This window comes from Triticum urartu, chromosome 3A (genome assembly GCF_056163025.1).
Source record: "Triticum urartu cultivar PI428250 chromosome 3A, HENAU_Tu73, whole genome shotgun sequence".
Classification (NCBI taxonomy): Eukaryota; Viridiplantae; Streptophyta; class Magnoliopsida; order Poales; family Poaceae; genus Triticum; species Triticum urartu.
In genome coordinates this window covers 639,074,998-639,218,702 of record NC_141875.1, presented here as the reverse complement: position 1 = coordinate 639,218,702, position 143,705 = coordinate 639,074,998, and the positions used below count along the sequence as shown (strand labels likewise).

General features: G+C 44.4%; 2 protein-coding genes and 2 long non-coding RNA genes across 7 annotated transcripts; 1 reads left to right on the top strand and 3 right to left on the bottom strand.

The window, feature by feature from the left end:
• Positions 1-53,408: 53,408 nt before the first annotated feature.
• LOC147981013 (uncharacterized) lies at positions 53,409-64,721 on the bottom strand. The gene is made up of 3 exons (XR_015598783.1): positions 64,340-64,721; positions 63,041-63,115; positions 53,409-53,748 (listed from the first exon to the last, which is right to left on the bottom strand). It is a non-coding gene; the product is annotated as an uncharacterized LOC147981013 (long non-coding RNA).
• Positions 64,722-68,552: 3,831 nt separating this feature from the next.
• On the top strand, positions 68,553-72,853 carry ABI3 (AP2/B3-like transcriptional factor family protein). Of its 2 annotated transcripts, none has more exons than XM_048709703.2 (6): positions 68,553-70,181; positions 70,396-70,512; positions 70,840-70,937; positions 71,486-71,532; positions 71,634-71,710; positions 72,371-72,853. In XM_048709703.2, exons 1-6 carry the CDS (start codon positions 68,661-68,663, stop codon positions 72,560-72,562), a joined length of 2,052 nt encoding a protein of 683 aa, XP_048565660.1. In that variant the 5' UTR covers positions 68,553-68,660; the 3' UTR covers positions 72,563-72,853. The 2 variants fall into 2 exon arrangements, with proteins under 2 accessions (XP_048565660.1, XP_048565659.1); XM_048709702.2 differs by having other exon boundaries at positions 70,837-70,937.
• A 22,083-nt stretch (positions 72,854-94,936) lies between these two features.
• Positions 94,937-99,681, bottom strand: LOC125545678 (aldehyde dehydrogenase family 2 member C4). Its single transcript, XM_048709701.1, has 6 exons — positions 99,461-99,681; positions 96,687-96,829; positions 95,942-96,589; positions 95,709-95,846; positions 95,432-95,631; positions 94,937-95,308 (listed from the first exon to the last, which is right to left on the bottom strand). The coding sequence occupies exons 1-6, from the start codon at positions 99,558-99,560 to the stop codon at positions 95,035-95,037; spliced, it is 1,503 nt and encodes a 500-aa protein (XP_048565658.1). The 5' UTR covers positions 99,561-99,681; the 3' UTR covers positions 94,937-95,034.
• A 14,041-nt stretch (positions 99,682-113,722) lies between these two features.
• LOC147981012 (uncharacterized) lies at positions 113,723-116,502 on the bottom strand. 3 transcript variants are annotated; one of them, XR_015599861.1, is made up of 3 exons: positions 115,846-116,502; positions 114,542-115,351; positions 113,723-113,918 (listed from the first exon to the last, which is right to left on the bottom strand). It is a non-coding gene; the product is annotated as an uncharacterized LOC147981012 (long non-coding RNA). The 3 variants fall into 3 exon arrangements; XR_015599862.1 differs by having other exon boundaries at positions 113,723-114,744; positions 115,238-115,351; positions 115,846-116,501; XR_015599860.1 differs by having other exon boundaries at positions 113,723-115,351.
• Between the last annotated feature and the right edge of the window lie 27,203 nt (positions 116,503-143,705).

Genomic DNA, 143,705 nt, shown 5'->3' with positions numbered 1-143,705 from the left:
TGTACTCATAGGGATCGATATGGACATCCATGGTTCCGCTATCGGTCATTGAACGACAAGGGTTTTGTTCATGTATATGTTTTACCGAACCTACAGGGTCACCAGCTTAAGGTAATCACGATCTGCCGAGTGTTAGTAGGACTGGAGTAATGAGAAAATATTTATGAAATACTTTCATTAATATAGAAATAGTTTCGAGAGGAACCGGAAGTGTTTCGGGTCGGAAGGGTTTCGGGAGTTTATCGGGCAATACTAGGTATTACCGATAAATAATATATAGGTGGAAAATGTTTCCGGTGATGTTAAATTAATATTAAAAGGCTCTAATAAAATTTAAGAGGCTTTTATATTTCATTTAATATCAACGTGCCTTTTGTTAAATTAATATTAAAAGGCTCTAATAAAATTTAGGAGGCTTTTATATTTCATTTAATATCAACGTGCCTTAAAAGGCCAAGTGGTGGAAAGCATATTGGGCCACTGGGGCCCAATAGGACGTGGCGCCCCCTTCCCACTTGGGGAATAAGGGGGAGGCCGAATTGGAGGGGGAATCCCCCTCCTCATGGCCGGCGGAAGGGGGGATCCTCCCCCCCCCCTTGAGGCACCACTCCTCTCCCCCAACCTATATATACTAGAGGTTTGGGGCACTTTTGATACACAAGTTTTTGGAGCCTCCTCCAGTTGTGTAGTTTTAGTTCTAGTTGAACCAATTAGAGCTGGATCTAGATCTTCTAATCCTGATAATTTGAAGCCCAGTGTGATTCTAATATCCTTCCTCTAATTCTCCGGTGACGATTAGCTCTAGACGGCGAAGCATTGTCGGATCATGAAGACTGTACGCTTGCAATCTGTGGAGAGGTTGTGCTTTCGGTCTTTCGTTCGAGGGACTATTTGTGGGCGGTTCAAGGGATCGTTCATCTACGGTTCGAGGGACTTCAAGTACGATGTACACCGACTCATCTTCTTCCGCTGCAACTTGGAGTCGATAACGATCAGATCCAAAATGTTATTGTATCTTCATAGTGTTCCTGGTAGATCGTAGGGTGAATCTTTTTATTTTCTACTATGTTTCCCAACACCAAGGTCAAGCCTCGCTCGGTAGATCTTCACAAAGTAGACGATCTCCAAGACATCACAAACTTCTTAGTTCGTTTGCATTTGAAACCCACAAGCACGCCAAGCTGATCTAGGGGGCACATACCTGAAGGAAATATGCCCTAGAGGCAATAATAAAGTTGTTATTTTATATTTCCTTCTTCATGATAAAGGTTTATTATTCATGCTAGAATTGTATTGATCAGAAACTTAAATACATGTGTGAATACATCGACAAATACTGTGTCCCTAGTGAGCCTCTACTAGACTAGCTCGTTGATCAAAGATGATTAAGGTTTCCTAACCATGAACATGTGTTGTCATTTGATAACGGGATCACATCATTAGGAGAATGATATGACGGACAAGACCCATCCGTTTGTTGGGGAGCGTAGTAATTTCAAAAAAATTATACGCACACGTAAGATCATGGTGATGCATAGCAACGAGAGGGGAGAGTGTGTCCACGTACCCCCGTAGACCGAAAGCGGAAGCGTTAGCACAACGTGGTTGATGTAGTCGTACGTCTTCATGATACGACCGATCAAACACCAAACGCACGGCACCTCCGAGTTCTGCACACGTTCAACTCGATGACGTCCCTCAAACTCTGATCCAGCCGAGCTTGGAAGGAGAGTTCCGTCAGCACGACGGCGTGGTGTTGGTGATGATGTTCTACCGACGCAGGGCTTCGCCTAAGCACCGCTATGATATGACCGAGGTGGATTATGGTGGAGGGGGCACCGCGCATGGCTAAAAGATCTAAGAGATCAATTGATGTGTCTATGGGGTGCCCCCCTCCTCCGTATATAAAGGGGGGAGGAGGAGGGGGCCGGCCAAGGGGAGGAGGCGCGCCCAAGGGGGGCAATCCTACTCCAAGTAGGTTTTCCCCCCCTTTCCTATTCCAACTAGGTGAAGGGGGAAGGAGGAGGTGGAGAGAAGGAAGGAGAAGGGGGCCGCCGCCCCCTTCCCTTTCCCAATTCGGATTGGGGCAAGGGGGGCCATGCGCCACCTCCTGCCGCCTCTCCTCTTCCACTACTTTTGGGCCCATGAGGCACAATAACCCCCGGGGGGTTCCTGTAACCCATGGTACTCCGGTATATATCTGATAACCCCCGGAACCATTCCGGTGTCCGAATATAGTCGTCCAATATATCAATCTTCATGTCTCGACCATTTCGAGACTCCTCGTCAGGTCCGTGATCACATCCGGGAATCCGAACTACCTTCGGTACATCAAAACACATAAACTCATAATATAACCGTCATCGAACTTTAAGCGTGCGGACCCTACGGGTTCGAGAACTATGTAGACATGACCGAGACACGTCTTCGGTCAATAACCAATAGCAGAACCTGGATGCTCATATTGGCTCCTACATATTCTACGAAGATCTTTATCGGTCAAAACGCATAACAACATATGTTGTTCCTTTTGTCATCGGTATGTTACTTGCCCGAGATTCGATCGTCGGTATCTCAATACCTATTTCAATCTCGTTACCGGCAAGTCTCTTTACTCGTTCCGTAATATATCATCCCACAACTAACTCATTAGTTGCAATGCTTGCAAGGCTTAAGTGATGTGTATTACCGAGTGGGCCCAGAGATACCTCTCCGACAATCAGAGTGACAAATCGTAATCTCGAAATACGCCAACTCAAGAAGTACCTTTGGTGACACCTGTAGAGCACCTTTATAATCACCTAGTTACATTGTGACGTTTGGTAGCACACAAAGTGTTCCTCTGGTAAACGGGAGTTGCATAATCTCATAGTCATAGGAACATGTATAAGTCATGTAGAAAGCAATAGCAACAAACTAAATGATCAAGTGCTAAGCTAACGGAATGGGTCAAGTCAATCACATCATTCTCCTAATGATGTGATCACGTTAATCAAATGACAACTCATGTCCATGGCTAGGAAACATAACCATCTTTGATTAACGAGCTAGTCTAGTAGAGGCATACTAGTGACACTTTGTTTGTCTATGTATTCACACATGTATCATGTATCCGGTTAATACAATTCTAGCATGAATAATAAACAATTATCATGATATAAGGAAATAAATAATAACTTTATTATTGCCTCTAGGGCATATTTCCTTCAGTCTCCCACTTGCACTAGAGTCAATAATCTAGATTACACAGTAATGATTCTAACACCCATGGAGCCTTGGTGCTGGTCATGTTTTGCTCGTGGAAGAGGCTTAGTCAACGGGTCTGCAACATTCAGATCCGTATGTATCTTGCAAATCTCTATGTCTCCCACCTGGACTTGATCCCGGATGGAGTTGAAGCGTCTCCTGATGTGCTTGGTTCTTTTGTGAAATCTGGATTCCTCTGCTAAGCCAATTGCACCAGTATTGTCACAAAAGATTTTCATTGGACCCGATGCACTAGGTATGACACCTAGATCGGATATGAACTCCTTCATCCGGACTCCTTCATTTGCTGCTTCCGAAGCAGCTATGTACTCCGCTTCACATGTAGATCCCGCTACGACGCTTTGTTTAGAATTGCACCAACTGACAACTCCACCATTTAATAAAAACACGTATCCGGTTTGCGATTTAGAATCGTCCGGATCAGTGTCAAAGCTTGCATCGACGTAACCATTTACGACGAGCGCTTTGTCACCTCCATAAATGAGAAACATATCCTTCGTCCTTTTTAGGTATTTCAGGATGTTCTTAACCGTTGTCCAGTGATCCACTCCTGGATTACTTTGGTACCTCCCTGCTAAACTAATACCAAGGCACACATCAGGTCTGGTACACAACATTGCATACATGATAGAGCCTATGGCTGAAGCATAGGGAACATCTTTCATTTTCTCTCTATCTTCTGCAGTGGTCGGGCATTGAATCTTACTCAAATTCACACCTTGTAACACAGGCAAGAACCCTTTCTTTGCTTGATCCATTTTGAACTTCTTCAAAACTTTGTCAAGGTATGTGCTTTGCGAAAGTCCAATTAAGCGTCTCGATCTATCTCTATAGATCTTGATGCCCAATATATAAGCAGCTTCACCGAGGTCTTTCATTGAAAAACTCTTATTCAAATATCCTTTTATGCTATCCAGAAATTCTATATCATTTCCAATTAACAATATGTCATCCACATATAATATCAGAAATGCTACAGAGCTCCCACTCACTTTCTTGTAAATACAGGCTTCTCCAAAAGTTTGTATAAAACCATATGCTTTGATCACACTATCAAAATGTTTATTCCAACTCCGAGAGGCTTGCACCTGTCCATAAATGGATCGCTGGAGCTTGCACACTTTGTTAGCTCCCTTTGGATCGACAAAACCTTCTGGTTGCATCATATACAACTCTTCTTCCAGAAATCCATTCAGGAATGCAGTTTTGACATCCATTTGCCAAATTTCTTAATCATAAAATGCAGCAATTGCTAACATGATTCGGACAGACTTAAGCATCACTACGGGTGAGAAAGTCTCATCGTAGTCAATCCCTTGAACTTGTAGAAAACCTTTTGCAACAAGTCGAGCTTTATAGACAGTAACTTTACTGTCAGCGTCAATCTTCTTCTTGAAGATCCATTTATTTTCAATGGCTTGCCGATCAACGAGCAAGTCAACCAAAGTCCACACTTTGTTCTCATACATGGATCCCATCTCAGATTTCATGGCCTCAAGCCAGTTTGCGGAATCTGGGCTCACCATCGCTTCTTCATAGTTCGTAGGTTCGTCATGGTCTAGCAACATAACCTCCAGAACAGGATTACCATGAAGGAAATATGCCCTAGAGGCAATAATAAAGTTATTATTTATTTCCTTATATCATGATAAATGTTTATTATTCATGCTAGAATTGTATTAACTGGAAACATAATACATGTGTGAATACATAGACAAACAGTATGTCACTAGTATGCCTCTACTTGACTAGCTCGTTGAATCAAAGATGGTTAAGTTTCCTAGCCATAGACATGAGTTATCATTTGATTAACGGGATCACATCATTAGAGAATGATGCGATTGACTTGACCCATTCCGTTAGCATAGCACTTGATCGTTTAGTTTTTTTTATTGCTTTCTTCATGACTTATACATGTTCCTATGACTATGAGATTGTGCAACTCCCGTTTACCGGAGGAACACTTTGTGTGCTACCAAACGTCACAACATAACTGGGTGATTATAAAGGTGCTCTACAAGTGTCTCTGAAGGTACTTGTTGGGTTGGCGTATTTCGAGATTAGGATTTTTCACTCCGATTGTCGGAGAGGTATCTCGGGGCCCACTCGGAATGCACATCACTATAAGCCTTGCAAGCATTGCAACTAATGAGTTAGTTGCGGGATGATGTGTTACGGAACGAGTAAAGAGACTTTCCGGTAACGAGATTGAACTAGGTATTGAGATACCGACGATCGAATCTCGGGCAAGTAACATACCGATGACAAAGGGAACAACGTATGTTGTTATGCGGTTTGACCGATAAAGATCCTCCGTAGAATATTTAGGAGCCAATATGAGCATCCAGGTTCCGCTATTGGTTATTGACCGGAGACATGTTTCGGTCATGTCTACATACTTCTCGAACCCGTAGGGTCCGCACGCTTAAAGTTCGATGACGGTTATATTATGAGTTTATGTGTTTTGATGTACCGAAGGAGTTCGGAGTCCCGGATGAGATCGGGGACATGACGAGGAGTCTCGAAATGGTCGAGACGTAAAGATCGACATATTGGACGACTATATTCAGACATCAGAAAGGTTCCGAGTGATTCGGGTATTTTCGGGAGTACTGAGGAGTTACAGGAATTCGTATTGGGCCTTAATGGGCCATACGGGAAAGGAGAGAAATGCCTCAAAGGGTGACCGCACCCCTCCCCATGGGCTGGTCCGAATTGGACTAGGGAGGGGGGGCGCCCCCTTCCTTCCTTCTCCTTTTCCCTTCCCTTTCCTTCCCTCCTACTCCTACTACTTGGAAGGGCTCCTAGTTCTACTAGGAAAGGGGGAATCCTACTCCCGATGGGAGTAGGACTCCCCTAGGGCGCGCCATAGAGAGGGACGGCCCTCCCCCTCCTCCACTCCTTTATATACGGGGGCAGGGGGGCACCCCAAAGACACAACAATTGATCTCTTGATCTCTTAGCCGTGTGCGGTGCCCCCCTCCACCATAATCCACCTCGGTCATATCGTAACGGTGCTTACGCGAAGCCCTGCGTCGGTAGAACATCATCATCGTCACCACGCCGTCGTGCTGACGAAACTCTCCCTCAACACTCAGCTGGATCGGAGTTTGAGGGACGTCATCGAGTTGAACGTGTGCAGAACTCGGAGGTGTCGTGCGTTCGGTACTTGATCGGTCGGATCGTGAAGATGTACGACTACATCAACCGCGTTGTGCTAACGCTTCCGCTTTCAGTCTACGAGGGTACGTGGACAACACTCTCCTCTCTCGTTGCTATGCATCACCATGATCTTGCGTGTGCGTAGGAAATTTTTTGAAATTACTACATTCCCCAACAGTGGCGTCCGAGCCATGTTTTATGCGTTGATGTAATATGCACGAGTAGAACACAAGTGAGTTGTGGGCGATATAAGTCATACTACTTACCAGCATGTCACACTTTGGTTCGGCGGTATTTTTGGATGAAGCGGCCCGGACCGACATTACGCGTACGCTTACGCAAGACTGGTTCTACCGACGTGCTTTGCACACAGGTGGCTGGCGGGTGTCAGTTTCTTCAACTTTAGTTGAATCGAGTGTGGCTACGCCTGGTCCTTGCGAAGGTTAAAACAGCACTAACTTGACAAACTATCGTTGTGGTTTTGATGCGTAGGTAAGAACGGTTCTTGCTCAGCCCGTAGCAGCCACGTAAAACTTGCAACAACAAAGTAGAGGACATCTAACTTGTTTTTGCAGGGCATGTTGTGATGTGATATGGTCAAGACATGATGAGATATAAGTTGTTGTATGAGATGGTCATGTTTTGTTGAAGTTATCGGCAACAGGCAAAAGCCTTATGGTTATCTCTCTATTGCATAAGATGCAAGCGCCAAATAATTGCTTTACTTTATCACTATGCGATAGCAATAGTTGCAAGAGCAATTGTTGGCGAGACAACCATGTGACGACACATTGATATAGATCAAGATGATGGAGATCATGGTGTCATGCCGGTGACGATGGATATCATGACGATGCTTTGGAGATGGAGATCAAAGGCACAAGATGATGATGGCCATATCATGTCACATATTATGATTGCATGTGATGTTTATCTTTTACACATCTTATTTTGCTTAGTTCGGCGGTAGCTTTATAAGATAATCTCTCACTAAATTATCAAGGTATAAGTGTTCTCTTTGAGTATGCACCGTTGCGAAAGTTCTTCGTGCTGAGACACCACGTGATGATCGGGTGTGATAGGATCTACGTTCAAATACAACGGGTGCAAAACAGTTGCACACGCGGAATACTCAGGTTAAACTTGACGAGCCTAGCATATAACAGATATGGCCTCGGAACACGGAGACCGAAAGGTCGAGTGTGAATCATATAGTTGATATGATCAACATAGTGATGTTCACCATTGAAACTACTCCATCTCACGTGATGATCGGACATGGTTTAGTTGATATGGATCACGTGATCACTTAGAAGATTAGAGGGATGTCTGTCTAAGTGGGAGTTCTTAAGTAATATGATTAATTGAACTTTAATTTATCATGAACTTAGTCCTGATAGTATTAGCATATCTATGTTGTAGATCAATAGCTTGCGATGTTGCTCCCAGTTTATTGTGTTCCTAGAGAAAAAATATGTTGAAAAATGTTACTAGCAATGATGCGGATTGGATCCGTGATCTGAGGATTATCCTCATTTCTGCACAGAAGAATTATGTCTTTGATGCATCGCTAGGTGACAGACCAATTGCAGGAGTAGATGCAGACATTATGAATGTTTGGCTAGCTCAATATGATGACTACTTGATAGTTTAGTGCACCATGCTTAACGGCTTAGAATCGGGACTTCAAAAACATTTTGAATGTCATGGACCATATGAGATGTTCCAGGAGTTGAAGTTAATATTTCAACCAAATACCTGAGTTGAGAGATATGAAGTCTCCAACAAGTTCTATAGCTAAAATGATGGAGGAGAATAGCTCAAGCAGTGAGCATGTGCTCAGATTGTCTGGGTACTACAATCGATTGAATCAAGTGGGAATTAATGTTCCAGATAAGATAGTGATTGATAGAATTCTCTAGTCACCATCACCAAGTTAGTAGAACTTCGTGATGAACTATGATATGCAAGGGATAACGGAAATGATTCCCAAGCTCTTCGTAATGCTAAAATCAACGAAGGTAGAAATCAAGAAAAATATCAAGTGTTGATGGTAGACAAGACCACTAGTTTCAAGAAAAGGGCAAAGGGAAGAAGAGGAACTTCAAGAAGAACGGCAAGCAAGTTGCTGCTCAAGTGAAGAAGCCCAAGTCTGGTCATAAGCCTGAGACTAAGTGCTTCTACTGCAAAGGGACTGGTCACTGGAAGCGGAACTGCCCCAAGTATTTGGCGGATAAGAAGGATGGCAAAGTGAACAAAGGTATATTTGATATACAGATTATTGATGTGTATTTTACTAGTGTTTGTAGCAACCCCTCAGTATTTGATACTGGTTCAGTTGCTAAGAGTAGTAACTCGAAATGGGAGTTGCAGAATGAACAGAGACTAGTTAAGGGTGAAGTGACGATGTGTCTTGGAGGTGGTTCCAAGATTGATATGATCATCATCGCACACTCCCTATACTTTCGGGATTAGTGTTGAACCTAAATAAGTGTTATTTGGTGTTTGCGTTGAGCATGAATATGATTTAAGTAAGAGAATAAATTGTTGTTCTGTTTACATGAATAAAACCTTATATGGTTACACACCCAATGAAAATGGTTCGTTGGATCTCGATCGTAGTGATACACATATTCATAATATTCAAACCAAAAGATGCAAAGTTAATAATGATAGTGCAACTTATTTGTGGCACTGCCGTTTAGGTCATATTGGTGTAAAGCGCATGAAGAAACTCCATGCTGATGGACTTTTGGAATCACTTGATGCTTGCGAACCATGCCTCATGGGCAAGATGACTAAGACTCCGTTCTCCAGAACAATGTCGCGAGCAACTGACTTATTGGAAATAATACATACTGATGTATGCGGTCCGATGAGTGTTAAGGCTCACGGCAAGTATCATTATTTTCTGACCTTCACAGATGATTTGAGCAGATATGGGTATATCTACTTAATGAAACACAAGTCTGAAACATTTGAGAAGTTCAAAGAATTTCAGAGTGAAGTGGAGAATCATCGTACAAGAAAATAAAAGTTTCTACGATATGATCGCAGAGGTAAAATATTTGAGTTAAGAGTTTGTCCTTCAGTTAAAACAATGTGAAATAGTTTCACTACTCACGCCACCTGGAACACCACAGTGTAATGGTGTGTCCGACCGTCATAACCGTACTTTATTAGATATGGTGCGATCTATGATGTCTCTTACCGATCTACCACTATCGTTTTGGGGTTATGCATTAGAGACAACTGCATTCACGTTAAATAGGGCACCATCTAAATCTGTTGAGACAACACCGTGTGAACTATGGTTTGGCAAGAAACATAAGCTGTCGTTTCTTAAAGTTTGAGGTTGCAATGCTTATGTCAAAAAGTTTCAACCTGATAAGCTCAAACCTAAATCGGAGAAGTGCGTCTTCATAGGATACCCAAAAGAAAATGTTGGGTACACCTTATATCACAGATCCGAAGGCAAGATATTCATTGCTGAGAATGGATCCTTTCTAGAGAAGGAGTTTCTCTCGAAAGAAGTGAGTGGGAGGAAAGTAGAACTTGATGAGGTAACTGTACCTTCTCCCTTATTGGAAAGTAGTTCATCACAGAAATATGTTCCTGTGACTACTACACCAATTAGTGAGGAAGCTAATGATGATGATCATGTAACTTCAGATCAAGTTGCTACCGAACCTCGTAGGTAAACCAGAGTGAGATCCGCACCAGAGTGGTACACTAATCCTGTTCTGGAGGTCATGTTACTTGACCATGACAAGCCTACAAACTATAAGGAAGCGATGATGAGCCCATATTCCGCGAAATGGCTTGAGGCCATGAAATCTGAGATGAGATCCATGTATGAGAACAAAGTATGGACTTTGATTGACTTGCCCACTGATCGGCGAGCCATTGAGATTAAATGGATCTTCAAGAGGAAGACGGACGCTGATAGTAGTGTTACTATCTACAAAGCTAGAATTGTCGCAAAAAGGTTTTCGACAAGTTCAAGGTGTTGACTACGATGAGAGTTTCTCACTCGTATCTATGCTTAAGTCTGTCCGAATCATGTTAGCAATTACCGCATTTTATGAAATCTGGCAAATGGATAAACAAAACTGCATTCCTTAATGGATTTATTAAAGAAGAGTTGTATATGATGCAACCAGAAGGTTTTGTCAATCCTAAAGGTACTAACAAAATATGCAAGCTCCAGCGATCCATCTATGGACTGGTGCAAGCATCTCGGAGTTGGAATATACGCTTTGATAAGTTGATCAAAGCATATAGTTTTATACAGACTTGCGGTGAAGCCTGTATTTACAAGAAAGTGAGTGGGAGCACTACAGCATTTATGATACGTATATGTGAATGACATATTGTTGATTGGAGATAATGTAGAATTATTCTGCAAAGCATAAAGGAATGTTTGAAAGGAGTTTTTCAAAGAAAGACCTCGGTGAAGCTGCTTACATATTGAGCATCAAGATCTATAGAGATAGATCAAGATGCTTGATAAGTTTTTCAATGAGTACATACCTTGAAAATATTTTGAAGTAGTTCAAAATGGAATAGTCAAAGAAGGAGTTCTTGCCTGTGTTATAAGGTGTGAAGTTGAGTAAGACTCAAAATCCGACCACGGCAGAAGATAGAGAGAGAATGAAAGTCATTCCCTATGCCTTAGCCATAGGTTCTATAAAGTATGCCATGCTGTGTACCAGACCTATTGTATACCCTGCCCTGAGTTTGGCAGGGGAGTACAATAGTGATCTAGGAGTAGATCACTGGATAGTGGTCAAAATTATCCTTAGTGGAATAAGGATATGTTTCTCGATTATGGAGGTGACAAAAGGTTCGTCGTAAAGGGTACGTCGATGCAAGTTTTGACACTGATCCAGATGACTCAAAGTCTCAATCTGGATACATATTTAAAGTGGGAGAAATTAGCTAGAGTAGCTCCGTGGATAGCATTGTTGACATAGAAATTTGCAAAATACATACGGATCTGAATGTAGCAGACTCGTTGACTAAACTTCCCTCACAAGAAAAACATGATCACACCTTAGTACTCTTTGGGTATTAATCACATAGCGATGTGAACTAGATTATTGACTCTAGTAAACCCTTTGGTGTTGGTCACATGACGATGTGAACTATTGATGTTAAATCACATGGCGATGTGAACTAGATTATTGACTCTAGTGCAAGTGGGAGACTGAAGGAAATATGCCCTAGAGGCAATAATAAAGTTATTATTTATTTCCTTATATCATGATAAATGTTTATTATTCATGCTAGAATTGTATTAACCGGAAACATAATACATGTGTGAATACATAGACAAACAGTATGTCACTAGTATGCCTCTACTTGACTAGCTCGTTGAATCAAAGATGGTTAAGTTTCCTAGCCATAGACATGAGTTGTCATTTGATTAATGGGATCACATCATTAGAGAATGATGTGATTGACTTGACCCATTCCGTTAGCATATCACTTGATCGTTTAGTTTTTTGCTATTGCTTTCTTCATGACTTATACATGTTCCTATGACTATGACATTATGCAACTCCCGTTTACCGGAGGAACACTTTGTGTGCTACCAAACGTCACAACGTAACTGGGTGATTATAAAGGTGCTCTGCAGGTGTCTCCAAAGGTACGTGTTGGGTTGGCATATTTCGAGATTAGGATTTGTCACTCCGATTGTCGGAGAGGTATCTCTGGGCCCACTCGGTAATGCACATCACTATAAGCCTTGCAAGCATTGCAACTAATGAGTTAGTTGCGGGATGATGTGTTACGGAACGAGTAAAGAGACTTGCCGGTAACGAGATTGAACTAGGTATTGAGATACCGGCGATCGAATCTCGGGCAAGTAACATACCGATGACAAAGGGAACAACGTATGTTGTTATGCGGTTTGACCGATAAACATCTTCGTAGAATATGTAGGAGCCAATATGAGCATCCAGGTTCCGCTATTGGTTATTGACCGGAGACGTGTCTCGATCATGTCTACATAGTTCTCGAACCGTAGGGTCCGCACGCTTAAAGTTCGATGATGGTTATATTATGAGTTTATGTGTTTTGATGTACCGAATGAGTTTGGAGTCCCGGATGAGATCGGGGACATGACGAGGAGTCTTGAAATGGTCGAGACGTAAAGATCGATATATTGGACGACTATATTCAGACATGAGAAAGGTTCCGAGTGATTCGTGTATTTTCGGGAGTACCGGGGAGTTACGGGAATTCGTATTGGGCCTTAATGGGCCATACGGGAAAGGAGAGAAAGGCCTCAAAGGGTGACCGCACCCCTCCCCATGGGCTGGTCCCAATTGGACTAGGGAGGGGGGGCGCCCCCTTCCTTCCTTCTCCTTTTCCCTTCCCTTTCCTTCCCTCCTACTCCTACTACTTGGAAGGGCTCCTAGTTCTACTAGGAAAGGGGGAATCCTACTCCCGATGGGAGTAGGACTCCCCTAGGGCGCGCCATAGAGAGGGACGGCCCTCCCCCTCCTCCACTCCTTTATATACGGGGGCAGGGGGCACCCCAAAGACACAACAATTGATCTCTTGATCTCTTAGCCGTGTGCGGTGCCCCCCTCCACCATAATCCACCTCGGTCATATCGTAGCGGTGCTTAGGCGAAGCCCTGCGTCGGTAGAACATCATCATCGTCACCACGCCATCGTGCTGAAGAAACTCTCCCTCAACACTCGGCTGGATCGGAGTTCGAGGGACATCATCGAGTTGAACGTGTGCAGAACTCGGAGGTGCCGTGCGTTCGGTACTTGATCGGTCGGATCGTGAAGACGTACGACTACATCAACCGCGTTGTGCTAACGCTTCCGCTTTCGGTCTACGAGGGTACGTGGACAACACTCTCCCCTCTCGTTGCTATGCATCACCATGATCTTGCATGTGCGTAGGAAATTTTTTGAAATTACTACGTTCCCCAACATACCGTACCACTCTGGTGCGGATCTCACTCTGGTTGACCTACGAGGTTCAGTAATAACTTGACCTGAAGTTTCATGATCATCATCATTAACTTCCTTACTAATTGGTGTAGGTGTCACAGGAACCGGTTTCTGTGATGAACTACTTTCCAATAAGGGAGCAGGTACAGTTACCTCATCAAGTTCTACTTTTCGCCCACTCACTTCTTTCGAGAGAAACTCCTTCCCTAGAAAGGATCCAAATTTAGCAACAAACATTTTGCCTTCAGATCTGTGATAGAAGGCGTACCCAACAGTTTCCTTTGGGTATCCTATGAAGACACATTTCTCCGATTTGGGTTCGAGCTTATCAGGTTGAAGTTTTTTCACATAAGCATAGCAGCCCCAAACTTTAAGAAACGACAACTTTGGTTTCTTGCCAAACCATAGTTCATAAGGCATCATCTCAATGGATTTCGATGGTGCCCTATTTAACGTGAATGCAGCCGTCTCTAAAGCATAACCCCAAAATGATAGCGGTAAATCAGTAAGAGACATCATAGATCGCACCATATCTAGTAAAGTACGATTACGACGTTCAGACACACCATTACGCTGTGGTGTTGCGGGTGGTGTGAGTTACGAAACGATTCCGCATTGTTTCAAATGAAGACCAAACTCGTAGCTCAAATATTCTCCTCCACGATCAGATCGTAGAAACTTTATTTTCTTGTTATGATGATTTTCAACTTCACTCTGAAATTCTTTGAACTTTTAAAATGTTTCAGACTTATGTTTCATTAAGTAGATATACCCATATCTGCTCAAATCATCTGTGAAGGTGAGAAAATAATGATACCCGCCGCGAGCCTCAACATTCATCGGACCACATACATCTGTATGTATGATTTCCAACAGATCTGTTGCTCACTCCATAGTTCCGGAGAACGGCATTTTAGTCATATTGCCCATGAGGCACGGTTCGCAAGTACCAAGTGATTCATAATCAAGTGGTTCCAAAAGTCCATCGGTATGGATTTCTTCATGCGCTTTACACCAATATGACCTAAACGGCAGTGCCACAAATAAGTTGCACTATCATTATCAACTCTGCATCTTTTGGCTTCAATATTATGAATATGTGTATCACTACTATCGAGATTCAATAAGAATAGACCACTCTTCAAGGGTGCATGGCCATAAAAGATATTACTCATATAAATAGAACAACCATTATTCTCTGATTTAAATGAATAATCGTCTCGCATCAAACAAGATCCATATATAATGTTCATGCTCAACGCTGGCACCAAATAACAATTATTTAGGTCTAAAACTAATCCCGAAGGTAGATATAGAGGTAGCGTGCCAACTGCGATCACATCGACTTTGGAACCATTTCCCACGTGCATCGTCACCTCGTCCTTAGCCAATCTTCGCTTAATCCGTAGTCCTTGTTTCGAGTTGCAAATATTAGCAACAGAACCAGTATCAAATACCCAGGTGCTACTGCGAGCATTAGTAAGGTACAAATCAATAACATGTATATCACATATACCTTTGTTCACCTTGTCATCCTTCTTATCCGCCAAATATTTGGGGCAGTTCCGCTTCCAGTGACCAGTCTGTTTGCAGTAGAAGCACTCAGTTTCAGGCTTAGGTCCAGACTTGGGTTTCTTCTATTGAGCAGCAACTTGTTTGCCGTTCTTCTTGAAGTTCCCCTTCTTCTTCCCTTTACCCTTTTTTCTAGAAACTAGTGGTCTTGTTGACCATCAACACTTGATGCTCCTTTTTGATTTCTACCTCCGCAGCCTTTAGCATCGCGAAGAGCTTGGGAATTGTCTTATTCATCCCTTACATATTATATTTCATCACGAAGCTTTTGTAGCTTGGTGGCAGTGATTGCAGACTCTGTCAATGACACAATCAACATGAAGATTAACTCCTGCTACGTCTTGAGCTTGCATTGGTTTTCCCCGAGGAGGAAGGGATGATACAGCAGAGTAGCGTAAGTATTTCCCTCAGTTTTTGAGAACCAAGGTATCAATCCAGTAGGAGGCCACGCTCAAGTCCCTCGTACCTGCACAAAGTGATAGCTACTCGCAACCAACGCGATTAGGGGTTGTCAATCCCTTCACGGTCACTTACGAGAGTAAGATCTGATAGATATAATATTATTGGTATTTTTGGTATAAAGATGCAAAGTAAAAAAGTAAAGGCAAAGTAAAAAAGCAAAGCAAGATTAAAGTGATGGAGATTGATATGATGAGAATAGACCCGGGGGCCATAGGTTTCACCAGTGGCTTCTCTCGAGAGCATAAGTATTCTACGATGGGTGAACAAATTACTGTTGAGCAATTGACAGAATTGAGCATAGTTATGAGAATATCTAGGCATGATCATGTATATAGGCATCACGTCCGTGACAAGTAGATCGAAACGATTCTGCATCTACTACTATTACTCCACTCATCGACCGCTATCCAGCATGCATCTAGAGTATTAAGTTAAAAACAGAGTAATGCCTTAAGCAAGATGACATGATATAGAGAGATAAATTCATGCAATATGAAATAAACCCCATATTGTTATTCTCAATGGCAACGATGCAATATGTGCCTTGTTGCCCCTTCTGTCACTGGGAAAGGACACCGCAAGATCGAGCCCAAAGCTAAGCACTTCTCCCATGGCAAGAACTACCAATCTAGTTGGCTAAACCAAACGGATAATTCGAAGAGACTTGCAAAGATAACCAATCATACATAAAAGAATTCAGAGAAGATTCAAATATTATTCATAGATAGACTTGATCATAAACCCACAATTCATCGATCTCAACAAACACACCGCAAAAAGAAGATTACATCGAATAGATCTCCACAAGAGAGGGGGAGAACTTTGTATTGAGATTCAAAGAGAGAGAAGAAGCCATCAAGCTACTAACTATGGACCTGAAGGTCTGAGGTAAACTACTCACACTTCATCAGAGGGGCTAGGATGATGTAGAAGCCCTCCGTGATGACGGCCCTCTTCTGGCGGAGCTCCGGAACAGGCCCCAAGATGGGATCTCGTGGATACAGAAAGTTGCGGCGGTGGAATTAGGTTTTTGGCTCCTGTTCTGATCGTTTGGGGGTACGTGTGTATATATAGGAGGAAGAAGTACGTCGGAGGAGCAACGAGGGGCCCACGAGGCAGGGGCGCGCCCTAGGGGGGGCATTCCCCCACCCTCGTGACCGCCTCTTTTGTTCCTTGGAGCAGGGTCCAAGTCTCCTGGATCACGTTCGGTGAGAAAATGACATTCCCGAAGATTTTATTCCGTTTGGACTCCTTTTGATATTCCGTTTCTTCGAAACACTGAAATAGGCAAAAACAGCAATTCTGGGCTGGGCCTCCGGTTAATAGGTTAGTCCCCGAAATAATATAAAAGTGGAAAATAAAACCCAATATTGCCCAAAACAGTAGATAATATAGCATGGAGCAATCAAAAATTATAGATACGTTGGAGACGTATCAAGCATCCCCAAGCTTAATTCCTGCTCGTCCTCGAGTAGGTAAATGATAAAAAGATAATTTTTGATGTGGAATGCTAGTTGGCATAATTTCAATGTAATTCTTCTTACTTGTGATATGAATATTCAGATTCAAAAGATTCAAGACAAAAGTTCATTTTGACATAAAAAATAATAATACTTCAAGCATACTAACTAAGCAATCATGTCTTCTCAAAATAACATGGCTGAAGAAAGTTATCCCTACAAAATCATATAGTCTGGCTATGCTCTATCTTCACCACACAAAGTATTTAAATCATGCACAACCCCGATGACAAGCCAAGCAATTGTTTCATACTTTTGATGTTCTCAAACTTTTTCAATCTTCACGCAATACATGAGCGTGAGCCTTGGATATAGCACTATAGGTGGTTGTGGAGAATACAAAAAGGGAGAAGATAGTCTCACATCGACTAGGCGTATCAACGGGCTATGGAGATGCCCATCAATAGATATCAATGTGAGTGAGTAGGGATTGCCATGCAACGGATGCACTAGAGCTATAAGTATATGAAAGCTCAAAAAGAAACTAAGTGGGTGTGCATCCAACTTGCTTGCTCATGAAGACCTAGGGCAATTTGAGGAAGCCCATCATTGGAATATACAAGCCAAGTTCTATAATGTAAAATTCCCACTAGTATATGAAAGTGATAACATGAGAGACTCTCTACTATGAAAATCATGGTGCTACTTTGAACCACAAGTGTGGTAAAAGGATAGTAACATTGTCCCATCTCTATTTTCTCTCATTTTTTTATTTGGGCCTTTTCTCTTCTTTTTTATTTATTTTATGGCCTATTTTTATTTGGGCTTCTTTGGCCTCTTTTATTTATTTTTCGTCTGGAGTCTCATCCCGACTTATGGGGGAGTCATAGTCTCCATCATTTTTCCTCACTTGGGACAATGCTCTAATTATGATGATCATCACACTTTTATTTTTCTTACAACTCAACAATTACAACTCGATACTTAGAACAAAATATGACTCTATGTGAATGCATCCGGCGGTGTACCGGGATATGCAATATGACAATGATGGAGTGTGTCATGATGAACTAGATGGTGGAAAGTTGCATGGAAATATATCTCGGAATGGCTATGGAAATGCCATAATAGGTAGGTATGGTGGCTGTTTTGAGGAAGGTATATGGTAGGTGTATGATACCGGCAAAAGGTGCGCGGTATTAGAGAGGCTAGCAAAGGTGGAAGGGTGAGAGTGTGTATGATCCATGGACTCAACATTAGTCATAAAGAACTCATATACTTATTGCAAAAATCTAGAAGTTATCAAAGCAAAGTATTACGCGCATGCTCCTAGGGGGTAGATTGGTAGGAAAAGACCATCGCTCATCCCCGACCGCCACTCATTGATACGTCTCCAACGTGTCTATAATTTTTTATTGCTCCATGCTATATTATCTACTATTTTGGGCAATATTGGGCTTTATTATCCACTTTTATATTATTTTTGGGACTAACCTATTAACCAGAGGCCCAGCCCAGATTTGCTGTTTTATGCCTATTTCAGTGTTTTGAAGAAAAGGAATATCAGACGGAGTCGAAACGGAACGAAATCAACTGGAGAAGTTATTTTTGGAAGGAAACACACCTAATGGACTTGGACCCTACGTCAGGGGAGACACGAGGTGCTCACGAGGGTGGGGGGCCCCCCTAGGGCGCGCCCCCTGTCTCGTGGGGCCCCCGTGGCTCCTCCGACGTCCTCCCTGCACCCATATATATCCACGTACCCTAAAACTTCCGCCGCCAGAAGCCTCCGTAGCCACCGAAAACCAATCTAGACCCGTTCCGGCACCCTGCCGGAGGGGGCGATCCTTCTCCGGTGGCCATCTTCATCATCCCGGTGCTCTCCATGACGAGGAGGGAGTAGTTCTCCCTCGGGGCTGAGGGTATGTACCAGTAGCTATGTGTTTGATCTTTCTCTCTCTCTCGTGTTCTTGAGATGATACGATCTTGATGTATCGCGAGCTTTGCTATTATATTTGGATCCTATGATGTTTCTCCCCCCCCCCTCTTCTCTCTTGTAATGAATTGAGTTTTCCCCTTGAAGTAATCTTATCGGATTGAGTCTTTAAAGACTTGAGAAGACTTGATGTATGTTAAGGTGATCAACTTGCGGGTTTCGTGACATTGGGAACCTATGCATAGGGGTTGGCACACGTTTTCGTCGTGATTCTCCGGTAGAACTTTGGGGCACTCTTTGAGGTTCTATGTGTTGGTTGAATAGATGAATCTGAGATTGTGTGATGCATATCGTATAATCATACCCACGAATACTTGAGGTGACATTGGAGTATCTAGGTGACATTAGGGTTTTGGTTGATTTGTGTCTTAAGGTGTTATTCTAGTACGAACTCTAGGGCTGTTTGTGACACTTATAGGAATAGCCCACCGGATTGATTGGAAAGAATAACTTTGAGGTGGTTTCCTACCCTATCATAATCTCTTCGTTCGTTCTCCGCTATTAGTGACTTTGGAGTGACTCTTTGTTGCATGTTGAGGGATAGTTTTATGATCCAATTATGTTAGTATTGTTGAGGGAACTTACACTAGCGAAAGTATGAACCCTAGGCCTTGTTTTCTATCATTGCAATACCGTTTACGCTCACTTCTATCACTTGCTACCTTGCTGTTTTTATTATTTCAGATTACAAATACCTTTATCTACTATCCATATACCACTTGTTTCACCATCTCTTCGCCGAACTAGTGCACCTATACAATTTACCATTGTATTGGGTGTGTTGGGGACACAAGAAACTCTTTGTTATTTGGTTGCAGGGTTGCTTGAGAGAGACCATCTTCATCCTACGCCTCCTACGGATTGATAAACCTTAGGTCATCCACTTGAGGGAAATTTGCTATTGTCCTACAAACCTCTTCACTTGGAGGCCCAACAACGTCTACAAGAAGAAGGTTGTGTAGTAGACATCAAGCTCTTTTATGGCGCCGTTGCCGGGGAGGTTAGCGCTTGAAGGTATATATTTAGATCTTGCAATCGAGTCTTTTCGTTTTTTGTTTTATCACTAGTTTAGTTTATAAATGAAAACTAAAAATGGAATTGAGTTTGTCTCATACACTTCATCTTTGTAATATCTTTCGTGAGTATGATGGAAAGGATAATTGTGCTCAAGTGCTAGAAGAAGAAATCTATAAAATGTTTGGCACTAAATATTTGAATGATGAGCATGATTGCAATGTTGTTAGTATGAATTCCTTGAATATCCATGATGCTAATGATATGCAAAGCCACAAGCTTGGGGAAGCTATGTATGATGAAGATGATATTTTTTGTCCCCCAAGCTTTGATAAGCAAATTTACTATGATGAAAGCATGCCTCCTATCTATGATGATTATTGTGATGACATGTATGCTTTAAAGAATAATGATAATCATGAAACTTATCATCTTGATCTTTGTTACGGCATATCTCTCTCAAGGTAGTTTTGGTGATTGATGACAACATGTTTGCGGACTAATCTTGTGCTTTGAATAATTCACAGATTCTCCCCTGGCACGAGACGTTTTCTTCCCCTCGGAGTGTATTTCAAGACGGTGTAGCCCTTTCGTTTCTTTCTCGGTGGACTAGTTGCGTAGAGGGCACCGTACTATCAAGAGGGGGTCCGCTGGGGTATTGCATGGGTGGAATCAACACGTACACATCAGCCTCTCACCCTCCGAGTTTTTCCATTCCATTGTAGAGATCTCTCCTCTCTTCCCTGTCCTGTCTGGGTCCAAGCGGTAGTACCGCGCAACCCAGCGATAGTACCGCTGAGGAGCCACAAGCTGCAGTACCGCTCCACAGCGGTAGTACCGCCCGTGGCTCCACAGCAGTAGTACCGCTGGGGTGCCTGGCACCTCCGCCTCGTCCTCAGCCTCTTTGGAGAGATTCTCTCTCTCTCTTCTATGCCCCAGCGGTAGTACCGCACTACCAGCAGTAGTACGGCCGAAGGGTCACAAGCGGCAGTACCGCTCCACGGCGGTAGTACCGCCCGTGACCCCGCTGCCGTAGTACCGCTGGGCTGTGTGGCTCCTACCGCCTCGACTCGAGGGGTATTTTTCTCGTGTCGGGTTTTGCGGCACTAGTTGCGGTTGTAGAGGCGGTAGTACCGTTCCAGGAGCGGTAGTACCGCCCCTACCACCGCGGTAGTACCGCGTTGGGTCCTATTCCCTACTAGTCTCTGCGCGGCAGTGCCGCTGGCTGGCGCGGCAGTACCGCTGACCTAGCGGTAGTACCGCCCCCTCTCAGCGGTAGTACCGCCCTGTGCGGGGCTGGTTGGTGAGGGGCAACGGTTGGATTGTTGCCCCCACTATAAAAGGGAGTCCCCTTCTTCTCTTTGACCTACCTCTTCCTCCCCCAAAGCTCCATTTATTGCTCAAGCTCCATTAAATGCTCCAAGCTCCACTTTCACCCGATCTATCTCTCTAGCCAATCAAACTTGTTGATTTGCTCGGGAGTGGTTGAGAAGGCCCTGATCTACACTTCCACCAAGGGATTTTCGATTCCCCCACTCATCCCTAGCGGATCTTGTTACTCTTGGGTGTTTGAGCACCCTAGACGGTTGAGGTCACCACAGAACCATAGCCCATCGTGGTGAAGCTTCGTGGTTTTGTTGGGAGCCTCCGATTAAGTTGTGGAGATTGCCCCAACCTTGCTTGTAAAGGTTCGATTGCCGCCTTCAAGGGCACCAATAGTGGAATCACGGCATCTCGCATTGTGTGAGGGCGTGAGGAGAATACGATGGCCCTAGTGGCTTCTTGGGGAGCATCGTGCCTCCACATCGCTCCAACGGAGACGTACTTCCCCTCAAAGGGAAGGAACTTCAGTAACACATCCTCGTCTTCACCAGATCCACTCTTGGTTATCTCTTACCTTTACTTGTGCAAGCTCTTTAGTGTTACTTCTCTTGCTTGCTTGCTTGTTGGGATTGCATCATATAGGTTGCTCACCTAGTTGCACATCTAGACAACCTACTTTGATGCAAAGTTTAATTTGATAAAGAAAAGTTAAAAATTGGTAGTTGCCTATTCACCCCCCCCCCTCTACTCAACCATATCGATCCTTTCAATTGGTATCAGAGCCTCGTCTCTTTATTAAGGACTTTACCGTCCAAAGAGTATGGTTGATACCATAGACGGTGTGGAGGAACACTCCGGTGTGAATCCGATCTCGTCCACGGGCGATGGGGGAACCTCAGTCTCTCGTGAGGAATTCAATGTGTCCTTAGAGACATTGAAGACCTCCATGACGACCGAGGTTGAAAGCATGTTTACTAAATTTCTTGAGGGGCTTAAACTTTCCACCGCACCGTTGAAAGTGGGTGATCCCACCAATAAGGTGACGGATGCTATCCCCGACAAGGGGGAAGCTAGTAGTGAAAAGGCTCCATCTTCTACTGGTAAAAATGGCACCGACATCTTTGCTCATGTGGAACCACCACTTGTTTATGGTGGACCGGTTCCTTCTACTCATTTGAATCATGTCGGTCTTCCCCCTAAGATTGTGAAAAATGAGGACTTTGATTCTTGGGTTTACCGCTTTAAATCATGTGAACACTAACCTTTGGAGAATCATTGAAGAAGGTTTTTATCCGCATGATCCAAGCAACTTCACTCCTCGAGAAGCCACGGATAATCAATTCAATGAGAATGCTCTCTTTATCATTCAAGATGCAATTCCACCCGAAGACCTACCTCATCTTCGTCCCTTCGCCTTGGCCAAAGATGCATGGCATTGTGCTGTCTCTCTCTACCGGGGAAGCGCAAGCATTCAACGCTCCAACTATGAAGTGGTGCAAGATGAGGACGATGAGTTTGCTATGAAAGAAGATGAAGAACCTCGTGAGCTTTATCGGAGAGTAACCTAACTTGCGGTCTCACTACGAGATCACAGGAGCAAGGACACAGATGACAATTGGATCAAGCGCAAATTCCTCAAGGCAATGATGCCCTACCACAAGGCCGTGTCCTCCATCATTCATCAAAGACCGGACTTCCACACTTTGACCTCAAGCGAAGTGTTGGATGAGTTTGTGGCCATGAACATTTTGGACAAGACCGCCAACAATGCGGTGCTCCGTTTTCAACGGGAAAAGAAGCCTAACCTTGCATTGAAGGCCAAGCTCACCGTTGAAGAAGAAGAAGAGGAAGAAGAGGAGAGCAACCCCGAAGATATGAAGTATGCATATCACGAACACATGGCACTTGCTTCAAGGCAATTTTGGAGCAAGAAAAACTCGAGGCCAAAGTTTAGCAAAAACAACTCGAGTGGCACGAGGGGCAAGCAACATGTAAGGACTTGCTACAATTGCGGCAACGTGAGTCATTTTGTTGCGGAATGTCCATATGAGAAGAGGGAAGACAATGGTGGCAAGCTCATCCGAAAAGACAAGGCCAAGTCGTTCCCCAACAAGAACAACTTCACCAAGAAGACTCCTCCCAAGGCATTGGTTGTACAAGAAGAGTACAATGAGGATGATGACGATGATGAAGATGATGAGTCGGTTGCCATGGCCTCTGTTGCCATTGCGACGACTTCACGGGTGTCTCTCTTCGACTCACCCAATGAGAGCATCACCGCCAAGTGCCTCATGGCTAAAGCCACCAACAAGGTAACCCCCAATATCAAAACTACCATCATTAATCATCCTTCTCTAACGGATAGCATTAATGAACTTGAGGGAGCTAATGTGGAGGCTAACGAGTTTGAGGCCTTTATGGGCAAACTCAAGGGAAAATCCAAGAAGCACTTTGTTGCTCTCTTGGAACAACTTGGTGAAGCCAATGACATGATCGAGGCTCACGAAGACACCATCACTAAGATGGAAGGGCATAGTCGTGACTATGCCGATGAGATTTCAGATCTTTCCAATGCTCTTGAGTAAGAGCGTGGTCTTCGTTTGGCTCTTGAGGAGTCACACAACGTTGATCATGCTAAGTTAAAGAAATATTATGATCGCGTCCTCATAGTTTCTCATGTGCTAAACTCCGAGAAGGCCGAACTTGAGGTTGATCTTGCTAGACTCAAAGAGGAGTTTGATCTACTTGACAAGGCTCACAAGGTCTTGAAGGGTGCTCATGCTAGCCTCAAAGAGTCTCATGATCAACTTCAAGTAAAGCTAACCAAGGAAAAAGCCACTTTCCCTCGTATGATGTTAATTGATAATGCAAATGCTACTAACCCGTGTTGTGAGCATGTGCATCTCATTGAGGAGAACGCTAAGCTAAAGGGGCAACTTGAGAGAGGTCTTGCGACTTGCATACAAGGCAAGAAGAACCTCAACGACCTCTTGATCAACCAAAAGGGAGTTGTGGCCAAGGAAGGGGTTGGGTACGTGCCCGACTCCAAGAACAAGAAGAAGAATGACAAGACCAAACGACCTCCTCCTCTCATGCAAACCTTTGTGAAGGAGGGAGAGAGTGCCTCCGAGGAGAAGAAGAAGAACAATGTCAAGAAGGGCAATGTCACCCCTCCCAACAAAGCCGGCGATTTTAATCCTTCTTATGTGTTATGCCATGCTAGTGATGGGCATGTTTATGCCAAATTTGTTGGTTCTCCTCATGAATACATTGAATGGTCTATTTGGGTTCCAAAAACCCTTGTTACTAACATCAAAGGACCCATTACAAAATGGGTACCTAAAACCAAGCATTGATCTCTTGTAGGTGTTTGCTTCTGGTGGGGGATCATGGTTGCTCGATAGCGGAGCTACAAATCATATGACCGGAAGCAAGGACTTGGTGGTGGACGTGCACAAGGTTCCATCTATGCCCACCAATGTCGAGTGGGGTGACGCCTCATCTTCTAAGGTATTGGGACTTGGCAAGGTGGTCATCTCTCATGATCTCACGATCGATAAGGTCATGCTTGTTGAGTCACATGCATACAATTTACTTTCCGTTCGTCAACTTGCAATCATGGGCTTTGCCACTTTCTTTGATATCGATACCGTGGCCCTCTTGTGGAGCAAGACTCTTAAAGTAGCCTTTGTTTGGCATGTCGAGAACGGTCTATATGTGATTAACTTTTCGGAGCGACCCACTAAGACCGCGACATGCCTAATGGCTAAAGTTGATGTGGGATGGCTTTGGCATCACCGTTTAGCCCATGTCAATATGAGATCTTTGCAAAGTCTTCTCAAGGGGGACCATGTTCGTGGACTAACGAATGTTAGTTTTGCTAAAGATCGTTCTTGCAGTGCCTTTATCGAAGGAAAGCTACATAAGAAGGATCACCCTCCCACGACTATCATTTATTCGAAGAGGCCTTTGGAGCTCCTTCACATGGATCTCTTTGGGCCTCCATCCTTTGATAGTCTTGGAGGTAGGAAGTATTGCTTGGTGATTGTGGATGACTACTCAAGGTACACGTGGGTGTATTTCTTCAAGAGGAAGAGCGAGACCCAACAAACCGTCATTGACTTTGCAAATGAAGCACAACGACAACACAATGCAAAGATCTTGACAATAAGAAGTGACAACGGCACCGAGTTCAAGAACTACACCTTGGATGAATTTCTTAGTGATGAGGGAATCAAGCATCAATATTCCGCAGCATACACCCCTCAACAAAACGGAGTTGCGGACAGGAAGAACCGGACGTTGATGGATGCGGCAAGGACCATGATGGCAGAGTTCAAGTCTCCGTATAACTTTTGGGCCGAAGCCATCAACACCGCGTGTCATGCATCCAATCGGCTCTACCTCCGCAAGGGCTTGAACAAGACTCCATATGAGATACTCACCGGTAACAAGCCAAATCTCAAGTACTTCCGGGTATTCGGGTGTAAGTGTTTCATTCTCAAGAAAGGTGTTCGCTTGTCTAAATTTGAGGCTAGAGCTTATGAGGGCATATTCGTTGGTTATGCTACAAAATCTCATGCTTACCGTGTCCTCAATAAATCCATGGGACTTATTGAGGAGACGTGTAACGTGGAGTTTGATGAGAATAACGGCTCCCAAGTGGAGCAAAGTGGCACTTGTGATGTAGGTGATGAAATTCCTCCCCAAGCCATAAGAAGAATGGGTGTTGGCTTTATCCTACCCATTGAGGAACCCCTTGTGGCCGAAGGAGAAGGACAAAGCTCCACTCAAGTGGAGCCATCACCAACCCAAGGCCCACACGCTTTCGAAGTACAACATGAAGGCCCTCATCCTCAAGAACATGACCAAGGGCAAGATTACGCTCAAGACGGTGTTGACACATCAAGTGATGCCCAAGGTCAAGTTCTCTCCTCCGAGCAAGTTCAATAACAAGAACAAGCCCAAGACGACGCTCAAGATGATCAAGTGACCGCTCCTCGTCTCACCGCCGAGGAGGAATTAGAGCGCCATGCCACCAAGGTTGCTTCCAAGCTCTTCGCCAAGGATCATCTCATGACGAATGTGCTTGGAAGCTTAAGAAAGGGGGTAAGCACTCATAGACAATTAGCAAATTATTGTGAGCATCACGCGTTTGTCTCTTGTGTGGAACCCCACAAGGTCTATGAAGCGCTAGAAGATCCGGATTGGCTCAATGCCATGCATGAAGAACTCAACAACTTCGAGCGCAACAAAGTGTGGAGATTGGTGCCAAGACCGACCGGGAATCACAATGTCATAGGAACCAAGTGGATATTTAAGAACAAGCAAGATGCCCATGGGATTATCATTCGCAACAAGGCTCGTTTGGTAGCACAAGGCTACTCCCAAGTCAAGGGTATCGACTATGGTGAAACCTTTGCTCCCGTTGCTCGTCTTGAATCCATTCGCATGTTGATTGCATATGCTTCTCATCATAACTTTAAGTTACAACAAATGGATGTGAAGAGTGCTTTTCTTAATGGTCCTATTAATGAGTTGGTTTATGTCAAGCAACCCCCCGGGTTCGAGGATCCCTACTTTCCCGATCATGTGTATCAACTCGATAAGGCACTCTATGGCCTTAAACAAGCCCCACGTGCGTGGTATGACCACCTAACCGAGTTGTTACAAGACCGTGGTTTTGAAGTTGGGCTAATCGACCCCACTCTTTTTACTAAGAAGGTCAAAGGGGAGTTGTTTGTATGCCAATTATACGTTGATGATATTATCTTTGGTTCTCCTAACAAAGCTTTCAATGAGGAATTTGCCGCTCTCATGACCTCAAAGTTCGAGATGTCCTCCATGGGAGAGTTGAAGTTCTTTCTAGGGTTCGAAGTGAAGCAAAGAAGAGAAGGAACCTTCATCAATCAATCCAAATACACTCAAGACATGCTCAAGAGATTCAAGCTAAGTGACGTCAAGCCGGCTTCCACTCCAATGCCCACCAAGTGCCAACTTGACTTAGATCCCAATGGTAAAGTGGTGGATCAAAAGGTATATCGTTCCATGATTGGATCCTTTCTTTACCTTTGTGCATCTAGACCGGACATCATGTTGAGTGTGGAAATTTGTGCACGGTTTCAAGCCGCACCTAAGGAAAGTCACTATGTGGCGGTCAAACGAATCTTTCGATATTTGGCTCATACCCCAAACTTTGGCTTATGGTACCCAAGAGGATCAAACTTCAAGCTTGTAGGGTACTCGAATTCCGATTGGGCGGGAGACAAAGTGGATAGGAAGTCCACTTCCGGAGGGTGCCAATTCCTTGGTTGCTCTTTGGTAAGTTGGTCTTCCAAAAAGCAAAGTTGTGTGTCTCTCTCGTCCACTGAGGCGGAGTATGTTGCCGCTGGTAGTTGTTGTGCACAACTCCTATGGATGAGGCAAACTTTAAAGGACTACGGTGTCACTTGTGACAAAGTGCCTCTTTGGTGTGACAATGAAAGTGCCATCAAGATCTCTCTCAACCCGGTGCAACACTTCAAGACGAAGCATATTGAGATTCGGTATCACTTCATCCAGGATCACATTAGGCGAGGAGAGATCGAGCTCAACTATGTCAACACTCATGACAACCTTGCAGATATTTTCACGAAGCCCTTGGATGAAGCAAGATTTCGCGAGTTAAGGCATGAGCTAAATATCATTGATTCGAGCAATGTGGCTTGAAACCTTGCACACCCCACCATGCTCATTTTGTTGTCTAGTTTAGGTGTAGGCATGGACATAGGGGGAGTGTTGTTCTCTCAATGAACTCTCCCTCCCCCATTATGCATAAATTGATCAAGTCTTTAACTTTAGCCATTGTTGATGGTACTTGTGCTTCAAAGACGAGTTTTGGTCATGGGCCCAAGGTTAAAATCTTCGCAGCGCCATACCTTTTGACTCAAACATAGGTGGCCTCGGCCACCGCCCTCTTTTGAGAGGTGTGTCTTGGTCGTTTGCTGGTGTGCTCTTTTTCTTGCCGTTTTTGTCTTCCCTTCGAGCAAAAGCCTTGTTTGTTTGGTTGCCATGGCGTGCTGGGCGGTACTACCGCTGGTGGTGCGCGGTACTACCGCTCATAAGCGGTACTACCGCCCCCCAGCACGGTACTACCGTTGAGGGACGGGACCAGGGGGTTATATCGGGGCAGGGGGAGGTTTCTTCTCCCCCATGCCCATTCACTTCGCCCCCTCTTTCCCCTTCCTCTCTCCAGCCTCCACTCGCCGCGGGAGGGCTCCGGCGGATCTCCGTCTCCGGGGCGTCCCTCTCCGTTTCCTTTGGTGGAGTCGATCCCCACCCCATTCTCTTGCCATGGATGCCGGTATTGCCCCTGTTCCTTCTTTCCTTTTGTCTCGTTTTCAAATCTTGTTTCTTAGGGGCAATGGTGGTTGCATCTCTAGATTTTTGGCTAAATCTAGGCTTGAGTTGGTTGGAGAAGGCAACTAGACTATCTCGATTAGAGTTTGGTAGGAATATTTTTGAATTTGGCAGGCCGGTAGTGCCGGATCTGACCATGGTAGTAGGAAGCCACTGTTTCTCCGCCTCGTGTTGTAGGAAATTGTTGTTTATCTGCCTCGAGCAGTACTACCACTCTCGTTGGAGCGGTACTACCGCTTGACCTCGAGCGGTACTACCGCTCGGGCGGTACTACCGCGGGCATGTCGCGGTACTACCGCTGCATGCCAAATTCCATCAAATTCCTACCTTACCTTGATTATTTTTGTTGTGTTTGTTGGCTTATGCTTGTTCTTTCTGGTTGTTTTGCGTGTTCTTGTGTTTGGCTCCAGGTGATGACCATTCTGAGCATCAAGCTCGCCGTATCAACCCCAGGCGTGCAACATCAAAACGCTACCGCACCTCTGAGCCAGCTGGTGGCTCCTCGAGCACCCAACCGCCCCCAGCAAGTGCATCCGCAAGTGTTCCCACCTCCTCAGCAAACGAAGAGATCCACCAACAAGCCAAAAGGGAAGACTGTGACTGAGATGACTAACAAGGAGTTTTGGGAGAAGCGGCGCCACAACCCCTATGCGGTGGACCAAGAACCCACTTTGGTCAACCGCCCGTTCTGGAACCGTTTTCAGTTTGCCATCTACTTTGATGTGATCAAGGCCAAGAAGAATCTCTTTATTGATGTTCGCTCCATTGACACTGATGCTATGGAGAAGGACTCGGAGTACTTTGGTGAAGCCCTTCAGACGTGCACTCAGCTGAACATTCTCAGGATCATGCAATTCAACAAGGATTTCGATGCGGATTTGGTGGCTCAATTCTATGCCACCGTCCATCTTGGGATGGATGTCGACAGGACTCTGACATGGATGACCAATGGCAAGCTTCTTTCCGTCAAGTGGAAGGCTTTCATGGAGTTACTTGATGTGGTGGATCACGGGCTTGAGACTCCTGTCGATTTCTGCCCTCACCGCAATCCTACGTCCACCCACAAGCAAGCCCTTTGGCCCTATTGCACTATGAAAGTTCACCCAGTAACTGAGAAGAAGACCTATGAGCTGTCTTCATATCTGTACATTCTTCATCGCATCTTCCGTGAGACTCTCTTCCCTCGGATCGGGAATCTGGATATGGTCCACTCTTACCTCGTGGACATGCTCCTTTTCTGTCAGCATGAGAAGGAAGCAAGCACTGGAGAGAGCCTGGATATTTCTCATGTCATGTGGTCTGAACTTCTCTCTGCTATGTCTGAGTGCAAGTACCCTATATATGGTCCATTCGTCATGAGGCTCATTGAGAGGGCCTAGGCACAGACTTATCCCAGAGTATTGCTAGAAACTGGAGACTTGGTTTCTCATGAGATCAAGCATCTAAGGAAGAAGGACAATTGGGCCACCCCAGCGCCTCACACAGGGGGTCCGTCTGCTGCTGCCATGGGGGATCCGTCTGCTGCTGCTACTGCCATGGGGACCGAGGGTGGGGCTGCTACTGATGATCATGAGGAGGACTTTGGGCCCTCTAGTACAGAACCGTCGTGGGCACAGAAGCTTAAACGCAAGATGAAGAAGCTTTTCTGCATGGAGTCTCATGGCTAGTACATGAATCATGTGGCGGAGAAGCATGCTAGGACGCGCCACAAGGAGATCATGCGTCAGATGGGAGCGACAGTTGCCAGTGGGTCTGAGGGTCAGATCACTGAAGAGGAGGAATGGATTCATCAGCATTGCCCTTGGACCGACTCCGATGCCGAGCAGTTTTCGACCCACGATGAAGATGCAGAGATGTGATGTTCGAGATCTTCTTCCCATCACCTGGAGTCGTAGCGTCACTCTTTGCCCTTTTTGGTGTCTCGCTGCCAAAGGGGGATAGAGCGTAGGGATTTGTGTATTGTCGTGCTTTGAGTCGTCTCGTGGTTTCTTGTGTGTTCTGTTGGTGTCTTTATTTGGTTTTGTTTGGTGCCTGTGAGACCTAAGTTCTAGACATATGGTGTGAGACATACGCTCCCTATCGCTACCTTATTACTTATGTCTATTCAGTACTGTAGTTTATTATGAGATGCATGCTTGTCCTGTTTTATTCTCTTCTCTCATATATCTTGTGCTTAGTATTGTTGGACTATAAAATATAGGGGGAGTGTTGATCCGAATGTGTGTGTCTTGCTCCGAATGCTCCACTATCTAGGTGCACACATTCTGGGGGAGCCCGTCTATATTTTGTAGTTCAGAGTTTTCTTCTTTTATTTCTTTTCCTTGCGCAAATCCCTAGTTGTCATCAATCCACCAAAAAGGGGGATATTGTTATGGCATATCTCTCTCAAGGTAGTTTTGGTGATTGATGACAACATGTTTGCGGACTAATCTTGTGCTTTGAATAATTCACAGATTCTCCCCTGGCACGAGACGTTTTCTTCCCCTCGGAGTGTATTTCAAGACGGTGTAGCCCTTCCGTTTCTTTCTCGGTGGACTAGTTGCATAGAGGGCACCGTACTATCAAGAGGGGGTCCGCTGGGGTATTGCATGGGTGGAATCAACACGTACACATCAGCTTCTCACCCTCCGAGCTTTTCCATTCCATTGTAGAGATCTCTCCTCTCTTCCTTGTCCTGTCTGGGTCCAAGCGGTAGTACCACGCAATCCAGCGGTAGTACCGCTGAGGAGCCACAAGCGGCAGTACCGCTCCACAGCGGTAGTACCGCCCGTGGCTCCACAGCAGTAGTACCGCTGGGGTGCCTGGCACCTCCGCCTCGTCCTCAGCCTCTTTGGAGAGATTCTCTCTCTCTCTCTTCTGTGCCCCAGCGGTAGTACCGCACTACCAGCGGTAGTACCGCACTACCAGCGGTAGTACGGCCGAAGGGTCACAAGCGGCAGTGCCGCTCCACGGTGGTAGTACCGCCCGTGACCCCGCTGCCGTAGTACCGCTGGGCTGTGTGGCTCCTACCGCCTCGACTCGAGGGGTATTTTTCTCGTGTCGGGTTTTGCAGCACTAGTTGCGGTTGTAGAGGCGGTAGTACCGCCCCTACCACCGCGGTAGTACCGCGTTGGGTCCTATTCCCTACTAGTCTCCTCTGCGCGGCAGTGCCGCTGGCTGGCATGGCAGTACCGCTGACCTGGCGGTAGTACCGCCCCCTCTCAGCGGTAGTACCACCCTGTGCGGGGCTGGTTGGTGAGGGGCAACGGTTGGATTGTTGCCCCCACTATAAAAGGGAGTCCCCTTCTTCTCTTTGACCTACCTCTTCCTCCCCCAAAGCTCCATTTATTGCTCAAGCTCCATTAAATGCTCCAAGCTCCATTTTCGCCCGATCTATCTCTCTAGCCAATCAAACTTGTTGATTTGCTCGGGAGTGGTTGAGAAGGCCCCGATCTACACTTCCACCAAGGGATTTTCGATTCCCCCACTCATCCCTAGCGGATCTTGTTACTCTTGGGTGTTTGAGCACCCTAGACGGTTGAGGTCACCACGGAGCCATAGTCCATTGTGGTGAAGCTTCATGGTTTTGTTGGGAGCCTGCGATCAAGTTGTGGAGATTGCCCCAACCTTGCTTGTAAAGGTTCGGTCGCCACCTTCAAGGGCACCAATAGTGGAATCACGGCATCTCGCATTGTGTGAGGGCGTGAGGAGAATACGGTGGCCCTAGTGGCTTCCTGGGGAGCATCGTGCCTCCACATCGCTCCAACGGAGACGTACTTCCCCTCAAAGGGAAGGAACTTCAGTAACACATCCTCGTCTTCACCGGATCCACTCTTGGTTATCTCTTACCTTTACTTGTGCAAGCTCTTTAGTGTTACTTCTCTTGCTTGCTTGCTTGCTTGTTGGTATTGCATCATATAGGTTGCTCACCTAGTTGCACATCTAGACAACCTACTTTGATGCAAAGTTTAATTTGATAAAGAAAAGTTAAAAATTGGCAATTTCCTATTCACCCCCCCCCCCTCTAGTTAACCATATCGATCCTTTCAATCTTAATTTTCAATCACATGATAGTTATTTTGTTGAGTTTGCTCCCACTATTATTCATGAGAAGAATTTTGCTTATGCAGAGAGTAGTAAATTTTCTATGCTTGTAGATCATGAAAAGAATGTTTTAGGTGCTGGTTATATTGTTGAATTCATTCATGATGCTACTGAAAATTATTATGAGGGAGGAATATATGCTTGTAGGAGTTGCAATAATATCAAGTTTCCTCTCTATGTGCTTAAAATCTTGAAGTTTTGCTTGCTTTACTTTCCTATGCTAGTTAATTATTGTTCCCACAAGTTGTTTGTTCACAAAATCCCTATGCATAGGAAGTATGTTAGAATTAAATGTGCTAGTCATATTCTTCATGATGCTCTCTTTATGTTTCAGTTCTCATCCTTTATGTGAGCATCATTGAAATCATCATGCCTAGCTAGGGGCATTAAACGATAGCGCTTGTTGGGAGGCAACCCAACTTTATTTTTGTTCCTTACTTTTTGTTCCTGTTTAGTAATAAATAATTCATCTAGCCTCTGTTTAGATGTGGTTTTATGCTTTTAGTTAGTGTTTGTGCCAAGTAGAACCTTTGGGAAGACTTGGGGAAAGTCTTGTTGATCATGCTGTAAAAAACAGAAACTTTAGCGCTCACGAGAATTGCTGCCATTTTTATTTGGAGAGTGCTATTTATTTAATTATTTTTGCAGATGATTAATAGATAAATTCCTCAGGTCCATCAATTTATTTGAGAATTTTATGAGTTCCATAAGTATACGTTCGATCCAGATTACTACAGACTGTTCTGTTTTTGACAGATTCTGTTTTTCGTGTGTTGTTTGCTTATTTTGATGAATCTATGGCTAGTAAAATAGTTTATAAACCATAGAGAAGTTGGAATACAGTAGGTTTAACACCAATATAAACAAATAATGAGTTCATTACGGTACCTTGAAGTGGTGATTTATTTTCTTATACTAACGGAGCTTACGAGTTTTCTGTTATGTTTTGTGTTGTGAAGTTTTCAAGTTTTGGGTAAGGATTCGATGGACTATGGAATAAGGAGTGGCAAGATACTAAGCTTGGGGATGACCAAGGCACCCCAAGGTAATATTTAAGGACAACCAAGAGCCTAAGCTTGGGGGTGCCCCGGAAGGCATCCCCTCTTTCGTCTTCGTTCATCGGTAACTTTACTTGGAGCTATATTTTTATTCGCCACATGATATGTGTTTTGCTTGGAGCGTCAATTTATTTTGTTAGGATTTTCTTGCTGTTATTTATAACAATGTTTTGCATCTTTTATTTCAATAAAATGGCATTGATAGCCTTTACTATGCCTATGTTACAAGTATACATGTTGCTGTTTGAAAACAGAAAGTTTACCGCTGTTGCAATAATTCCCTAGAAAAGTCAGAATGTGATAAAATGTTGAAAACTTTTGCATATTAAGATATGATAAATTTACTACAGTGGTAATTTTATTTCATAACTTTTGGAGCTAGGGAAGTATGGATGTTGCAGCATTCTTTACAGACTATCCTGTTTAGGCAGATTGCTGTTATGTTTGCATTGTTTGCATATGTTTGCTTCTTTAATGATTCTATTTGAGGATAGGACTATTAAATATGCAGAGGCATTTAGTATGCAATGTTGAATAATAATTTTAGTGATTTGCTACAGTAGAGTATGATAAGGTTTTGGCAATGGTTTATACTAACTTATCTCACGAGTCCTTGTTGAGTTTTGTGTGGATGAAGCTTTTGAGATTTACGGAGACTGTGATATGAGAGGAATTAAGGAGACACAAAAGCTCAAGCTTGGGGATTTCCAAGGCACCCCAAGATAATATTTCAAGAAGTCTCAAGCATCTAAGCTTGGGGATGCCCCGGTTGGCATCCCACCTTTCTTCTTCAATAATTATCGATTAGTATCGGTTGATCCTAAGGTTTTGCTTCTTCACATGATGTTTGATATTCTTAGATGTCATTTTATTTTGCTTTGCTTTGATTGATGTTTGAATATAGTACCAAGATCTGAAATTATTAAATGTTAGAGAGTCTTCACATAGTTGCATAATTATTCGACTACTCATTGATCTTCACTTATATCTTTCGGAGTAGTTTGCCATTTGCTCTAGTGCTTCACTTATATCTTTTAGAGCATGGTGGTAGTTTTATTTTGAAGAAATAGATGAACTCTCATGCTTCACTTATATTATTTTGAGAGTCTTAAAAAGCATGGTAATTTGCTTAAAATCCTAATGTGCTAGGTATTCAAGAATAATAAAATTCTCTTATGAGTGTGTTGAATACTATGAGAAGTTTGATACTTGATAATTGTTTTGAGATATGAGGATGGTAATATTAGAGTCATGCTAGTTGAGTAGTTGTGAATTTGAGAAATACTTGTGTTGAAGTTTGTGATTCCCGTAGCATGCACGTATGGTGAACCGTTATGTGATGAAGTCGGAGCATGATTTATTTATTGATTGCCTTCCTTATGAGTGGCGGTCGGGGATGAGCGATGGTCTTTTCCTACCAATCTATCCCCCTAGGAGCATGCGTGTAGTACTTTGTTTCGATAACTAATAGATTTTTGCAATAAGTATGTGAGTTCTTTATGACTAATGTTGAGTCCATGGATTATACGCACTCTCACCCTTCCACCATTGCTAGCCTCTCTAGTACCGCGCAACTTTCGCCGGTACCATAAACCCACCATATACCTTCCTCAAAACAGCCACCATACCTACCTATTATGGCATTTCCATAGCCATTCCGAGATATATGTCCATGCAACTTTCCACCATTCCATTATTATGACACGCTTCATTATTGTCATATTGCTTTGCATGATCATGTAGTTGACATCGTATTTGTGGCAAGGCCACCATTCATAATTCTTTCATACATGTCACTCATGCATCATTGCACATCCCAGTACACCGCCGGAGGCATTCATATAGAGTCATATCTTGTTCTAAGTATCGAGTTGTAATTCTTGATTTGTAAGAAAAATAAAAGTGTGATGATCATGATTATAGAGCATTGTCCTAGTGAGGAAAGGATGATGGAGACTATGATTCCCCCACAAGTCGGGATGAGACTCTGGACGAAAAAAAATAGGCCAAAGAAGCCCATATAAAAAAAGAGGCCATAAAAAAGGATAATGCCCAAATAAAAAATAAAAAAATAAAAAAAATGAGAGAAAAAGAGAGAGGGGGCAATGCTACTATCCTTTTACCACACTTGTGCTTCAAAGTAGCACCATGATCTTCATGATAGAGGGTCTGCTATGTTGTCACTTTCATATACTAGTGGGAATCGTTCATTATAGAACTTGGCTTATATATTCCAATGATGGGCTTCCTCAAAATGCCCTAGGTCTTCGTGAGCAAGCAAGTTGGATGCACACCCACTAGTTTCTTTTGTTGAGCTTTCATACACTTATAGCTCTAGTGCATCCGTTGCATGGCAATCCCTACTCACTCACATTGATATCTATTGATGGGCATCTCCATAGCCTGTTGATATGCCTAGTTGATGTGAGACTATCTTCTCTCTTTTTGTCTTCTCCACAACCACCATTCTATTCCACCTATAGTGCTATATCCATGGCTCACGCTCATGTATTGCGTGAATATTGAAAAAGTTTGAGAACATCAAAAGTATGAAACAATTGCTTGGCTTGTCATCGGGGTTGTGCATGATTTAAATATTTTTTGTGGGGAAGATGGAGCATAGCCAGACTATATGATTTTGTAGGGATAACTTTATTTGGACATGTTATTTTGAGAAGACATGATTGCTTAGTTAGTATGCTTGAAGTATTATTATTTTTATGTCAATATGAACTTTTGTCTTGAATCTTTCGGATCTGAATATTCATATCACAAGTAGGAAGAATTACATTGAAATTATGCCAACTAGCATTCCACATCAAAAATTATCTTTTTATCATTTACCTACTCGAGGACGAGCAGGAATTAAGCTTGGGGATGCTTGATACGTCACCAACGTATCTATAATTTTTGATTGCTCCATGCTATATTATCTACTGTTTTGGTCAATATTGGGCTTTATTATCCACTTTTATATTATTTTTGGGACTAACCTATTAACCGGAGGCCCAGCCCAGATTTGCTGTTTTATGCCTATTTTAGTGTTTTGAAGAAAAGGAATATCAGACGGAGTCGAAATGGAACGAAATCGACTGGAGAAGTTATTTTTGGAAGGAAACACACCTGATGGACTTGGACCCTACATTAGGGGAGACATGAGGTGCTCACGAGGGTGGGGGCGCCCCCCTAGGGCGCGCCCCCCTATCTCATGGGGCCCCCGTGGCTCCTCCGACGTCCTCCCTGCACCCATATATATCCACGTACCCTAAAACTTCCAGAACGCAACATAGATCGGGAGTTCCGCCGCCAGAAGCCACCAAAACCAATCTAGACCCATTTCGGCACCCTGCCGAAGGGGGCAATCCTTCTCCGATGGACATCTTCATCATCCCGGTGCTCTCCATGACGAGGAGGGAGTAGTTCTCCCTCGGGGCTGAGGGTATGTACCAATAGCTATGTGTTTGATCTCTCTCTATCTCTCGTGTTCTTGAGATGATACGATCTTGATGTATCGCGAGCTTTGCTATTATATTTGGATCCTATGATGTTTCTCCCCCCCCCCCCTCTTCTTTCTTGTAATGAATTGAGTTTTCCCCTTGAAGTAATCTTATCGGATTGAGTCTTTAAAGACTTGAGAACACTTGATGTATGTTAAGGTGATCAACTTGCGGGTTTCGTGACATTGGGAACCTATGCATAGGGGTTGGCACACGTTTTCGTCGTGATTCTCCGGTAGAACTTTGGGGCACTCTTTGAGGTTCTATGTGTTGGTTGAATACATGAATCTGAGATTGTGTGATGCATATCGTATAATCATACCCACGGATACTTGAGGTGACATTGGAGTATCTAGGTGACATTAGGGTTTTGGTTGATTTGTGTCTTAAGGTGTTATTCTAGTACGAACTCTAGGGATGTTTGTGACACTTATAGGAATAGCCCACCGGATTGATTGGAAAGAATAACTTTGAGGTGGTTTCGTACCCTACCATAATCTCTTCGTTCGTTCTCCGCTATTAGTGACTTTGGAGTGACTCTTTGTTGCATGCTGAGGGATAGTTTTATGATCCAATTATGTTAGTATTGTTGAGGGAACTTACACTAGTGAAAGTATGAACCCTAGGCCTTGTTTTCTATCATTGCAATACCGTTTACGCTCACTTCTATCACTTGCTACCTTGCTGTTTTTATTATTTCAGATTACAAATACCTTTATCTACTATCCATATACCACTTATTTCACCATCTCTTTGCCGAACTAGTGCACCTATACAATTTACCATTGTATTGGGTGTGTTGGGGACACAAGAGACTCTTTGTTATTTGGTTGCAGGGTTGCTTGAGAGAGACCATCTTCATCCTACGCCTCCTACGGATTGATAAACCTTAGGTCATCCACTTGAGGGAAATTTGCTACTGTCCTACAAACCTCTGGACTTGGAGGCCCAACAACGTCTACAAGAAGAAGGTTGTGTAGTTGCCGGGGTACTGATCCACGGGCACCTATGGGACCGGCGGGCCGGGTCCCTTTCGGTTCGGCGGGGGCGGAGATCGTGCAAAGAGCAAATCGAGGCGAAGCACGCGAGCGATTTACCCAGGTTCGGGCCGCACGGATGCGTAAAACCCTACTCCTACTTTGTGGTTTTGTATTGATTTCTAGCTCGGGAGCGTGGAGTGCTACAGTACACACCAGCGGCTAGCAAGACCGAGCGTGAGTGTTCGAACTGGCTAACCCCCCCCCCTCTACGTTGCACACGGGCCTCCTTTTATATGCTCAAGGGGTTACCGACAGGTGGCAACGGAGGTAAAGGGCAAAAATGGAAAGGTGTTGTGGTAGGCACAGCTACCTGTTACAGTGTATCATACCTAACCCTGGCGGCAGGGGACAAGGGCATTAATTGCCCGTCTGTGTCGCCTAAACAGTACCGAAAGGAACCGCTAGGGACGCCACCGTTTGCCACAATGGTTATCTTGTCAGCGCCTGCTTGCCACCGCGCACCCCTAGCTGCACGGCCTCCTGCCACGTGTGCTTGGGAGGGTCCTAGAGCGACACGTTGGCAGGTGTGCTGGAGCGCGGGCACGAAGTGGGGGTTTCCCGCGGCAAGCTCCTTGCCGCGGTCGTCGTCTTGTCGTGTTCGGGAGCTTGTCGCTCACCGGGCCTTGCCGGGACGCGTGGCGCATCGCGGCAAGTTTTCTTGGTATGCCTTGGTTGGCCTTCCCGGCAAGCTCCTCTTGCCGGGGTTTTGTTTCCTTCCCGGCCAGCTCCTCTTGCCAGGGCCTTGGTTTGATTACTTTGTTCTTGAATGGTCTTCAAAGGAACCACGGAGGATCTTGGCGGTCACCCGGCAAGCCTTGCCGCGGGATGCTGCGACTGCCCGTGCACAAGTTCGGGATACTAGGGTACCCCTACTCTAGTACACCGACAGGAGCCCCCGGGCCTGGGCCAAACACGGTGCCGAGCGCTGTCGGGCCAGGCCCAAAACAGTGCACGGGCACGCGCGGCCTAGGTCACGCCGCATATCTCTCCGCTTCCACCGCGCACGCCCAGAACGGCACGCGTCAAACGCGGCGTCGTGGGTGACATGGGCGGCGTGCGTGGGGCTAAGCCCCGCGAGTATGCGTCAGGCCATGATGAAGGGGATGGTTCACGCCCTCCTCCCTAAACGGAGGTAGGCGTGGGGGCGTGGTGCATTTACTGGACGGGGCTGGTGCGCGGTTTTTGAGGCGTCCACTCCCCGCGATCATGGGGTGGGGCGAGGCCGCCTCATCCGTCGCCTCGGTTCTGCATCCCCGCCACGCGGCTCCCATGCGCTTGGGGTTGCGGACGGTGGAAGCGGGAAACTGGGCCGTCGCGAGCAAAGGCAGCGGGTCGGCCCCGATTCCCTGCTCTTCCCGTGCCTCGATTCGCTGAGCGGGGCGGCCGAGCCCCCACCTCGCTCCTTTATAAGGAGCGGGAGGGGAGCACAGAAGCCCGCACTCTCTCATCTCCTCCTTTCTTCAGCTTCTGCTCCCCTTTCTCTCATTCGCCATGGAGAAAGGGAACCCTGGCCCTTCATCGGTGGCGGCGAGGGTCGCCGCCAGACAGCGCACCCCTCCCTCTCCCACGCCCGTGGTGGCAGAGCCAGCCATAAGGGGAAGAGGGAGGGGGCGAGGTCGTGGACGAGGTCGAGGACGAGGTCGAGGCGCTCGGGGAAGAGGCGGACGGGGCGGCGCGCCAGCTTCGCCTCCGCCGGCGGTTCCTCTCCCCACGGCGGTCCATATAGGGGACGACCCTAGCGAGTTCTTCGTCAGGCTGCGCCGGGCGCCTCGTCGTCGCCTCCGGCTTCCAGCTCCGCTTGCGAGCGCGATGGAGTTGGACCCGCCCGAGACACTGAGACTGCACATGAGGGGCTGTGGGATCAGCGGCACGCGAGTCCGCGTTGTATTCCCAGCCCCTAATGTGATGTATCTTGATCGAGGGTGGAAGACGTTCGCCCGTATCCACAGCCTGATGGAGGGGTTTACCCTCCATTTTAAGTTGATGGAGGGCGATCTCCTCTCCGTCAAGGTCTTCGGGTGCTTCGGCACTCGGGCGAAGTGCTGCGTGGACAGCTCCTCCGATAGCGAAGGCTCCCCCTCGAGCGAGAGTGACGAGGAGGAGAGCGACAGCGACGATGAGGGTAGCGGGCGGCGGGATGGCGGGCCCGACTAGGTGTCGGGCGCCGCTTCGTGCAGCACCGGTGACCCCATCATCCGTGTCGCCGGCTCCTTGAACTCCCCGGGGTCGTCTCCTTGGGCGGCTGGCGTAGGGAGGCTGCGGAAGGGGAAGAGGGCTGGCGACAAGGCCGTCAAGTCGGAGTACGAGGGCGTGGTGCCCTCGACAGCGTGCTGACGTCCTGCCGCCCCGTCTTCGAGCCCCGCTTTCGGCGCCGCCATCACCGTCCAGCCTTCGGACGGCCCCCGGGATGTTCTCTTGGTGTCTTCTGGCACCCGTAGCTCGCCTAGGCGCCCCTTTTGCCCTTTTCGCCTCCTTGACCTACCTCCTGAAGAGAGGGACAGGAAAGGGGTTACGGGCATCTTATCTTTTTAATTTGTAAGCCTTCGGGCCTTAGCTGCATCTAAAACTTGTAATCCTCTCTTTCATGTTTTTCATCCTCTATGGACTGTACCTGAGTGGGATGTTTTTTAATGAAAAGGGGATGCTTGCCGGGTTATTTGTCTCGCGGGTTGAACCCACGCTAAGGAGCAAATCCTTGGTATCCCTCGGACAGACATTTCATCTCCCGGCAACAGGCCCTGCCGCCTTCCCACGTGGCTCGACCTTTCTCACGCCTTTGACGGAGGCGGGAACAAGGTGGGTGCGGCCTCCTCGTTTCATCCCTTTGCTGCCGCGACTACGACCAAACTTGGCCCCGGGAACGAGCCCCAGGGCCTAGAGTTGAGGGAGCACGGCAGTTTTGGGAAGAAACGCGGTTTCGCATTCCCCAGTCCATAAGAGGGTGCATGATGAGGGACGAAAGACTTATCTGATATCGCAGCCCCCGGCAACTCTGGCTTGCCGTGGATGAATCTTGGTACTCGCAGCCCCCAGCAACACTGGCTTGCCGAGGCCCAGGTGCCGGTGCGCCCTTCTTCTCCTTTTCGTCCTCAAGCGGTCTGGCCAGGATATGCGAGCCCTGCGAACGAAAGAAAAGCAAAGGGACGGACACTCGACCTCTAAGCTAGGGGTTAGCCGCTGTTAGGCACTATCAACCCTAACCAAGGACGAGACTCGACCTAGCATGCATGCTATAACCCCGGGGTGCCAGCGCTTCATTTACTTGTGCTCAGGGTCTGCGCCTGGCTTTGTACAAAGGATTACATGCAACAGCGGCAAGACTTGTACAAAAGGGTGGTTGCCGGACAGGGTCCGACAACCGCGCCTTACGGGTAAAACTTACGAAGATGCTCGATGTTCCAGGAGTTGCTCACTGGTACGCCATCTTCGGTCTCAAGGCGGACAGCGCCAGGCCTTGTGACTCGCTTCACCCGGTAAGGGCCTTCCCACTTCGGCGTCAACTTGTTGGAATTCTTGGCGGACTAAACGCGCCGAAGAACAAGGTCGCCTTCCTCGAGACTCCTGGCATTGACTCTGCGGCTATGGTAGCGGCGCAGAGCTTGCTGGTAGCGAGCGGCTCGCACAGCAGTCTGAAGACGGTCTTCCTCAAGGAGCAGCGCGTCATCTTGCCGCAGCTGCTCTTGCTCGAGCTCATCATAAGCGAGCACTCGAGGTGACCCGTATACGAGTTCCGTGGGGGTAACTGCCTCTGCTCCATAGACTAGAGCGAAAGGTGTCTGTCCAGTGGCTTGATTTGGCATCGTTCTGATCGACCAAAGAACCACCGCCCCCTACCTGGCGCGCCAAAGATGCCGGGGTACTGATCCACGGGCACCTATGGGACCGGCGGGCCGGGTCCCTTTCGGTTCGGCGGGGGCGGAGATCGTGCAAAGAGCAAATCGAGGCGAAGCATGCGAGCGATTTACCCAGGTTCGGGCCGCACGGATGCGTAAAACCCTACTCCTTCTTTGTGGTTTTGTATTGATTTCTAGCTCGGGAGCGCGGAGTGCTACAGTACACACCAGCGGCTAGCAAGACTGAGCGTGAGTGTTCGAACTGGCTAACCCCCCCCCCTCTACGTTGCACACGGGCCTCCTTTTATATGCTCAAGGGGTTACCGACAGGTGGCAACGGAGGTAAAGGGCAAAAATGGAAAGGTGATGTGGTAGGCACAGCTACCTGTTACAGTGTATCATACCTAACCCTGGCGGCAGGGGACAAGGGCATTAATTGCCCGTCTGTGTCGCCTAAACAGTACCAAAAGGGACCGCTAGGGACGCCACCGTTTGCCATGATGGTTATCTTGTCAGCGCCTGCTTGCCACGCGCACCCCTAGCTGCACGGCCTCCTGCCACGTGTGCTTGGGAGGGTCCTAGAGCGACACGTTGGCGGGTGTGCTGGAGCGCGGGCATGAAGTGGGGGTTTCCCGCGGCAAGCTCCTTGCCGCGGTCGTCGTCTTGTCGTGTTCGGGAGCTTGTCGCTCACCGGGCCTTGCCGGGACGCGTGGCGCGTTGCGGCAAGTTTTCTTGGTATGCCTTGGTTGACCTTCCCGGCAAGCTCCTCTTGCCGAGGTTTTGTTTCCTTCCCGGCCAGCTCCTCTTGCCGGGGCCTTGGTTTGAGTACTTTGTTCTTGAATGGTCTTCAAAGGAACCACGGAGGATCTTGGCGGTCACCCGGCAAGCCTTGCCGCGGGATGCTGCGACTTCCCGTGCACAAGTTTGGGATACTAGGGTACCCCTACTCTAGTACACCGACAGTAGTAGACATCACTCATAAGGAAGACAATCAATAAATAGATCATGCTCCGACTTCATCACATAACGGTTGACCATACGTGCATGCTACGGGAATCACAAACTTTAACACAAGTATTCTTTAAATTCACAACTACTCAACTAGCATGACTTTAATATTATCACCTCTATATCTCAAAACAATTATCATGCTTCAATCTTTTCTTAGTATTCAACACACTCAAAAGAAAGTTTCACAAATCTTGAACACCAAGCGTATTATTATTAAGAAAATTACCATGCTATTAAGAGACTCTCAAAATAATTTAAGTGAAGCATGAGAGATCAATAGTTTCTTTAAAACAAATCCACCACCGTTCTCTAAAAGATCTAAGCGAATCACATAGAGCAAAATTATAACACTCAAAAGATATAAGTGAAGCACATAGAGCAAAACTACTTAGCTCAAAAGATATAAGTGAAGCACATAGAGTATTCTATCAAATTTTAATTCATGTATGGCTCTCTCAAAAGGTGTGTATAGCAAGGATGATTGTGGAATACTAAGACACAAAGACACAAATAATACAAGACGCTCCAAGCAAAACACATATCATGTTGGTGAATAAAAATATAGCTCCAAGTAAATTACCGATGGAAGTGGACGAAAGAGGGGATGCCTTCCGGGGCATCCCCAAGCTTTGACTTCTTGGTGTCCTTGTATTATCTTGGGGGTGCCATGGGCATCCCCAAGCTTAGGCTCTTGCCACTCCTTGTTCCATGATCCATCAAAAGAATTCACCCAAAACTTGAAAACTTCACAACGCAAAACTCAAAATAGAAAACTTGTGAGCTCCGTTAGCGAAAGAAAACAAAAGACCACTTCAAGGTACTGTAATTAACTAATTATTTATTTATATTGGTGTTAAACCTACTGTATTCCAACTTCTCTATGGATTATAAACTATTTTACTAGCCATAGATTCATCAAAATAAGCAAACAACACACGAAAAACAGAATCTGTCAAAACAGAACAGTCTGTAGTAATCTGTAGCTAGCGCAAGATATGCAACCCCAAAAATTCTAAAATAAATTGCTGGACGTGAGGAATTTATCTATTAATCATCTTCAAAAAGAATTAACTGAATAGCACTCTCCAAATAAAAATGACAGCAGTTCTCGTGAGCGCTAAAGTTTCTGTTTTTTACAGCAAGTTCAACAAGACTTTCCCAAGTCTTCCCAACGGTTCTACTTGAAACAAACACTAATTAAACATAAAAAAACACAACCAAAACAGAGGCTAAATAATTTATTTATTACTAATCAGGAGCAAAAATCAAGGAATAAAAATAAAATTGGGTTGCCTCCCAACAAGCGCTATCGTTTAACGCCCCTAGCTAGGCATAAAAGCAAGGATAGATCTAAGTATTGCCATCTTTGGTAGGCAATCCATAAGTGGCTCTCATGATAGTTTCATATGGTAATTTTATTTTCTTTCTTGGAAAGTGTTCCATGCCCATTTTTAATGGAAATTGAAGTCTAATATTCCCTTCCTTCATATCAATAATCGCACCAACCGTTCTAAGGAAAGGTCTACCAAGAATAATAGGGCAAGAAGGATTGCAATCTATATCAAGAACAATGAAATTTACGGGCACATAATTCGTATTTGCAACAATAAGAACATCATTAATCCTTCCCATAGGTTTCTTAATAGTGGAATCCGCAAGATGCAAGTTTAGAGAGCAATCATCAAAATTACGGAAATCTAGCAAATCACACAAAGTCTTGGGAATAGTGGAGACACTAGTACCAAAATTATTACCAAAATTATTCCTACCAACAAAATTCACATCCATAGATTCATTATTATTATTAATCAAATTAGACAAAGGCATATCATTAGGATCATAAGAAACACTCTTAGTAGCAAATAATTTCATAAGTTCATCCATCTTTCCACTCAACACATTGATTTCTTCTATCGCATGCACTTTTTTATTAGAAGATTTTTCAGTATGCCATTGAGAATAATTAACCATAATATTATCTAGGAGTTTAGTAGCATCTCCTAAAGTGATTTCCATAAAAGTGCCTCCCGCGGCCGAATCTAAAAGATTTCTAGAAGCAAAATTAAATCTGGCATAAAAATTTTGGATAATCATCCACAAATTCAAATCATGAGTAGGGCAATTACGTATCATTAATTTCATTCTCTCCCAAGCTTGTGCAACATGTTCAGGATCAAGTTGTTTAAAGTTCATAATATCGTTTCTAAGAGAGATGATCTTAGCGGGAGGAAAATACTTAGAGATAAAAGCATCTTTGCACTTGTTCCAAGAATCAATACTATTCTTAGGCAAAGACGAAAACCAAGCTTTAGCACGATCTCTAAGCGAAAAAGGAAATAGCTTCAATTTAACGACATCATTATCGACATCTTTTTTATTTTGCATATCACATAAATCAACGAAGCTATTCAGATGAGTAGCGGCATCTTCACTAGGAAGGCCGGCGAATTGATCTTTCATAACAAGATTCAACAAAGCAGTATTAATTTCACAAGATTCAGCATCGGTAAGAGGAGCAATCGGAGTGCTAAGGAAATCATTATTATTGGTATTGGTGAAGTCACACAATTTGGTATTGTCTTGAGCCATCGCAACAAACAAGCAATCTAACACACGAGCAAGCAAAAGCAAACGGGCAAAAGAGGCAAATAGAGAGGGAGGATAGAAAGAGAGAGGGTGAATAAAACGGCAAGGGTGAATTGGGGGGAGAGGAAACCGAGAGGCAAATGGCAAATAATGTAATGCGAGAGATAGGGATTGTGATAGGTACTTGGTATGTTGACTTTTTGCGTAGACTCCCCGGCAACGGCGCCAGAAATCCTTCTTGCTACGTCTTGAGCTTGCGTTGGTTTTCCCCGAAGAGGAAGGGGTGATGCAGCAGAGTAGCGTAAGTATTTCCCTCAGTTTTTGAGAACCAAGGTATCAATCCAGTAGGAGGCCACGCTCAAGTCCCTCGTACCTGCACAAAGCGATAGCTACTCGCAACCAATGCGATTAGGGGTTGTCAATCCCTTCACGGTCACTTACGAGAGGGAGATCTGATAGATATAATATTTTTGGTATTTTTGGTATAAAGATGCAAAGTAAAAAGTAAAGGCAAAGTAAAAAAGCAAAGCAAGATTAAAGTGATGGAGATTGATATGATGGGAATAGACCCGGGGGCCATAGGTTTCACTAGTGGCTTCTCTCAAGAGCATAAGTATTCTACGGTGGGTGAAAAATTACTGTTGAGCAACTGACAGAATTGAGCATAGTTATGAGAATATCTAGGCACGATCATGTATATAGGCATCACGTCCGTGACAAGTAGATCGAAACGATTCTGCATCTACTACTATTACTCCACTCATCGACCGCTATCCAGCATGCATCTAGAGTATTAAGTTAAAAAGAGAGTAACGCCTTAAGCAAGATGACATGATGTAGAGAGATAAATTCATGCAATATGAAATAAACCCCATCTTGTTATCCTCGATGGCAACGATGCAATATGTGCCTTGCTGCCCCTTCTGTCACTGGGAAAGGACACCGCAAGATCAAACCCAAAGCTAAGCACTTCTCCCATGGCAAGAACTACCAATCTAGTTCGCCAAACCAAACGGATAATTCGAAGAGACTTGCAAAGATAACCAATCATACATAAAAGAATTCAGAGAAGATTCAAATATTATTCATAGATAGACTTGATCATAAACCCACAATTCATCGGTCTCAACAAACACACCGCAAAAAGAAGATTACATCGAATAGATCTCCACAAGAGAGGGGGAGAACTTTGTATTGAGATTCAAAGAGAGAGAAGAAGCCATCTAGCTACTAACTATGGACCCGAAGGTCTGAGGTAAACTACTCACACTTCATCGGAGGGGCTAGGATGATGTAGAAGCCCTCCGTGATGACGACCCTCTTCCGGCGGAGCTCCGGGACAGGCCCCAAGATGGGATCTCATGGATACAGAAAGTTGCGGCGGTGGAATTAGGTTTTTGGCTCCTGTTCTAATCATTTGGGGGTACGTGTGTATATATAGGAGGAAGAAGTACGCCGGAGGAGCAACGAGGGGCCCACAAGGCAGGGGGCGCGCCCTAGGGGGGGCCACCCTCGTGACCGCCTCTTTTGTTACTTGGAGCAGGGTCCAAGTCTCCTAGATCACGTTCGGTGAGAAAATCATGTTCCCGAAGATTTTATTCCGTTTGGACTCCGTTTGATATTTCGTTTCTTCGAAACACTGAAATAGGCAAAAAAACAGCAATTCTGGGCTGGGCCTCCGGGTAATAGGTTAGTCCCAAAAATAATATAGAAGTGGAAAATAAAGCCCAATATTGCCCAAAACAGTAGATGATATAGCATGGAGCAATCAAAAATTATAGATACGTTGGAGACGTATCAACTCCCAGTTGAGTCAAGTGATTATGATACCCAGACATTTTGAGTATATGTTCACTGACAAAACTATTCTCCTTCATCTTACAGCTGTAGAACTTATTGGAGACTTCATATCTCTCAATCCGGGCATTTGCTTGAAATATTAACTTCAACTCCTGGAACATCTCATATGCTCCATGACGTTCAAAACATCGTTGAAGTCCCGGTTCGAAGCCGTAAAGCATGGCACACTGAACTATCGAGTAGTCATCAGCTTTACTCTGCCAAATGTTCTTAACGTTGTCAGCAGCATCTGCAGCGGGCCTGGAACCCAGCGGTGCTTCCAGGACGTAATTCTTCTGTGCAGCAATGAGGATAATCCTCAAGTTACGGACCCAGTCAGTGTAATTGCTACCATCATCTTTCAACTTTGCTTTCTCAAGGAACGCATTAAAATTCAACGGAACAACAGCATGAGCCATCTATCTACAATCAACATAGACAAGCAAAAAACTATCAGGTACTTAGTTCATGATAAATTTAAATTCAATTAATCATATTACTTAAGAACTCCCACTTAGATAGACATCCCTCTAATCCTCTAAGTGATCACGTGATCCAAATCAACTAAACCATGTCCGATCATCATGTGAGATGGAGTAGTTTCAATGGTGAACATCACTATGTTGATCATATCTACTATATGATTCACGCTCGACCTTTCGGTCTCAGTGTTCCGAGGCCATATCTGCATATGCTAGGCTCATCAAGTTTAACCTGAGTATTCCGCGCGTGCAACTGTTTTGCACCCATTGTATTTGAACGTAGAGCCTATCACACCCGATCATCACGTGGTGTCTCAGCACGAAGAACTTTCGCAACGGTGCATACTCAGGGAGAAGACTTATACCTTGATAATTTAGTGAGAGATCATCTTATAATGCTACCGTCAATCAAAGCAAGATAAGATGCATAAAAGATAAACATCACATGCAATCAATATAAGTGATATGATATGGCCATCATCATCTTGTGCTTGTGATCTTCATCTCCGAAGCACCGTCATGATCACCATTGTCACCGACGCGACACTTTGATCTCCATCATAGCATCATTGTCGTCTCGCCAACTTATGCTTCTACGACTATCGCTACCGCTTAGTGATAAAGTAAAGCATTACAGGGTGATTGCATTGCATACAATAAAGCGACAGCCATATGGCTCCTGCCAGTTGCCGATAACTCGGTTACAAAACATGATCATCTCATACAATAAAATATAGCATCATGCCTTGACCATATCACATCACAACATGCCCTGCAAAAACAAGTTACACGTCCTCTACTTTGTTGTTGCAAGTTTTACGTGGCTGCTACGGGCTGAGCAAGAACCGTTCTTACCTACGCATCAAAGCCACAACGATAGTTTGTCAAGTTAGTGTTGTTTTAACCTTCTCAAGGACCGGGCGTAGCCACACTCGGTTCAACTAAAGTTGGAGAAACTGACACCTGCCAGCATCCTGTGTGCAAAGCATGTCGGTCGAACCAGTCTCGCGTAAGCGAACGCGTAATGTCGGTCCGGGCCGCTTCATCCAACAATACCGCCGAACCAAAGTATGACATGCTGGTAAGCAGTATGACTTGTATCTCCCACAACTCACTTGTGTTCTACTCGTGCATATAACATCAATGCATAAAACCTGGCTCGGATGCCACTGTTGGGGAACGTAGTAATTTCAAAATTTTCCTACGGACACGCAAGATCATGGTGGTGCATAGCAACGAGAGGGGAGAGTGTGTCCACATACCCTCGTAGACCGAGAGCGGAAGCATTAGCACAACGCGGTTGATGTAGCCGTACGTCTTCACGATCCGACCGATCAAGCACCGAACGCACGGCACCTCCGAGTTCTACACACGTTAAACTCGATGACATCCCTCGAACTCCGATCCAACCGAGCTTTGAGGGAGAGTTCCGTCAGCACGACGGCGTGGTGACGATGATGATGTTCTACCAACGCAGGGCTTCGCCTAAGCACCGCTACGATATGACCGAGATGGATTATGGTGGAGGGGGGCACCGCACACGGCTAAAAGATCTAAGAGATCAATTGTTGTGTCTATGGGGTGCCCCCCCTCCGTATATAAAGGGGCGAGGAGGAGGGGGCCGGCCAAGGGGAGGAGGCGCACCCAAGGGGGGCAATCCTACTCCAAGTAGGTTTTGCCCCCTTTCCTATTCCAACTAGGAGAAGGGGGAAGGAGGAGGTGGAGAGAAGGAAGGAGAAGGGGGGCCGCCGCCCCCTTCCCTTTCCCAATTCGGATTGGGGCAAGGGGGGCCACGCGCCACCTCCTGCCGCCTCTCCTATTCCACTACTTTGGGCCCATGAGGCCCAATACCCCCGGGGGGTTCCGGTAACCCCCAGTACTCCGGTATATATCCGATAACCCCCGGAACCATTTCGGTGTCTGAATATAGTCGTCCAATATATCAATCTTCATGTCTCGACCATTTCGAGACTCATCGTCATGTCCGTGATCACATCTGGGACCCCGAACTACCTTTGGTACATCAATACACATAAACTCATAGTATAACCATCATCGAGTTTTAAGCGTGCGGACCCTACGGGTTCGAGAACTATGTAGACATGACCGAGACACGTCTCCGGTCAATAACCAATGGCGGAACCTGGATGCTCATATTGGCTCCTACATATTCTACGAAGATCTTTATCGGTCAAACCGCATAACAACATACGTTGTTCCTTTTGTCATCGGTATGTTACTTGCCCGAGATTCGATCGTCGGTATCTCAATACCTAGTTCAATCTCGTTACTGGCAAGTCTCTTTACTCGTTCCATAATACATCATCCTGCAACTAACTCATTAGTTACAATGGTTGCAAGGCTTAAGTGATGTGTATTACCGAGTGGGCCCGGAGATACCTCTCCGACAATCAGAGTGACAAATCCTAATCTCGAAGTATGCCAACCCAACAAGTACCTTTGGTGACACCTGTAGAGCACCTTTATAATCATCCAGTTACGTTGTGACGTTTGGTAGCACACAAAGTGTTCCTCCGGTAAACGGGGGTTGCATAATCTCATAGTCATAGGAACATGTATAAGTCATGTAGAAAGCAATAGCAACAAACTAAATGATCAAGTGCTAAGCTAACGGAATGGGTCAAGTCAATCACATCATTCTCCTAATGATGTGATCCCGTTAATCAAATGACAACTCATGTCTATGGCTAGGAAACATAACCATATTTGATTAACGAGCTAGTCTAGTAGAGGCATACTAGTGACACTTTGTTTGTCTATGTATTCACACATGTATCATGTTTCCGGTTAATACAATTCTAGCATGAATAATAAACATTTATCATGATATAAGGAAATAAATAATAACTTTATTATTGCCTCTAGGGCATATTTCCTTCACCGTTAGCTTAGCATATTGATCTTCAGTTTATTGCTATTGCTTTCTTCATATCAAATACATATTCCTTCGACTATGAGATTATGCAACTCCCGGATACCGAAGGAATACCTTGTGTGCTATCAAATGTCACAACGTAACTGGGTGATCATAAAGATGCTCTATAGGTATCCCCGAAGTTGTTTGTCGAGTTGGCATTGATCGAGATTAGGATTTGTCACTCCAAGTATCGGAGAGGTATCTTTGGTCCCTCTCGGTAATACACATCATAAGCTTGCAAGGAAATGACTAAGGAGTTAGTCATGAGGTGATGTATTATGGAACGAGTAAAGAGACTTGCCGGTAACGAGATTGAACTAGGTATGAAGATACCGACGATTGAATCTCGGGCAAGTAACATACCGATGGACAGAGGGAATTACGTATGTTGTCATAACGGTTCGACCGATAAAGATCTTCGTGGAATATGTAGGGGCCAATATGGGCATCCAGGTTCCGCTATTGGTTATTGACCGGAGAGGTGTCTCGGTCATGTCTACATAGTTCTCGAACCCATAGGGTCCGCACGCTTAACATTCATTGACGATATAGTGTTATATGAGTTATATGATTTGGTGACCAAATGTTGTTCGGAGTCCCAGATGAGATCGCGGACATGATGAGGAGTCTCAAAATGGTCGAGAGGTAAATATTGATATATAGGACGATGGTATTCAGACACCGGAAGAGTTTCGGGATGCACCGGGTAGTCATCGGGTCACCGGAAGGGGTTCCGGACACCCCCGGTAGGTGTATGGGCTTAATGGGCCAAGGAGGAGACACACCAGCCCACAGGGGGGGTGGTCCGCCCCTCTCCCTGGCCGGCCATCATCCCTAGGGAAGGAAAGGGGGGAGGGCTAGCCCCTCCTGCCTTCCCCTTCTCATGGGAGAAAAGAAAATGGGGGAGGGGGGTGCCTCCGTCCCCTGCCTTTCCCCGGCACCTATACATGGCAGGGGGCGCCACTTGGGAGGAGACCCCAAGTAGGATTTGGCCTACTTGGGCGCCCTCCTGGCTGCTCCCTCCTCCCCCACCTATATATATGTGGAAGGGGGCGCCTAGCACACCAGAACATCATCTTAACCGTGTGTGGCACCCCCCCTCCATAGTTTACACCCTTGGTCATATTTTCGTAGTGCTTAGGAGAAGCCCTGCGGAGATAACTTCACCGTCACCGTCATCATGCCGTCGTGCTGTCGGAACTCATCTACTACCTTGTCGTCTTGCTGGATCAAGAAGGCGTGGACGTCACCGAGCTGAACGTGTGTTGAACGTGAAGGTGTCGTACATTCGGTACTCGATCGGTTGGTTCGCGAAGAAAGTTCGACTACATCAACCGCGTTGTCAAACGCTTCCGCTTACGGTCTACGAGGGTACGTAGACACACTCTCCCCTCTCGTTGCTATGCATCTCCATGGATAGATCTTCCGTGTGCGTAGAATTTTTTTGTTTTCCATGCAACGTTTCCCAACAATACCCTCAAAAGGTAACAAGATAAGGAGGTTGTTTGGTGATGAATCTCTTGCTTGTGCTTCAAAATATAAACTTCTATACACTCAAAATCTCACAAGATGAAGCTTTGGATTTGAGAGGTTGGATGTTTGAAAGACTGGCTTGAAAGCAATTGAAAGTTCAAAGGTTTGGCAAGGATGTTGTGTAGAATACTCTTTGAAAACAACACAAGACTTAAAAAGGTTCGCTTTCATGAGAGAATGTTTGAAATGTGGCTCTTGAGTGAATTGGTTGAATAAGTATGTACCTAAAAAGATGTCAGCTAATTTTTTGTACAACTCGGAAGCTCCGACAGAAATGCAAAGAGGCAACTTTCATATAGCTCATAGGTTTGGACTAGGTTTCATCTGGAGGCTCCTATCAGCACTGGCACAACTACACACACCTCTACACGTCGTTCAAAATTTTCGATTGTGGTGTGCTCGGAGACTCTGACCAGTATTTCGGTGGCTCCAAATGGAGTTGTGGTGGAGGTTTCAAATGTCCGTATCTCTGAATGGTATATGACGCTCCAAATGGATGTTATTGGTGGCTTCAAACAATGTAAAGAGAGATAGCAGGGAAATGATTGAGGTGTTAGAATGATTTTTGGAGTTTGATCTTTAAGCACTCAACAAGAAATCTCAACGCCACACATCCTTGACCCCCTTTTTTTCATAGTATCGTCATACATATGGATGCGGTGTGATCTTGGATCACTAAAAGCTATAGAACTCATCCATAAGCTTGCCAATACTTGATCTTGAAGAAGTGGGGGTCAAGAACCATCTTCCTAGTTGCATCTTCTAGGGAATTGTTTTCAAATATACTTGAACCAATGTTATGTGACGCCCCCGATTCAATCGTACACTAATCATACAGGCAAATATGTACGATCAAGATCAGGGACTCACGGGAAGATATCACAACACAACTCTACAAATAAAATAAGTCATACAAGCATCATATTACAAGCCAGGGGCCTCGAGGGCTCGAATACAAGAGCTCAATCATAGACGAGTCAGCGGAAGCAACAATATCTGAGTACAGACATAAGTGAAACAAGTCCGCCTTAAGAAGGCTAGCACAAACTGGGATACAGATCGAAAGAGGCGCAGGCCTCCTGCCCGGGATCCTCCTAAACTACTCCTGGTCGCCGTCAACGGGCTGCACGTAGTAGTAGGCACCTCCCGAGTAGTAGTAGTCGTCATCGACGGTGGCGTCTGGCTCCTGGGCTGCAACGTCTAGTCGCAGCAATCGGCTATAGGAAAGGGGAAAAGGGGAAGCAAAGCAACCGTGAGTACTCATCCAAAGTACTCGCAAGCAAGGAGCTACACTACATATGTATGCATTGGTATCAAATGGAATAAGGGTATCATATGTGGACTGAACTGCAGAATGCCGGAATAAGAGGGGGATAGCTAGTCCTATCGAAGACTACGCTTCTGGTAACCTCCATCTTGCAGCAGGAGAAGAGAGTAGATGGTAAGTTCACCAAGTAGCATCGTGTAGCATAATCCTAACCGATGATCCTCCCCTCGTCGCCCTGTGAGAGAGCGATCACCGGTTGTATCTGGCACTTGGAAGGGTGTGTTTTATTAAGTATCTGGTTCTAGTTGTCATAAGGTCAAGGTACAACTCCAAGTCGTCCTGTTACCGAAGATCACGGCTATTCGAATAGATTAACTTCCCTACAGGGTTGCACCACATAACCCAACACGCTCGATCCCATTTGGCTAGACACACTTTCCTGGGTCATGCCCGGCCTCGGAAGATCAACACGTCGCAGCCCTACCTAGGCACAACAGAGAGGTCAGCACGCCGGTCTAAATCCTATGGCGCAGGGGTCTGGGCCCATCGCCCATTGCACACCTGCACGTTGCGTACGCGGCCGGTGAGCAGACCTAGCAACCTCCATTACAAAGGAAGTTGCGTTATGCGGTCCAACCCGGCGCGCGCCGCTCAGTCGCTAACGTCACGAAGGCTTCGGCTGATACCACGACGTCGAGTGCCCATAACTGTCTCCGTGTAGATGGTTAGTGCGTATAGGCCAGTAGCCAGACTCAGATCAAATACCAAGATCTTGTTAAGTGTGTTATTCTGAAATAACCACGGACGCCGACCAGGGCCAGGCCCACCTCTCTCCTAGGTGGTCTCAACCTGCCCTGTCGCTCCGCTACAAAGTAACAGTTGGGGGCCTTCGGGAACTCAGGCCCACCTCTATCGGGATGGAGCCACCTGCCCCCAACATCGGAATCACTCGCGGGTACTCCTATGAGCCGACCCGACTTTAATCACCACAAGTATCATATATTATGTATAAGTATATACCCGTGACCACCTCCCAAGTGCTCACGGCCCGATAGTATAGCATGGCAGACAGACAAGAATGTAGGGCCACTGATGGTAAACTAGCATCCTATACTAAACACTTAGGATTGCAGGTAAGGTATCAACAGCTGGAGCAACAATGACAGGCTATGCATCGGAATAGGATTAACAGAAAGCAGTAACTTGCTACACTACTCTAATGCAAGCAGTAGAGAGAAGAGTAGGCGATATCTGGTGATCAAAGGGGGGGGCTTGCCTGGTTGATCTGGCAAGAGAGAGTGGTCGTCAACACCGTAGTCGTACTGGGTAGCAGCGGCGACGGTCTCGGTGTCTAGCGAGAGAAGAGGGGGGAGAAACAACAAATATGATGCAAACAAATGCATGACGCCGCATGACATGGCAAGTAGCGGTGCTAGGGGTGCCCTAACGCGGTATGAGGTGATACAGGTGGAGCGGGGGAAACATCCGGGAAAGTATTCCCGGTGTTTTGCGTTTTCGGACAGATGAACCGAAGGGGGAAAGTTGCGTGTTTGCTATGCCAGGGATGCATGGCGGACGAACGGGCTGCGTATCCGGGTTCGTCTCGTCGTTCTGAGCAACTTTCATGTACAAAGTTTTCCCATCCGAGCTACGGTTTAAAAGATATGATTTTCTAAAGATTTTATTAATTTCTGGAATTTAATTAATTATTTAAATTAATTCAAAATTGTATTTATGACATCAGCATGATGTCATGCTGACGTCAGCAGTCAACAGGGTTGACTGGTCAACCTGACCAGTGGGTCCCACTGGTCAGTGACACATTTTAATTAAATATTATAATTAACCTAATTAGTATAATTAGGGGTGGGCCCCACTGTCATACTCTGTTAGATAATTAACAGTAGTTAATTAGCCTAATTAGCCATTAGATTAATTAATCCTAATTAGTTAATTTTAATCAGAATTAATTAAGGTAATTAATTAGTTAATTAATTTAATTATTAATTATTTATTTATTATATATATTATTTTTAATTCCTTTTTTTTCAAAACGTTCTGTGGGCGGGGCCCATATGTGAGGCCATAGCGGACCCGGGCAAATGGACAGCGGTGCGGGCGAACGAGCGATGGATGCGGGCGCATGGGCGCCCGTTACGGTGCTCGCCTAGGGGCGCGCGGGGCGTGGTGAAGCTGGCTGCGACCAGCGGGCGCGGCAATCCGGCATCAGGCGAGGGCGACGCCGGCACGTCCTAGCGTGGCAGAGCCGAGGCAAGAGGCGGCGTGACTGCGTGGCACGGCGCGACGGAGTGGAAGCGGCACGGTTCAGGCGGCAGGGGAGAATGCGCGCGCCGGGGCGCCGTTCCAGGCGCGGCGCGGGGAGGAGGCCGCGGCCGTGTGCGCATGCGCGGGGGGGAGGAGAGGACGGGGCCGGTCGGCGCGGTGGGACGCAGCATCTGCAGCAGTAGGTGCAGCGACGAGCGGGGAAGGTCAACGCGGGCGGCGCGAGCGGGCGACATCGGCAGGCCGCGGGCGAACGAGCGGGGCTCGCGTCTTGCGGTCGACGGCAAGCTAAACGGGGGAATGGCAAGGGGGAAGGCCCGGGGGCTGTAGGGGTCTGGGCAGTGGGGCGCGGGGAGGATGCCGGGGACGACGTCGGCGTGGAGGAGGCAGGCCGGCGATGGAGCGCTCCGGGCGGCGGCGGCCAACGGTGACAGGCGATGCGAATAGGCGTCGGGGGCGAGGTGAGGCGATGGCGATGAGGTGGCGGGGAGCGGCGTCGAGGCTCGGGGCGCCGCGGGGTCGAGCCCCCGATTTAGCTCGGGTCGAGGGGGCGGGCGCCTGTGCGGCAGGTGACGGAGAGGCGGGCGTTTGGCGTCGGGGCGCCGGAGAGGGTGCGGTGTCGGGGCGAGCGGCGGGGTCAGGACGTGGCCCGATCCAGATCCAAAAATCGGGGGGGAGGAGAGGAGAGGAGCGTGGGTGCGTGCGGGGAAGTGGGGGGTCTGGTGGTTAGGGTTTGGGTGTGTGGGGTGGCCTAATAGGCCAGGGGGCAACATGGGATGGGCCGGTTGGGCCGTGTGGGATGGGCCGAGGCCCATGGGGAGCTGGGGGTCTTCTGATTTCCTTTTCTTTTTGTTAGTTTTGTTTTTCTTTTCTTATTTTTCTTTTATTCTGTTTTATCTCTGTTTCCTATTGTTTTAGTTTTTGTAAAATATATACTAGGCATCTAATCTAGTATTTCAATTTAGTCCACTGTCACAAAAAGTCTAGTCCCTAAATAATTTAGTCTGATATTTTATTAATTAGTGAAGGCATTGAAATAATTAGGTTTGCTACTATTTAAATCATTTTAGTGCAGTTAAGCATTTCATAAAAGTTTGGTTTCACCACCACAATCACCTATGCATTTTCTGGCACGACACGAACATTTTAGTTTCATTGTTTTAAAACTTTTGTTGTTTGCCTGATTTTTAATTTGGATTCGAATGGTTTCAATCTAACGTGAGATCAGCAATGGTAATTGAGGTGACATGGCGTCATTAGTAGAGGTTCACTGTAGCTTAAGTATCCGGACGTCACAATTCTCCTCCACTACAAGAAATCTCATCCCGAGATTTAAGAGGGGTCTAAGGGGGAAAGGTTTGGTTACGAAATTCTAACGAATCTTCTCGGTCTTGGTTGCTCCTCTCGAAGTGGTCGATCCATTATATTGATGTCTTCATTTTTCTGCTTCAGGTCATCAAGATGAAGTCGACATCCTTTCTTTGGGGGTTCCATCGTACTTACGAAAGAATAAGGGGGTTATTTCGGGAGAACGAACCTCTACAAGGATGACTATCTGGTCGATAACATCGGGGAAGGTGGTAGAAAGTAACTCTCGAATTGAAACTTAAGAAAATATCGAGAGCAAAGTAATGAGGTTTCATGGGAAGTTTCGAGCGAGCAGGCAACCGTTCGATGCCTGAAACAGGGCGTGAAAGGGGCTCAAAGCAATCAGGAATAAGTATTGCGTCCGGTAACATATTTGATGATCCCTCGGAAGGTGGCTCGTGAATTACATACGAGGCCACACGCGAGGAACAACCTTGGGAACAGGGGGTGCAGGAGAATCAGGTTCGATCCTGTGGAACTGTGGGTTATGGGCCCACCATGTGGTCCAAAAGTAGGAAGGACGCTGACATGTTGCATGGTCATGGTAGCAAGGCATGGCAGAGGATAGCATGTCAGTTATGTTGGCAACAACGATGGTACCAAGGGCGAGGGACGAAGAGAACCATTTTCCTGCTCGTTGAACGAGGCGGACCAATAGGCAAAGTTCTCGTCCATCGGGGGTTACCAGGATGTCGTTAGCAATAGTAACAGGGTCACACTAACAGAGTTGTAAACCGAGGTGTTTACCTAAGCAGGAGAGTATTACTGCTTAGATCATATAGATCACAAGAAACGTTAACCCAACAAATGGAAAGAAAAATATGATTATCAGATTAAACAGAACAATGGAAAGGAAAATGTGTTTAAACACATATTTCAAAGGTATAACCTTCGGAAGGACGAGAAGAGCATGATATCCATGACATGATATAATGTAGTAAACTCTTTAGGTAGGGGAGAGAATTTTCATGATATTACCCATACAGCGGTGTTTGGATAATCGAGCAGGAAACATTTAGCATTGGGCTTCAAACGTTTTTGTTGAAAATCGGAGTACCATAGACATGCTTCGAGATAGCATTGACATGGCCGTCAAGCAAAGATTACACTTCAGATACACGAAGGAATCATCAGGAACAACTTGTAGAATAAGCCTTACAATTTCCTCATGGAAGAATGGATAATCTTGCTAAAAGGAAGAACTATAACAATAGGCCCTCCAGCCAGGTGTGCTAGGCATGACATCACCTTACCGGGTCATATAAAGACCAACGTTATAACTCTTGGAAAATGAGTCCTAACCATCATATCTGACCGGGATCCATATCTGATTGGTGTCAGGATACTTCAAACTCAGGATGCCTGAGAAGAAAAGGTGCAACACGATTTGACGAGATGACATTGTGAGATTCTCAGAAATGATCTATGGAAGTGAGCTCTGAAACAAGAGTTCTTCAGTAAACTAAGGAGATGATGAGGAGGTGGCTGATAGGCTCAGCAACAAATCATCGAGATTTCCAAAGGATTGATTTCCACAATTATGTGAACAAGGAAATATCATTTGTCGGATCAAATGATATAATGATGTATGCTCGAGGGAAACATACACAACTGAACAATGATAGAAGGGTGCACCTAGGAATCTGGACTAGGTAGCACGATCAATGTTTGAATGATGATTCAATAAGCAATAGACTTAGAATGAAACTGTAGACCAATAACTTCAAAGCAATAGGGTTGCTAGAAGTTTAGAATTTACACATCACAGACCATTTGCCGGTATTCCGGTTAGAAACAACACGGAGACCAAGAAATGAACGCAAAAGGCGAGAAATATTACTATATCAAGAATTCTCAAGAGGTGGTAAAATTACCACGACATTCTTGACATAAAAGGTGGTAATATTCCAAGGTGAAGAAGAACAAATGCTGGATAGCAAGGATCTCAAGGTATAACACAAAACACGAATAAGTTTGTGTTGAACGGAAGGCAATAAAGTGGTCGATGATAACACAAACCATTGAGGGGCGAGGATGGTATTTCTCATCAAGAATTCGATATATAACTTGGAAGAGCTTAGGATGTTGATGATGACCACGACACATTTGTCGAGAGATTTCATGAAGATGTAATCGGTTGGCGATGACATCAAGTCAAATGATGATGCAGCGAAAGTCAAATGATACTTGAAGAAGAACTCATAAGAAGTTATGCAGTTTCGTGATAATCTCGAGATACCAAAGGGGGTAATACTCGTTGACAGATCAAAGTAGAGGTTGGACTGGGGTATTGCTGTACAGAAGACAAGCGCTTAAACTTGCACGCGAAATGGTATTTAAAGGAGAACATGGTCGGAACCACGATTGCAAAAGGCCAGATCCCAAATATAAGATGAACTTATACCAAAGGAATAATTTAATTTAAGAGAAGCTTTAACGATAAGATCTACATCGTGTCCATGGGCATGAACACAAAGTTCAAGGTCGACTCCAACTTCTCCAATGCATAACCTTTCATTCACTTCTCACTTTTGAAGAAGTTGTAGTGTTGAAATTTCATCTGGCAAAATACCAGAAGTGTATGACTCGTGAAAACTTTCGAGTTCACACAGTTTAGAGAAGGCATATGTTCAACCCATAGGGGCTTCTTAGAAACATATACCACAAGTTTCAAGGGTAAATATCACAAGCTCGAAAGTAGAGCAAGGTTGAGAAAGTACATGATACAATTTACCAAAGGCATTATGTATCTGAGGGAAGGCTCACAAGGTTATTGAATATGAAGGACGATGCCGGATAAAATCCATTAAAGGATCTGCCGGTCCATAACAGAGCTGACGTGAGCATCGGCACACAACCAAAGGAAGTAACAATGCAAAGGCATTGGATTATGGAAACAACTGACTAATCCAGAGCTCAAATGCAAAGGAATTATGATTTTCAAATCAAGGGATCAGAAGCGATGTTCTGATTAGGGATGGATAAGTTGAATAGCCTTAGGGGTACAATCGACGACAATTGGATCTGTTGAGAACCAGCTCATGTTTAAAATGACGTCTGAGCCGGAAAGATAATTTAAAAGGATCAACTGATGATTGCGTGCATTCGCACTCATGTTGAATCAAAGGGATCAAAATGACGGTGCGTAAGGATACTAACGAATATTGCCAGACATATGGAAAGCATCCATCATGCAAGCAGACAAGTATTGCAGAGCAATAAGCTACTAAGGATTTTTGGAGGATCGAATAGTATTTCGATGACCATTGTGAAACACATGAACAACTGGGGGATGATCGGATACTCGATAAGTGCGAGAATTATCCGTAGGGGTATTCAGGTGACAAAGAACAACAAGGCAGTAAGCCCAAAGGATTATCGAAACAACGACGAGTACTACGGGGTATCTTGTAATAACAAGACCAACCGGGAATAAAAGTAAGAACGACAGGTGTAAGTATTTATCCATAGGGATTTTTCGGTAGTAGGGAATTGCAAAAGCAACAGGCACAAGGTCTCGAGAAAATATCGGAGAGTATTGTCAGAATCTTCTGTTAAAGCAGTCGACCATCCATAATGAAAGGGTTCTCCGGCAGGAAGTGGTAACGAGAACCTAGAGTTAGATTTTAGCAAAATCATTTAACCCGAATAGAAGAGAGATCAAAGTCCCAGGGTAAGGATCGAGGAGTAAAAGATCCTAATACCACCCAGATGGCAACGTGGGCCCGTAAGGCACACAACCATGTTAGTAAAAGTTTTTTTTGTAATGTCTAGACTCAACTTCGGCCAAGGAGTGTGGAAGGGGGATTCCTACAGGCAGTCGGCTCTGATACCAACTTGTGACGCCCCCGATTCAATCGTACACTAATCATACACGCAAATGTGTACGATCAAGATCAGGGACTCACGGGAAGATATCACAACACAACTCTACAAATAAAATAAGTCATATAAGCATCATATTACAAGCCAGGGGCCTCGAGGGCTCGAATACAAGAGCTCAATCATAGACGAGTCAGCGGAAGCAACAATATCTGAGTACAGACATAAGTTAAACAAGTCCTCCTTAAGAAGGCTAGCACAAGCTGGGATATAGATCGAAAGAGGCGCAGGCCTCCTACCTGGGATCCTCCTAACTACTCCTGGTCGCCGTCAACGGGCTGCACGTAGTAGTAGGCACCTCCCGAGTAGTAGTAGTAGTCATCATCGACGGTGGCGTCTGGCTCCTGGGCTCCAACGTTTGGTCGTAGCGAACGGGTATAGGAAAGGGGAAAAGGGGAAGCAAAGCAACCGTGAGTACTCATCCAAAGTACTCGCAAGCAAGGAGCTACACTACATATGTATGCATTGGTATCAAATGGAATAAGGGTATCATATGTGGACTGAACTGCAGAATGCCGGAATAAGAGGGGGATAGCTAGTCCTATCGAAGACTACGCTTCTGGTAACCTCCATCTTGCAGCAGGAGAAGAGAGTAGATGGTAAGTTCACCAAGTAGCATCGTGTAGCATAATCCTAACCGATGATCCTCCCCTCGTCGCCCTGTGAGAGAGCGATCACCGGTTGTATCTGGCACTTGGAAGGGTGTGTTTTATTAAGTATCTGGTTCTAGTTGTCATAAGGTCAAGGTACAACTCCAAGTCGTCCTGTTACCGAAGATCACGGCTATTCGAATAGATTAACTTCCCTACAGGGTTGCACCACATAACCCAACACGCTCGATCCCATTTGGCTAGACACACTTTCCTGGGTCATGCCCGGCCTCGGAAGATCAACACGTCGCAGCCCTACCTAGGCACAACAGAGAGGTCAGCACGCCGGTCTAAATCCTATGGCGCAGGGGTCTGGGCCCATCGCCCATTGCACACCTGCACGTTGCGTACGCGGCCGGTGAGCAGACCTAGCAACCTCCATTACAAAGGAAGTTGCGTTATGCGGTCCAACCCGGCGCGCGCCGCTCAGTCGCTAACGTCACGAAGGCTTCGGCTGATACCACGACGTCGAGTGCCCATAACTGTCTCCGTGTAGATGGTTAGTGCGTATAGGCCAGTAGCCAGACTTAGATCAAATACCAAGATCTTGTTAAGTGTGTTATTTTGAAATAACCACGGACGCCGACCAGGGCCAGGCCCACCTCTCTCCTAGGTGGTCTCAACCTGCCCTGTCGCTCCGCCACAAAGTAATAGTCGGGGGCCTTCGAGAACTCAGGCCCACCTCTACCGGGATGGAGCCACCTGCCCCTTCAGCCCCCAACATCAGAATCACTCGCGGGTACTCCTATGAGCCGACCCGACTTTAATCACCACAAGTATCATATATTATGTATAAGTATATACCCGTGACCACCTCCCAAGTGCTCACGGCCCGATAGTATAGCATGGCAGACAGACAAGAATGTAGGGCCACTGATGGTAAACTAGCATCCTATACTAAACACTTAGGATTGCAGGTAAGGTATCAACAGTTGGAGCAACAATGACAGGCTATGCATCGGAATAGGATTAACGGAAAGCAGTAACATGCTACACTACTCTAATGCAAGCAGTAGAGAGAAGAGTAGGCGATATCTGGTGATCAAAGGGGGGGCTTGCCTGGTTGCTCTGGCAAGAGAGAGTGGTCGTCAACACCGTAGTCGTACTGGGTAGCAGCGGCATCGGTCTCGGTGTCTAGCGAGAGAAGAGGGGGGAGAAACAATAAATATGATGCAAACAAATGCATGACGATGCATGACATGGCAAGTAGCGATGCTAGGGGTGCCCTAACGCGGTATGAGGTGATACCGGTGGAGGGGGGAAACATCCGGGAAAGTATTCCCGGTGTTTTGCGTTTTCGGATAGATGAACCGGAGGGGGAAAGTTACGTGTTTGCTATGCTAGGGATGCGTGGCGGACGAACGGGCTGCATACCCGGGTTTGTCTCGTCGTTCTGAGCAACTTTCATGTACAAAGCTTTCCCATCCGAGCTACGGTTTAAAAGATATGATTTTCTAAAGATTTTATTAATTTATGGAATTTAATTAATTATTTAAATTAATTCAAAATTGGATTTATGACATCATCATGATGTCATGCTGACATCAGCAGTCAACAGGGTTGACTGGTCAACCTGACCAGTGGGTCCCACTGATCAGTGACACATTTTAATTAAACATTATAATTAACCTAATTAGTATTAATTAGGGGTGGGCCCCACTGTCATACTCTGTTAGATAATTAACAGTAGTTAATTAGCCTAATTAGCCATTAGATTAATTAATCCTAATTAGTTAATTTTAATCAGAATTAATTAATTATTATATATTATTTTAATTCCTTTTTTTCAAAACGTTATGTGGGCGGGGCCCATATGTCATTGGGCCTAGAGGCCATAGCGGACACGGGCAAACGGGCAGCGGTGCGGGCAAACGAGCAATGGATATGGGCGCATGGGCGCCCGTTACGGTGCTCGCCCAGGGGCGCGCGGCGCGTGGGGAAGCTGGCTGCGACCAGCGGGCGCGACAATCTGGCATCAAGCGAGGGCGACGCCGGCGCGTCCTAGCGCGGCGGAGCCGAGGCAAGAGGCAGGGTGACTGGGTGGCCCGGCGCGACGGAGTGGAGGCGACACGGTTCAGGCGGCAGGGGAGAATGCGCGCGCCGGGGCGCCGTTCCAGGCGCGGCGCAGGGAGGAGGCCGCGGCCGTGTGCGCGTGCGTGGGGGAGGAGAGGATGAGGCCGGTCGGCGCGGTGGGACGCAGCATCTGCAGCAACAGGTGCAGCGACGAGCGGGGAAGGTCAACGCGGGCGACGCGAGCGGGCGACGCCGGCAGGCCGCGGGCGAACGAGCGGGGCCCACGTCGTGCAGTCGATGGCGAGCTGAACGGGGGAATGTGAGGGAGAAGGCCCGGGGCCTCACCGGAGGCTGTAGGGGTCCGGGCAGTGGGGCGCGGGGAGGATGCCGGGGACGACGTCGGCGTGGAGGAGGCAGGCCGGTGATGGAGCGCTCCGGGCGGCGGCGGCCAACAGCGACGGGCGGCGTGAACGGGCGTCGGGGGCGAGGTGAGGCGATGGCGATGAGGTGGCGGAGAGCGGCGTCGAGGCTTGGGACGCCGCGGGGTCGAGCCCCCGATTTAGCTCGGGTCGAGGGGGCGGGCGCCTGTGCGACAGGTGACGGAGAGGCGGGCGTTTGGCGTCGGGGCGCCGGAAAGGGTGCGGGGCAAGCGGCGGGGTCGGGACGTGGCCCGATCCAGATCCCAAATCAGGGGGGAGAGGAAAGGAGCGTGGGTGCGTGCGGGGAAGTGGGGGGTCTGGTGGTTAGGGTTCGGGTGTGTGGGGTGGCCTAATAGGCCAGGAGGCAGCATGGGGTGGGTCGGTTGGGCCGTGTGGGATGGCCCGAGACCCATGGGGAGCTGGGGTGGGGGGGGGTCTTCTCATTTCCTTTTCTTTTTGTTAGTTTTTTTTTCCTTTTTTATTTTTCTTTTATTTTGTTTTATCTCTGTTTCTTATTGTTTTAGTTTTTGTAAAATATATACTAGGCATCTAATCTAGTATTTCAATTTAGTCCACTGTCACAAAAAGTCTAGTTCCCAAATAATTTAGTTTGATATTTTATTAATTAGTAAAGGCATTGAAATAATTAGGTTTGCTACTATTTAAATCATTTTAGTGCAGTTAAGCATTTTATAAAAGTTTGGTTTCACCACCACAATCATCTATGCATTTTCTGGCACGACACGAACATTTTAGTTTCATTGTTTGAAAACTTTTGTTGTTTGCCTGATTTTTTAATTTGGATTTGAATCATTTTTAATCTAATGCAAGATCAGCAACGGTAATTGAGGTGACGTGGCGTCATTAGTAGAGGTTCACTGTAGCTTAAGTATCCGGGCGTCACATGTTAGTACCTTTAATCAAGTTGTCATATATCATTAAAACCTACTAGGTGGCAACAGATACACTATCAACGGGTTTAGCTTTTAGTTGATAAAAAACGGGTTTAGCTTGCATGAATAAACCTATGGAAAAAATGAACAAAAACTTTCGCTCATAAATGTGAAATAGTAGCTCGGTTGTATAACTTGTCTTCATGCACATCCTAACAATAAGTTGTCAGGAGATAAGGAAATTACAGGCCCTAGTATCTATCATTAACAATGTCATGCGATTGTTACTAAAAATATTTTGCTTCCATTTGTTTGTCATATGTTACACCAACATTTTTCTTATGATTTATTAAACACAAGAAATCATTTGTATTTTCATTTTTCATTGAAATATATAGCAAACACACCCCCCCCCCCAAACAGGCATGCATGATATCATCTAGTTATCAATTAAATCATGTGCACAAGCAAATAATAAAGTAATAAAAGGTTCATATAGTGTTGCAAAATCTCACTGACATGGTTGATTCACAAGCAATGAAAAAAAGCAAATACTATTTATCAATTTGAAACACGAGTGTGAATGTGTGATATAACATCTGACATCAACATATTGCACAACAAGGAAAACTTCACGTGGACTATTAGCACTCACGAGTTAGATATCAAATCGATCAATTGCCAAAAGATATATGTTTTCGTAATATATACATGCAATTTTTGCCAATGACTTTTCCGTGCTATCATCTGTAAAGTTTCACAATATATCTATGCAGTTATCGTCAATGACCATTTCCGTGCTATCATCTGTAAAGTCGGTAGAAATAAGGACTTACACTGCGCACTTACTGCTAATGAATGTGTTCTATATTACATCATGTAACGGACAATCAAGATAGAGATACACATCATTCTTCCTCCTTTTTAGAACCATAAACCATGGATGTGATGTAAATATGATATATGGTATGTAAAATATGATATAAGGTATGTGTAATATTTCCTTGTAGATTTTTTGTCAATGACCGTTTCCGTGTTATCATCCGTAAAGTTTCACAATATATCTATGCAGTTATCGTCAATGATCGTTACCGTGCTATCATTCGTAAAGTCGGTAGAAATAAGGACTTACACTGCACACTTACTGCTAATGAATGTGTTCTATATTACATCATGTAACGGACAATCAAGATAGAGATACACATCATTCTTCCTCCTTTTTAGAACCATAAACCATGGATGCGACGTAAATATGATATAGGTATGTAAAATATGTATAAGGTATGTGTAATATTTCCTTGTAGATTTTTTGTCAATGACTGTTTCCGTGCTATCATCCGTAAATTCAGTAAAGGTAAGGACTTACAATGCATACTTACTGCCAATGAATGTGTCTACGGTACATTATGTAACAGACAATCAAGATAGAGATGCACATCATTGTTCCTCCTCTTTAGAACCGTAAACCACGGGTAGGACATAAATATGATTTTTTTCAAAAAGACGCAAATATAATACTCCCTCTGTTTACTTTTATAAGACTTTGTAGACGTTTCAGACATTGTGCAAAACAGCTTAATTTCACTTGTCTGAAACGACTTATAAAAGTGAACGGGTGGGAATATAAGATATGTGTTACCCATGATCATCTACTTGGAGAGAAATGAGCAACCTAACATTTCAACATGGGAGATCTTAAATGTTGAAATGGCTGAGGGGTCACATCACGATATACCAAATTTCTTGAGGATATTTGTCGCTCCTAGGTCAATACATCGGTTACCTATCCTAAATGTCTATCATACATACGCATACAATCTTCTTGATCAATGCGGTCACTGCCACATTTCAAAACACACACGCAAAGGTCAATAATAAGATCCATATCATGTAGCTAAAACATCCGGGCACAGCTAATTCAGTGCCAATGTAAAATGTGATACACTAGATTGCCTACCTATAAAATATTTCACATAGCCACGCTATATATCTCATCATCATCATTGCATACTCCGTATGTCTATTCTCGCTGAAAACACATATATTCCCTTCGTTCTTAAATACTTCTAAGTGTCTTTTAAAGATTTCAATGTGAACTATATACGGATGTATATAGATGTAGTTTAGAGTATAGATTCACTCATTTTGCTTTATATATAATCCATATTACAATCTTTAAAAAGACTTATTATTTAAGAATGGAGGGAGTACAAGGCGACCGTCTCAAACTCAGAGAGGAAGAAAAAGAAATGAAACAGCTAGCGCAAAGCGCCAAAGCTGCAGCGACGCAATACTCTATCAGTTTCAGTAGTACTTCGTCACGGTGCCATTCATGTGATGGAAACAGATATACGTATATCAATTGCACTGCGCAAGCATTTCCAGAAAGAGTTGAGAAACGCCACGAAATATTGTTGACTATGGCCGCAACAACCTCCTACGAGTAGGACAAGGCAAACGCTCCATCCACACGCAACGCCCACACCAGGTACATGTATCTCCCGGCTGCCGTCGAGCTGGCCGCGGCATGGGCCCGTGGCTCCATACACGCCACCTCCACGACCAATCATTCGGCACCACGTCATCCCAACCACATGTGTCCCTCGTCCACGTCGGGCGCGCCCGTCCGTGTAGGCCTCGGCGCGTGCGCCGGGACGCGCTACCCCTAGTTCCGAGACAGCCCCTGGTGTCGCTTGGGAAGCGCGCGTCCGTCGGATCTGGGGGCTGGCTCCATCGGACGGCGCGAAAGGGACCCAGCGCGCAGCGCCCAGTCGGCGCTCCCGCGACACAGACATCCTACGAGGCGGAGCCGCTACGCGCACCCGGGCCCCGTCCACGGACGCATCGCGGATGGCCCCCACGGGCCACGGGGCGGTCAACATTATCACGCGCCGAAACAAAAGTCTCCCACCCGGGTAGAGAGGTCGTAACTGACATGTGGGCTCGCGTCACGCGGCCCCGCTGTCATCGAGCAGGACCATGCAGTGCGTCACCCCACTAGCGGTGGTCGAAGCCCTCTCGCTGAAGCTGGGTCCCGGGGCCGTGGTGGGGCCCACGGGCAGGGGGAGGGGCCGGGAGCGAGCGGGGGATGGAAAGGGCAGATGCCGGGGAGAGGCTGGCGTGGGCGGTGGAGCGCTTCCCACAGCCCTCCGCGGGCGCCACGTGGGGCGCGGAGCCGCACTCTCTCCCTTCCACCTCCTGCTTGCCCTGTTCATCTTCAGAGAGTAACTGCACCCACCCCCTACCCCCACCCCCAACCCCCGGCCGCACCTACACACAGGGCGACAAACGCTTTGGCCGCACACACACATCACATCTCCCTCTCGCCCTCTCGCTCTCGCTGCCTCCCTTTGCATGGACGCCTCCGCCGGCTCGTCGCCGCCGCGGCACTCGCAGGGGGACGCGCCGAGGCGCGGCGGGCCCCACCGCGGGAAGGGCCCCGCGGTGGAGATCCGGCAGGGAGAGGACGACTTCATGTTCGCGCACGATACCTTCCCGGCCCTCCCGGACTTCCCTTGCCTCTCCTCGCCGTCGAGCTCCACCTTCTCCTCCTCGTCGTCTTCCAACTCCTCCAGCGCCTTCACCCGCGCCGTGGGGGCAGGCGGGCGCGGGGGCGAGAGTGCGCGCGGCGAGCCGTCCGAGCCTGCCGCGGCCGGGGACGGGATGGACGACCTCTCCGACATCGACCACCTGCTCGACTTCGCATCCATCAACGAGGACGTCCCTTGGGACGACGAGCCGCTCTTCCCCGACGTCGGGATGATGCTGGAGGACGTCATCTCCGAGCAGCAGCAGTTGCAACCTCCGGCGGGCCACGGCACGGCCGCTGGTGGAGGAGAGGATGCCTTCATGGGTGGCGGCGGCACGGGGAGCGCGGCGGACGACCTGCCGCGCTTCTTCATGGAGTGGCTCAAGAACAACCGCGACTGCATCTCGGCCGAGGACCTCCGCAGCATCCGCCTCCGTCGATCCACCATCGAGGCCGCGGCCGCGCGCCTCGGTGGGGGGCGTCAGGGCACCATGCAGCTGCTCAAGCTCATCCTCACCTGGGTGCAGAACCACCACCTGCAGAAGAAGCGCCCCCGCGTCGGCGCCATGGATCAGGAGGCGCTGCCGGCAGGAGGCCAGCTCCCTAGCCCCGGCGCAAACCCCGGCTACGAATTCCCCGCGGAGACGGGTGCCGCCGCTGCCACATCTTGGATGCCCTACCAGGCCTTCTCGCCAACTGGATCCTACGGCGGCGAGGCGATCTACCCGTTCCAGCAGGGCTGCAGCACGAGCAGCGTGGGCGTGAGCAGCCAGCCGTTCTCCCCGCCGGCGGCGCCCGACATGCACGCCGGGGCCTGGCCGCTGCAGTACGCGGCGTTCGTCCCAGCTGGGGCCACATCCGCAGGCACTCAAACATACCCGATGCCGCCGCCGGGGGCCGTGCCGCAGCCGTTCGCGGCCCCCGGATTCGCCGGGCAGTTCCCGCAGCGGATGGAGCCGGCGGCGACCAGGGAGGCCCGGAAGAAGAGGATGGCGAGGCAGCGGCGCCTGTCGTGCCTGCAGCAGCAGCGGAGCCAGCAGCTGAATCTGAGCCAGATCCAAACCGGCGGCTTCCCTCAAGAGCCATCCCCCCGCGCGGCGCACTCGGCGCCGGTCACGCCGCCGTCGTCTGGCTGGGGAGGCCTCTGGACGCAACAGGCCGTCCAGAGCCAGCCCCATGGCCAGCTCATGGTCCAGGTCCCGAATCCGCTGTCGACGAAGTCCAATTCCTCAAGGCAGAAGCAGCAAAAACCCTCGCCGGACGCAGCAGCGAGGCCGCCCTCCGGCGGCGCCGCCACGCCGCAGCGCCCGGGGCAGGCGGCGGCTTCCGACAAGCAGCGGCAGCAGGTGCATGCATGCACGAACACCTCTTGCCATCCATCCATCGATCGCCATCCCGCATAGAATCACAAGCCATTGCTCCCCAAATAAGTGTGCGTACTTCGTAAGAGACGCACATCGCTGTCCAGCGATAGGATACCCTCCCCGCATGCGTGCGTGTGTTTACCTGCACGGTGAAATGCATCTCAAGTTCTCAACGAGGTTCTGTGCATGCGCGCAGGGTGCGAGGACGCCGGCGGCGGCGCCGGCGGCAGGAGACAAGAACCTGCGGTTCCTGCTGCAGAAGGTGCTCAAGCAGAGCGACGTCGGAACCCTCGGCCGCATCGTGCTCCCCAAAGTGAGGCAGTCACCTCCCTATCGCGGTCTTCTTCCTCCATCCACCCATGCACCACTTGCAATTTTCAGCTATATATATGCATGCATCCACTTGCAAATTTTAATTTCTCCTTGATTCCTCTTTGATTAGACAAGATCCATCTTTGGATTGCACCTGTATGACCTAGCTATGAATGGATCTTCCTTTCTTTCTGCAATCTTTGTGTTGATTTCTTCTTGATTTCTCGGATTGCAAGTGTATCTATCCATGGATGTTCCTGTCTTTCTGCTAGCTGATCGATCGGTTGCGACTAAAACGCGTCTCTTCTTCCATGGATGGTTTCAGAAGGAAGCGGAGACTCACCTGCCGGAGCTCAAGACGGGGGACGGCATCTCGATCCCCATTGAGGACATCGGCACATCTCAGGTGTGGAGCATGCGGTACCGGTAAGTAGTACTCCCATCGATCGATTTTGGGATAAAATTTAATAATAATATTAAACATGCATGCTTTCATTAGTTCACTTTTATCTTTTTTTAATTATCTGTAGGCCACATCTAGTAAATGACATGATCACTGCATCACTGTGTGGGACACGCACGTTCCTTTCCCAATTGGGCAAGTGGGTCATATGAATACATATGATGGGAATCCGGGAGCCAAATAGTAGCATGCATTCGTAGTGCGCCGGTCTCTCTATATATATACGTGAACGGGCATGCAGAAATTTTGTTTTCGCATCGTCTCTTGGTTCACTCCTTGTTAGCATCACTCTACACAGTAGATTATTCTGATACCATACTTCCTATTTTTCCATCTTCTTCTTCCTTCTTCTTCTTCTTCTTCTTCTTCTTCTTCTTCTTCTTCCAAAGTGTATCATATGTTGCTAGTTAGCTAGAGCTGTCAAAGTAAGGAGAAAAAAACTAGCTAGTTTGTATTCTGTATGATAACAAATTGCTGGTACAATGATCGATCTTGATTTTCATGCATGCAGATTTTGGCCCAACAACAAGAGCAGAATGTATCTTCTGGAGAACACTGGTGAGAGAAGAGAACCAAACCTGCCTGATACAATTTTGAAACCAAATATATAGCTAGCTTCCCTTGTGTTCACAAAACGTTTCTTGTGCTTGAACTTGTAGGTGACTTTGTTCGGTCGAATGAGCTGCAGGAGGGTGATTTCATCGTGCTTTACTCTGATGTCAAGTCGGGCAAATATGTAATGTTCATACCCTTCCCGTCAATTCATTTCCATGAAATGATCTGTTTACATCCATAGTATGCATGTTGCAAACTGACCAGTTGATCAGTAGCTGTCATTTTGATAGCGTTGGTATATGATTATCACAATATATACTCTTCCATCCCAAAATATAAGGCGGATTATTATGTACTATGAGGTCAACATTTTAAAATTTGATCTCTTGTATATATGTGCGTAAGTATATGGATATTGTGCATATATTAATAGTAATAACATCGCATTCATCTTGCAAAATATTACTCCCTCCGTCCCAAATTAAGTGACTCAACTTTGTAGAAGTTGAGTTACGAAGTTGTGTCACTTAACTCAACTTTGTTGAGTCACTTAATTTGGGACGGAGGGAGTACTAGTTTTATGTCATGCATTTTTTTAGAAAAGGAGTTTTATGTCATGCATATCTCAATATATATTCTTTATGCATGTTATGAGGTCAAAATCAAGCGTTGGAGACTGAAAAGTCAGATGTCTATGTCTTGTATTCTGTGAGGGATGGAGTATATATGACTGTTTGTCTTTGGATATCTAATTAAGTATAGCAGAACTATCTTTGTACTCGTGCGTTTGAATTAATTGTGTATACATCAGCTAATCTCAGCCTTTCTGTGTAAACACCAGCTGATACGCGGCGTGAAGGTGAGAGCGCAACAGGATCTAGCCAAGCACAAGAATGCCAGTCCAGAGAAAGGCGGGGCGTCCGACGTGAAGGCGGGCGGAGAAGACGGCGGCTGCAAGGAGAAGCCCCCCCACGGCGTCCGGCGATCTCGCCAGGAGGCCGCCTCCATGAACCAGATGGCGGTGAGCATCTGAAATGAGCAGGCTCGCCGTCCGATCCACCATTGAAGACTCAGTTAGCTAGCTCAAGTATACCCGTTGATGATGATCAAATCGATCTCTCGTTCTATGATCCGTGCTTCCGTGTACTGCTGTAGCCCTAGTTAGGGATGATGATACTAAAGTAGCTATCGGTCAGATGTGACGCTGAAGAATGCATGGTCCGTGCTGTTAAACCTGTATAAAGGCTGTAACCCTTCTGTACATGCATGAACATACCCTTATTCGTTGTGTGTTGTCCTCCTAACAAGCAAACTTTCCTAGTTAGTCATGCATTGCATAGTTTTTGAATGACACTGACTAGACCTAGAAATTAGGAGAGAAACAAGGAGTGTTATAGAGCAATTCTAGCAGAGCCGCCTTATTGGCCTCATAGCAATAATGAGCGGCATATGGACTATTTTGGCCTAAAAAGGGTAAGTACTTACTCTAGTCATATGGCCTCGAGAGTTGCCATTTTTGGAGGAAGCTCCATATATACCCACCAGACGCTCACTTGGAAGGAAAGTCTACCTTCCTTCCAGCCTTTCGAGCGGCCATCTACTTCGTGTGCCAATGGCGAACACGGCCAGACATGCATATCAGGAAGCATGCCAATTAATGGCAGCTATCATGTGCCTACTCCCCGCAATCTGCTATAATTTTTCGGCGTTCGCCGTATGCGGCTATAAAAAGACCGTCGCCATGGTTGAAAAGCTTACAACCTTCACTTCCTTCCAACACAGCTGCCCGTAGCGACTTTCTCCCTTTCTGTCGCCATGCGCTTCCCCTAAAGTCGGAATGGGTGCCCCTTCTTGAAGGACAGGGAGAAGTGGAGCAGGAGGCCGCACACATCGCTGAGGAGGAGGATCACATAGCTAGACGTGCGCAGGAGGATCCTGCCCTCGATGAGTGCCTAGATTGGAATATCACAAGACATTCCATTATTTGGGGTATGATCCCGTATGAGCAGGCGAGGTCTCGTCTACGCAGCTCATATATGGCCTCATGTACTCCGTGTTGCCTCCCTGCTAAGGAGGCATGGGATGCGTGCTATGCCGCCCACGCCTCGGTTGTCCGTCTCGGTCAAATCTTCAAGCATATCGACGTCGGGAAGGCATTGCGGCGGAGAGCGACTACATCATGTGGCTCAATTACAAGGAGAAATATGCGGACTTGGGGGTGAAGGAGTGCATCAGATGGCGCGTATTCGACAAGGACATGGTGACATTCACCTACTCGAATCACGCCATACTGGATCTTCCCTTGTTAAAAAAGCCATCTTGGATCTCGATGACGATGAACGGGGACGGAATTAAGGATGGCAATGGGTAGGGGTATGCGACGAGTAGAGTAATACCATACCCATACCCGTGTAGTCAATGGGTAAAAAATTCTACCCATACGCATTCCCATGGGTATGAAACTTTACCCGTACCCATAACAAATGGGTACTCATACTCATTGGATACCCAACGGGTAGATCAAATAGTACAGAAGTTATTCACAGTCTTACATTCATCTGTAATAGCACATTTGACAAAAGTACAATGACCTCAACTCAATAACAGATAGGTGAGTACATGACAATTATCTCAATTCAAAATGACAATTGATGACAACTTTAACATAGGTTCACAAGCTCACGATACAACTTTAATGTTGGTACACGTGTGAAGCATGGGTAAGGTTCATATGTAAGTATAAATTGGAAGGGTATGGGTATCTCTATGGGTAAGAGGCTATACCCGTGCCCTATCCATGACTTGACGGGTAGGGTATGGATACTACTCGTGGGTATAAAATTGCGCCTAGACCCACGTGTAAAATTGCCATCCTTCACGCGATAATGACGAGGTCGCCATACTATCCCACCGTTGTGCATGGAGAACGACTCGTCTCATTACATATGCATGTGTCCTGTGCACTGCATTCACCGTCATTGTGGTGAGGAGCAACTAGTGTTTCCCAAGGCGTATAGTCACCAGTTTAGTGATAATTTTGTTGCCAATCGACTTTTCTACCCCTATGTAATCACTTGTGATGTGATGTTATCTCAAAAATTAGTGTTTTAATCCCTGAAAGTGTGTACGTGGATTTTTTAGTTGATGTAACAAAAAAACAGAAGAAAATAAAAAGGAAAACATATATGGATGTTGTAGCGGCTCTGTGTTTGTGCACAATGACCACATCCCATATTCGAATGAAGCTCGCTTCATATCCCATATGGTGACTGACGATACATATGGCGACTTTGCTAGAGTTGCTCTTATGGTTGGATTTTTTTACTCCAACGCAAACTGAGGTTGTGTGCATGCAATTAGTAGTTGGTACCCTGTTTGGAGAAATATGAAATCCTTATTTATAAAGGATGGATTTTACTAACTCAAAATGAAGTTGATGCCCTATTTGGAGAAATATGAAATCCTTTTTTATGAGGGGTGGATTTCATCGACTCAAAATGGAGCATCAAACAATACAAACACAATGACCACACATTCTTCTTTTTACAACATCAGTCTTGGAAAAAAAATAGAACACAATCAATATCAACGCTAACACATGCAAAGAATCAAATAGCAAAATCATACAAGACCAAACCAATTGCCTAGGCAAACGAAAAATAAAATAAAGAAGTTATTTGATGCCACAAGAAAAAACAAAAAGAGTAAGATTTTCTATGAAATTTAGTACATATGATTCTTTAGAAAAAATTCTAAACGATTCAAACCCTCCAAAAATCCTATGGAGTTCCTTTGAATCAAAGGAGCCCTAAATTCCACTTTTCGGGGAATACCCATCTCCTAACCTTTGTGGTTGGATCTAGCGATGATAAATTTCACATGTCGTTTTGTTTTCTTCCCTTGGGCATCACTGTTGGAGAGATTTCTCATAGTACAGTGTTACCAACAATAGTGGTTGAAATTGATGGTCATGTGTGTGTTATTCAATGTTGGCTATGTGTATGTCTCGACTAATTTTTGACATTACGTTGATTGATATGCTAAGTGTACTTAGTATCATTTCGATGTGAATATATTTTCTTTATAATTCCTCATAAATACATCTTTTTTTGGCATTTTTAACCACCTGCACAAGTGTAATTATAGAAGGGCCACCTGCGTGAAATTGGCAAAAACAACCTGCCCCGCGATGGCAAGTGTGGCATGACACTTGCCGCAACAGCCTGTGCTGTCAACATCGCCATTCCACGGGGACGGTGCACAATACGCGCGGGGAGACGATGAACAGTGTTGCTGCCATAGCCTGTGGCAGGAAGCGCCACGTGTCGCTTGCCGCACTTGCCGCCACAGGGCGGGGTCTTTTTTGACAGTTCCACTCCGAGATGGTCCTTATTGTGATTACACTCGCACACAGTGGCCTATATAATATCAAAAATTCGAATACTCCAGTGTCGAAAGAAATTTCCACGGACGGAACTGGCCCAAATGAGTGCACTTTGAAAAACGTTGACCTAGTAGATGGGTGTGGCCAGCGAGAATAGTTTAAACCCCGCCTATACCCCCTCAAAAAAAAACCCCCGCCTATACTCGGCGACGGTGGCGGTGTTTGACCAGTATATCGTCGCACGCCGGCTGATTCCCGATGAATCCCGGCGGATTCCTCAGCCTGGGCTCAAACGGAACTCGCCAGTCTGTGCGTACGTACGCCTCCTGTCCCGGCCCCGGGGAGGGGGTCAGGCTGGCGGCGCCGAGGCGTCGCCATGTGCGGCGTCGCCGTGGAGGTGGAGGGACATGACGTTATGGTGCGCTCGGTTCCGACGGGTGGATATCATAAACTAGGCCACCCAGAGGGAATTTCATCATAAACAACGCTGGTTTATCGAGCCTACGTGCCCTGCTGGCCGCGGTGGGGATTTGCGGTTGCGGCGTCTCTGGGCTCTCTGATGCGCCCCGGCGACCGGATGTGGGCCGGGATGCGCTTGTTTTCTTCTTCCCTTTCTTCTTTTTGTGTTGGGTGTCTTTAAATTTCTGAATAAAGAGGTCCTGATGAGGTGCGTCCGTGGAGGATAAGGCAATCATGAGCGGCGCGTTTCTGTGTGCGCGCGTACGTGGTTTTGTCCGGTATTGATGCATGGATGGAGGGGTGTTTCTGTGTTTGGTGGCGCTCGTCTGCGCCAAACAGATCGGATGCGGCGAAATGCGTATGTATGTGTGTGTATATATTAAACCACTTCAGGATCTATTGGTGGTATTATTTCTATGTGCATTCGTTATCTTGGGAAATGGAGATTCGTGTTTCCATCAACGGGGATAATGTATGTGCACGTATGTACATACACATCGGACTCACGATGCTAGCCAGGGCGTGAAAAACAATCCAAGGAAGAAGAGAAGCCACCCTCTGAAAATGGAGAGGAAGTTGCAAGCGAAGACAGTTAACGTGCCTTTTTGTTTTCGCGAGGGATGACGTATTTTTTATGCCCATTCGTCTGGTATCTTGGGAGATGGAGATTTATCCGTAGGTATCATATTCAAATACATGCATATAATGGACTCGCGGAGGTAGAGAGGAGATGAAACAAAATAACATGTCGAAGAAGAAGATAATGATGATGACGATGAGTAAACTATGAGTGGTGCAATTTTAGGCAAGGTCGCACTGATCGTTGAAGGTTAGCATGGTGTAAAAATGATTACATCGTACATTTAAAGAAAATTACAGTAAACCATTGCAACAACACATAAGACTTTAAATTATGACTAGAGCTCACATTCGAGCGACATTTTTCAAAGACAACTCATGTCCTCGAAACCTCCTGAGGCCCCCGCCTCGCCTTCGTTGGAGACATGGGCGTTGACCATCGATCATGTCTCCTCCTCCTCTCTTCCCCCTCCCGGCCGCCGCCGAAGGACGCCGGAGGCAAAGCGTGCACGACTGATGGTTGTCGGTGTTAAAACCGGCGGATCTCGGGTAGGGGGTCCGAAACTGTGCGTCTAAGGCGGATGGTGACAGGAGGCGTTTACCCAGGTTCAGGCCCTCTCGATGGAGGTAATATCCTACTTCCTACTTGATTGATCTTCATGATATGAGTATTACAAGAGTTGATCTACCACGAGATCGGAGAGGCTAAACCCTAGAAGCTAGCCTACGGTATGATTGTTGTTGTCCTACGGACCAAACCCTCCGGTTTATATAGACACCGGAGGGGGTTAGGGTTACACAGAGTCGGTTACAAGGGAGGAGATCTATATATCCGAATTGCCAAGCTTGCCTTCCACGCAAAGGAGAGTCCCATCCGGACACGGGACGAAGTCTTCAATCTTGTATCTTCATAGTCCAACAGTCCGACCAAGGGATATAGTCCGGCTGTCCGAGGACCCCCTAATCCAGGACTCCCTCAGTAGCCCCTGAACCAGGCTTCAATGACGATGAGTCCGGCGCGCAGATTGTCTTCGGCATTGCAAGGCGGGTTCCTCCTTCGAATACTCCATAGAAGATTTTGAACACAAGGATAGTGTACGGTTTTGCAAAACAAATTTCACATACCACCGTAGAGAGTATAATATTTTCAAAAATCTAATCAGCTGACAACTTTTCATGACATCACGCCATGGCCTCGGTGTAACGCCCCGAGACCGATGTGCCAGGTGTCATCTAGTTATTCGCTGTTATTGCCTTGTCATTTCTTGCGTGTCATGCATTGCATATCATGTCATCATGTGCATTTCATGTGCATATGTGTTCGTTCATGCATCCGAGCATTTTCCCTGTTGTCCGTTTTGCATTCCGGCGCTCCGTTCTCCTCCGGTGGTCATTTTACCTTCTTCTCGTGTGTGGGGATTAAACATTTCCGGATTGGACCAAGACTTGTCAAGCGGACTTGGTTTACTACCGGTAGACCGCCTGTCAAGTTTCGTACCATTTGGATTTCGTTTGATACTCCAACGGTTAACCGAGGGACCAAAAAGGCCTCGTGTGTGTTGCAGCCCAACACCCCTCCATTTTGGCCCAAAACCCACCTAAACCCTCTCCATCATCTCGGTCGTTTGATCACGATCGCGTGGCCGAAAACCGCACCTCATTTGAACTCTCCTAGCTCCATCTACCTATATATATGTCATCTTCCCCAAAATTTCGCGGATGAACCCTAGCTCCTCCTACCTCGCGCCACCGGACAAATTTCTCCCACACCGGACATGTCCGCGCCGGCCTCCCCAGCCAACCACGCGCTGCCACCTCACCGCCGCCGTCCTCTCTCTCCTCCCACCGCGGCCGCAGCCCGCGGAGCCCATCCGGGGCCCGCGCGGGCCCAGATCTCACCGCCGCTCCCCCGCAGGTCGTCCCGCCCGAGCTCGCGGCTCGTCCCGCCGGCCGCCGAGTGCGCCGCGCTCGCGCCGTTCATCCCGCGCGCCGGCCACCTCCGAGCGCCGCTGCCCCGCCGATGCACCGGCGCCCGCCGCCAAGCCGCGCCGGCCACCTCCGTCGCCGGCGCATCGCCGGAGCGCTCCGCCACCCCGCGCCACCATCCGGATCCGCGCCTCGCCGCCCGGGCTCGCCGAGCTCCGCCGCCGGAGCTCCTCCTCGCCGGCATCGAGCTCGCCGGAGCCCCGCTCCGGTCGGATCCGAGCCGTCCCGCACCACCTCATCCCACGTTGACTTTTCCCGCGGGGTAAAATTTCACTAAGTCCCCAAAATTTCCAGATTCAAATGCCCATGTTCATCGTGTCGTAACTTTGCATCTGTAGCTCCGATTCATGCATATAGCATATCTAAATGTTCGTCTCATAGAGTACATCATTTCATCTCATTGCATCATTTTCATTTGAGTTCATCTTGATGCCCGAAATGCTGTTAGAAGAGTGCTATTTGAGATAGTTGCCAGATTTGCTGATCCAATTAGATATTTGTCATTTTTGCCATGATTATTGTGTGCATGATATGCCCATGAGCTCTACATATGTTTTGTTTTATGCCTTGTCATCTTTCCAGAGGTGCAATCCATGTATTTTTGTGATGTGTGTGGTGACTAGCAAAAGCTTGCAAAGTGGAGCATTCGTTAATGCTGATTTCAGGGACTTAGCATTTCCACTAAGTCCTTGATCTGTTTATCTCAATATGCCATATGTTCATGTTGTTTCCTAGTGATCCATGCCTCTTTTGAGGATGATCAGTAAGGATGATTTGTTAATCTTGTAGTGCTCTATCCATTCATGTCTTTGTTTGCAATTATGGAGCACCCTAGCTTGAGTCAATCGAGCTCTACTTTTGCTATTTCGTGAATCTGGGTAGATTGTCTACTTGTTAGCAATTTTGCCGAGGATGTTGTAGTCGATCCATGCATGCTATGTTATTGTTCTTGCCATTTCTAGCTTGTATTTTGTGTATTCTTGATGGGTGTATGCTTAGTTTGTCATGTCATGCTCTGTAGTGAGTGCATCGAGCTTGTAAACATGCCTACTTGATATCTGTTTTGCATGCTCCAGTTTTTCACTAAGTCTGTGATCTGATTGTGTTTTTGCCATGTTCACATGCTTGCAATTGTATTGTCTGGTCCCTTTTCGCTCAAGGTCACTAAGGGAATTTTGTTAAGCTCTTTGAGTAGCTTCATGCCATGCTTTACCTTGCCATGTTAAGTTCCTGTAGCATATAGTTTTCATGCTCCAAAGTGTGCTACCTGATCTGAAATTCCAGGCTTGTATTAATTTCACTAAGTCCGAAACCTGTTTACCAATTGCACTTTTGCCATGCTGGTTTAAACCTGTTAATGGATGAATTGGTCGTAGCTCAGTGCTAGTCTTTTGTTAAGCATCATGAATGGATCCCTGCCATGTATTTTGATGCCATGTTTGAGTGTTGTAGCATGTCCATCTTGTTGCATCTAGTTGGCTACTTGCTGTAAAACACAGACCGGTGCCATATTTGAATTGCTTGCCATTCCCAAACCGTAACTCCGATTCCGGCGTTCTTTATATCGTTTTCAAGAGATTTCATCTCACCTTTCCAGTGGCACACTTGGATTTCCAAGTTGAGGCCAGGTTCATTCATCTCTTGTCAAATCATGCATATGCATCGCATACCGCATCCCGCATATCATATCATGTTCATGTGTTGGTTGTTTACTATATTGTGTGCTTCTTTCCGGTGTTTGCTTCTTCGGGTTGGTTCTAGTAACGTCGCGTTTGTGAGGAACCGTTCGACTACGTCCGTTTGTCTTCTTCATGGACTCGTTCTTCTTCCTTGCGGGATTTCAGGAAAGATGATCATACCCTCGAAATCACTTCTATCTTTGCTTGCTAGTTGCTCGCTCTTTTGCTATGCCTATGCTGCGATACCTACCACTTGCTTATCATGCCTCCCATATTGTTGAACCAAGCCTCTAACCCACCTTGCCCTAGCAAACGTTGTTTGGCTATGTTACCGCTTTGCTCAGCCCCTCTTATAGCATTGTTAGTTGCAGGTGAAGATTGAAGTATGTTCCTTGTTGGAACATGGAGTTGTTGTTCCCTGTTGGAACATGTTTACTTGTTGGGATATCACTATATATCTTATTTAATTAATGCATCTATATACTTGGTAAAGGGTGGAAGGCTCGGCCTTATGCCTAGTGTTTTGTTCCACTCTTGCCGCCCTAGTTTCCGTCATATCGGTGTTATGTTCCCAGATTTTGCGTTCCTTACGCGGTTGGGTAATAATGGGAACCCCTTGACAGTTCGCCTTGAGTAAAACTCTTCCAGCAATGCCCAACATTGGTTTTACCATTCGCCACCTAGCCTTTTCTTTTCCTTGGGGGTCGCGCGCCCAAGGGTCATCATTTTTTTAAACCCCCGGGCCAGTGCTCCTCTGAGTGTTGGTCAAACTTGTCAGCCGCTGGTGGCCACCAGGGGCAACTCTGGGCTGGCCTACCGGAAGTTTGGACAATCCGGTGTGCCCTGAGAAAGAGATATGTGCAGCTCCTATCGGGATTTGTCGACACATTCGGGCGGTGTTGCTGGTTTAGTTTTACCTTGTCGAAATGTCTTGTAACTGGGATTCCGAGTCTGATCGGGTCTTCCCGCTAGGAGGTCTATTCCTTCGTTGACCGTGAGAGCTTGTCATGGGCTAAGTTGGGACACCCCTACAGGGATTTGAACTTTCGAAAGCCGTGCCCGCGGTTATGGGCAGATGGGAATTTGTTAATGTCCGGTTGTAGAAAACCTAAAGTTGACCTTAATTAAAATGCATCAACCGCGTGTGTAACCGTGATGGTCTCTTCTCGACGGGGTCCGGGAAGTGAACACGGTGTTGGAGTTATGCTTGACATAGGTTGTTCTAGGATCACTTCTTGATCATAGTTTCTCGACCGTGCTTCGCCTTCTCTTCTCGCTCTCTTTTGCGTATGTTAGCCACCATATATGCTAGTCGCTTGCTGCAGCTCCATCTCATACCTTTTACCTTACCCATAAGCTTAAATAGTCTTGATCGCGAGGGTGCGAGATTGCTGAGTCCCCGTGGCTCACAGATACTTCCAAAACCAGCTTGCAGGTGCCGTTGAACCGTGCAGATGACGCAACCAAGCTCAGGAGGAGCTCGATGAAGATCTTGTCCTTGTGTTGATTCGTTCTAGTTGATCAGTAGTGGAGCCCAGTTGGGGTTGATCGGGGGACCTTGTCGCTTTTGGGGTTCTTCTTTTATTTTGGTTCCGTAGTCGGACCTTGTGTGTATCTGGTTGATGTAATGCTTTATTCATGTAATTGTGTGAAGTGGCGATTGTAAGCCAACTATGTATCTTTTCCCTTATTGTATTACATGGGTTGTTTGCGAAGATTACCTCACTTGCGACATTGCTTTCAATGCGGTTATGCCTCTAAGTCGTGCTTCGGCACGTGGGAGATATAGCCGCATCGAGGGCGTTACACCTGGTTATTATTTGAACCGTTTTTCTCAACCGGCTACTGCACATATTGCGAGGCGGTTTTCTTGGCATGTCTCGTCGAAGCAGAGATCGTGTCCCCTTATCCCGGGATCCTCATCAATACGGGTGTGGGTAACCCAACCGCTCCATCGATCACGTCGCTTGGGGAATAAGCGAGTTTTACCAGGCAAGTGGGGAGGCACGCAATTTCTTCCGCCCTTATAAAGGGGTAAGGGTTCCACCTTTTTACCCACGTCTTCTTCTCTCCTGCCCATCCATTCTTGCGCACTCGAGCTCCAACGCCCAAGTTCGCATTTTCTCCGAAGAACCACTCCAAATATGTCCGGAGCGGGAAGCAAGTGGATGGCCTCTACCGTCCGGAAGGACATCAAGAAACTTCGGGAGGCCGGGTATCTAGCCCAGAAAATCGGCCACCGTCTCCCGACGGCGGGACAGATCGTCCCTACCCCGGAACCCCACGAAAGGGTCGTATTCCTCCCTCACTTTATCCGCGGGCTAGGGTTTCCCCTCCACCCATTTGTTCGCGGCATCATGTATTATTACGGGATCGATTTTGATGATCTATCCCCCAATTCCTTCCTCAACATCTCGACATTCATTGTCGTGTGCAAGGCTTTTCTCCACATCCCGCCACACTTCGGCCTATGGCTGAAGATCTTTAATGTGAAGCCCAAGGTAGTGGGCGGTGAGCACGCTGAGTGCGGGGCGCTATGGTGAGCAAGATACCCAACGTCACATGGCCAACAGGTGCCTTCAATGATTCTGTCAGGGAGTGGCAACAAGAGTGGTTTTACATTACTGAGCCGCGCGGCGCGAAGTGGGCCGCTGCTCCCGAGTTCCGATCCGGAGCCCCTCTGCGGCTCACGTCCTGGCTCAAGAAGGGCCTGGACTGGTCTTCATCCGACGAACTGTTGGCGCTCCAGACGCGCGTCAAGGATATGGAAGACAAGAATATCGAACTTGTCAATGTAGTCCATGTGATGTTAGTCCGTCGGATCCTACCTTGTCAACACGGGACTTGCAATCTATGGGAATTCGATCCAGCCAAGCACCAGACCCTGCGAGAGCTCTTTGGCTCCTCGCACGAAGACATCTGGAAGGTGCTTTTTAAGCCCGACAAATCATGGCCGGACTCAGCCGAGGACCGCGGGTACCAACTGTCCTGCCCTGCAGGCTCGGTAAGTTGCCATACGTTTTATTCGCATAACTCAAGGGAAATGCTTAATGTGTTTTACACAACTCTCCTAGGGCTGGACGAAGAAGGCGGGGCGGATCCAATGTCCGGCCCCACTGCCCGAAGAACCGGCCGACCCAGTTCTGACAAAGATGTTGGACCCGACGCCTTACAAGGTGCCGGAGAAGAAGACCGAAAAGGAGGCCAAAAAGACCCAGGGCGGCCTTCGTCACCGTGCCCGACCCGCCTCCGAAGAGGACGAGGAGGAGGAGGAAGACGAATCCCTAGCGGGAGGGAGAAAGAAGAGGACGGCCTCCGTACACTTGGAGGCCGAGTCGCTTAAAAGGGGAAAAACTCTTCTTTCGAAAGAGTCCACTGCCGTCGCCAGTAGCAGTCCGGCGTGGGATCCTAGGGCCCAACCCCTAGTGAACTCGTAAGTGTATAAAATCTGAACACGTTCATGTGTCCGGACCCATCATGGCATAATATTTTAACCTGAGCCATATTTTGTGTAGTCCGACGGGGTCCCGTTCCGAACAATCCTCGTCAGAGGACTTGCTAAGCTCGGATGCTATGGAAAGCGGGACGCCTCCGAAGGCCCCTCCCCCCAAATATGTGATCAACACCAAGGCTTCGTCCCAGAGGGACTCCATCCAAGGAGGGGCGGAGAAAATCGTGAATGCGGCGCCTGGAGGTCAAACTTCAGGGGCCAGAGACATGGGGGAGAAAATCCCCACAGGAGTCGACGGCGGGGACCATCTTAAATTCGGCCCCCAGCCGGACACAGTTTCAGAGACCCATACGGCTCCGGAATCAAGCAGGCGGCCTTCCCCGGCTAGAGAGGGCGTCCCTGTTCCACCGGCAACCTCTGCCCAACCACAGGCGTTGGGTGCTTTATTGGCGGCGCTGAAGAGCGCCTCCATCGTCGGTGAACACCGTGCTCTTATGGGTGTGGTGATTGAGAAGATCCAGTCTGCTGAAAATGGACTGAATGAAGCCTGCATCGATCTTATAAGAGGTTTTGAGGTATGTTTTATACGGTTTCGAAGAGTGTCATAGTATGGATAGTAGTCCCTGATACACTGTCCGGTGAACGAAAGAACTGGACAGAGGATCAAATATATTTTTCGCAGGAAGACTCATTTGATGACATCTATCTCTCTTCTTTTGTAAGCAGGTGTCTGTAGCGGCTACTGCCTCTCATACCGTGGAGGTTTCCGAACTGAATCAAAGTCTGGAGCGGGCCGAAGTGGAGCTTGGCCTGATGAAAAGGCAGTTGGAAGATCAACAAGGTATGAACAAATCATGTTTGCTTTCAGTGCGAATGAATTTTCAGTATGATAGAATATGTGTCATGATTTTCGCCAGGGGTGATGACCGAAGTCGAGGCTCTGAAGAAGGTTGTTACCGAGGCCGAGGAAAAGGCAGCCGCAGAGCAGGCTCTTCGTGAGAAGCACGAGGCCAAGGTTGTGGAAGCTAAGCGAGAGCTCCAAGAGGCCATGAAAAAATGCGAGACCCTGGAGCAGAGTTTAACGGAGAAAGAATCCTAACTCACCAGGGCTCATCAGGCCGTGTGCGATGCCCAAGGCGCCCTGCAGGAGATCCAAGAGGCAAGGGAGATCACGGCGGGTAAGGCCTTCTTCCATGTAAAGCAAGTATTTGAGGAGAAAATTATGCTTTATAATTTTAAGTTCGGATTTCTCCAGGGGTATTTGCGGAACTTCCTCGCAGCATATCGGATGCCGCCCAATTCTACCGAGCCGAAGAGGGGAATACTGTGGATAAGCTCTTCTGGCCGCAGTATCTGGCACCGAATTATCCGGTGCCTTTTACCGATCAACTGAAACAGTTGATCGAACTGCATAAGGCGGCCGAACTAGCCATGAAGGATTTGATTATCTGGCTATGGCCCGCCGAGGCGATTTCAGGTAGCTACTTCGGGCTCATGAAGCGACTTGTTAGTGTCTGCCCTCGACTTGACGTCATCAAGCGGTCGGTCTGTATAGAAGGTGCACGAATGGCCTTTGCCCACGCAAAGGTGCACTGGGGGAAGATGGATGCTGAGAAGCTGATGACCGAGGGACCGCCAGAGGGAAAGGAGCACAGCAAGCCCGAATTGTATTATGAAAGTGTCCTGAAAGGATCCTGCCTTGCGGCAGAGTAATGCACCAAGGACATTATATTTCCATGAATATAGTCATGTTGTCCTTTGTAATGCGTGAACAAGGTCATTTCTATTATTTATTGCCTATTATAAAAGTTTACCCTCCTGCGCGGCCGTTTTATATATTAAATCTGAGAGTTGGCCAGTCGTCGGCTTCTGCCCCCTCGTAAGAAATAGGGGGGGGGTCGGGATAAACCTGATCACTCTTTACCCCAGTTTTGGGTCCTTTGAAGGAGGTGTTCAACACAGCGAACCAGGCAATCGGACTATAGGGCTTTATCATTCTCACTTAGCCATAGGAGCATTAGGAAGGTAGGCGCAGCCCCTAGTGTTCGGAAGACCGCATGAGGAGCCCTATAGGCACCTGATCGGAAGAAGAACCGATCCATCGCACGCTGCATTGGTTATGGCATTATGCGGGAGAAATCCTTAAAGATTTTACAACCTCTCGAATAGCTGACCAGCTCTCGCCGTATCATGACAGTCAGTTTTCGGCTTTCTCTACTGAGGTGCTTGATACGTCTCCAACGTATCTATAATTTTTGATTGCTCCATGCTATATTATCTACTGTTTTAGACATTATTGGGCTTTATTATCAAATTTTATATTATTTTTGGGACTAACCTATTAACAGGAGGCACAGCCCAGAATTGCTGTTTTTTGCCTGTTTTAGGGTTTCGAAGAAAAGGAATATCAAACGGAGTCCAAACGGAATGAAACCTTCGGAAACGTGATTTTCTCATCAGATAAGACCCAGGAGACTTGGACCCTCCGTCAAGAAAGCCACGAGGCAGTCACGAGGGTGGAGGGCGCCCCCCCTAGGGCGCGCCCCCTGCCTCGTGGGCCCCTCGAAGCTCCACCGACGTACTTCTTCCTCCTATATATATCCACGTACCCCCAAACAATCGGGGACAGAGCCAAAAACCTAATTCCACCGCCGCAACTTTCTGTATCCACGAGATCCCATCTTGGGGCCTGTTCCGGAGCTCTGCCGGAGGGGGCATCGATCACGGAGGGCTTCTACATCATCATCCAAGCCTCTCCGATGAAGTGTGAGTAGTTTACTTCAGACCTACGGGTCCATAGCTAGTAGCTAGATGGCTTCTTCTCTCTTTTTGGATCTCAATACAATGTTCTCCCCCTCTCTCGTGGAGATCTATTCGATGTAATCTTCTTTTTGCGGTGTGTTTGTTGAGACCGATGAATTGTGGGTTTATGATCAAGTCTATCTACGAATAATATTTGAATCTTTTTTGAATTCTTTTATGTATGATTGGTTATCTTTGCAAGTCTCTTTGAATTATCAGTTTGGTTTGGCCTACTAGATTGGTTGTTCTTGCCATGGGAGAAGTGCTTAGCTTTGGGTTCGATCTTGCGGTGTCCTTACCCAGTGATAGAAGGGGCAGCAAGGCACGTATTGTATCGTTGCCATCGAGGATAACAAGATGGGATTTTTTTATCATATTGCATGAAACTATCCCTCTACATCATGTCATCTTGCTTAAGGCGTTACTCTGTTTTTAAGTTAATACTCTAGATGCATGCTCACCACCGTGCGTGAGTAATTCCATCGTAGGCTTGCTGGACGGTGATGGGTTGGATGGGATCTATCATGTAATTGAGTTAGTTTTGGTAGGGTTTAATCCCTAGTGTCCACTATGTTCTGAGATTGATGTTGCTATGACTTTGCTATGCTTAATGCTTGTCACTAGGGCCTGAGTGCCATGATTTCAGATCTGAACCTATTATGTTTTCATCAATATATGAGTGTTCTCGATCCTATCTTGCAAGTCTATAGTCACCTATTATGTGTTATGATCCGTTAACTCCGAAGTGACAATAATTGGGATACTTACCGGTGATGACCGTAGTTTGAGGAGTTCATGTATTCACTATGTGTTAAAGCTTTGTTCTGGTTCTCTATTAAAAGGAGGCCTTAATATCCCTTAGTTTCCGTAAGGACCCCGCTGCCACGGGAGGGTAGGACAAAAGATGTCATGCAAGTTCTTTTCCATAAGCACGTATGACTATATTCGGAATACATTCCTACATTATATCAATGAACTGGAGCTAGTTCTGTGTCACCCTAGGTTATGACTGTTATATGATGAACCGCATCCGGCATAATTCTTCATCACTGATCCATTGCCTACGAGCTTTCCATATATTGTTCTCCGCTTATTTACTTTTCCGTTGCTATTGCTATCATCACTACAAAATACCAAAAACATTGCTTTTACTACCGTTACCTTTTGTTACCGTTATCACTACTATCATATTACTTTGCTACTAAACACTTTGCTGCAGATATTAAGTTTCCAGGTGTGGTTGAATTGATAACTCAACTGCTAATACTTGAGAATATTCTTTGGCTCCCCTTGTGTCGAATCAACAAATTTGGGTTGAATACTCTACCCTCGAAAACTGTTGCGATCCCCTATACTTGTGGGTTATCAGTCGATGAGGATCAATGTTGCTATTTTGCCCTTTCTTTTTCATTTTCATTCGTCGACATAGCGTTGGTCTTCTAAGACTTTGCTATGTGTCGGCGTGATCGTGTGTGTGTGCTGGTATTGGCTGGTGCATCTTAGATATGTAGATGTTCGGTGTATACTTATTGTGTTTTGTATCTCCTTGATTTTCATCATGAGTTCATAAAATCACCTTGGGGGGGGGGCTCTAAATTATGACATGGTAACTCTAATTTTCTAACTGTAACGATGCAAACAAATTCAATTTAGACATCACATGAGACTCTAAATTATGGCATCGTTCAGGGTTAGTATGTTTTCAGACTATATATTGGCTTATTGCCTATCCACTGCGACGGGTCGTACATATAATTTTTTTTAGAGGGAGCATAGATATTCAAATAGGTATGATTGCTACCAGAAAAAATAGACTTTTGTTTCCGACTGGGTCAACACTTATTGCCTTAGGAAAGAGACTATAATTATATTTGGTAAGCCAATAAGACATGGGTGAGGTTGAGATAATTTAAAAACCCGGTGGGGGAATCAAAATGGGGAGGGGTTAACATACCAAAGCTCGGACGGATAAATGAGTGACACATGAACATTATTCTTTTATTTTAAATATAAGTAGGAGAGTTTGGGTTAGGATAGAGAGGGGATTCATGGTCCTATGAAAAATTCTTCACCAAACTTTAAGGGGTTGTCATGTTTTAGAAAAACTACATCCACTTAATCCTTAGAACTAAACAAGCAAGTTAGAACAGTATGGCAGCGGAATAAAGTAAATTGCAAAAAAGTAAAAAAAAGTTGAGTTAATGAAATGTGAATAAGGGCCTCGATGATGTTTTTCAAGTGATTTGGATAATTGTTGATATCCTACTCCACGTAGATGGAGGCTTTGAACCAAATGGTTCTAGGATCACAAGGATCTCAATCGTGTCACTCACGACTCACCAAGCGGCCCACCAAGCGCAACTGTAGGGTTAGAATATTAACTAGAGGGGATTCCCAAAAAAATAGAGCGGGTGCATGAGTGATTTTAACACAAAAAATTGTTTTGAAAAAGCAAGTTCATCAAAGAAAAATAGACTAGCCAGAAACAACACAATGTAGTCTAAAGAAATACTAAGCAAATACCGTACTAATTTAAGTAAACATGCAACTAGTACATCTAAATCAGAGGAAAGAAGTACCCTAGATAGCATGATAATGCGATAGTAGTACAAGTAAATTAGCCTTACGAACAAGCAAACACACTTCAGAATGCAAAGGCTGAATACACAACAAAACGTGATGACATGCAGCAGAAACATATATTCGGCAAAGTCTTCAAAGAAGGGAGGAACCAATTTCTTGAGAGACGCAAAGTACACAATGTAAAGGGAGGGTGAACAAATTGGAACCGGTTTACTCGATGAAGACACGTGGTTTGTTTACCCTAGTTCAAGTTGTTGGCATAACTCTACGTCTCGGTTGGAGTGGCTGAGTTGCAGCTCAGAAGACACAAAAGTCTTCACCTTATTCTTTTTTAGCTAAGTTCAACAGAACCCGCCCAAAAACTTGTGGTAGATCTTGAGGTGATCTCCGGACCTTCACAAAATTGTTCTACAACAAGTCCACAAATTAGATGTTCTGAACGATGCCTAACCGTCTGGAAGATGCATAGTCTTCGAGAGTAATAGGATTCTATTTAGCTTCGACACATTAGTATCTTAACCATTTTTTTCATTAATCATTGAAAACCCACAAGAGGACACCAGATGCACTTACAATCTCCCCCTTTTTTATTGATGACAAAACTAGTTAAAGCTTAAACATGAATAAACAAAACTTGAGCATTTTGATTCAACGATATAGATACTAAGGCTTCCCTAAGACTTGCGGTATTTGAACAACTTACGTTTTAATGCAAATGCACATGGTAGGGAATGAGTGAGGAACTTCCCCTATATCCTAGAATCAGTGGTTGTGCATTGCGTGTAGATTTATCGTGAATATATGTTTGCATATTTTAAAAATTGTTTTATATAATTTTTAAAATGTTTCAAACTGTATTTGAATCTTTTTAACACGTATTCAAAATGATAATCCAAAACATGTACTTAAAAATGCTAACCATGTATTTAAAAAATGTTATACATACATAAAAATGTTTTAGATGTATACCAAAAATATACAATTGGTATGAAAAAATAGACATCAAAACACATAGTAGAAACAATGTTAATCATTGTATAATATTAAAGGTGTATAAAAATGTTGCTGATATATATGGAAAATTTACAACGAGTATTGAAATGTAGACATGTGTTGGCGTCTTCCCGCATCCGTGTCCGCACACTGATCCCCTATCCATGGATGGATGCGGGAGTAAATCTGCGGGTTGCCGTTAGAGATGTCCTAAGGCTTCCCCTAAGAATTGTGGTATTTGAAAAACGTACGTTTTAATGCAAATGAACGTGGTAGGAAATGAGTGAGGAACTTCCCCTATATCCTAGAATCAGTGGTTGTGCATTGTGTATAGATTTATCATGAATCTATGTTTGCATATTTTAAGAATTGTTTTGTTTAATTTTAAAAAATGTTTCAAAGTGTATTTGAAAAATGTTTAACACGTATTCAAAATGATAATCCAAAACATGTATTTGAAAAAAAATACTAATCATGTATATGAAAAATGTTATAGGTATATAAGAAATATTTTAGATGTGTATAAAAAGTATACAATTGGTATGAAAAACAGTAGACACCAAAACACATAGTCGAAACAATGTTAATCATTGTATAATGTTAAAGGTGCATAAAAAAATGTCGCTGATATATATGCAAAATTTATAATGTGTATTAAAATGTAGACATGTGTTGGAAAAACTGAAGAAAAAATCAAATAAAGAAATAAAGAAACCAAAAAAAGCAGAAGAAAACCGATAAATGAAACCACAAAGAAAAAAATAGAGGTCAGCACAGTAGCGTCGCACCAGAGGCGAGCCGGAGGTACGGCTCACAATAAGCGAGACATAACTCCCGCAAGAATTTCCAGTTCCCCGCTTAATATGTCGAACGGAAAACCCTATACGCCGCTCTCTACGTCGTAATGTCGACGCTTCGCACAGGAATGCGGGAGCGAACGATGCAGTGGGCCGCCCCATTTACTAGCGAAGTTTTTCTTTTCTGTACAGTATTTCTACCGGTTTTGGAGCCTTCTAGAAGATTCATTAATCGGGTTTTTTCCTGGTGGTTTCTTCTTCTAGTTTTCTTGGTTTTTCTTTTTCTTTCCTTTTTATTTTTTCTGTTTCTTTTTCTTTTTTTAAACTTCAAAATTTTCAAAAAAAACAGACTATCAAAACTCTTAACTTTTTTCAAAACATATTTTGTATTCAAATTTTGTTCATGTGTTTTCAAAATTTTCAGAGTTTCAATTTTTTTCCATATTTTTAAAATTTTGTTCACGTTTCCAAATATTGTTCAAAATTTGAAATGTGTTCGTGTTTTCAATAATTGTTCATATTTTCTTTTAAAAATTTGGACTTCCAATATTATTTCATGTTTTAAAAAAATCACTTATTTCAGAAAATTTCGGAATTTGATTTTTTTTCATTTTTTGCAATTTAAGTATTTTATTCATGTTTCTCAAAAAAAATTAGTCATTCAGAATTTTTTTTATTCGTTCACGTGTTCAAAAATTGTTCACATTTTCTATAAAATTCGGACTCTTTTTTCTTGCCTTTAAAAAATTACTTACATTTAGAAAAACCAGATTTTATAGAAAATGTTCAGAATTTAAATATTTTTTTATTGTTTTCAAAATGTTCAATTTATCAAAAATTGTTCAGAATAACGAATTTTTTCAGATTCAAAATTTGATCACGGTTTTCAGGATATGTTTGGAAATTCAGAAACTTAATGGAATTTTAGAAAGAAAAAAATCAATTGTTGTTCACATTTTTCAGAAATTGTTTGCGTTTGCCTAAAAATTGTCTGAATTTAAATAAATTGTTCGATAATTTTTGGAAAATGTTTGTATTGCCGATTTTAGTTCATTAAATGTCGCGGTGCTTAGTAGTCACTGATGAGCACACCCAATATGTCAATGGTCGCGGGATTGAATCCCGGGTATTACGCTCATTTTCGGTGAATTTTCAATATGCACACTGACTATCGTACTAGCGAGCAAGTGGGCCGGCTCATTTTGGTGTAGGCAACGTTTCGGTTTTGGGAACCATCTAGAAGGTTCCAAGCTAGTTTTTACCAGTACGGGGAACCTTCTAGAAGGGCATAAACTGTTTCTCTTCTTTACTTGTTTTCAGGTTTCATTTCTCTTATTCAATTTTTCTGTTTCTTTTTTCCTTTTCTTATTCTATTAAAAAATATGTTCAAAAAATGCCCACTGTTTAAAATTTGTGTGGAAAATTTAAAAATATCATATTCTAAAAAATTGAAATTTGAACAAAAAAAATTGAAATTTGAACAAAAAACCTGAAATTGGAGGAATGGCTCGCGTTTTTGGGAAATGTTCGTAAACTTTGAAACTATTCATGTTTCCAGAAAATCTTCAAATTTTTGGAAAATGTTCGTGTTTATAAAAATGTTCAAATTTTGAAAAGTGTTTCCAAATGGAAAAAAGGTTCATGGTTTCAAAAAATGTTCAAAATTTTGAATAGAATTTACATTTTCAAGAAAAATCAGAAGTTTCGAAAAAAGTGAAAGCTGGAAAAAATATCACATATTAAAAAAATCGTTCACCACATTGGCCGGTTTGCTACAATGTCGGATTGCTCTAGAGCAAGGCCATCTACACTGATCGATTCCTGATTCGCTACAGTCATCGAGCACGCCTATGGCGCTTATACCGAGGCGTAGCTTGCGCTTGCGTTAGGCACCTCCCGAAATGGGTCGGCCAAGTGCGTGATAGGCCACATGTTACTGACTCATATTATTCTTTCCTTTTTAGTATTTTGGTTTTTCTTTCTCTTTTAATTTTTACTTTTGGGTGTTACCCAACCACTCTTACGAGAGAACAAGCGACCACCAACTCATGAACCCTGGTTTACATGTATATCGTGATTTCATTGGGGATGTCAACTTGAGCAACAAAGCAATGTAGAGCGACGATAAGTGGGATGAGCACACAACAACATTCAACCGTAGAACAAGAAGCAACAACATATGTGACACTTACTACCTTGTTGCAGTGCAAAATATCATTCAGGTTTTTGTGAGAAGACAATAAACACTAAGCACAACATCCAAGGGGGCGAGGGCTTGAGCTCCTGCATGGCAACCGTAACATTCTGTAACTATTCGACTGGCCTACTTAGATATTTTCCGGTTTTGGGCACATTTTTTAAATCTGTTTTTCCTTTCGGTTATTTTTCTACTCTTTCATTTTTCGTTCTTTCCTTTCTAATTTTCCTTTTTAGTTTTTATTTCCTTTTTTATTTTGGTCCTTTTGTCATTTCTTATGTTATGCTTTTTTCATATTTTTCCCTTTTATTTTAATTATGCGAACATATTTCAAGATTTTGAATACTTTTTTAGAAATCAAGAACATTTTTAAAAATTCGTGAGATCATTTCTTAAATCATCCATTATTTTTATTGTGAACATTTTTCAAATTCGCGTACTTTTGCAAAAATCGTAAGCTTTCTTGAATTGGTGAACATATTTTTGGAACTCATAAACATTTTTTGGATCGATGAACATTTCTTCAAATACATGAATTTATTTTGCTTTGATAAACAATTTTTTAAATGCATGAACATTTGAACCAATTAGCAGTTTTTGAATTGATGATTTTTTTTAATAGGAACTTTTATGAAATTTGCGTAATTTTTTTCTGTGAAGATGTTTTAGAAATTTATGAACTTTTTTGAGTTGGCAGACATTTTCTGAAATTCGTGACCATTTTTTAATATGCGAACAGTTTTTTAAAAATCATGAACATTTTTTATTCCCCGAATATTTTCAAAATCCTACGCATTTATTGAATTCGCGGACAAAAGGAGAAAAACCGAAATGAAAAACAGGGTGCTTCCCGTCCCATAGATGGGCCAGCCCAAAGGATGCGCGGGGGGGTAGCGGTGGGTGCGCGTTGGCTGGTTTCCAACATGCATTGCGCCAAATAGGAGCACCCCCTTCAGGCCCCTCGCTCTCTGGCTGGCATCTAAGCGCTGAGAGGTGGGGGGCCTTGGATCTTCAAGAGATTTGTGTTTTTGTTAGTGTCTAGAGAGAATCTTGGTATTTTTCAAATAAAGTTATTCTTCTTCTTTTTTTGACGCTGCGATGGAGATAGAGGTTTGTGTCATCACGGATCTAATTATTCGGATATGACGAATTTATGATATTGCAGCATGTTGTTTTTGTTTGTTTGATTCTTTGTGGTGTTGGAATCTTTTCTCGACACCGTGGTGAAATTCTTGTGATTCAACAACCAACATTTCTAAGGGTTCATCCCCGGTCCAAGTACGTTTATCGCTCAAGACTTTTCATTTTTTGGATGATCGACTGAAAGGGACTTTTGAAACTTTTATTGGTAATCAAGTCTGTGCGGGTGAAAGAGTGACAGTATCGCCACTTCAGTCTAACTGCAGCATCTTTACTGAACATTTGGGACTATTTCGTCTTGTAAAGATTAATACCACGAAGAAGATTGACCACCGGTAATAAGTACAACTGCACAAGGAAGCTGAAAGCATTCAGGTGTATAAATGATATATAAAAAGGCAATCTTTCCCACTTTTGTTTCGCCTGTGCTGTTTGTGATCGGATGTCCGTCCAGATCACAGCCAGGGTGTGTTGTAGAGCGGAGTGACCACAGTCTTGGTGTGCAGGTACTTTTCGAGGGCATCCGTGCCCATGTCCTTGCCGAAGCCGCTCATCTTGCAGCCGCCGAACGGGGCGTCGGGGTCGAAGGCGAAGTAGCAGTTAACCCAGACGACCCCGGACCTGACGGACCGCGACACGGTGTTCATGGTGTCGATGTTCTTGGTCACCACGCCGGCGGCCAGGCCATACCGGGTGCTGTTGGCCTTCTGAATCACCTCGTCCACCGTCCTGAAGTAAAAAAAAAAAAACAGTGCACACCCAGTAGTTTCAGGCCGTCAGATCAGTTCCACCCGTGTGTCGACTCAACTGTCAGGTTGAAAATGTTCAGGCAGAGGAAATGTAAACGCCTACTTGAATTTCATGAGAGCCATGACTGGGCCGAAGATTTCCTCTTGCGCAATCGACATGTCATCGGTGACGTCGGTGAAGATGGTGGGCTCGATGTAGTAACCCTTGTCGCTGCAGGGCTTCCCTCCGGTGAGGAGGGTGGCGCCTTCGCTCTTACCGACGTCGATGTACTTGAGCACCTTCTCGTATTGATCCTTGTCAACCTTTATAAGTGTTTGTTAGAGTTTTCTTCTCTGGAAAGCATATATATACAGATGCCGGCAGGTCGATGGATTAGTACCTGAGGGCCTTGATGTACGTTTGGGTTGAAAGGATCTCCGACCACCGATTTCTTGGCAAGCTCGACCGATTTCTTCACAAAGGCGTCGTAGATCCCTTCCTGCACGTATATGCGTGTGCCGGCGACGCAGATCTCGCCCTGTGATGTGACAGTAGCAGCAGAAACCGTGATTGCATGAGAGTTTGATCGAGCCTGTTGCTTGAGCCAGATGACACGGTGAGCACCAGGAGTACCTTGTTCATGTAGGTGGCCATGTTAACGAGGTTGACGGCCATGTCAACGTCGGCGTCGTCAAACACGATGACGGGGGACTTGCCCCCCAGCTCCAGTGAGACGGGCTTGAGGTTGCTCGTGGCCGCAGCCTGCATGACCAGCCGCCCGACCTCCGTGGATCCCGTGAAGCTGATCTTGTCGACGTCCATGTGAGAGGCGATGGCGGCACCGGCCGTGGGTCCAAATCCGGGCACGACGTTGAGAACGCCGTCGGGGATGCCGGCCTCCTTGGCGAGGTGGGCGTAGAAGAGCGCGGAGAGGGGCGTCTGCTCGGCGGGCTTGACGACCATGGTGCAGCCGGCGGCGAGCGCGGGGCTGACCTTGAAGAAGAACATGGTGGTGGGGTAGTTCCAGGGCACGATGTGGCCCACGACGCCGACGGGCTCCTTGAGCGTGTAGCCGTGGAGCGGGCGCGTCATCTTGAGCGTCTCGCCGTGGATCTTGTCGGCGGCGCCGGCGTAGTACCGGAGCAAGTTGGCGCCTCCGGGGATGTCCATCATCTTACCCATCATGAAGAGCTTGCCGGCGTCCACCGTGTCCAGCGCCGCCAGCTCCTCGACGTGCTGGTCGACCAGGTCCGCGAACTTGTGCATGATCCGGGCCCTTGCCTGCGCACGCGCCAAACAAAGAGACGTTGTTAGATAGGCCCAAAATATCTGTCGATGGGCCGAATCATATTGAGTTTACGGAGGCCTTTGTACGTACACAGCCGGGCATTCTGGGCCATGGGCCGTTGTCGAAGGCCTCGCGGGCGGCCTTCACGGCGAGGTCGATGTCGGCCTTGTCTCCCTCGGCGATCCTGGCGATCACCTCGCCGGTGCGTGGGTCCCGCGTCTCGAACGTCTTGCCTGTACATGCATATAAACGTACGTGTTCAATTAATGAAATGAAAGAGTCAAGAAAAGCAAGGAAATGAAATCGCTAATGATTGGTCAGCTGGATGAATCACTGAACTGCATTCTACAGACTGAATTAAAGGCGGGCCTATTTTTCTCGAACAAATATTAAAAACAAGCAGATTCTTTGGGGCCGCATGTACTATGTGATCCTAATGCAGAGCTTCCATGTACTCTATAAGTCTTTATAGAGATTTCACTATGAAGCACATACGGATGTATATAGATGCAATTTAGAGTGTGAATTCACTCATTTTGCTCCGTATGTAGTCCATAGTCGAATCTCTACAAAGACTTATATTTAGGAACGGAGGGAGTACTAGGCTAAGAAAGTACTAATAGTCAGTACATACTACTACCGTTGAACTGCAGAAACCATGCAAAAAAAAAATACTGCAGAGATGTCATATATTATGTTACAGAGGGAGTATGTTATTGCTAAAGGTGTGAATTATTTATCTTCATCGTATAGTTAATTGCAAGAAGGAAAGTTTGTAGTTTGACATTTATGTATGTGTAATAGTGCTACTGTTTAATATGACCATTGAGTGTCTGGTAGTTTACACGGTGAAACTGTAGAAGCTTCGACCAAATTTGAAGGAGAATGCCGGTACTGACAGGACATGGAGTTTTTGAACCCGAACTCACAGTAAAATCCTAAAAAATAGCAGAAGAAAAATTGATTTTTTTGTGACAAACATTGATGCTCCGAAATAGACTATTGTTGGAAGCATTTTGGAGCATCGGTTTTGTATTTTTTGTCCGGACCTCCACAAATGTCTTTCAAAAAACAAATTTGCACGCAGTTAAAACATTCATCAATGTTTGTCACAAAAAAAATTCAGAATTGTTTTAATTTGTTTACTATTTTTTGGATTTTACTGATCATTCGAGAGCATGTGAGCTCGGGATCAAGAGAGCACTTCCGGGTACCGTAATTGTTGGAAATGTTTCTAATGTAAGGTATTTGCTTGTCTCTCCCATACGTTTTACACCACTGCATTCATTAAGATGTGTTCTTCCCTCTTTCTGTTTGAAATTTGAAAAATTGTTTTGCACTATGAAATATTTCATCTTATTTGTGTTCTTGTTCTCTTCCGTAATGCCATATTCGACTGATTTAAGATAGGAAGATATGTGTGTTGCACTTGCTCATAAATTGGTTAAAGTAATGGAATAGAAATGGCACAACTTCAGAGCTGGCTGGGAGTCTACATACATGAAAAAAAAAGACGTTCCGATGCTACATGATCTAAACATTTAATGAAACGTTCTGTTTGTGCTGTTCTGGTTATCTACATGATTTATCTATTCCATTATGCAACTGCAACATGCGGAGCCTGAAATAACAGAAAAGGGGGGCCGAGCGCCATTGAAGCAGACCGGGGAGGGCCAAAGCATAGAAAAATAGTTTTTTAGCACAAATTTTTTACTGATTATGCACGTCGTTATCAGTCGGGTGAAAGCACCGGTAATTTGTATTTGTGGTCTTATACCACGATAATGATGGCGAAGTTAGTCCTATCCCACCATAAAAAAGATGCGGTGACATGGCTCGAGTCACGCCCGTAGGTGTAACCATCAAATAATTCCGTCGGAGCAACAACATGGTTACAAAAAGCAAGCGATCGACTCGAGGGCGGGACAGCGCAAGCAACAAAGATGAGGACGGGCGCAGAGGAGAAATGGGGCCGGCATCGATGGGGGGCCGGCATGCACACGCATGACGAAAGTTACTCGTCGGATCGGACACGCTCGACGATACCCTGAATTGATCGGGCGTCCATCTGTCGTAATCTCGTTGATCATGCATACACTAGTCCCTGGCCGCTGTACGCGTGTGCCTACCTCACCACGGTCACGGTGCTTCTCCGCCGAGCGTCCTCTGCGCCGTCTTGGCGCCGCTGCATTCTCGTCGGCCGGGGGCGCACGTCTTTTACCTCCCTATCCATCCAAGAAGATCTACGCTGCGAGCTCGGCCACACGCTGCTCATCCTCCCCGCTTGCCGCCCGCTCGCCCGCCCTGCTCCACGCCTACCGTCGCGCCGTCGTCCTCGCCATGTGCCGCTGCCGCCTCTCTTTCATATCTCGAGCTTTCTCTCAGTATCTCGCGCAGAGACAGAGAGCAAGCCCAGCACGCAGTGCCTCGCGCCTCCCGCGAGCGGCGGGGCGCCTCCTCTCCGACGCGCTCGCACTCCCTACCGCCGGCCGGCCGCCCTCCAGGGTGCAGGCGCGCACGCGCTCGTCTACGCGGGTGGCCTCCTCTGCCTCGGGCGCCCAGCTCTGCCTCCCCTGCTCCGGAGCTGCCGCGTCGGGACCATCTAGCGCCGGTGCGAGCGTCCCGGATGGGGCGGCGACCAGGGAGGTCACCGATTCCCCGATATTACAGGGGTGTTCGGGCTCCAGATCGGAGAGGCCGGTAAAACGGCGAGGAAATCGGAGCGCTGCTAACAGAATTCTTTCACCTTTCTCCCCTAAGATAACGACCGGCGGAGGGAGTCGGGGTGCTGCTGCTGGACTCGCCCTCGCCCTCGCCCTCACCTACGCGACCGCCGCGGGAAAAGAAAGGGAGGCTGTGCGTACCGGAAGCCGCGTCGACGAACTGGCCATTGATGAAGAGCTTGGTGAACTTGATGTCCAGCTCCGGCACCTCGAACCCCTTGCCGCCGTTCGCTGCCGCCATCGCCGTCGCCCCGTTCCGTTCGGTTCGTCCCTTCCCTTGGCCTCGGTGGAGAGAATGAGCGAGTGAGGGCTCTTGTGTTTGTGTGCGCTACGGTGGAACGGGGTTTGGCCGTTTTAAAGCAGAAAAGGGGGGAGGGGAGGGGAGGGAAACGAAGTCGCAAAGAGCCAGATATGGCAGACTTGTTGACCGTGGACTCTGTGTGTGTGTGTGTGTGTGTGTGTGTTTAGGTTGACTCTGGGTGTGTGTGTGTACGAGCCACGGGTGTATATGTTTCCTCTTCTCCTCGAATTATCCTCTTCTCTTCATTACACGATTATAATGGTTGATCGCAGGAGATTCTTGCAGGCTCTCACCAAAAAGATTTTTGCCTCTCTTCTATATCTATATCTATCTCTATCTCTATTTCTATCTCTATATCTATCTATCTATATCAATTCATATCTATACCAACTAGTAAAGGGAGGTGGAATTATTGCTCCTTCTGGTTAATTCCAACCTCACTGTAGTACTCCCTCCGGTCCTTTTTAGTTCGCATATAAGATTTGATTGAAGTCAAGCCTCGTAAAGTTTGACTAACTTTATAGAAAAAAGTACCAACATTCATAATCTAAAATCAGTATCAATAGATGTGTCATGACTTAAAGTTTCATATTGTATAGCTTTAGCATGGCAGATGTTGATACTTTTTCATATAAATACGGTCAAACTTTGTGAAGTTTGACTTCAGAGAATTCTAATATGCAGAGTAAAAAGGACCGGAGGGAGTACTACCTCCTTTTCAGTTTACAAGTCATGTGCGTATATCTAGGTTGTCAATTTTATCACCTTAATATAAACTATATAACACAAAAATTATATCTTTTGAAAGTAGACACTCTGAAGTTTATGTTGGTATATTTTTTGTAATATATGACTTGTATTAGGTTGGTCAAATTGACAACCTAGGGCTACGCGCACGCCCTGTAAACTGAGAGAGAGGTAGTACATAAAAATCCACCAATCTACATACGTCAGCGGGTAGACAATTAACATGCCCTATTGTAAATAAAAAGCTAGGTGTGGGATTATGTAAGCGCCTAAAGATAAACATAATGAGGACATAATGAGGCCACACCATGAACAAGGAAAAATAATACGGTGGCCAGCTTACACAACATCCATTCCTATCGGACGCGGCCTGGAGGTGGGGGCGTTTGTTTGGCTATGTACAAGGGCAAGCCACAAAGCAAAGACAACTTGTGGCCAACGTGCAGGAGAAGGCAACCAACTTTTTGCATGATTTCTCTTGTGTTTGGTTTTTTTTTTGCATGGAAATTAGTTTCCATGAAAGGAATTATTTTACCATTTGGTCTTCTTTTAAACGGATATCATTTGGTCTTTAGATACATACATAGAGTATAGGTCGCAGAGTCTTCGTATTTAGGGAAGTAACAAAACTAGTAGATTTAAATTCTAAATTTCACTTTGGCAAGAAAAAACATTTTCAAAATTTAAATAATCTAGGCATGCCATTGTTGAGCATAGACATTTATATTGAGAAAAAGTCTAATTTATGTTGCGAACGATTGAACAATAAAAAATTGTGTTACGAAGAAAAAAGAGCACACACGAAGGACGGCTAGGCTATGAGCTCGTGATATGTTTTTTTCCTTCCGTTGCAACGCATGTGCATATTTGCTAGTTATAAGTAAAACATGAACCACAAGTACATGCCCGAACAATGATACATGGTGATGAGGAAGCCTTTAAAGTAGAACATAGAAAAACAAACGACATAGGTCGAACAACGACGCGACCGAGCAAGAATACAGGAGGACCTAAATACTACACCACAACACGACCAACGACACCTGAGTTCCACAATCACACCCTTAAGAGAGAAACGGTGAAAAGTGTTGCCGTCATCACGTCCAAGGAACGGACAAAGGTTTTTACCTAAAACCATGTCAGGGGAAGGGAAACTGCGACAACGTCCCCAAGAGGAGAGCGGCACCCGTGGGCGTTGTCACCGTCAACACCGAAGTGGTAAGCTTTCTCTTGGTTGCATCCTTGTGCCATGAAGGAGCATCACATTCATCTGCCGCACTAAAGTCGAGACCTCCAGAACTAGATTTTGTTGGAAATATGCCCTGTAGGCAATTATATTGTATTATTATATTTTCATATTCTTAATTAAGTATTTATATTTCATGCTATAACTGTTATGATCCTGGAATATGCGATTCAGTGGAAAACTCATATGCATGTGTGGAATGATAAACGGTAAAATAAAAGGTTTATATTCTTGCTCTGGGACTAGCTCAAGTGTTGTTGGTGATCATGTTTTTCGGACCTTAGGGTATCTTTAAGTGTAACGATAGTCCTAAAACAACATTGAGATTATGACGTTGGAACGGTCATATTGAATTGACTCAATCTTGTATGTTATGAATTGAGTTAATATCGTTTGTAATCATTTGTAATAACACCAAGTGTTAACGTGTGATTCTACTTCCTAGACCATGAGAGTATCGTGATCACTTCTTACCGTACGGGGGGCTTTGGGGTTGATCAAACGTCACCTGTAACACGGTAATCACAAAGACAACTTACAGGTTCATTGGAAAGTTTGACAAGTGCCCGGATAGCTCGAAAGTGGGATTTGCTCCTCCGACGATGGAGAGATATTTTTAGGCCCCTCTCGGTGTGACAACATCAATCATCAACTGGCCAGACACAGGTGACTTTGGCACGGGGATGCCGGAACACAATAACGAGAAAGAAGTACAAAACCGGTAACGAGGATTTCGGTATAGTGAGCATGGTTATGACTCGGGAGGATACCGATGCATCCCGGGTTTTGTGAATATCGTGAAGCAAAGGGAACATCACATGATAACCAATGGTTCACTCGAATATCATTCGTTTGCTCATGGGGATCGATATGGACGTCCATGGTCCCGCTGTCGGTCATTGAACAAACGGTTTCATTTATGTCTATGAGTTACTGAACCTACCGGGTCACAAGTTAAGGCAATCACAAACTGCTGAGTGTTAGTAGGACGAGGGCCATGAGAATATGTTTGTGAAAAATTATTTCATGAATATTCGGAATAGTTCTGAGAGGATCCGGAAGCGTTTCGGGGTCACCTGAAGGGTTACGGTGAGTATCAGATAGTACCGGGTATTACCTATAAATTATGTATGTGGAATTTTTTTTCAGGGATGTTAAAATATATAAAAATGATATTTCCTTTGAGGGTAGCTTCGTCCAGTCGTTTCAAACAACTTTAGTGTTGTAATTTTTCTGTTTAGACGGTCGTAAATGAATAGATCTATATCTCAATGTTCTTATGTACTAACGTGTTCATGCGTGCATATTCTTTTAGATGAATTTCATTAAATTCATCGCACACGATTTATCTTTTGAAATTTTATTTGACCACTACCTTCATCTCATTGTTCCACACAACTTTCATGTTGTGAGTTTTTTCTTATTTAAACGCTCATATAACAAAGTTGTTCAAGCGTGATGATGTGAGGTAAGTTCACCATGTGAACAAAAGGTGAGAGTTGCCGTCGGCGCACACTTAACCAAACAGTCGAACACATTGCATTTGAGGAGCACATACATGCAACCAAACGGTATACTTGCGTTTATGCTCCCATGCAAGAAGAGGCAATGAGAGCAGCCAAACAATGTGCAAAACTTGGCTCATAACTCGTACAATCTAAAACGGTCTCTACCAGGCTACCTTTCCATGATGCTACAAACGGATGCGAGCACCCAAGCAAGCCCCAATAGTTTTTCATTATGTTCTGTTTCTTTCAGAAACCGTGGTAAGCGTTCGGAATTTCGTATCCACAAGTATATGGGGGAAGGTTAACCTAAATGTTAAGTATCTGACATCATCTCAGAGGGATTTTTTGAGAAAAAGTGTTGTGACACGTTTTCGTGTATGAATTTTAAAGCAAGACATGTAGCTGAGCAAACTATGAGCTGGCGGCACTAAACGTTCGCTCGGAATCACACTGAGTGAGCACATCCGGAGTGACAAATTGTGTGTTTTAGAGCATGAAATTTTCATCGGTTCCCTTTGATGTTGTATGACAATTTTCTTCTACCAACATGACAAATCATGAACAAGTTGAAAATTTATTTATTTTTAGACCGTCAATTCTTCATTTTGCATCACGACAAACTCGTGAAGACTCATGGCAATTATTCTTCTAACAATATTTTTGCTAGCACGGTAAAGAAAAACATGGCAGATCTTTGTACAATAGCATGTCACACACACACACACACACGCACGCACGCACGCGCGCGCGCGCACACACACACACATTGAAAATATCAAATCTATTATACAGATTCCCCCGAAGTACAAACCATCTCAAACATAATAAAAATTACATCAAGGTCCATGGACAACCGAACGACCATTGCCTCCGCCAGAAGCAATTCTCAAGCGTTCGCTGGGAGTAGTTTTTTGAGGAAACACTCCCAAATCACGACGTTGATTTAGATGATCTCTCGTGGGAAACGATAGTTGGATCAGATGATCGCCCCAAGGAGACATCAGCGCAATATTAGTCTGAGGTTATTTAGTTACACAAGCCTGAGAGCAAGCTATTGTCACTCAATCCCTTGGGCAAAAGTGTTTGTGGACTTTCTGATCCGGTGGCCGTCATTGTTAAGGGTCCGTGATCGACACATGCTTCATATGCCCCCCAAGAAAACACATGCTTGATCTGAAAATCAAGATGATCGGTTGAGCTGGCAGATGGGGTGTTTGTGTCAGAAAGGGACAAGTGGCGCGGACCGATGGCAGTTTCCCCAACCATAGTGGAGGACCGATGGCAAAAACCATTAAAAGAGGATACCTTTTTTTAGAAGATATTAAGATGATAGCTAGGCCATGATTCTCGACCATTTCCGTACCCAACATTGGCCCCATGCCATTCCGTGTATTCACAAAAATAACACGAATCTACTCTAATCGAAGGGCTGAAATCCCAAATAAGATAGCCAACAGCTCACCTGTTGTTGTTGTTGTTGTTGTTGTTGTTTTAGTGCACGTCTAAATGGACTACCGCTGCCGCCAGCTGCATTATCTGCCCTTGATTTGTCAATCTTGGAATCCTATATGCGCGCGTTTACATCCATCACTGGTTGTTAGTGGACAGCATATGCCCTCTAGAAGGGCCGGCCGGCCGGCTCAGGTCATTTTTGCGGGATTGGAGCCGTGGCGCGGACGCACGCGACGTAACCCTCGCACGAGGCGTCACGCGTCAGTGTCAGGACAACACGCGTTGGCATGAAGGTGACGGTGAAGCCTCAACGAGCACAAGCAAAAGCGCCGTCAAAGCCTCCTGCGTCAGAGATGCCGCTGACGGCCGCGCGCTGCAGGATACATGTCGTCGCCGGCGAGGCCACGACGCCCGAAAGGTCAGCGTCGTGCTTGCGGCGTCGCCGTTGAAAAACGTTTTCCTGATAAATGTGGCGGTCGATTTCCTGCGTTGCATCAGAGGCAGGGGGGAGCCCGCCTTGGCGACGAAGATGCGGTGGGGTGCTGCTCCGCGTAGCTCTCTCTGGCCAGGTCGACGCCAAACCAAAACTTTGGCGACATTCCACGGCCCGGCCCCCATGCGTGCGTCGCTACTGCTGCCCATTGATCGAGCTTGTCGAAGAATCTGGGTAGTCCCTCCCATGCCGTATTGGGCTACAGCGCGGCAGGGCGCCATCCCTACCATGTGGCCGTCTCCTGGCCAGAGGAACACGATGCGGAGCCCGGGGAGCACGGAGGGCGACAATGGGAAAGAGATGGATGGGTGTGCCAGGGACGAATGGTGACCCACGGAGCGTGATGGAGATGCACAAACAGTAAAAGTATTAGCTCGGCCTTTTTTTATCGGTCTTATTATCGGAACTGTGCTTCCCAAAGTCTATGATTGTTCAGTTTGAACTGTGCTTGCTTCAACTTTCAACGGCATGGTTTGAATTGTAGGAACTCTCGGCCCTTCCCAGACTTCTCTGCGTGACCGGAACAGGAAGCAAGGCCAACGATGGACATGGTGCTATCGGTATCGGGGATGCCGAGCTTGAGAAGCTTCTGGCCTGGTGGGTGTATGAAACTCTGTTCGGATAAGCTGTATTATTGAACCGTGCAAAACAACAAGGCAACAAGCGATAAAGCCAAAGACAGATAATGCAGCGGAGTGAAGCTACAAGACGAAGTTCAAGCTCAAGAAATCCTCTCGATAGGGATTGGGCAAGCAAGTTGTTTGTTTATTTTAATCAATCATAACCGGGTTGTGGTGCACGCATTAAGCGAAATCAGTTGTTATGTTTTTTATCTTCTTTGCGCTAGAGTTATCAGAGTTCATAGTCAAATTGGAGAAAAAGAACATCGCAAGCGGGCAAGATACTAGCACCTCCTTTACGGCTGCCTCGCCTAGGTCAGCGATCATTGCAGTGCGATTACAAAACCAGGATTCACAAGCAACCCGTGGTGCACGCAACTCATAATGGACAGGTCCCATCAGCATCAGGTACACTAATCTTTCCTAGGAGAAATGCTGTCGTACATCACACTGAGTGACTGAAACAACAGCTTATCACCACTGCAAGCGCTGTAGCTCGGTCGGCTTACATCAACTTTATGGTAGAGATTTTTTTTAGGCACTTTATGGTAGAGATTAGCTAGAGGAAGTTTTATTCTGGGTTTTGTGGCTGCTTCTACGGGCCTTCCGTTCTTGGCGTGGATATCACGAGCGGCAGAATCAAAGCACCTTCTAATTTTAAATGTTAGACCTGGATTTCGGAAGAATGGGTGGTTGAACGGCAACCCGCAAATTTACTATCCGTTCGCGGACGAGACCAGTCTATAAACATGGATGCGGGAGAATATCATCCAACCGCATTATGTATATGTTCGTCAGTAAATTTAAATTTAAATGCACGCTAATCCACACAATGCGCCGATTACATCTGTGCCAGATTGCATCCCCAATCACAACCAAACAAAGCCAAACATGCTTAGTTTTTACATGTCCAAATCTAAAAATACATCAGTCCGGTAGTCCGTGCATTTCTGTTGTGTCAGACCGGCAATCTTAGCAAGCTACCCCCCGATCAAGGAGGTGCCGTCTCCACCGCACAGACAGCCTTCGCGTCTGCGTCCGCGTTCGCCGCATCCTCATCTTCCGCCACCGCCAACACATCTTTTTGCCGCTGCAACATCTGGTAGCTGACGGATTGCACGATCATTCTAGCATCGGCATCCAAAGAGTCGACATTCAAGGTCAATATCTTGGCTTCCTCCGCATTGGCGGCGATCTTCACCTTCTTTTCCTCGAGTGCAGCCTTCCTCTCTTCGATCATGGTCCTCCTCTCTTCAAGCTTGATCTTCTTCCCCGTCACCTCCATCAACTGTTTAAACCTCTCTGCCTTCCTCTTCTCCTTGATATCCGAGCGCCTCACGCATGCCTCCTACTTCTTTGCCAAGATGTCCTCGAATCTCTTCGTCAGCTTGGCCGCCGCACCTTCTCGCTTTGCCCTCTCCTCCTCGCACTTCTTTCCTCGCAAATTTCTTCTAACCTTCTTCGGCGTTCTTACGTTGGGCCGGTAGGGTCACCGGTTTCTTCCTTGTTGGCTTGGGCCGCGGTCTTGGCAATGGAAGAAGTGAGTGGGGGATTTTAGCACGGAAACAATGCAGGATGCTATGAAAGTGTGGGTTTCGCCTTCCTTTTGGGTGGGCCAGGGAGGCGGAGAGCGACGTTTCGCGTGTCCAGACTCCCGCAAAGCCCCCCGTTTGTCTCTGGTTTGCGAGAGAAATCGCATCCAAACCGCACCGCGGATTGATACAGGACCACGTTGGGTCGCTTCAGTATTTCCGAACGCATGTGGGAGGTTTGCGAATCGGCATTGGAGATACCCTGAAGGCTTAAATCTTAAAAGATCATATAGAAATTAGAAAGTCCGCCGGGCAAGGATGCCTTTGAATGGTCAGCATTTCTGGCAACCAAGTCCTCACGTTGCACATACGTCAGCTGAATCATCTTCATGTTATGGACTGGATAAGTGAAACTTATTTACTTTTTGTATTTGCACCCCAACAAGGCCAAGTAAAACTATGTGTTAAAATTAATTACGAGTATGCACTACCGTACATAGTCTCGAGGTGGTGGAAGAAGACTGTCTATCGGTACACAATTGCTTGTGTAAGTAACTTAATCCATTTATTCACAAAAAAAACTCAATCCATTAACAGTATGCTTACAGGTAGAGAACACAATCAAAAGATAAACTAGGGACAGAAAAAATGCACAGGTTTTTTGAAAATTGGTAGAGAAGGATGTCCAACAAAACGAAAAAGGCATAATCAGGGGAATCAGAACCTTTAGCTGGTTTAGTTTTCTGACTGCTCTGATGCTTTCTCTTGTAACAGCACCTTCAGGCCAATTTAGACGTGTCCCTCGCCTAAAATATTTCTGAGTTGATGAATTGCATATTCCAAGTGAATACAATGACTTGTTTTTTCTTTGAAAAGAGGGGTATCTGGTCTCTGAATCACATGCTGCATACAACCATTTTATTAGATGTGAATCAAGTTCAAGTCATTGAGTACCGAGTACCATATAGTAATACAAATAAAAGGAAAACACGACCACAATTAGTCGGACGCCAGCCAAATTGGTTGAATAAACCCAACGTAACCATTTCCAGCCGGCTGCAACCAGGGACAATAAGCGCCCATGCGTCCACATGCTGCAGTGATGATCACATACAGATTGAAGGTGTAGCAAGAAATTAGCAGTAGATAACCTGGAAGAGATTAGGAGTAGATGATATGTTAAAAACACAATCATTCCGGCAATTTCATATTGCGCTGAGAATGACACAAACTCCCACATGGATTTGGTCATTCAGTTTATGATGAAATATCATCCAACTAGTTTTCAAACTAATTTGCATACTCATTGGCGGGGCTAAATTGCATGTAACATGAATCGTGCGCCAGATCACGGTAGTAAATAGACATGACAGAAATAAATGATGAATTGTCTCCTCTAATCACAAAAATAATGTGTTTTTGCTACCTTGCTAGTTACTCCTAGCAAGATTACCTTTGGCAGAACTAACCCCATTTGCAAAAATCACACGAAAACTTTGATCTTGGAAAGAATTTTTTATTTTCAAATATGTTTTATACGAAAAGTATGTCGAGAATCCATACGATCGGCATACATAGATTTCACGGTGAAAACACCATTAGTAGTTAACCACCACTAGAACAAATCTGGCATTTGCTTAGATTAATCCACATCAACTTAGAATCAAACGCATCCACTTAGTCCATTTGTCACCTAGTAAAACCCTGCAGAATTGGTTCAAAGGGCAAGTCCTAAGAACAGAAGCAGTCGAATCCTCTTTTCCCGAACACAACATTATACAAGGTCAGGTATTATAGAGCTAATGCAGTGTCATCCAACCAGATGTCTTCCCAAAATCTCGTCTGGTCGTCAACAACCTTAAAGGAACCTCTCTTAAAAAAGGACGACTTGACCTTCATCAAGCCCATCCACGGTGAATCTATAGGTTTGGCATCTCCTTGGGATAACATTTTGGAGTTCAGGTATTTTTTATGCAGCAACTCTTGCCAAATACGTTCCTCGTTGAGTAGCTTATGCAAATATTTGTTGATTAAGCACATGTTTTTATTTTGAGGTTTTCAATGCCCAACCCACCTTGATCCTTAGCCTACACAAAATGTCTCATTTAGGAAGTATGTACTTCTGCATCTGCTCCTCGCATTGCCAAAAGAACCTAGACTTATTAAAGAAGTTTTTCAAAACCCTTTTAGGTATCTCGGAAAATATAGCATGAACATCATTATACTAGTAAGGACAACATTGATGAAGGTAAGTCGTCCTCCATATGGTAAAATATTACCCTTCCAACTACTAAGCTTATTTTTTAAGCGGTCTTCAATATATTTTTCATTCGTGGTTGGAGAGCTTACGATAATGAATGTGAAACCTGAGATACATAAATGGAAGGTGTTGGTGCAATATCTGTCTTCCTATGTTTTGGAGATTGTTGATAGAAACATGTATGGATTGATTTGTTTGCTAGTTCATACAGAGAGAAATAGTTCATACAAAACCGAAGAGAATGTTTTCTCCGGTGCTAAGTTCGAGGAACTTCACCGAAGTATATCTGCGTTGCGGAGAAGAACGAGCTACATCTATTGAAGACATGTAGACGAGAAGATTGTTGTGAAGGATTTAGCCCCTCGAAGGTTATTGCTGACGTGAAGCAATTAGTTCGGTGTTGTTGTTCGAAGAAATTGACTGCTGCGAATGGAAGTCGGAGACAAAGAGGAGACGTAGTATTCTTTTCGTTGTTCTTCTTTCATTCAATTGAGTCATAGGACCTCCGTACTATTAAGAGGGGTATAGGTTCTCGAAGCTTAGAGCCGCCGTGATGCTTAAGACCAAAACCTATGAAAGATGCGAGAGAAATCTCTTTATGCTCCGAATCATTACCTGGCAGCAGTGAATGTTGTTCTTCATGCTGCAGGAGATATCTTTCGGACTGAGGAGTTAGCATTACTTGCTTCGCAAGTAATGTTACCGTTGTGCTCAAATTTCCAACCGTTGGACTCATGTCCTTTGGCCATTGGCTTCTCCACATGTCCAATTTGGTCATTTCCCATCAAGGAAGGCTGCAGCTATAAATAGCCACCCCACTCCAACGTTGCCCATTGGCTTCTCTGCTTAAGATTTCTGAGAAGATTGATTTGAGCACCCCCTCTCCGAGTGATTTGAGTTTAAGATCCACTGAGAGAAAAATCAAGAGCCCAAACTTAGACAGTGGTTTAGCATCCCAGTAGTTCTGAGTTAGAGTTCTTGTACCTATTACTCTTGAGAGATGCGCACTCTCTAGACGGATAGGTGTCGACTCGAGTGTTGAAGAGTTGTTGTCTTCATCGGGCAAGATCTTCAGCAACCAAGAGTGGCTGTAGTTTGCGAAGGTCGACCGAAGATTTGGAGATCGCCGACAAGTATCTACCACGAGTGAAATCAACTGATGTCTGATAAGCTTCGAGTTGAAGGAGAATGGGGTGAAGAGAGTTTATCTTCCGTGTTAAGTCACAACCCCTCCAACCAGACGTAGCCCTTTGGCAGAAGGGTGAAATGGTCTACCAAATCTCACTGTCGCCATCGAGTACCACTGGTTCATTCTACTTTACTGCAATTCCTTTAGCAGTTTACTTTAGTGATCTATGTCGATAGTTTATCTGATAATTATCATCAGTTGTACTTTTCTTTCGCACCAATCATCTCTCTTGTTCACATCAGATATCATTGTGTTCATCTTGTTGGATTCTCATCACTCGTCTTTATCATCACTGTCATATTCTTCGGTTCATCTGTGCCAACTTATTATAGTTTTCTTTCACTGTTCATGTAATGTTCTCATGTTACTTCATGTGATTGCATGTAGCATTACTATCATTGTGGTCAAACCTGTGGTATTGCAAGCCCGTGCCATAATTGCTTCCTACGTCGATAGATATGCACCCCAACATCATGCTTGATTGAGCTGTTTTCTATCATACCTTATTTCCGCTGCTGTGTTTGGGACCTGTTCAAAACATTCGCAAGAATTTTTTTTAATCTCCCATTCACACCTCCCTCTGGTCGATATACTCTTGGTCCTAACATAAAGGATCCCAATTCACAGTCAGACAGTTGCATGTATGAACTCTCCTCAAAATTGGAATCTTGATGTGTTTTTAGCAAACTTCTGAAGGAAATATGCTCTAGAGGCAATAATAAAATTGTTATTTATATTTCCTTATATCATGATAAATGTTTATTATTCATGCTAGAATTGTATTAACCGAAAACTTAGTATATGTGTGAATACATAGACAAACAGAGTGTCACTAGTTTGCCTCTACTTGACTAGCTCGTTGAATCAAAGATGGTTAAGTTTCCTAGCCATAGACATGAGTTGTCATTTGATTAATGGGATCACATCATTAGAGAATGATGTGATTGACTTGACCCATTATGTTAGCTTAGCACGATGATCGTTTAGCTTGTTGCTACTGCTTTCTTCATGACTTATACATATTCCTCTGACTATGAGATTATGCAACTCCCGAATACCAGAGGAACACTTTGTGTGCTACCAAACGTCACAACATAACTGGGTGATAATAAAGGTGCTCTACAGGTGTCTCCGATGGTACTTGTTGAGTTGGCATAGATCAAGATTAGGATTTTTCACTCTGATTGTCGGAGAGGTATCTCTGGGCCCTCTCGGTAATGCACATCACTATAAGCCTTGCAAGCAATGTGACTAATGAGTTAGTTGCAGGATGATGCATTACGGAACAAGTAATGAGACTTGCCGGTAACGATATTTGAACTAGGTATTGAGATACCGACGATCGAATCTCGGGCAAGTAACATACCGATGACAAAGGGAACAACGCATGTTGTTATGCGGTTTGACCGATAAAGATCTTCGTAGAATATGTAGGAGCCAATATGAGCATCCAGGTTCCTCTATTGGTTATTGACCGAAAATGAGTCTCGGTCATGTCTACATAGTTCTCGAACCCGTAGGGTCCGCACGCTTAACGTTCGGCGACGATCGGTATTATGAGTTTATGTGTTTTGATGTACCGAAGGTTGTTCGGTGTCCCGGATGAGATCAGGGACATGACAAGCAGTCTTGAAATGATCGAGCCATAAAGATCGATATATTGGAAGGCTATATTCGGACATCGGAAAGGTTCCGAGTCATCTGGGTATTTTTCAAAGTACCGGAGGAGTTACGGGAATACGCGAGTACATATGGGCCTTAGTGGGCTTTAAGGGAAAAAGAGGAGAAGCCACGACGGCTGGCCGCGCTCCCCCCATGGGCCTAGTCCGAATTGGACTAGGGGAGGGGTTGCGCCCCCTCTTTCCTTCTCCTCCCCCTCTCCTTCCTTTCCCCTCCTAGTAGGACTAGGAAAGGAGGAATCCTACTCCTACTAGGAGGAGGATTCCTCCCCCCTTTGGTGCGCCTAGAGAGGCGGCCGGCCTCCCCTCCCTCCTTTATATACGTGGGGAGGGGGGCACCCTAGAGGACACACAAGTTGATCCGTTGATCTTTTAGCCGTGTGCGGTGCCCCCCTCCACCATAATCCACCTCGGTCATATCGTAGCGGTGCTTAGGCGAAGCCCTGCGTCGGTAGCATCATCATCACCGTCATCACGCCGTCGTGCTGACGGAACTCTCCCTCGAAGCTCTGCTTGATCGGAGTTCGTGGGATGTTACCGAGCTGAACGTGTGCTGAACTCGGAGGTGCCATACGTTCGGTACTTGGATTGGTTGGATCGTGAAGACGTACGACTACATCAACTGCGTTCTCATAACGCTTCCGCTTACGGTCTACGAGGGTACGTGGACGACACTCTCCCCTCTCGTTACTATGCATCACCTTGATCTTGCGTGTGCGCATGATTTGTTTTGAAATTACTACGTTCCCCAACAGTGGCATCCGAGCCAGGTTTATGCGTAGATGTTATATGCACGAGTAGAACACAAAAGAGTTGTGCACGTGAGTATATACATATTGCTTGCCGTTACTAGCTTATTCTTGATTCAGTGGATTGTTGGATGAAGCGGTCCAGACCGACATTACGCGTACGCTCACTACACCACAACATTGATGCAATGGCTTGTAATCTGTCGGGAGAAAGCTCTTAAGAGGGCACACAAACTGCCGGTAGTGTGGTTCTCCCGACAGATAGAACTGCCACGAGAACGGCTGCCGGGGATTAGTTCTCCCGGCAGTTCGTCTGCCCTGACCCATGTGTTTGCCGGCGGATTATTTCCTCCTGGCAGACTTGTTGTGGGATAGGTACTACAGTTAAAGGCAGAGTAACTGCCGGCAGATACATGTTTACCCGGCATTTTATATGCCAGGACGTTGAGTTTCACGAGCAAACTGCTCTAGCATTATATAACTAATTTAATATTTACCATGTTGAGGCAATCTGGACAGATCACAACTGTACACACACTTCAATGAAAGTTACATGTAGGCCTCATCCAAAACCTTAAACTTCATTCAATAAACAAAACATACCAAATACATATGTTCCAAGATACATGCATGAAACAGCCATATATATGGACGTTGTGCCGCAAAAGGAAAAGTACATATGTTCTATGTGTGCCACACAACCAAAATGAGCATACTATGTCCTATGTGCCAAAACAACCACAAACTTAATTGTAGGTCTTCCAAATCTTCAGCAGCTTGTAGATCTTCCAAATCTCCATCAACCTACATATCTTTGGGAAACCTGCAAAAGACCGGAAACTCGAATCAATGAAGCCCGTGTTTCAGATTTTTAATCAAGACATTAAGGCCAGAATAGTTTGGATGTTAGGGACACTTTTAAAGCATATTATGCTCAAGACTGGATAAATCAGCTGTTAGTGGTACGTGAATATATGGAATTTAATACAAACCTAGAACATGCAGATCTGAACAAGTAGGGTGTAGATCTTGTGAACAAACTGATCCGCAAAAGTATGGTATGCCGAAACTCCTATAAACATATTGGGCATTGCAGTTCTAGGAAAATTATAAACTAGAAAGCTTTTGCTTTATAGCAAGAAAGAGTTTCCCTACTACATATCGAATGAGAAAATAAGAAGGGAATTATTATCACTATTGTTATCAGCACAGGATATGTCAGGTTACATCATATTGTAAACAAGATTGGTTCAAATATTTTGATTCTGCCGGCAGAAAAATACTTGAAAATAATGAACTACCCAATCAAGAAGATGGACAAAGATCTAATGCAACGTAATTCTCCTATGAAAATTGGACAAGACCAACTATATACGTACAAGCATTAAGAGCTAAATATGGAAAGTACTAAACTAAAAAGCAGTCATTCCAGAGAGAGAGAGAGACCTGTCAGGAAAAGCAGCTTTATTAAAAGGACACATGTGATTAACTTCTTTCGAATTGACATTGTTGTACAACAGCTTCTTATTGCAACTGTAGATAATAGTCGGTCTATCAGACGAAGCAAACACGCGGGTTGTGCCCTTTGACGAGAATGTACGAAGGCTAATTGGTTGGATACCAAGAGAAACCTTAAATTGGTCAGAAATCTGCACGCAACATGCAAACTGAAATCACAGCATACATGTATGCGAATTCCAGCAGAAATAAATTGTAACAGGCAATGCAAAGGGCAAACGTGCATATGTCTATCTACGCTTATTGAACACACCCACTAGAGATATTCCTTGTTAATTGGGGAGAAACCATAAAGTATTTACACGATAATAAGGTGAAAAACATAAGGTCGATTATCCTTTGTTTTACATACCAATGAAAACATTGAGAACAGTGGGGAGTATTAAACAATTTTGTTATTCAAGCAATTAAGGCTCTATATGGCTTCTAGACTACATTCAGTGTTGCCACTTATGTATTGTTTTGAGCTTAAAAATAACTTCTAGATGGAGGAATGAATATAGAATAGAATAACTGAAATAATAGTAAGTACTGGAGGATCACTTCATCTAAAAACCTCGGTAATCAACCAATAGCAAAATTAAGGCATGGGAAATATGTCATGTGAAACTGAAGTTGACATACCAAAACTTGAGATTGGCATGGGAAGTAAGTACTGGAGATTGGCATGGTGGCAAGTTATGACATATGTTTCTTCAAAAGGCCAAACCTTGATACCATTTCATCGTACCTCATGATCTGCAAAAGGGAACAACACAAGAACAGAAGTAAAGTTATCAACCTAGGCAGATGAACCTGCATATGGATACACTTTGGAATAACTAATAGAATAAAATAAACTACATGTGGAAATCACATACAGTATGAAGGAGAATTGCAAACTGTACAGTGATTTATCTTGCTCCAGAAATAATCCTACTATATATCAAAAGTAATAATTGACAACTTTCAAAACCCAAAAGGCACAAATTATAGAAATGAAGAAATAAAATGTAGGACTTGCTAAACTTTAGCACCTTCATTCCAATATGCAAGTACAACCGATGAAAAATTCACAAGTACATGTAAACAGGTATAACACTGGTAAAACAAACTACACCAGATCCTTCTAGCACATGGGTCAAACAATTGAAATGCGTCCAAGTTCTGCATAGCACATCAGCACAAAAGCTTGCGAAAGACAAAAGAAATCTGGATTATCTACTAGAAGAGAGCAGAAATCCATATGGTACCTAGTTTCAGTGATGGAAATACCAAGACGGGTTTGCTGATTTGAGTACAAGACTGTGGGCATCTTTTAGTTCGAGGTCGCTCACCCCAATGCCGCTCGCAGGGCAGTGGCGGCCAGCCAAAGTGTGTGCCCGCGTCAATCTCAACAAATCCAAACCCCCGCCCCACTTTCCTGGCTTCAGCTCTGCTCGGGTCGTCCAGATCTGGATTTGTGCCCCACGCCCCGTTGGCCGCCTCTCGCGCACGTCTGGCGCCGGATCCAGGGGCCGCGCAACTGCGTCCTATCTTCCCGCATCCCCGCGGCAGATCTGCGGTGTGGGCGGCTCCGACGTCCTCCTCCCTCCCATCCTTCACCTCCTTCTAGTCATGCCGCCCGATGCTACGACGGCCTCCTCTTGCATCCATGGACCCCCGAGCGGCGTGCGGCCTGATGGACTGGTGACAGTAGTTGGGGAGGGATCCGGCACTACGGTGGGTTGTTGGGCGTGGCGTACGGTGGTTGAGCGCGGCAGAAGGTGCCCGGCGGCGGAGGTGGTCGTGGTGGAGGCTGGGGCATGTCTTTTTTTCTAGATTTTGCAGGCTAGGGCAGGTGGATTTGGGGGAGGTCGCTATTTGGGTCAGGCCGCGGATGGGCGGCGGCCGAGATTCCTTCGCGTGAAATACTTTGGGCTTTCACGCGCCCTCCCACGCCAAGGCGCGCTTTGGGCCCAATTATTTTGGTCGCGCGCCATATATACAGTCCCCGGCAGGTAATGGGTCAGGCTTTAGTTGAGCCGACAGATAGAATGACCCGAAACGTAGTCATTATTCCCGGCAGTACATCTGCCTTCGTTTGTTTAGTTCTACCGGCAGTTTGTTTGCCTTTATGTACTTTTGCCGGCAGTAATATGATCCCCGACAGATAATATGCCCTTTTTCGGGTATTTCTCCCGGCAGTTAACTGCCCCCAATCAAGGGTTGTGGTTTAGTGGCTTACGCGAGACTGGTTCTACCGCCGTGCTTCGCACACAGGTGGCTAGTGGGTGTTTGTTTCTCCAACTTTAGTTGAATCAGTTTCAATGAACAGGGTTCTTTCTGAAGATCAAAAAGCAATCACTATACTACATTGTGGTTTTTGATGCGTAGGTAAGAACGGTTCTTGCTCAGCCCGTAGCAGCCACGTAAAACTTGCAACAACGTGTCTAACTTGTTTTTGCAGGGCATGTTGTGATGTGATATGGTCAAGACATGATGAGATATAAATTGTTGTATGAGATGATCATGTTTTGTTCAATTTATCGACAATTGACAGAAGCCTTATGGTTGTCTCTTTATTGCATAAGATGCAAGCGCCAAATAATTGTTTTACTTTATCGCTATGCGATAGCAATAGTTGCAAAAGCAATAGTTGGCAAGACGACCATATGACGACACGTTGATAGAGATCAAGATGATGGCGATCATGGTGTCATGCCGGTGACGATGGAGATCATGACGGTACTTTGGAGATGGAGATCAAAAGCACAAGATGATGATGGCCATATCATGTCACATATTTTGATTGCATATGATGTTTTATCCTTTATGCATCTTATTTTGCTTAGTTCGGCGGTAGCATTATAAGATGACCTCTCACTAAATTTCAAGGTATAAGTGTTCTCCCTGAGTATGCACCGTTGCGACAGTTCTTCGTACTGAGACACTGATACGTCCATTTTGCATCATGCTTTTATATCGATATTTATTGCATTATGGGCTATTATTACACATTATGTCACAATACTTATGCCTATTCTCTTTTATTTTACAAGGTTTACACAAAGAGGGAGAATGCCGGCAGCTGGGATTCTGGGCTGGAAAAGGAGCAAATATTAGAGACCTATTCTACACAGCTCCAAAAGTCCTGAAACTTCACGGAAGACGTTTTCAGAATATATAAAAAATACCGAGCGCAAGAAGTTCACCAGGGGGCCACACCCTGTCCACGAGGGTGGGGGGCGCGCCCCCTACCTCGTGGGCCCCCTGGTGGCCCTCCGATGACCATCTTCTTCTATACGAAGTCTTTCGATGAGGAAAAAATCATAAGCCATCTTCTTAGACGAAACTCCACCGCCATGAGGCGAAACCTTGCCGGAACCAATCTAGGGCTCTGGCGGAGCTGTTCTGCCGGGGAAACTTCCCTCCGGGAGGGGGAAATCACCGCCATCGTCATCACCAACGCTCCACTCATCAGGAGAGGGAAATCTCCATCAACATCTTCATCAGCACCATCTCCTCTCAAAACCCTAGTTCATCTCTTGTATCCAATTCTTGTCTCCAAGTCTGGGATTGGTACCCATGGGTTGCTAGTAGTGTTAATTACTCCTTGTAGTTGATGCTAGTTGGTTTATTTGGTGGAAGATCATATGTTCAGATCTATATGCACATTAATACTCCTCTGATTATGAACATGAATATTCTTTGTGAGTAGTTACGTTTGTTCCTGAGGACATGGGAGAAGTCTTGATATTAGTAGTCATGTGAATTTGGTATTCGTTCGATATTTTGATGAGATGTATGTTGTCCCTCCTCTAGTGGTGTTATGTGAACGTCGACTACATAACACTTCACCATTATTTGGGCCTAGAGGAAGGCATTGGGAAGTAATAAGTAGATGATGAGTTGCTAGAGTGACAGAAGCTTAAACCCTAGTTTATGCGTTGCTTCGTAAGGGGTTGATTTGGATCCATATGTTTCATGCTATGGTTAGGTTTACCTTAATACTTTTGTTGTAGTTGCGGATGCTTGCAATAGAGGTTAATCATAAGTGGGATGCTTGTCCAAGTAAGGACAGCACCCAAGCACCGGTCCACCCACATATCAGATTATCAAAGTAGCGAACGCGAATCATATGAACATGATGAAAACTAGCTTGACGATATTCCCATGTGTCCTCGGGAGCGCTTTTCTCTATATAAGAGTTTGTCCAGGCTTGTCCTTTGCTACAAAAAGGATTGGGCCACCTTGCTGCACTTTATTTACTTTTGTTACTTGTTGCTCGTTACAAATTATCCTATCACAAAACTATTTGTTACCACTTATTTCAGTACTTGCAGAGAATACCTTGCTGGAAACCACTTATCATTTCCTTCTGCTCCTCGTTGGGTTCGACACTCTTACCTATCGAAAGGACTACGATAGATCCCCTATACTTTTGGGTCATCAAGACTCTTTTCTGGCGCCGTTGCCGGGGAGTGAAGCGCCTTTGGTAGGTGGAATTTGGTAAGGAAAAATTTATATAGTGTGCTGAAATTTACTGTCACTTGTTACTATGGAAAGTAATCCTCTGAGGGGCTTGTTTGGTGTATCTTCATCCCGACGAGTAGAGCAAAGAGTTGCTCCTCAACCTACTGAACATACTAAAAATGAAAATGAAAATGTCTTATTTGAAATTCCTTCGGGTATGTTAGAAAAACTGCTAACTAATCCTTTTGCAGGAGATGGAACAATGCATCCTGATGAGCACCTATATATGTTGATGAAGTTTGTGGATTATTTAAGCTTGCAGGTGTACCCGAAGATGTTGTTAAGAATAAGGTCTTCCCTTTATCTTTGAGGGAAGATGCATTGACATGGTATAGGCTATGTGATGATACGGGGTCATGGAACTACAAACGATTGAAATTGGAATTTCATCAGAAGTTTTTATCCTATGCATCTTATTCATCATGATCGTAATTATATATATAATTTTTGGCCTCACGAAGGAGAAAGCATTGATCAAGCTTGGGGGAGGCTTAAATCAATGTTATATTCATGCCCCAATCATGAGCTCTCAAGAGAGATGATTATTCAAAATTTATATGCTCGGCTTTCTGATAACAATCGCACCATGCTTGATACTTCTTATCATGGCTCTTTTATGACGAAGACTATTGAATTCAAATGGGATTTATTGGAAAGAATTAAACGCAACTCTGAAGATTGGGACCTCGACAAAGGTAAGGAGCTAGGTATGACACCTAAGTTTGATTGTGTTAAATCTTTTATGGATACCGATGTTTTCCATAAATTTAGCACTAAATATGGACTTGACTCTGAGATAGTAGCTTCTTTCTGTGAATCCTTTGCTACTTATGTTGATCTCCCCAAGGAGAAGTGGTTTAAATATCATCCTCCCATAGAAGTAAAAGTAGCTGCACCTATTAAAGTTGAAGAAAAGACTATCACTTATAATGATCATATTGTTCCTACTTCTTATGTTGAGAAACCACCTTTCCCTGTTAGGATAAATGATCATTCTAAAGCTTCAACTGTGGTTGATACGTCTCCGTCGTATCTACTTTTCCAAACACTTTTTCCCTTGTTTTGGACTCTAACTTGTATGATTTGAATGGAACTAACCCGAACTGACGATGTTTTCAGCGGAATTGCCATGGTGTTGTTTTATGAGCAGAAAACAAAAGTTCTCGGAATGACCTGAAACTCCACGGAATATCTTACAATAAATAATAAAAATCCTCGCCAAAGATGAAGACCAGGGGGCCCACACCCTTGCCACGAGGGTGGAGGGCACCCCCCCTAGGGCGCGCCCCCTACCTCGTGGGCCCCCTGGAGACCTCCCGACTCCAACTCCAACTCTATATATTTGCTTTTCGGGAGAGAAAAATAAGAGAGAATAAATCATCGTGTTTTACGATACGGAGCTGCCGCCAAGCCCTAAAAACTCTTGGGAGGGCTGATCTGGAGTCTGTTCGGGGCTCCGGAGAGGGGGATTCATCGCCGTCGTCATCATCGATCATCCTCCATCACCAATTTCATGATGCTCACCGCCGTGCGTGAGTAATTCCATCGTAGGCTTGCTGGACGGTGATGGGTTGGATGAGATTTACCATGTAATCGAGTTAGTTTTGGTAGGGTTTGATCCCTAGTATCCACTATGTTCTGAGATTGATGTTGCTATGACTTTGCTATGCTTAATGCTTGTCACTAGGGCCCGAGTGCCATGATTTCAGATCTGAACCTATTATGTTTTCATCAATATATGAGAGTTCTTGATCCTATCTTGCAAGTCTATAGTCACCTATTATGTGTTATGATCCGTTAACCCCGAAGTGACAATAATCGGGATACTTACCGGTGATGACCGTAGTTCCAGGAGTTCATGTATTCACTATGTGCTAATGCTTTGTTCCGGTTCTCTATTAAAAGGATGCCTTAATATCCCTTAGTTTCCATTAGGACCCCGCTGCCACGGTAGGGTAGGACAAAAGATGTCATGCAAGTTCTTTTCCATAAGCACGTATGACTATATTCGGAATACATGCCTACATTACATTGATGAATTGGAGCTAGTTCTGTGTCACCCTATGTTATGACTGTTACATGATGAACCACATCCGGCATAATTATCCATCACTGATCCGATGCCTACGAGCTTTCCATATACTGGTTTACGCTTATTTACTTTCCCATTGCTATTGTTACAATCACTACAAATACCAAAAATATTACTTTGATTTCATTACTCTTTTGTTACCGTTACCACCACTATCGTATTACTTTGTTGCTAAACACTCTGCTGCAGATACTAAGTTTCCAGGTGTGGTTGAATTGACAACTCAGCTGCTAATACTTGAGAATATTCTTTGGCTCCCCTTGTGTCGAATCAATAAATTTGGGTTGAATACTCTACCCTGGAAAGCTGTTGAGATCCCCTATACTTGTGGGTTATCAAGACTAATTTCTGGCGCCGTTGCCAGGGAGCATATCTCTATTCTTTGAGTCACTTGGGATTTATATCTGCTGGACACTATGAAGAATTTGAAAGACGCTAAGACAACAATTTATCCCTCAACTACAAGGGGAGGTAAGGAACTGCCATCTAGCTCTGCACTTGATTCACCTTCTGTTATGAGTAAGCTTGCGACACCTAAACCTGCTTCTGCTATTCGTTCTGATATGTCGCATGTTATTGATGATGCTACTTCTGCTATACATGATACTTATGATGAAACTACTTCTATGCTTGATACTACTGTGCCACTTGGTGATTTTCTCGAGGAACGACTTGCTAGGGCTAGAGAGATTGAAAATATTGAATCTGATTATGATGATGAAAGTGATGATGAAGAATCACTTGTTATTCCTGAGGGTTATTTATCTGATCAAGAAGCTTCTTTAGCTATTTTATCCTGCAAAGATAGATATGAACTCAAAAGGATATTAGCTAAATGGAATAAGCAATATCCAAATCCTAGGATGAAACCTGACCCTGCTTTTGCTACTTCACCTATCTGTGTTACTGATAAGGATTATGAATTCTCTGTTGATCCTGATATAATTACTTTGGTTGAATCTGATCCTTTTCATGGCTATGAATCTGAAACTGTTGTGGCACATCTTACTAAATTAAATGATATAGCCACCCTGTTCACTAATGATGAGAGATCTCGCTACTTTTATATCCTCAAAATATTTCCGTTCTCATTAAAGGGTGATGCTAAAATATGGTTTAATTATCAAGTTACTTAATGCTTGAGGGAGGCTTCTCAAGTTACTTAATGCTTTGCCTGATCATCCTCTTAAGAAAAATGAAATACTTGATATCTTTTACAATGGACTAACCGATGCTTCCAGAGATTACCTGGATAGTTGTGTTGGTTCTCTTTTCAGGGAAAGAACACCGGATGAAGCTGAAATCTTATTGAATAATATGTTGACAAATGAAAATAATTGGGCACCTCCCGAACCAGCTTCCAAGCCAGCTCCTGCTCCAATTAATGATCCTATTCCTAAACCAACTCCGAAGAAGAGAGGTGTTCTATTTCTCAGTCCCGAAGATATGCAAGAGGCAAAGAAATCTATGAAAGAAAAAGGTACTAAAGCTGAAGATGTTAAGAATTTACCTCCTATTGAAGAAATACATGGTCTTAATTTACCGCCTGCTGAAGAAACATATGATCTTGATCCTTTACTTAATGAAGAACCTCTAGACCTCGATAACCCGACACAGGTAGTAAAGGTAAATTCTCTCTATAGATATGATAGAGCTGAAATCCCTCCTACTAAAATTGCTAGTCAGTGCTTGGATGAGTTTGATAATTTTATGTTTAAGCAAGAAGACTTCAATGCTTATTTCGGTAGACAATTAAAACAAGATGCTGATATGATTAAATACTTGGGTGATTATATGGCTAATATTAGAGGTGAACTTAAACTTGTTAGCAAACATGCTTCTATGGTTACCACTCAAGTAGAACAAGTACTTAAAGCTCAAAAGGAATTGCTCAATGAGATGAATAGTAAGAAAAATGATTATGCTGTTAAAGTGGCTACTAGAACTGGTAGAATGACTCAGGAACCTTTGTATCCTGAAGGCCACCCTAAGAGAATTGATCAAGATTCTTAGAGAAATAATATTGATGCACCTAGTTCTTCTAAAAGGAAGAAAAAGAAAAATGATAGAACTGTGCAAACTTCTAGTGAACCTATTGCTGAACCACCTGATAATCCAAATGATATCTCTATGTATGATGCTGAAACACAATCTGGCAATGAACATGAACCTAATGAAAATGTTAATGATGATGTTCATAATAATTATCAAGCTAGTAATGACAATGATGTAGAAATTGAACTTGCTGTTGATCTTGATAACCCACAATCAAAGAATCAACATTATGATAAGAAAGATTTTGTTGCTAGGAAACATGGTAAAGAAAGAGAGCCATGGGTTCAGAAACCCATGCCTTTTCCTCCCAAACCATCCAAGAAAAAGGATGATGAGAATTTTGAGCGCTTTGCTGAAATGATTAGACCTATATTTTTGCGTATGCGATTGACTGATATGCTCAAAACCAATCCTTATGCTAAGTACATGAAAGATATTATTACAAATAAAAGAAAGATACCGGAAGCTGAAATTTCCACCATGCTTGCTAATTATACTTTTAAGGGTGGAATGCCAAAGAAACTTGGAGATCCAGGAGTACCCACTATACCATGCTCCATTAAAAGAAACTATGTTAAAACTGCTTTATGTGATCTTGGAGCCGGTGTTAGTGTTATGCCTCTCTCTTTATATTGTAGACTTGATTTGAATAGGTTGACATCTACTGAAATATCTTTGCAAATGGATGATAAATCAACTGCTATACCTATTGGTATTTGTGAGGATGTGCCTGTTGTAGTTGCAAACGTTACTATTTTAACGGACTTTGTTATTCTTGATATTCCCGAGGACGATAGTATGTCTATTATTCTTCGAAGACCCTTTTTGAATACTGCAGGGGCTGTTATTGATTGCACTAAAGGCAATGTCACTTTTTATGTTAATGGTAATGAGCATATGGTACACTTTCTGAGGAAACAACCTCAAGTTCATAGTATCAACTCTATTGTAAAAATTCCATCGATTATATTTGGATGTTTTGAATTTCCTCTTCCTACTGTCAAGAAGAAATATGATATACTTATTATTGGGGATGTGCATATCCCCGTTGAGGTAACCTAGTGTTATTCGAAATTTCTCCGGTTTCATGTTAATCGAAATGAGTTTGTTAACAAGACTTGATCAACCTTGTTAGTGGATTCCTTTTGATGAGCATGAGATGGATGAAACTAGAAGCACAACCTTTTGTACCCTCTCTATACTTTCTGTTATTTAGTTGAAATAAAGTAAAAATAAATAATTTTCTGTCTGTTATCTGATTATCCGTGCAATATAAAAATACCTCAAAATAAAAGTTCTCCAAATGCCCTGAAAATTAAATATGATTTTTTTCTAGAATATTTTAGGATTTATGGAACAAAGAACACACCAGGGGGGCCAACCACCTTGCCACGAGGGTGGAGGGCGCGCCCCCCTGCCTCGTAGGCCCACGGTGGCCCTCCTCCACTTATTCCTGCACCCATCCTCTTCTTCTTCCTTCCACAAACACGAAAAACCAACTCAAGCACGAGTTCCAACCCTCTTTGCTGCCATATTCGATCTCCTTGCTCAAAGCACCTCTCACAAAACTGCTTGGGGAGATTGTTCCTTGGTATGTGACTCCTCCATTGGTCCAATTAGTTTTTGTTCTAGTGCTTTATTCATTGCAAATTTTTGCTGCTTAGGTGACCCCGTTCTTGAGCTTGCATGTCAAATTTATATGGTCAAAAGTAGTTTTGATGCATGATATAGGCCCTAGGCACTTGTAGGAGTGGTTGCTATCAATATTATTGAGTTTGGTTTACTTTTATTTTGAAGTTACTAAAAATTTCAGAATATTTCAGAAAATGATGAGGAGATTATTGAGGGGCTCATCGAGCCAAAGCTCGAAGGAAAAGGCACCGAAGCCTAAGTATAATTTGCCGCGCACCGCGGAGGTTCGGGCGTGTGAATGGCCTTCCGAGGATTTCTTGAGAGCAGCCGGGATTTATGAAGATTTTCATGAATTGGCTCATAATGCAGGCCTCACCGCTTTCCTCCACGACCAATACGATCGGTATCTCTTACTCACAAATACCTTTGTGCAAAACTTTCATTTTCATTCTAGGAACTCACCACCTACGGTGGAGTTTCATTTATATGATGAGCATAAGGAGATGTCACTTTATGATTTTTGTCGGATTTGTTTAGTACCTTTTGAGGGCAAGACAGAAGAACTACATCGTGATGATGTGGAAGGATCTACTGATACTATCACTGTAGGGGAAACTAGGAAGCTTTCCGATGCACGAATCACTAGCATACATTTTCCTGTCGTACGTTACCTAGTCGTTGCTTAATTGGTTGTGGAAATTGTGGAAACCTTAGTATCCCCGATATTATTATTTTGCTCCAAGGTTTATACAGTGATAACACTTTTAGTATGGGCGGTATTATTGCTAAACGGTTAAGTCTGAACCATACAAAGGGCCCCATCTTTGGAGGCATCTATGCTACATGCCTAGCTGCACATTTTAACATACCTATTAGGCATGCTGAGAAGCAAGAAAAAGTGCTGCCTCGTGTTTATCTAGATTATAAAAGTATGGTGGCACATGATTTTATTATTAAGAATAGGGCAGGAGAGCTTAAATATCAATTGTTCTTTAATAAACATCATCCTAAGACTATTACCTTGCCTGCTCCTTCTTTGTTTGATTTGACTGTAGGCACGTACCTTGTTCCGTTGATAGCTATTCACGCCTACCGGAACCCTGCACCAGCCGAGGAGCCAGAACCGGACCACAATTTGATCCTTCACGATAGTCTAACTATCAGTGGGATCCGGAGATGATTGTCAGCCAGTGGCAATCGGAGCCTTCTTCTTCCTCATCGCAGTACGACCCCAACAACTATTATTATGGATATCAGCCAGACCAGCCGTGGCCATAGACCAACTTAGGCCAAAAGCCTAAGCTTGGGGGAGTACGTATTTCCCACCGACATTACATTTATGTTCACACACTCATTGCTAGATGTCGGTGCTCATACTTTTTCATTGTATCATCCATGCTAGTTTATTTCCTTTTATGCTTTCTTCTTGTGTGTTTAATAAACCTTAAGAAAAACCAAAAAAAATTACTTGTAGCTTTTAACTAGTTTACTTTCCATGCTTGTAGTAGTAATTAAAAAGAAAACCCAAAAAGATTTCTTGTTCTTCGTTTGCTTGTTGGGAGCTTTCCCGTGTAAATAGTTTTATTTCTTTTCTTTTCTTTGGGGGTCGATAGGATAAGACCATAATTAAATTGTTGAAATGGCTCCTATATGCATTATTGTTTATATGAAAAAAGAGCCCATATTGCCTTGTATTCTCCTGTTTATTGAATCCTGCAGATTCCAGCTTAGTCCAATGCACGTGCACTCTTATTATTATTCACATCGTTTGGTCGTGCAAGTGAAAGGCAATTATGATGATATATGATGGATTGACTGAGATGAGAAAAGCTGGTATGAACTCGACCTCTTTTGTTTTTGTAAATATGATGAGTTCATCGTTCTTGATTCAACTTGTTATGAATAAACATGTTTGCAATGACAATTAGAGATCATAGTTGCTTGTGCCATGCTTGATTAGCTATGAGTTATAATGGTTTACCTTGCGTGCCAACATGCTATTGAGATAGTTATGATGTGGTATGATGGGGTGGTATCCTCCTTTGAATGATTTAAGTGACTTGACTTGGCACATGTTCACGCATGTAGTTGAAACAAATCAACATAGCCTTCACGATATTTATGTTCATGGTGGATTATATCCTACTCATGCTTGCATCCAATGTTTATTAATTTTAATGCATGTACATGGCTGTTGTCGCTCTCTAGTTGGTCGCTTCCCAGTCTTTTGCTAGCCTTCACCTGTACTAAGTGGGAATACTGCTTGTGCATCCAATCCCTTAAACCCCAAAGTTATTCCAGATGAGTCCACTATACCTTCCTATATGCGGTATCTACCTGCCGTTCCAAGTAAATTTGTATGTGCCAAACTCTAAACCTTCAAATAATCATCCTGTTTTGTATGCTCGAATAGCTCATGTATCAACTAGGGTTGTCTGTATCTTCCATGCTAGGCGGGTTATTCTCAAGAGGACTGGACTCCGCTCCTCACTCACGAGAAAATGGCTGGTCACCGGGATGCCCAGTCCCATGCTTTATGCAAACTAAATCAAAAATAATTGCAAAACAAAACTCCCTCTGGGACCTGATGTATGTTGGAGGCACTCGTTGTTTAGAGCAAGCCATGGATTGATGTTTGTTGGTGGAGGGGGAGTATAATCTTTACCATTCTGTTTGGGAACCGCCTATAATGTGTGTAGCATGGAAGAAATCGCCATCTCTTGGTTGTTATGTTGACAATGAAAGTATACCGCTCAAAATATTATTCACCTCTATTTCAAAACCGAGCTCTCGCACCTCTACAAATCCCTGCTTCCCTCTGCGAAGGGCCTATCTATTTACTTTTATGTTGAGTCATCACCCTCTTATTAAAAGCACTAGCTGGAGAGCGCAGCTGTCATTTGCATTCATCACTGTTAATTTATATTGGGTGTGACCATGATTGGATCTCTTTTACCATGAATTACAATGTCTAGTCAGTCCTTGGTCTTTAAAGGTGCTCTGCATTTATGTTTTGCGGTCTCAGAAAGGGCTAGCGAGATACCATCTTGTTATATCATATTATGATTGTTTTGAGAAAGTGTTGTCATCTGAGATTTATTATTATGGCTTGCTAGTTGATTATGCTATTGATATGGGTAATCATGAGACCTGAGAATTATTGCAAATTTGGTTAGTTATAATCTTTGCTGAAAACTTGAATACTAGCTTGACATATTTATAACAACAAGAGCAAACAGAGTTTGTAAAAGTTTTCTTTATTTCTTTTAGTTTGTCAACTGAATTGCTTGAGGACAAGCAAGGGTTTAAGCTTGGGGGGGAGTTGATACGTCTCCGTTGTATCTACTTTTCCAAACACTTTTGCCCTTGTTTTGGACTCTAACTTGTATGATTTGAATGGAACTAACCCGGACTGACGCTGTTTTCAGCAGAATTGCCATGATGTTGTTTTATGTGCAGAAAACAAAAGTTCTCGGAATGACCTAACTCCATGGAATATCTTACAATAAATAATAATAAATCCTCGCCAAAGATGAAGACCAGGGGCGCCACACCCTTGCCATGAGGGTGGAGGGCGCCCCCCCCCTAGGGCACGCCCCCCTACCTCGTGGGCCTCCGGGAGACCTCCCGACTCCAAATCCAACTCTATATATCTGCTTTCCGGGAGAAAAAAATAAGAGAGAAGAAATCATCGCGTTTTACGATAGGGAGCCGCCGCCAAGCCCTAAAACCTCTCGGGAGGGCTGATCTGGAGTCCGTTCGGGGCTCCGGAGAGGGGGATTCATCGCCGTCGTCATTGTCAATCATCCTCCATCACCAATTTCATGATGCTCACCGCCGTGCGTGAGCAATTCCATCGTAGGCTTGCTGGATGGTGATGGGTTGGATGAGATTTACCATGTAATCGAGTTAGTTTTGTTAGGGTTTGATCCCTAGTATCCACTATGTTCTGAGATTGATGTTGCTATGACTTTGCTATGCTTAATGCTTGTCACTAGGGCCTGAGTGCCATGATTTCAGATCTGAACCTATTATGTTTTCATCAATATATGAGAGTTCTTGATCCTATCTTGCAAGTCTATAGTCACCTATTATGTGTTATGATCCGTTAACCCAGAAGTGACAATAATCGGGATACTTACCGGTGATGACCGTAGTTTGAGGAGTTCATGTATTCACTATGTGCTAATGCTTTGTTCCGGTTCTCTATTAAAAGGAGGCCTTAATATCCCTTAGTTTCCATTAGGACCCCGCTGCCACGGGAGGGTAGGACAAACGATGTCATGCAAGTTCTTTTCCATAAGCACGTATGACTATATTCGGAATACATGCCTACATTACATTGATGAATTGGAGCTAGTTCTGTGTCACCCTATGTTATGACTGTTACATGATGAACCACATCCGGCATAATTATCCATCACTAATCCGATGCCTACAAGCTTTCCATATACTGGTTCACGCTTATTTACTTTCCCGTTGCTATTGTTACAATCACTACATAATACCAAAAATATTACTTTGCTTTCATTACTCTTTTGTTACCGTTACCACCACTATCGTATTACTTTGCTACTAAACACTTTGCTGCAGATACTAAGTTTCCAGGTGTGGTTGAATTGACAACTCAGCTGCTAATACTTGAGAATATTCTTTGGCTCCCCTTGTGTTGAATCAATAAATTTGGGTTGAATACTCTACCCTCGAAAGCTGTTGCGATCCCCTATACTTGTGGGTTATCAGTGGTTCGTAAAAGCAATATTAAAACTTATACACCTCCTGGGCAAGTTAAAGTTGAACCTACTATTGCTATTGTTAAAGATCTCTTGGCTGATAATATTCATGGGCATGTTATTTATTTCTGTGATGAAACTGCTAGAATTGCTAGACCTTGTGCTAAAGATAAACCTAGACCTGTGGTAGGCATGCCTGTTATTTTTGTAAAAATAGGAGATCATTGTTATCATGGCTTATGTGATATGGGTGCCAGTGCTAGTGCAATACCTATTAGCCTATATAGAGAAATTATGCATGATATTGCACCTGTTGAGTTAGAAGATATTGATGTCACAATTAAACTTGCCAATAGAGATACTGTTTCACCAATGGGAATTGTTAGAGATGTTGAAGTCTTGTGTGGGAAAACTAAATATCCTGCTGATTTTCTTGTTCTTGGTTCCCCACAAGATAGCTTTTGCCCCATTATATTTGGTAGACCCTTCTTGAACACTATTAATGCTAAGATAGATTGCAAAAAGGATGTTGTTACTATCGGTTTAGATGACATGTCTCATGAATTTAATTTCTCTAAATTTAGTAGACAACACCGTGAAGAAGAATTTCCTAGTAAGGATGAAATTATTGGTCTTGCTTCTATTGACGTACCTCCTAGTGATCCTTTAGAACAATATTTGCTAGACCATGAAAATGATATATTTATGAATGAAAGAAGGGAAATAGATGAAGTATTCTTTAAACAGGAACCTATTCCGAAACACAATTTGCCTGTTGAAATCCTAGGGGATCCTCCTCCACCCAAGGGTGATCCCGTGTTTGAGCTTAAACCGTTGCCTGATACTCTTAAATACGCTTATCTTGATGAGAAAAAGATATATTCTGTTATTATTAGTGCTAACCTTTCAGAGCATGAGGAAGAAAGATTATTGAAAACTCTGAAGAAGCACCGTGCTGCTATTGGGTATACTCTTGACGATCTTAAGGGCATTAGTCCCACTCTATGTCAACATAAAATAAATTTGGAAGAAGATGCTAAACCAGTTCGTGATCATCAACGACGGTTGAATCCTAAAATGAAAGAAGTGGTAAGAAAGGAAATACTAAAGCTCCTTAAGGCAGGTATAATCTATCCCGTTGCTGATAGTCGGTGGATAAGTCATGTCCATTGTGTCCCTAAGAAGGGAGGTATTACTGTCGTTCCTAATGATAAAGATGAATTGATTCCTCAAAGAATTATTACAGGTTATAGGATGGTAATTGATTTTCGCAAATTAAATAAGGCCACTAAAAAGGATCATTACCCCTTACCTTTTATTGATCAAATGCTAGAAAGATTATCCAAACATACACATTTTTGCTTTCTAGATGGCTATTCTGGTTTCTCTCAAATACTCGTGTCAGCCAAGGATCAATCAAAGACTACTTTTACTTGCCCTTTTGGTACTTTTGCTTATAGACGTATGTCTTTTGGTTTATGTAATGCACTTGCTACCTTTCAAAGATGCATGATGGCTATATTCTCTGACTTTTGTGAAAAGATTTGTGAGGTTTTCATGGACGATTTCTCCGTCTATGGATCTTCTTTTGATGATTGCTTGAGAAACCTTGATCGAGTTTTGCAGAGATGTGAAGAAACTAATCTTGTCTTGAATTGGGAAAAGTGCCACTTTATGGTTAATGAAGGTATTGTCTTGGGGCATAAAGTTTCTGAAAGAGGTATTGAAGTTGATAAAGACAAGGTTGATGCTATTGAAAAGAAGCCATGTCCCAAGGACATCAAAGGTATAAGAAGTTTCCTTGGTCACGCCGGATTTTATAGGAGGTTCATTAAGGACTTCTCAAAAATTTCTCGGCCTCTGACTAATTTATTACAAAAAGATATACCATTTGTCTTTGATGATGATTGTGTATAAGCATTTGAAATACTTAAGAAAGCATTGATCTCTGCACCTATTGTTCAGCCACCCGATTGGAATTTACCCTTGAAATTATGTGTGATGCTAGTGATTATGCTGTAGGTGCTGTTCTAGGCAAAGAGTTGATAAGAAATTAAATGTTATTCAATATGCTAGTAAGACCCTAGACAATGCTCAAAGAAATTATGCTACTACTGAAAAAAATTCTTAGCAGTTGTATTTGCTTGTGGTAAGTTCAGACCTTATATTGTTGATTCTAAAGCAACTATTCACACTGATCATGCTGCTATTAAATATCTTATGGAAAAGAAAGATGCTAAACCTAGACTTATTAGATGGGTTCTCTTGCTACAAGAATTTTATTTACATATTGTTGATAGAAAGGGAGCTGAGAACCCCGTTGCAGACAACTTGTCTAGGTTAGAAAATGTGCTTGATGACCCACTACCTATTGATGATAGCTTTCCTGATGAGAAATTAAATGTCATAAATGCTTCTCATATGGCTCCATGGTATGCTGATTATGATAATTACATTGTTGCTAAATTTATACCACCTAGTTTCACATACCAGCAAAAGAAAAAGTTCTTCTATGATTTGAGACATTACTTTTGGGATGACCCACATCTTTATAAAGAAGGAGTAGATGGTGTTATTAGATGTTGTGTACCTGAGCATGAACAGGAACAAATCCTACGCAAGTGTCACTCCAAAGCTTGTGGAGGACACCATGCTGGAGATAGAACTGCACATAAGGTATTGCAATCTGGTTTTTATTGGCCTACTCTCTTCAAATATGCCCGTAAGTTTGTCTTATATTGTGATGAATGTCAAAGAATTGGTAATATTAGTAGACGTCAAGAAATGCCTATGGACCTATTCACTTGTTATTGAACCATTTGATGTTTGGGGCTTTGATTATATGGGACCTTTTCCTGCCTCCAATGGTTATACACATATTTTAGTTGATGTTGATTACGTTACTAAGTGGGTAGAAGTTATTCCAACTAGTAGTGCTGATCATAATGCTACCTCTTGAGCTTGCGTTGGATTTCCACAAAGAGGAAAGGATGATGCAGCATAGTAGCGTAAGTATTTCCCTCAGTTTTTGAGAACCAAGGTATCAATCCAATAGGAGGCCACGCTCAAGTCCCTCGTACATGCACAAAACGATAGCTACTCGCAACCAACGCGATTAGGGGTTATCAATCCCTTCACGGTCACTTACGAGAGTGAGATCTGATAGATATAATATTTTTGGTATAGAGATGCAAAGTGAAAATAAAAAGGCAAAGTAAAAAAGCAAAGCAAGATTAAAGTGATGGAGATTGATATGATGAGAATAGACCCGGGGGCCATAGGTTTCACTAGTGGCTTCTCTCAAGAGCATAAGTATTCTACGGTGGGTGAACAAATTACTGTTGAGCAATTGACAGAATTGAGCATAGTTCTGAAAATATCTAGGCATGATCATGTATATAGGCATCACGTCCGTGACAAGTAGACCGAAACGATTCTGCATCTACTACTATTACTCAACTCATCGACTGCTATCCAGCATGCATCTAGAGTATTAAGTTAAAAACAGAGTAACGCTTTAAGCAAGATGACATGATGTAGAGAGATAAATTCATGCAATATGAAATAAACCCCATCTTGTTATCCTCGATGGCAACGATGCAATACCTGCCTTGCTGCCCCTTCTGTCACTGGGAAAGGACATCGCAAGATCGAACCCAAAGCTAAGCACTTCTCCCATGGCAAGAACTACCAATCTAGTTGGCCAAACCAAACGGATAATTCGAAGAGACTTGCAAAGATAACCAGTCATACATAAAAGAATTCAGAGAAGATTAAAATATTATTCATAGATAGACTTGATCATAAACCCACAATTCATCGGTCTCAACAAACACACCGCAAAAAGAAGATTACATCGAATAGATCTCCACGAGAGAGGGGGAGAACTTTGTATTGAGATACAAAAAGAGAGAAGAAGCCATATAGCTAATAACTATGGACCCGAAGGTCTGAGGTAAACTACTCACACTTCGTGATGACGGCCCTCTCCGGCGGAGCTCCGGAACAGGCCCCAAGATGGGATCTCGTGGATACAGAAAGTTGCGGCGGTGGAATTAGGTTTTTGGCTCCGTCTCTGTTCGTTTGGGGGTACGTAGGTATATATAGGAGGAAGAAGTACGTCGGTGGAGCTTCGGTGGGCCCATGAGAGTGGGGGGTGCGCCTAGGGGTATAGGGCGCGCCCCCTACCTCGTGCCCACCTCGAATCTTGCTTGGCGTAGGGTCCAAGTCTCCTGGGTCATATTCGGGAAGAACATCACGTTCCAGAAATGTTTATTCCGTTTGGACTCCGTTTGATATTCCGTTTCTTCGAAACACTGAAATAGGCAAAAAACAACAATTCTGGGCTGGGCCTCCGGTTAATAGGTTAGTCCCAAAAGTAATATAAAAGTGGAAAATAAAGCCCAATATAGTCCAAAACAGTAGATAATATAGCATGGAGCAATCAAAAATTATAGATACGTTGGAGACGTATCAGGCATCCCCAAGCTTAATTCTTGCTCGTCCTCGAGTAGGTAAATGATAAAAAGAGAATTTTTGATGCGGAGTGCTACTTGGCATAATTTCAATGCAAATCTTCTTAATTGTGATATGAATATTCAGATTCGAAAGAATCAAGACAAAAGTTTATGTTGACATAAAAATAATAATACTTCAAGCATACTAACAAAGCAATTATGTCTTCTCAAAATAACCTGGCCAAAGAAAGTTATCCCTACAAAATCATATAGTCTGGCTATGCTCTATCTTCAGCACACAAAGTATTTAAATCATGCACAACCCCGATGACAAGCCAAGCAATTGTTTCATACTCTAACTTTTTCAAAACTTTTTCAATCTTCACGCAATACATGAGCGTGAGCCATGGATATAGCACTATATGTGGAATAGAATGGTGGTTGTGGAGAAGACAAAAAGAGGGGAAGATAGTCTCACATCAACTAGGCGTATCAACGGGCTATGGAGATGCCCGTCAATAGATATCAATGTGAGTGAGTAGGGATTGCCATGCAACGGATGCACTAGAGCTATAAGTATATGAAAGCTCATCAAAAGAAACTAAGTGGGTGTGCATCCAACTTGCTTGCTCACGAAGACCTAGGGCATTTTGAGGAAGCCCATCATTGGAATATACAAGCCAAGTTCTATAATGTAAAATTCCCACTAGTATATGAAAGTGACATAACGAGAGACTCTCTATCATGAAGATCATGGTGCTACTTTGAAGCACAAGTGTGGTAAAAGGACAGTAAAATTGTCCCTTCTCTCTTTTTCTCTCATTTTTTTTATTTATGCCTTTTCTCTCTTTTTTTATGGCCTCTTTTTTTCTCTTTTTTTATTTTTCGTCCGGAGTCTCATCCCGACTTATGGGGGAATCATAGTCTCCATCATTCTTTCCTCACTTGGGACAATGCTCTAAAAATGATGATCATCACACTTTTATTTTTCTTACAACTCAACAACTCGATACTTAGAACAAAATATGACTCTATATGAATGCCTCCGGCGGTGTACCGGGATATGCAATGAATCAAGAGTGACATGTATGAAAGAATTATGAACGGTGGCTTTGCCACAAATACGATATCAACTACATGATCATGCTAGCAATATGACAATGATGGAGCGTGTCATGATAAACTGGATGGTGGAAAGTTGCATGGCAATATATCTCGGAATGGCTATGGAAATGCCATAATAGGTAGGTATGGTGGCTGTTTTGAGGAAGGTATATGGTAGGTGTATGATACCGGCGAAAAGTGCGCGGTATTAGAGAGGCTAGCAATGGTGGAAGGATGGGAAAAAGTGCATATAATCCATGGACTCAACATTAGTCATAAAGAACTCATATACTTATTGCAAAAATCTAGAAGTTATCAAAGCAAAGTATTACGCGCATGCTCCTAGGGGGATAGATTGGTAGGAAAAGACCATCGCTCGTCCCCGACCGCCACTCATAAGGAAGACAATCAATAAATAAATCATGCTCCGACTTCATCACATAACAGTTCACCATACGTGCATGCTACGGGAATCACAAACTTTAACACAAGTATTCTTTAAATTCACAACTACTCAACTAGCATGACTCTAATATTATCACCTCCATATCTCAAAACAATTATCATGCTTCAATCTTTTCTTAGTATTCAATGCACTCAAAAGAAAGTTTCACAAATCTTGAATACCAAGCATGTTATTATTAAGCAAATTACCATGCTATTAAGAGACTCTCAAAATAATTTAAGTGAAGCATGAGAGATCAATAGTTTCTTTAAAACAAATCCACCACCGTGTTCTTAAAAGATCTAAGTGAAGCACATAGAGCAAAATTATAACGCTCAAAAGATATAAGTGAAGAACATAGAGCAAAACTACATAGCTCAAAAGATATAAGTGAAGCATATAGAGCAAAATTATAATGCTCAAAAGATATAAGTGAAGCACATAGAGTATTCTATCAAATTTTAATTCATGTATGGCTCTCTCAAAAGGTGTGTATAGCAAGGATGATTGTGGCACACTAAAACTCAAAGACACAAATAATACAAGACGCTCCAAGCAAAACACATATCATGTTGGTGAATAAAAATATAGCTCCAAGTAAATTACCGATGGAAGTGGACGAAAGAGGCGATGCCTTCCGGGTCATCCCCAAGCTTTGACTTTTTGGTGTCCTTGGATTATCTTGGGGGTGCCATGGGCATCCCCAAGCTTAGTCTCTTTCCACTCCTTGTTCCATAATCCATCAAAAGAATTCACCCAAAACTTGAAAACTTCACAACACAAAACTCAATAGAAATCTCGTGAGCTCTGTTAGAGAAAGAAAACAAAAGACCACTTCAAGGTACTGTAATTAAATAATTCTTTATTTATATTGGTGTTAAACCTACTGTATTCCAACTTATCTATGGATTATAAACTATTTTACTAGCCATAGATTCATCAAAATAAGCAAACAACACACGAAAAACAGAATCTGTCAAAAACAGAACAGTCTGTAGTAATCTGTAACTAACGCAAACTTCTGGAACCCCAAAAATTCTAAAATAAATTGATGGACGTGAGGAATTTATCTATTAATCATATGAAAAAATAATTAACTAAATAGCACTTTCCAAATAAAAATGACAGCAGTTCTCGTGAGTGCTAAAGTTTCTGTTTTTTACAGCAAGTTCAACAAGACTTTCCCCAAGTCTTCCCAACGGTTCTACTTGGCACAAACACTAATTAAACACAAAAAACACAACCAAAACAGAGGCTAAATATATTATTTATTGAATAACAGGAAGGATAAATATTGGGTTGTCTCCCAACAAGCGCTTTTCTTTAAATCCTTAAAGCTAGGCATTGATAATTTTAATGATGCTCACATGAAAGACAAGAATTGAAGCACAAAGAGAGCATCATAAAACAGGTGACAAACACATCTAAGTATAACATACTTCCTATGCATAGGCATTTTATAGGAAAACAAATTGTCAAGGCAAGCAAAAACTTGCATATGCAAGGAAGCAGAAAGAAACAATAGCAATCTCAACATAACGAGAGGTAATTTAGTAACATGAAAATTTCTACCACCATATTTTCCTCTCTCATAATAATTGCATGAGGGATCATAAGAAAATTCAACAAAATAGCTATCACACAAAATATTTTCAACATGATCCATATGCATGCAAAGTTTACACTCTTCCAAAATAGTTGGATTAACATTAACTAAAGTCATGACCTTTCCAAACCCACTTTTATCAAAAAATTCATAAGATTGAACATTCTCCAAATATGTGGGATCTAAAGTTGACACTCTTCCAAACCCACTTTCAATAATATTGCAAATACTATTATCAATCTCATATTCATCTTGGGGCTTAAATAAATTTTCAATATCATAAGAAGAATCACCTCAATCATGATCATTACAACAAGTAGTAGACATAGCAAAACTAGCATCCCCAAGCTTAGGGTTTTGCATATTATTAGCACAATTGACATCAAGAGAATTTATAGTAAAATCATTGCAATCATGCTTTTTATTCAAAGATCTATCGTGAATCGCTTCATAAAGTAATTCATCACACTTTGCAGATTCACGAATTTCAAGCAAAACTTCATAAAGATAATCTAGTGCACAAAACTCACTAGCAATTGGTTCATCATAATTGGATCTCTTAAAAATATTAGCAAGTGGATGAGGATCCATAGATCTTAGGTTCTCTATTTAGTAATAAATAAACAACGATTCCAACCATACGAGCAAACAAGAAACGGGCAAAAAGAGGTAGAGAGGGAGGACGAATAAAACGGCAAGGGTGAAGTGGGGGAGAGGAAAACGAGAGGCAAATGGCAAATAATGTAATGCGAGAGATAGGGGTTGTGATGGGTACTTGGTATGTTGACTTTTTGCGTAGACTCCCCGACAACGGCGCCAGAAATTCTTCTTGCTACCTCTTGAGCTTGTGTTGGATTTCCCCGAAGAGGAAAGGATGATGCAGCAAAGTAGCGTAAGTATTTCCCTCAGTTTTTGAGAACCAAGGTATCAATCCAGTAGGAGGCCACGCTCAAGTCCCTCGTACATGCACAAAACGATAGCTACTCGCAACCAACACGATTAGGGGTTGTCAATCCCTTCACGGTCACTTACGAGAGTGAGATCTGATAGATATAATATTTTTGGTATTTTTGGTATAGAGATGCAAAGTGAGAAGAAAAAGGCAAAGTAAAAAAGCAAAGCAAGATTAAAGTGATGGAGATTGATATGATGAGAATAGACCCGGGGGGCATAGGTTTCACTAGTGGCTTCTCTCAAGAGCATAAGTATTCTACGGTGGGTGAACAAATTACTGTTGAGCAATTGACAGAATTGAGCATAGTTATGAGAATATCTAGGCATGATCATGTATATAGGCATCACGTCCGTGACAAGTAGACCGAAACGATTCTGCATCTACTACTATTACTCCACTCATCGACTGCTATCCAGCATGCATCTAGAGTATTAAGTTAAAAACAGAGTAACGCTTTAAGCAAGATGACATGATGTAGAGAGATAAATTCATGCAATATGAAATAAACCCCATCTTGTTATCCTCGATGGCAACGATGCAATACGTGCCTTGCTGCCCCTTCTGTCACTGGGAAAGGACATCGCAAGATCGAACCCAAAGCTAAGCACTTCTCCCATGGCAAGAACTACCAATCTAGTTGGCCAAACCAAACGGATAATTCGAAGAGACTTGCAAAGATAACCAATCATACATAAAAGAATTCAGAGAAGATTAAAATATTATTCATAGATAGACTTGATCATAAACCCACAATTCATCGGTCTCAACAAACACACCGCAAAAAGAAGATTACATCGAATAGATCTCCACGAGAGAGGGGGAGAACTTTGTATTGAGATCCAAAAAGAGAGAAGAAGCCATATAGCTAATAACTATGGACCCGAAGGTCTGAGGTAAACTACTCACACTTCGTGATGACGGCCCTCTCCGGCGGAGCTCCGGAACAGGCCCCAAGATGGGATCTCGTGGATACAGAAAGTTGCGGCGGTGGAATTAGGTTTTTGGCTCCGTCTCTGTTCGTTTGGGGGTACGTAGGTATATATAGGAGGAAGAAGTACGTCAGTGGAGCTTCGGTGGGCCCATGAGAGTGGGGGGTGCGCCTAGGGGTATAGGGCGCGCCCCCTACCTCGTGCCCACCTCGAATCTTGCTTGGCGTGGGGTCCAAGTCTCCTGGGTCATATTCGGGAAGAACATCACGTTCCAGAAATGTTTATTCCGTTTGGACTCCGTTTGATATTCCGTTTCTTCGAAACACTGAAATAGGCAAAAAAACAACAATTCTGGGCTGGGCCTCCGGTTAATAGGTTAGTCCCAAAAGTAATATAAAAGTGGAAAATAAAGCCCAATATAGTCCAAAACAGTAGATAATATAGCATGGAGCAATCAAAAATTATAGATACGTTGGAGGCGTATCACATAACACCTCTATTAAGATGCTTAAAGAAGTTATCTTTCCAAGATTTGGAGTCCCTAGATATTTAATGACTGATGGTGGTTCACATTTTATTCATGGTGCTTTCTGTAAAATGCTTGCTAAGTATGATGTTAATCATAGAATTGCATCCCCTTATCACCCTCAGTCTAGTGGTCAAGTAGAATTGAGTAATAGAGAACTCAAATTAATTTTGCAAAAGAATGTCAATAGGTCTAGAAAGAATTGGTCCAAGAAACATGATGATGCATTATGGGCCTATAGAACTGCATATAAAAATCCTATGGGTATGTCTCCGTATAAAATGGTTTATGGAAAAGCATGTCACTTACCTCTCGAACTAGAACACAAGGCATATTGGGCTATTAAAGAGCTCAATTATGATTTTAAACTTGCCGGTGAGAAGAGGTTATTTGATATTACCTCACTCGATGAATGGAGAACCCAAGCCTACGAAAATGCCAAATTATTTAAAGAAAAAGTTAAAAGATGGCATGACAAAAGAATACAAAAGCGTGAGTTTAATGTAGGTGATTATGTATTGCTATAAAACTCTCGTTTAAGATTTTTTGCAGGAAAACTTCTCTCTAAATGGGAAGGTCCTTACGTTATCGAGGAGGTCTATTGTTCCGGTGCCATAAAAATCAACAACTTCGAAGGCACAAATCTGAAGGTGGTGAACGGTCAAAGAATCAAACATTATATCTCAGGTAATCCTATAAATGTTGAAACCAATGTTATTGAAACCGTAACCCCGGAGGAATACATAAGGGACACTTTCCGGAATGTTTTAGACTCCGAAAAGGAATAGGTATGTGGTACAGTAAGTAAACCGACTCCAAAACAGTTTTTAAGGCAATATTTCTCCGTTTTGGAATATTTAGAAAAATAGAAAAATGAGAAGCAGTCCGGGAAGGACACGAGGGCTCCACGAGGGTGGAGGGCGCGCCCCCTACCTCGTGGGCACCTCGTGCGCTTTCCGGACTCCGTTTTCTTACACGTCGCGTATTTTGGTCGGTAAAAATTCATTATATAATCTCCCGGAGGTTTTGACTCCCGTATCACGCAAAAATCTCTTGTCTTTGTTTCGAGCTGTTTTTCTGACAGATCCAGGTCATCATGTCGTCTTCAAGTGCCCCCAAGGACCAATTCTTCGAGAAGGCCATCAACCCCTACCTCGCGGAGGTGCTGCAACACCCTCAAACCATTGAGATGCGTGAGGGGTTGTTGCACATCCGCGATGTTGAGGGACCAAGGAAGACCGGAAGCACGGAGGCAAGGCTCGAGGCATTGGAGCAAGAAGTTTTCAAGTGTCAGGAGATGGTGGAGCGTGGACTCAATTCCAATCACATTATGATCACGGAGTTCACCAACAGCCACAAGTTGGACGTCAAGGACATTGGGGAGGCCATCTTCAAGCTTCACGAGAAAAACGAGCACCTCCAAGCCCAGATCTATGACCTGCAAAATCAAAACTGTGAGTATGAATATAGATTCAAGAGGATGAGTTTGGCTGCAGATTTGAGGTTTCAGGAGACTCGGTCATCCTTCTATGATGGTGAGCCTATGCCCTGGAAGAAGGACGACAAGCCTACGCCATCAACAAAATCATCACCTTCTCCACCAACAAAGAAGAATTGAGTATCTGGTATGGGCACTCCCCTTGGCAACTGCCAAGCTTGGGGGAGTGCCCCGGTATCGTATCACCATCACTTTTATCTTTATCGTTTTTCATAGTTCGATCCTTTTGGTAATATCTTGATCTAGTAGAATAAAAGCTTTTTAGTATGATCTAGTTGTGAGTTTTGCTTTATGATCCTTCTATGTAATCGAGACCGTGAGCTATATAATAAAGATTAGTGTTGAGTCAAGGGCTTGATTATTTTGCCATGATCCTAAGTGAATAAAAGAAAAGAGAAATAAATAAAAAAGGAAACAAAGAGATCATAAGGATCTTAAGGAGAGTAATGAGCTCACATAGAAAGAGTATGATGAATAAAAGTTGTTGAGAGTTGACAAACATAGTTTTGGTCATCGTTGCAATTAATAGGAAGTAATAAAGAAAGAGAGGTCTTCACATATAGATACACTATCTTGGACATCTTATATGATTGTGAACACTCATTAAAATATGACATGCTAAAGAGTTGACGTTGGACAATGATACGTCTCCAACGTATCTACTTTTCCAAACACTTTTGCCCTTATTTTGGACTCTAACTTGCATGATTTGAATGGAACTAACCCGGACTGACGCTGTTTTCAGCAGAATTACCATGGTGTTATTTATGTGCAGAAACAAACATTCTCGGAATGACCTGAAACTTCATGGAGCAACTTTTCAGAAAATATGAAAAATACCTGCAAAAGATGAAGGCCAGGGGGCCCACCACCTCTCCACGAGGGTGGGGGGCGCGCCCCCTACCTCGTGGGCCCCCTGTTGCCTCTCCGACTCCAACTCCATATATTGTGTTTCGGGGAGAAAAAAATCAAAGAGAAGAAATCATCGCGTTTTACGATACGGAGCCGCCGCCAAGCCCTAAAGCCTCTCGGGAGGGCTGATCTGGAGTCCGTTCGGGGCTCCGGAGAGGCGAATCCGTCGCCATCGTCATCATCAACCATCCTCCATCACCAATTTCATGATGCTCACCGCCGTGCATCAGTAATTCCATCGTAGGCTTGCTGGACGGTGATGGGTTGGATGGGATCTATCATGTAATCGAGTTAGTTTTGTTAGGGTTTGATCCCTAGTATCCACTATGTTCTGAGATTGATGTTGCTATGACTTTGCTATGCTTAATGCTTGTCACTAGGGCCCGAGTGCCATGATTTCAGATCTGAACCTATTATGTTTTCATCAATATATAAGTGTTCTCGATCCTATCTTGCAAGTCTATAGTCACCTATTATGTGTTATGATCCGTTAACCTCGAGGTGACAATAATCGGGATACTTACCGGTGATGACCGTAGTTTGAGGAGTTCATGTATTCACTATGTGTTAATGCTTTGTTCCGGTTCTCTATTAAAAGGAGGCCTTAATATCCCTTAGTTTTCGTAAGGACCCCGCTGCCACGGGAGGGTAGAACAAAAGATGTCATGCAAGTTCTTTTCCATAAGCACGTATGACTATATTCGGAATACATGCCTACATTATATCAATGAACTGGAGCTAGTTCTGTGTCACCCTAGGTTATGACTGTTACATGATGAACCGCATCCGACATAATTCTCCATCACCGATCCATTGCCTATGAGCTTTCCATATATTGTTCTTCGCTTATTTACTTTTTTCCATTGCTATTGCTATCATCACTACAAAATACCAAAAACATTACTTTTACTACTGTTACCTTTTGTTACCGTTACCACTACTATCATATTACTTTGCTACTAAACACTTTGCTGCAGATATTAAGTTTCCAGGTGTGGTTGAATTGACAACTTAGCTGCTAATATTTGACAATATTCTTTGGCTCCCCTTGTGTCGAATCAATAAATTTGGGTTGAATAATCTACCCTCGAAAACTGTTGCGATCCCCTATACTTGTGGGTTATCAAGACTATTTTCTGGCGCCGTTGCTGGGGAGCATAGCTCTATTCTTTGAGTCACTTGGGATATATATCTGCTTATCATTATGAAGAACTTGAGAGATCCAAAAACCAAGATCTATCCCTCAACTACGAGGGGAGGTAAGGAACTGCCATCTAGCTCTGCACTTGATTCACCTTCTGTTTTGAGTAAGCTTGCGACACCTACACCTGCTTCTGCTATTCGTTCTGCTATGTCGCATGTTATTGATGATACCACTTCTGCTATGCATGATACTTATGATGAAACTACCTCTATGCCTGATACTACTGTGTCACTTAGTAAATTTCTTGATAAACAACTTGCTAGAGCTAGATAAATTGAAAATATTGAATCTGATGATACTGATGAAAGTGATGATGAAGAATCACTTGTTATTCCTAAGGGTTATGTTTTTGATCAAGAAGCTTCTTTAGCTATTTTAGCTTGCAAAAATAGAAATGAACTCAAAAGGTTATTAGCTAAATGGTGTAAGCAATCTCTAAATGCTAGAATG

What these genes read in the sequence shown, in the direction of transcription:
- ABI3 (XM_048709702.2), top strand. Translation starts at nt 68,661, where the DNA reads ATGGACGCCTCCGCCGGCTCGTCGCCGCCGCGGCACTCGCAGGGGGAC. An exon ending in CCGACAAGCAGCGGCAGCAG is followed by an intron (nt 70,182 to 70,395) that starts GTGCATGCATGC and finishes GCATGCGCGCAG; the next exon opens with GGTGCGAGGACGCCGGCGGC. An exon ending in ATGTCAAGTCGGGCAAATAT is followed by an intron (nt 71,711 to 72,370) that starts GTAATGTTCATA and finishes TGTAAACACCAG; the next exon opens with CTGATACGCGGCGTGAAGGT.
- LOC125545678 (XM_048709701.1), bottom strand. Translation starts at nt 99,560, where the DNA reads ATGGCGGCAGCGAACGGCGGCAAGGGGTTCGAGGTGCCGGAGCTGGAC. An exon ending in GGCCCAGAATGCCCGGCTGT is followed by an intron (nt 96,590 to 96,686) that starts GTACGTACAAAG and finishes GCGCGTGCGCAG; the next exon opens with GCAAGGGCCCGGATCATGCA. An exon ending in ACGTACATCAAGGCCCTCAG is followed by an intron (nt 95,632 to 95,708) that starts GTACTAATCCAT and finishes ACACTTATAAAG; the next exon opens with GTTGACAAGGATCAATACGA.